The sequence below is a fragment of the Bufo bufo genome, chromosome 11 (genome assembly GCF_905171765.1).
Source record: "Bufo bufo chromosome 11, aBufBuf1.1, whole genome shotgun sequence".
NCBI lineage: Eukaryota > Metazoa > Chordata > Amphibia > Anura > Bufonidae > Bufo > Bufo bufo.
This window is the reverse complement of record NC_053399.1, coordinates 18,831,132-18,947,676: the sequence shown is the minus strand read 5'-3', so window position 1 is coordinate 18,947,676 and position 116,545 is coordinate 18,831,132. Positions and strand designations below refer to the sequence as shown.

The 116,545-nt window shown below is 44.5% G+C and overlaps 2 protein-coding genes across 2 annotated transcripts; both read right to left on the bottom strand.

The window, feature by feature from the left end:
• Window positions 1–35,892: 35,892 nt before the first annotated feature.
• Window positions 35,893–42,631, bottom strand: LOC120982610 (alpha-1-antitrypsin-like). The gene is made up of 5 exons (XM_040412885.1): window positions 42,475–42,631; window positions 41,034–41,752; window positions 40,213–40,477; window positions 36,685–36,832; window positions 35,893–36,101 (listed from the first exon to the last, which is right to left on the bottom strand). Exons 1-5 carry the CDS (start codon window positions 42,540–42,542, stop codon window positions 35,913–35,915), a joined length of 1,389 nt encoding a protein of 462 aa, XP_040268819.1. The 5' UTR covers window positions 42,543–42,631; the 3' UTR covers window positions 35,893–35,912.
• A 12,493-nt stretch (window positions 42,632–55,124) lies between these two features.
• LOC120982609 (alpha-1-antitrypsin-like) lies at window positions 55,125–100,414 on the bottom strand. Its single transcript, XM_040412884.1, has 5 exons — window positions 100,318–100,414; window positions 57,135–57,880; window positions 56,527–56,791; window positions 56,014–56,161; window positions 55,125–55,350 (listed from the first exon to the last, which is right to left on the bottom strand). The coding sequence occupies exons 1-5, from the start codon at window positions 100,365–100,367 to the stop codon at window positions 55,162–55,164; spliced, it is 1,398 nt and encodes a 465-aa protein (XP_040268818.1). The 5' UTR covers window positions 100,368–100,414; the 3' UTR covers window positions 55,125–55,161.
• Between the last annotated feature and the right edge of the window lie 16,131 nt (window positions 100,415–116,545).

The window sequence follows — 116,545 nt, the reverse complement described above, 5'->3', positions numbered from 1 at the left end:
TCAGAGGGGTATATAATTGCATCTCTACTGGCTTTGGGACAACCATTGGGCAGGTGGCATCTTGCTCTGGAATAAGATGTTATCTTGGTGGAATTTTATCGCCCGCAAGTGTTTGAAGGCTGAAGATGACACCTAACTTGCAAACCTCTCAGCCTTGGCTTTGGGTTGTGTACTCATGAGGGACAGGTCTCCATCTTGCTGCTCAGGGGGCAAAGGTGGGCGCAGTTGACCAGACAGAAGGATGAGTTTTAAGCTATGTCTTAGGTTCACTTTATGGAAGGACATCATTGACTATACTGTGACTCCTGAAGTTCATAGTGCTGCACCAGGGTGTCCGGTGGGAGGGGTCTATATCTCCTCATGCAGCCATGATCCATCATCTTGTAGGACTTGCTTTCATCATGCAGCGCTACTAGTCACAATGAAATCTAGAAGCACCAAACTATGAGACCTTATAGGAATTTGGGAGTAAGTATTGCTGCTCTTATGCGTTGGGTAGAGGTTTGGTAAATTTCACCCTCACCTGACCAGACCCCACAGTCTTCTGTATTTTACCTGAGCCTATTTTTACCTAAATATTAGAGGTTTACAATGACCTTGAATGACATCGATTCAGATATTCCTTTCCCTTCATCCCATTAATTTATAGATTTCATTCTGGATGACTTATAAAGGATGAGCATATCAGCCGCATTCACTCACACTGCTGGTCTTTCTAGGACTAGGGAGTGGATATGCCAGGCCTGCCACCTGTTCTCATGGTTGGTGGGGGTCCTAGCAGCTAGACCCCAATGATCAGATGCTTGTCCCCTTTCCTATACATAGGGGATAATTTTCTATGTTGGCACAAGCCTTATAGTCTATGTTGGCCACTCCATAAAGGGACATCTGAGGGTCTAACCTGTAACACTCTATTCTCACTGGTGTCATGGCTTCAGGTTATAATCCATTGTATGACTCATCCAAATGGTGACTAAGGGACCCCTCAGACTTAAAGGGAACCTGTCACCGGGATTTTGTGTATAGAGCTGAGGACATGGGTTGCTAGATGGCCGCTAGCACATCCGCTATACCCAGTTCCTATAGCTCTGTGTGCTTTTATTGTGTAAAAAAACCGATTTGATACATATGCAAATTAACCTGAGATGTCCTGTACGAGATATGAGTCAGGGACAGGACTCATCTCAGGTTAATTTGCATATGTATCAAACCGTTATTTTTTACACCATAAAAGCACACAGAGCTATGGGAACTGGGTATAGCGGATGTCCAAGCGGTCATCTCAACCCATGTCCTCAGCTCTATACACTAAATCCAGGTGACAGGTTCCCTTTAAATGGGGTTCTGTAGCATCTTTGATCATCTATACTCATAGGATAAGTGTGAACAGAGTCTTAAAGGGGTTGTGCAGGGGTTTTATATTAGTGACGTATCCTCAGGCACCGCCGATCAGAGGGGGTGGCGTTCCATGCGAGCGCGGCTTTCTCTTCGTTACACTACCCATCAGAGGCGAGTGTAATTAAAAGTACTTGCTCCACTCACTTGAATGGAGCGAGTACTAGTAATTACACTACGCCCCCGCTACAGGGGAGACGACGGGTAGTGTAACGAAGAGGAAGCAGGGCTCGCAAGGAGCAGCGCCTCCACTTCAAACAGCTGATCCGCGCAGGTGCTGGGTGTCGGACCCCCACCGATCTGATGTTGGTGACCTATCCTGAGGATACAACCCCCTACACAACCCCTTTAATCTTACTAGACTTTATGCTCCACATTGTTACATTGTGTCAACTTTCTTCTGTTATATCTTTAGATTTACCTTTTCAGTATGACCTGTAGTATGTGACATTCTCCTGCGCTCATGTATGTTGTGTCATGGCCTTTCTCTCTGTACGTCACCATGATACGGCGTAAAATCTTCATATCTTCATCTTCATATGTTTTGTCTTTCATATCCATAGGAAAAAGCAGCACTGACCGTCCACGACGCAGGAGCTATTTGTAGGTCTCCTCCTCCACAGAGAGGGATCTGCACCCTAGATTACTCTGATTATTGGGTTTATTCACACTTTGCAGTGAAGATACGTTGTTTTTGCTGCTGCTTCAGAAAAATCACAGGTAAAACCACAACATGATTGCAATCTGTGAAAAATGTAAGTTTGTAATGTTTTCATTTGGGAGATGTCTGGCTTTCAGAGGATGAACAATACCGGCAAAGAGGTTCCAAACCCCTTCTGATCCTCACCCCTCCACATAGAGACCATGATGAATTGTGTGTCACTGACATCTCTAATGAAGACCACCGAATCTCCACAAGAGCATAAGGGGTCATGTAACCCATCATAATGTCATATGTCATTCAAAACATGACCCCAGTGAGTCCTCCAGAGCAGCTGCTCATTCTTGTGACTCTCTACTGTATAATTCATTCCAAAAATCTAGAGGGCAGCTGTTTTAATTTAATGCGGTGATGCCCATGATGTTTATTTTTTTTATTGGTTAAGTATTTTAAAGGAAAGGAGGGTGATTTGAACTTTTATGTTTGTTTTTTTTTTTTATATATTTGTAAAAACTTTTTTTTACTTTTTTTTAAAACTTTTTTAAGTCACCTTGGGTGACAATAACTGGCAATCATTAGATTGCCCATTGTGTTCACTGATGGCTAAATAACCATCATTGAAGACTTCATTTGGAATATAACAATACAATGCTGCCACCCAGTGGCCTGTATTGGTATATTCCTGAAATAGGCACCGAAGCCTGCTTGAGGCTTCGGTGTATTTCAGCAAAGTAACAGGTTCCCCGATCTCAGCCGGGGAACGCTGTTACGCCCCCGAGTCTCAGTGATGTAAAAGATATATATGGCAAATTTCAAGAAGATTGGATAATATTTAGAGGTTGCACACTTTGATCAGTTTTGTAAAAGTAGGCAAAAAATAAGATTTTTCAATGTTAATTACTTTTATTGGGAAAACTACAAATCACAAACTTAAAATAATATTAAAACTAGACACTAAGATTAATAGGTAGTATGATAGGCAAAACATGTGTTATATTAATCAACTTTGAACGATGCAATCCCTTCTTTTGTTAGCTTGGTGACGACTTTTCTGTGATGCTCGACTACCCTCAACAAGAATTGTTTTTGTTGTTCGTCCCTGACCGATTCGTTAAACTTTTTAATCAGAGCAATTCCTCTTTCTGCGGTATCATTGACCACCTTAAGAGCGTTCACATGGCTTCTTAGAGAATAACTGCAGTATTCTGTCACGTCGTGGATCCCAAACAGCAGACTGGTAGACGGTAGTAGAGGATCAGACAAGAGAGTAGTCAGGGACGATTCCGAGGTTGGCAGCAGTCGAGTTGGTAGTAGTAGCAACAGAGGAACAGCGGTAGATACAGCAGGATCAAGTTCAGAAGAACAATAACCAGCAGGGGTCAGGTGCAAGAGGCTGGGCTTATAAAGAGGAAGTAGCAGGTGCAAGGAATCACAGAGATTAACAAGGCAAGGCTGGAACAAGGTAGATCAAAGAGTTCAGTAGAAGGAAAAGTCCAGAAGGGTTGGTAGCCTAGTGGCTAGAGCTACCGCCTGGGATATGGCCGGTCACGGGTTTGAATCCTGACAGTTTGTTTCTGACAGATACCAAAGGTGTCTCTTAGCAACTGTGAGAGCACTTTTTTTTTACATCTGCATCTGGGTGAGTGCTCAGAAGCTGTAGCATATCCAAATCATTCTTTGGAGCCCATCGACTTACAATTGCCTCGTGCAAAAAGCGAACATACTGTATATGAGGATGACAAAATGTGCAACCCGTTTCATTCCTTTCAATTCTCGTTGAGTAATATTCAACTGTTTAGTGAAGAGGACAATTTTAAGTGCATTTATGGCCTTTGCCACCCACCTTGCTTGATGCAGAGCCCCTGGGATCCTGAAACTGAAGTCGTTTTTAGACCAACCTCCTGAGAGTAGTAATAAAAGTGATCAATATGTGCAACCCCTAAATATTATCCAATCTTCTTGAAATTTGGCATATATATCTTTTACATCACTGACACTCCGGGCGTCATATGAAAATCACATATTTGGAAAAATAAAACACCCTAACGTACATGTACGTCATCGGGTGTGAAGGGGTTAATATTGGTAATGTATATTTTTTTCTCTCTATTGCAAAACTCTTATATTAGTGTCTTAGGAGCTGCGTCACAGGAAAGACGAGTACGTAAATCCTCATTTAATCCATGTGGTGATAGACTATTTAGTTGGTATATCCATTTAGTCTCTTCTTGTTGTAATCTGTTGTCAACATTGCCTTGTCTCGGGCCAGATTTTATTTTACTAATCCCCCAGAACCTCAAGCTTGAAGTATTTCCTTGATGTTGTGATCTTATATGTCTCATCAATGTAGTGTCTTCTGTAGTATTGATACGACTTAGATGTCCCGATATCCGCCTCCTCAGGTCTTGTATCTATCTATATTTCTATCTATCTATCTATCTATCTATCTATCTATCTATTTATCTAGCTATCGATTATCTATCTATTTATTCATTAATCTATGTATCTAGTGATCTATCTGTTATCTATCTATGTAACTTTCTATCCATCTATCTATCCATCTATAACCCTTAGGACATGCCAGAACATGCCTTCGACATGCTCGGACATACCCTGATGCGCTTCGCAAAATGGGGGCGGTATTTGAGAAAATGGCCGTTGTGACCAAAAAATAGGGTCAAAATAGACGCTGAAATTTTAAAAAATTAAATGATGTGTTTCTGACTACAACTTATACTACCTGTTTGGGCTTTTAAATAACCCTTCCATTCTGGCTCTTCATAGTTACAGCTGATTATACAGCATATTGCCTGCGCTTCGTAACAAATGTGTAAACAGCGCTATTTTTGTAAATTTGTTAGTTGCTTGTAGAAATTGACCGACCGCTGGTGTATTAGTAGATAGGTGGATCCGTTGAATTTCTGTGATAGAAGCTGCTATGAAATAGGCCTAAATGGGAAGATAGAATTGGCTCCTGGGAAAGTTGTGTGCCGCGGCTGTCGCTCTTAAATAGTGTCTTAGGACATGGTCTTGTCTCTATGGCCAAACGCTTCCTATTTCTAAAAAATGCAGTTTTGCTCTATACCTATTGTTTTCTGCGTCTTGGGATCGGGTTTGCGTGAGAAATCCGACACAAGGTCTTTTAAGCTGTCAAAATTAACAAGTCGAGTGTTAGCGACGTTGAGAGTTATACCCATAGATAGATACAGTACAGACCAAAAGTTTGGACACACCTTCTCATTCAAAGAGTTTTCTTTATTTTCATGACTATGAAGGCATCAAAACTATGAATTAACACATGTGGAATTATATACATAACAAACAAGTGTGAAACAACTGAAAATATGTCATATTCTAAGTTCTTCAAAGTAGCCACCTTTTGCTTTGATTACTGCTTTGCACACTCTTGGCATTCTCTTGATGAGCATAAAGAGGTAGTCCCCTGAAATGGTTTTCACTTCACAGGTGTGCCCTGTCAGGTTTAATAAGTGAGATTTCATGCCTTATAAATGGGGTTGGGACCATCAGTGGCGTTGAGGAGAAGTCAGGTGGATACACAGCTGATAGTCCTACTGAATAGACTGTTAGAATTTGTATTATGGCAAGAAAAAAGCAGCTAAGTAAAGAAAAACGAGTGGCCATCATTACTTTAAGAAATTAAGGTCAGTCAGTCAGCCGAAAAATTGGGAAAACTTTGAAAGTAAGGGCTATTTGACCATGAAGGAGAGTGATGGGGTGCTGCGCCAGATGACCTGGCCCCCACAGTCACCGGACCTGAACCCAATCAAGATTGGAGCAGAGTGAAGGCAAAAGGGCCAACAAGTGCTAAGCATCTCTGGGAACTCCTTCAAGACTGTTGGAAGACCATTTCAGGGGACTACCTCTTGAAGCTCATCAAGAGAATGCCAAGAGTGTGCAAAGCAGTAATCAAAGAAAAAGGTGGCTACTTTGAAGAACCTAGAATATGACATATTTTCAGTTGTTTCACACTTGTTTGTTATGTATATAATTCCACATGTGTTAATTCATAGTTTTGATGCCTTCATAGTCATGAAAATAAAGAAAACTCTTTGAATGAGAAGGTGTGTCCAAACTTTTGGTCTGTACTGTATATAGATAGATAACAGATAGATGTCTAGATACATAGATAGATGGAGAGATAGCTAAATAATCAATAGCTAGATAGATAAAATTATAGATATGTAGATAGAAATATAGATAAATAGATAATAGATAGATAGATAGATAAATAGATAGATAGATAGATAGATAGATAGATAGAATGTGTGCAGCTGTTCATATAGTACCCTAGCTATTTTAGGACTTGACCAGGCTATTTTTAGACATACACCGACGTGTCCGTGAACAGCTGTCACAGGGCTGAAAAGTGGCGTGGCACCTGTCACTTTGAGTTTGACGAGAACAGGAGCGTTATACTGCTAACACGGACTCACTTTTCTTTGAATTCATCAAAGATCTGAACGATAACACAGTAGGATTATCATTTACAGCTGAAATCCAGTCCAAAAATGTATGCTTCCTAGATCTAAATATCACCATGGAGTCTGACGTGTCCAAACCTCAGTCTATAGGAAACCCTGCTCTACAAATAATTTCCTTCATTGGAAAAGCTTCTACCCGTCTTCCCTGAAGAAGGGAATACCGATAGGGGAGTATCTACGAGCGAGACGAAACTGCTCTATGGAAACATTTGAGAAAGAAAGATTTTTGGATAGAGGGTATCCTAAAAGAGGTTTAAATCGTGCCTACAAGAAGGCTAAAAAGATGGATAGGACCCAGCTCTTGACAAATAAAAAATCTGGCCCTGATAGTAAGATTATTAGGTGCATTGGTACATTTCACATCGAATATGAAAAAGTATGCAAGATACTACAACGTCATTGGCATATATTACAAACAGATAATGATTTGAAAGAGGAACTACCAACGAGACCAAGTATAACATATAGAAGGGGAAAGAATCGCTAAGAAATACTGGTACATAGTCACTTCCAGATACAAAGGAAGAAAAAGGTAGAAACCTAGCTTGGAAATAAAGGATCATTTCCTTGTGGAGACTGTACGTTCTGTTTCATGACGATACCAACAAAAATATTTGATAATACTATTGATGGTAAAAAATATCAAATAAAGGATTATATTAACTGTAAATCAACAGGAGTTGTTTATATTATTAAATGTGACTGTCCTAAATGATATGTAGGGGAAACCATACAAGAACTGAGGAGGCGGATATCGAGACATCTAAGTCGTATCAATACTACAGAAGACACTACATTGGAGAGACATATAAGATCACAACATCAAGGAAATACTTCAAGCTTAAGGTTCTGGGGGATTAGTAAAATAAAATCTGGCCCGAGACAAGGCAATGTTGACAAAAGATTACAACAAGAAGAGACAAAATGGATATACCAACTAAATAGTCTATCACCACATGGATTAAATGAGGGATTTACGTACTCGTCCTTCCTGTGACGCAGCTCCAAAAGCTAGCTACCTTTTAATTTACTGTAAAGATATAAATGGAGTAACAAAAAGGTAAATGTAGATAAATGATGCCCCCCCTCCCCGACTCTTCCCATTGAGATCTCTCAGCTGTTAAATTGTAATCATAATTGTATACTGTAATATATATTAGAGAGAACTTCAAAGTATATAAATTAAATTTTAGATCAAGAATAAAACGTTATTAGCTGAGAGTACTACGGCCAATAGCAGATTGCAGCAGTTTTCACGCATGCGCGCGATAAGATCGTGAGCGACTAGACTTCGGTGGCATCCAGTGGGAGGAAGCGGGGCAGGTAGAGGGGGAGGAGAACTAGGGAGGCGTGCTGACGCTCTGCCCTATACGAGGCGGCGATGCAGCCGGCATTTATAGGAAGTAGATAAAGTCACCATGAGAGGAAATAAAGGGAGTTGTCTTCGCCGGCCCCGAGGGAAACACTGCCCAGTTCCCCTGAGGACGCCGGTTTTCCGGCGAAATATGTCGTTGGTATCGTTGGTTTTAGATACAGCAGTAGCACAGTTAGGTAGGCAGCAATTAATGAGAACTGACATATAGGTTTGGTGGTCAGCGTATATAATCAGGAGTTACAAAGCAAGAGACTGCTAAATGAAGGCAGTAGAACAGTATACTGGTAAAAATACGCCAATAAAAAACTGAAGGCGACGCTAAGAATTTTAAATAGCACTCTCACCTTTCAAGAACCTCTAAATATGAGGAATATAAAGTTAAGTTTTAAAACTAGTTAATGGGTGAACTAAAGGGCATGAAATGGTCCATACAGGACCGCTGGTACATGAAGAATATTTAAGAAAATACTCCTATCACCTATTATGATATAGATCACTATCTATTTATAGCTGATTTTTAACGCGCTTCGTCACAAATACGGTAAATTTGGATCAAATCCAATTCTTTTTGAACATGCAGCGAAGCATCCAAATGTAAATTTTGAAAACTTCACTCATCTCTACCAACTGTCTATATAATGCATCAATATGGACTGAAAAAGATGAGAGACTGCACCTGACAGCTGTTTCCTGCAGTGACGTCAGTAGAGGAGCTTTGTGATGTCATGAGAAAGGCAGAAGATGGTCGGCTAATTTTTGCTGTTGGAGCAACTTTGATTCACTCATCCTTATCCAGTATCTAGAAATCGCAGCAATGGAAGAAAATTACAACACTGGTAAACTTTAATATTTCAATGAAGGAAAGTTTAGGAGAGAATAATTTCTGAGGGTTGGAAATTCTTCCAGTGAAAAGATAATTTTTAGTTTTTAATAATGAGAAAAGGAAAGGATGATTACATTCAACTACAGGAGAAAGTATATAGGGGCTTATATCTGGTGTCTCCTGCCTCTTCCGCCCCTCCGTTAACATTACGTATAGATTTATGGACAGCTTATGGGGGCTCTGGTAGACAGGATTAGTGGATGCAGTATAGAGGCAACAATTTTTTAAAAATTTTTTTAACCGTAGATTTTTTTTTAGCACATCGGGTGCAAATTTTTCAATAATACAGAAATAAAGAAGAAAAACAAAGTGAATGCTCATAGTTCCTACAGAGTCCACAGTGGACCATTGAGATGTAAAAAAGACATACAGCAGTACAAATACCATGACTATGTCTAATGTATCACAAAAAACTCAGGACACGGCATAAGACTGATAGAACACAAAGGGAAAGGGACGGATGGGGGCAAGTAAGAACAGGAATGATGGAGGGGGAGGACTTTAGGGGGGTGTCGAGTAGGTATCCCATGGAAGCCAGATCGCTTGGAACTGTTCCACAGTGTTGTTAAGGAATGCCGTGAGATAGTCCATGGACCTGAAGTCACGGACCCTGGCCAGTAGCGTGGACTTGGTGGGAGGGGTAGTCTGTTTCCAGGATTTAGTGATCAAGGTTTCAGCTGCAGTACATAGGGAGTGGAACAGTCTGGAAGAGCACATGCTCAGCCCCGGAGGTGGTAAGTTGAGTAGGTAGACCTTTGGGTCCAGCGGTATAGGGGATCCAAAAAGGCAGTGAGCCACATCTTTTACCTCTTCCCAAAATGGGATAATGCTAGGGCATGTCCAGAAAATGTGTTACAAGGAGCCTACAACATTCAAGCACGGCCAGCAGACAGACGGAACAGTGGGGTTTATACAATGTAGGAGAGCAGGAGTATGATACCAGTGCATTAGCAACTTATACTGCGTCTCTTTGTACGTGGTGCAAATAGAGGATTTGGCTGCCCTGTTCCATATAGCCTGCCAGACACTGCGAGAAATAGGTGATCCGAGGGCAGTGGCCCATTTATCCATGTACACATGGTGGGGGATTTCGCCCTCCACACACGTGGCCAAGAGGCGGTAGATGAGGGAAATCAGTCCCCTTGTTCCGGTGCCTAATCGGCATAGACGTTCAAATGGAGTAGGGAGTGACACCCTAGGTGAACCAAAAGCAGTACTCACATAATGACCAACCTGGAGATAGTGGAGTCTCTCAGTCGTCAGTACTTTCGATTGCTCCTGGAGCTGCGCAAAGGATTTAAGTGTCAAAGTAGCAGCATCCACAATGTCCACTAAGAAAAAGAGACCCAACTACAACTAGACCTGGACCATAGAAGTGGTTAAGCTGGGGAGTGTGGGGGGCAACAGGAGTCTGTTGCCATAGTAGTGTGTTCGGATGAATCGGAGCAAGCCAGAGCTTTTCAACTTCCACCCATTTGGTGTATGTCTGTTGGGACGCCTAAAATGGGATGACACGTAGATGAGAAGGCCATTAATAGTGCATGATATTGGGGACCGATAGGCCTCCTCTGTCTGTGGCCGCAAACATGACCTTGCGGGGGATGCGGTGGCATTTACCTTGCCATATGAAATTGAAAATGGCCTGTTGGAGGAGGCATAGTTCTGACATAGGTATCTGCACTGGGAGGGTCTCAAAATAGTAGAGCAATTTTGGGAAGAAAGACATCTTGACTGTTGCTATGCAGCCTAACAGAGATATGTACAGGGGTTTCCATTTAGCAAGGAGGGACTTAAGCTCTCGAAAGAGGGGAGGGAAGTTACTGGAATACAGAAGGCGTGCGTAGGGGTAATATAATACGTAGGGGTAATAGTGCAGCATCCAACCAACGGTAAGGGAGGTTACTTTGAAGCAGTTCTAGGTCACGGGTGGGTATAGAAATGGGCAGGGCCTCTGTCTTAGAAGTATTAACCTTATATCCTGAGAGGGCACCGTATTGTGATAAGGCTTTTTGTAGGTTAGGAAGTGTGATATGGGGATTGGTCAGGGTAAGGAGGACATCTTCCGCATAAAGGGAAATCTTAAATTCCTTGTCCCGTACTTTAAGTCCCTGGATGTTAGGGTTCAGCCAAATGTGTGCTGCCAGGGGTTCTATACATAGTGCAAAGATAAGCGGTGAGAGTGAGCAACCCTGACGCGTTCCATTAGAAATATTAAACGGAGTGGGGGATGATAGGAATCTCTTAATTCCACTTGGTACCTGGCACCAAGACTTCTAGTATCGGCTTGGTTTGAGCCCTTCTGACGTCAGGAGAGCGCTTCACTCAGTATGTAATAAAAGACACAACAGTGATGTACTGAATGAACACTCTAAGGTTTATTTTTAACGCACACAGGTTATATAGAGGGGGCTTTACCCCCTTTATTAGCATATCATCGTATGTTATGTATTTAACCTATCATATTTACACGTTTTATTCTACAGTCAGAGAAAGAGAAACAAAAACGGAACTTCCATATTAGGAATATTGTCCGGGAGAAGTGCCAAAGAGATAAGATTCAGGGTTACAGAGAATAGAAACCTTACAGTATATTAGTTTCACAGCAATCAGAGTTAGTACCTAACATAGAAATGAAACTTCAGTAAAAGCAGAATTGATTTTGACATAATAAAGAACATGGATTCCTTTCAAATCCCCTCTTAAGAACCTTTAGTGGATCACACTACATGGTTCTTTCCTTTCTTGTCCTTTTTCTCTCTATACGATATTAGGTAATTCTTATACCCATCTGGGCTTCGATCCTCCTGGGGTACAGTAGTCTGATATAATGACATATTAGAGAGCCCTTTTTCTAGCATTCGTCTCACACAGGGAATAACACATAATGCTACTACACCTATTACTACAATTACTATTAGTATGACAATCCCTAGTTGCATGAGACCTTGTTTCCAATTTGTGAACCACCCAAAGTATTGATCCCATGGATCATTTATACCTGAGTTCTTTTTCAGTTCTACTGACAGATCTTCAAGCTTCTTTATAGCTATTGTGACCTTACCAGTGGGGCCAGTATTATTTGGTATGTGTGTGCAGCAGGAGGTTGGATCAATCAATACTCGGCACACTCCGCCCTTCTCTGCAAGAATCATATCCAACACCATTCGATTCTGGAATGTCATGATTGAGTCCGCTTGTAGTTCTTCTGCCACCCCTAGAAATGCATCTCTGGTATAGTTTACAAACCTTTGCTGATTGTAGTATATGTAATTTATCCAATCCACATTTTTATTCACAGTAATGATGGGAAATATTGATTCAAATCCGGCGGCTACTTGATCTCTAGCTTTGAACTCATCTGGGACCCCTCTTGGAACACCTATTGCATCTATATACACATGGGGATCAAAACTTGAAAGGGGGGCGCTTCTTTTGTTTCTCTTTAGCACCCCTTTTTCTATAATATCTGATTCAGAAAAAATGTGCATGTTCATTATAACTTTGGCAAGCGCACATTCACCTTTCCAGGCACCTTCCAATCTGGATCTTATCTTTCCATCTCCACAGATCCAGTACACATCTCCTATGGAGTACACTTGGTTCTGAGTGAGGGATATGTTCAGATTGCTGTATTTGTGACAATAACCTTTGGTGAAATTCTGTACATTCCTCCCATGTGTGCTCCCTTTGTAACATGTGTAGTTACCTGGATATACCTGGATACCTGCCCCTGGGCGAGGATTTTTTAACAAAAGAGGGTATTTTGATTTCCATTCTGTACATGCACTGTGATTATAAGACATATTAACAAAAAGAGTCAAAAAACATTCTTCAACACTTTCTGGTAACACTAGAGGTACGGTACCTAGGTGTGACCTGGCAGCACCGCATATGTAACAGTTGCTTTTATTCACAGAGGCTGCACTATACTTCATCCACTCCAGCCACAGATTAACATCAGAAAAGCCCGTCCCCATGGCTAAAGTATCCTCATATGTGGGATTAGATATGGCCCTTAGGTTTTTTAGAGAAACTATATGTGGGGCTAGTGGGTTTTTCGGGACACCTGTGATGGGTTGGTATTCCTTAGACTTATACATATCTCTAAGTTTGAACATTTGTGTTACCTGAGAAGTCTCAGCTCCCCACATGTTATGATAGTACCATCCTAATACATAATCTCCTTCATCATATTTACCAGGGTTGTCTATTGTCAATACAATTTTCATTTCCGCTGACCTTTTTTTGCAATGATACACTGAAGAGGTGTCCACATAACACGTCCCTCTCTCAAGGAGTGTCATTCTAGTCAAAAGGGACTTAGAATTTTTATCCCTCCTTTTGAGGGCGCTTTCTGGTTTATATCCCCATTTTGTCCCTGTATTCCATCCCACTGATCCCCAGTATCCACAACCTTTTCCCCAGTATGAGTCTGTTACACATATATAGGCCTGTCCTTCTACATAGTCGTTGGAACAATAGCTATAATATGAACATTTTTTCAAGATATCACAAAGGCAAAAGGTGTAGGTGGCTACGTGAGTGTTAGATGAATTATACCAAAAAGTGATGACGCCGCCCTTGCTAGTTGCGGCTACTTCCCCCTTACTACTAATTGGTATAATCAACAAGATTATTGAAGCAATCTTAGTCAGTACATTCAACCATTTCCCAGAAAGGAGTGAGGAGCTCATCATGTTGGAGGTCAGGACTGTCTGCCCCCGTTAGTACCTCTGGGCCTTGTTGGAGGTCAGGGCTGTCTGCCCTCGTTAGTACCTCTTGTCCTTCTTCAAGGCCAAGGCTGTCTGCCTCCGTTCCTGCCTCCTCTCTTTTTCTCACAAGCTTCACTCGGGTGGCGTGGATCCAAGTTGGAGATTGTTCAGTCAGCACAGCTGTTCTGGTCACTGCAACCACGGTAGTGGGTGGGCCATATGCGAAGTCACCTTGGGATTTACCTTTCTTCAGTGTTTTGATCACTACCTCATCCCCCACCCTGTATGGGTGGGTGGGTTCCTGTGGAAGAGAGGGAGACTTACAAGCAACTTTTTCCTCAGTTTTATTAAGAACCTGTATCAATTTGGTGACATATTCTTCCCTTATTAAATCAAGATCACCTTCCTGCACTATCATTGGGCGTCTTGCCCAGGGGGTGGGGAAAGGCCTTCCCATGAGTATCTCGAATGGTGATAACCCTAACCTCTTATTAGGTGTCATCCTTATTTCTGCAAGTATTATGGGTAGGATCTCTTTCCATTTTTCAAAAGTACCTGCAGTGGCCTTCCTCAATTTATCTTTGATAGTCCTGTTCATGCGTTCCACAATGCCAGAACTTTGCGGGTGATATGGAATGTGAAATTTCCATTCTATATGTAGTAATTTAGCAATTTCCTTGTTGAGTTTGGAGGTGAATGCTGGCCCTTGGTCAGATTCAATCATCAGAGGGCATCCCCACCTAGGAATGATTTGTTGAGTAAGTATCCTTGCTGTTGTTTTAGCATCCTCTGATTTGGTGGGGAATACTTCAGGCCATCTGGAGAACATGTCAACAATCACCAAAGCATATTCCTGTCTACCCTGAGTTTTGGGAATATGTGTGAAGTCTACCTGTAAATGGGTGAATGGAGTAGTGGGATAGTCAAGGTGTTGATGGACTACCTTCAAGGGGTTGTTGGGGTTGTTCCTCAAACATGTAATGCACCTGTGTACATATTCTGTTACTAACTTTTTGATGTCAGTAATGTAAAAATTTTGACTCAACAATGACTGAGTTGTCTGTATGCTGTTATGTCCTGCTCCATGGAAATGTGCTATGAAGATGGAAGCACTGTGTTGGGGAATGCATGGTCTCCCCTCTTTGCAGAGTAATTCTGTCTTAGAATTTTTCTGCAATACTGGATAACACCAGTCTTGCCGTTCCTGTTCAGTGGCGTATCTTTGAAGATCGGTAAGCATTTGTGACATCTCAAGGGTTGGGGGTGCCAAACATGGCATCTCCCAACGTTTACATGGACCTGAGGGGCTGTAGTCGGCCGCTCGTTTCGCCTCCCTATCTGCCAGCGCATTGCCCTGTGAGACATGATCCTTACCATTGGTGTGTGCCTTGCAGTGGATAATTGCCAATTGTGAAGGCAATCTGATGGCTTCAAGTAGATCTGCGACCAACTGTGAGTGTGAGATGCGTTTACCATCTGCTGCAGTGAAACCTCTTCTGTGCCAAATCATTCCATGATCCCACACTACCCCATGTGCGTACCTACTGTCAGTATAAATGGTGACTGGTTTTTCAGCATGTAGAATGCATGCCCTGGTAAGGGCAATGAGTTCAGCTGCCTGTGCAGACTGAAACTTTATGGGCTTTGCCTCTAGTACAACATCTGGGAGCATGACAATGGCGTAGCCTGTACAGTAACTGCTGTCATCTGGTCTGGTGCATGAACCGTCTACAAAAACCTCTGGAGCACCTATAATGGGTGTGGATGACAAATCATGTCTTGGAGAAGTTTCGTGTTCCAGGACCTGTAAGCAATCATGTGTATCTGTGAGGCAATCTTCCTGTCCTTTAAGGCCTAAGAGAGCATTCAGTATTGGTGCTGGTCCTGAGGTGTGGGAAGCATACTTGATTTCGAGTGAAGGGTCACTGAGCAGTAGTACCTCATATCCTGAAAGCCTTTGTGCAGACATGTGTTGTGTGTGGATGCCCTTGAGTAGGCCTACAACATCATGTGTGGTGTGCAAAATGGTGTAATGTCCCATTGTAAAAGGAGTTGCCAACTCTACCATCATAGCACAGGCTGCAAGAGAACGCAGACATGCCGGCATCCCTTGGACAGAGGTGGGCATTACCTTCGAGAAAAATGCACATGGGCGCAACTTGCCTCCATGTTCTTGTGTCAGCACGCCCGCCATGGTTTTACAGTTTTGTCGTGCAAACATGTGGAAGGGCAGTTTGTAGTCAGGGAGGCCCAATCCTGGACTTGACATTAATGAACATTTCAGATAATCAAATGCATTGTACATTTCTGAAGACCATCTTATTAAATCAGGTTTGTCCTGTAGTGTTGCCTGCCTCAAGATATTGTCATAGTAGGAACAGTCTGTGATCCATTGTCTGCAGTAGTTTATCATTCCAAGGAAGGATAGCATTTCCTTCCTGGAGAGCGGGGTGACCAGGCCCGCTACAGACTGAACTCTCCCTGGACTGATCCTCCTTTCCCCCTTTTTCAGGACAAACCCCAAGTATTCGACTTGCTGTTTACACCATTGCATTTTCCCTAATGACACTTTGTGTCCACATTCAAACAACCATTGTAACAGTGATATACCATCCTCAATGTTGGCCTCCACTGACATACTGCACAACAGTAAATCATCCACGTATTGCAACAACACGGAACCTTGGGGGGGGTGCCATGGTTTTAAAGTCATTTGGAGGACAATGCTGAACACTACAGGTGAATCAGCATATCCCTGCGGCATTCTTGCCCAGGTTAGTTGTCGCCCCTCGAAGGAAAAAGCAAAAAGTAGTCTGGTCTTCTTGTCAACTGGGATAGAAAAGAATGCATTTTTCAGATCTATCACACTGAACCAAACAGCGTCCGCTGGAATGGCAGATAGCAACTGAGTAATGTCAGGTACAATGGGGGCTATAGGCACAATGATGTTGTTGATTTCCCTTAAATCCTGCACAAAGCGAATTGAACCATCTGCTTTTGCCACAGGATTTATGGGAGTGCTGAAGGGTGAAATCACCTCTTCCAGGATGCCTTCTTTTAAAAACTCTTCGATCATTGGCCTCAAGCCCTCAATTTTTTCTGTGGACAACGGGTACTGTTTCTGGAACACTGAGAGGACACCTGGTATCACAGTAGCCTTGTAAGGTGTGCAATCTATGAACCCCGTGTCATATTCATTTGAAGACCATAATGCAGGGTTGATGTTGTTGAGTTCTGGGTGGTCCTGTATGTTTGCAAGAATCAGTGGCACTGGTGTAGAGATTGGAATGAGATCTGAGTGTACTCTTATGCCCTGATTTTTGGCTGACACTTGTAAATCAAGCTTAATGAACAAATCTCTCCCTAACAGGCTGACAGGGCAATCTGGTATAATGCTGAAGGCATGGTCTGTGATGTACTCCTTGTCCATGGTCTCAAGTGGTAGTGAGTCAGTTTTGAAAGTTTTTGTTAAAACCCCATTAATTCCCATAGAGGGCTCAGATTTTCTCAATGGTCCCTTGTATAAATCTTTACTTAACACACTTGAAGTTGCACCGCTATCTACCATGAATCCTACTCTTCTTCCTCCCACTCTCAGTAGAATAACAGGTGTGTCTTTCCAGTGTGTGGTGACCTGTGTGAAAATCGGGGTACCTCCCTCCGGGCAGCATCAGTATGATTGTTGTTGCTGATTCCAATCAATGGGGAATCTTGGTTGTTGGCCTGTTTGTTGGGGTCTTTGTTGAGGAAGGTTAAAAGACTGTGTATTTGTGTCTGGTACCTGACTTTGGCCCTGTCTACCCCGGTGCCTCCTGGGCTGTGTACACTGTCTTGCCCAATGTCCTTCTTTCCCACAGTTATAACAACAGTTATTTTGTATCTGATCTTGTGGGTGTCCTTGCTGCCACTGTGTGTTCTGGTTGTAACTAGTATGTCCTCCTCTCCTCCTTCCTCTGCCCCCTCCCCTGTTGTTGGCATAGGCATGTGTGGGTGTGATTTTTCTGATTTCGAAACATCCTGCTGATTCCTTTTCATAAAGGTGTTTTTCAAAAGTGACAGTATCATCTGAGGTCCATGAGGATACACCTTGTTTCACTGGAAGGGTTAATTTGTCTGACAGATTGTTAATGAATGTGGAGATGATCAGGCTGTCGTTCTGGAGGGTAGGGAGTCCCGCCTCCAGTCTTCAACAGTCCATGAATCTCTTCCAAAACTCAGTAACAGACTCTGTGGGCTTTTGTTTACAAGCTACAGCAATAGGCAGAGATGATTTTTGTTTGAATACCTTATTCATATGATCCTCAACTTGGGTCCAAATCTTCTTCATTCCTTCTTCTGTATTGCATATGTACCGGCTGGCATCAACAGTTCCATCTACTAGTGTAGAAATGTATGGGACTTCATCCCAATCCCAAGCAGTATGTGTTCCTATGATGCCATCTATTATGAGCCTTAAATCTTCTTGTGTACAATTTCTGCCTTTACAAGCCTTTTTAAGATAGGTGATGGTTCCCAAAGGAGCCACTGTGGGTTTGGGGCAGTGTTTGATAATTTTATTAAGGTCCTCGATGTCCATGGGTTTCTTCATTAAGTGTTCTCCTATTGTTATGAAGGGTGCACTGAGTTCTACCTGTTCTTCTTTAGCTTCTATTCCCTTGCTGCGTGTGTGGTACTTATATTGTTCTGCAGCTTTCTGTTGTTTTTGACTGTATTTTGTTTTCTCTAGGTCGTCATGGACCTGCATAAATGTAGCACCTATATCTTCGTCCTGTATCTCCTGCATGCTTGGACATATGTGTACAGGGTTTAGTGTGAGATGGGGTGCAGGGGCGGACGGGACAGTGTAAGGTGGTGGGTTTGGCTTTTCAGACACGTCTTTTAATTCTGTTCTTTTCTCCATTTTATGTAACTGACTGTCATCTTTTGGAATCTTATTAGTTTTCCCTTTCTTCTTATTTGATGGTACATTGTACCAATGTGGGGCTATCTCCAACCATTGTTCACCCCCTTGTATCATGTAATCCATATTCCAGGACGGATCATGGTCAAAATGTGGCCATGCTTCTTTGTCTTCCAGACAAAGACCCTTTATCATGTCCATGTGGTACGGGCTATTATCGCCGTCCCTGGGAAAGGGGCTAGCAGCTTGCATGAACTCAGTCCATCCAGCTAAATTATCCACCCATGGGTTAACTAGGAAGTAATTTGTGGGACTACACCGTGCAACATAAACTTTGCATGTTTCTCCCGTCTCAGGTTTGGGATAATTGGTTTTAGACTCTTGTGATCCCATTCCGTCTGATATTTTAATGATGCTACTTTCCTAGGACTGGCTGCACTGAACCTTTAAGGCTCAGAGAAATTAATCCTGTCAACTAGGCAAAGGACTCAGGTCTGATCACAATATATCAGAGAGTTTCATCAAACATATAATTTGTTGCTTTGGTCTGCTGCTTGTGTTCACCTATCTGTGGGTTAACGGATTGCTCCCAGCCGGGGGTGGGGCGTATTGCAGACCTCCGCAACACAGTAAAACAACAATGCAATGTCCTTAAAACTCTATGCAAATAGTGAACTTCAGTCCGTACACTTACCACCCGGACATCAGTATCCTTATATCAACTCTAATAATCTTATACTTTAAAACAGCTTTTAAAAAGTAAAGAGTCAAACCAAGCTCCGTCTTTGTCTCCCTGAGACAGTATATCTAGTGCACACTATATTTTCTCTGAGTGATCCTCACGGCGAACTCCCGGAGTCCCCGGGTCACTCCCCCAGACTCCCGGAGTCTGTACCCTGTATCCCTGATACAGTAATTATACTAGAAGTTGTAGGTTCTACTTACTAGATCGGGACGTGGTCCTCGGATCGGCCAGAGGACAATAACAGATGCCTTCCTTACCGAACACGAGGAAAACCTTCCCGATCCCGGACGAGCCCCCAACTGATAGGAATCTCTTAATTCCACTTGGTACCTGGCACCAAGACTTCTAGTATCGGCTTGGTTTGAGTCCTTCTGACGTCAGGAGAGCGCTTCACTCAGTATGTAATAAAAGACACAACAGTGATGTACTGAATGAACACTCTAAGGTTTATTTTTAACGCACACAGGTTATATAGAGGGGGCTTTACCCTCTTAATTGGCATCATCGTATGTTATGTATTTAACCTATCATATTAACACGTTTCATTCTACGCTCAGAGAAATAGAAACAAAAACGGAACTTCCATATTAGGAATATTGTCCGGGAGAAGTGCCAAAGAGATAAGATTCAGGGTTACAGAGAATAGAAACCTTACAGTATATTAGTTTCACAGCAATCAGAGTTAGTACCTAACATAGAAATGAAACTTCAGTAAAAGCAGAATTGATTTTGACATAATAAAGAACATGGATTCCTTTCAGGGGAGTAGAAAGCCAGCTTGATAAGCGCCGAGGGGGCAGAGTAGAGGCTGAAAATGGCTTGTAAAAAGGGTCCAGTGATACCGTAGGTTCGAAGGGCTTCAAATAACAAGGACCAGTTGAGCCGGTTGAAGGCCTTCTCTGCGTCAAGACTTTAAACTACTGTGGGGGTCGCGATGTGAGTCGCCACGTCAATTAAATTAATTACCCGGCGAGTGTTATCTCCACCTTGACGGTAAGTGATAAACCCCATCTGATCTTTATGAACCAGGGTGCGAAGCCACATTCAAGTGAGCGGAGAGAATGCGAGTAAAGATTTTAAGATCTGTGTTAAGAAGGGCGATCGGTCTATAGTTAGCGCAATCCTGGGGATCTTTACCTGTCTTGTGGATGACTACAATGTGGGATGACAGCATGGAAGACGGGATTGGGGAGTAAGACCAGGAGGCGAGGGGAGAGTTCTGATTAAAACGTTTTGTAGTACAAGTCTGTGAACCCATCAGGTCCTGGGGATTTTCCTTGGGGGAGAAATTTAATCACGTCCTCTAGTTCCTCAGTTGAAATGGGGCTGTTCAGGCAGGCAGTCACCACCGGGGAGAGCCTGGGCAATTTACAAGAGGATAGTTAATCCCATATGTGGGGTAGCGGTGGAGTATGTGGGTGTTTGCTGGTGAGGTTATATAATTTAGAGTAATAATCACAAAAGCATTGGGCTAAAACTTCGGGGTGGTATTGGGGGCAGCCAGTTGTGTCTTTCACGGCCTAGGGAGTACGTTTGGAGGAAGAGTCCCGTAGCTGATGGGCCAAAATGGTGTGGGCTTTGTTTCCCTTCTTATAAAATCTCTGCTTGGAGTAGAGCAGCATGCGTTCCACAGTATGTATGGAGGCATCCTTCCGTTTTGTGCTGGCCTCTACTAACTCCCTGAGGAGGGAAAGGCTTGGCTTAAGGCTCAATCGGGATTGTAGCGAGTTAATTTGAGCCATGAGCTCCCGAACCCGAAGTGTTCTGTGTTTTTTAAGTCGCGAGGCCAGTGCACTACACTGGCCTCTAACTACTACCTTATGGGCTTGCCAAAGCACGGCCTGGGACGAGACCAAGACGGATTTTCTCTGAAGAACGTTCGTATGTTCCCCTCAATGTCCGCATGGGTGGATGGAGATTTCAGTAGGGAGTCATTTAGGCGCCAGTGACAGGTGCGCTGTGTTACAGGCTGGGAAGAAAGGATGAGGGTGACGGGGGGTGATCTGACCAGGAGATAAGTCCAATGGAAACATCACACATCATCTTTAAGGTCAGAGCGTTGACAAAGAAATAATCTATCCAGATGTGTAATTTATGGGGGGGGGAGATAGAAGGTGAACATTCCACTTGAGGGGTTATCCACTCTCCAGAGGTCGTAAAGGGCAAAACGCCGAATCAAGCTGCAAAAATTCCTAGCCTGGCGACACTGGGTCGAGGGTGGGGAGGTAGAGAGGAGAGACAAACGATCCGCATTCTCGGAGAAAAGCATATTAAAATCTCCATCCAGGATCCATGCCGTTGGAGGCAGATCTTGAAGTTTACATAGTAATTAAAGCAGAAACGGAAGCTCGGAGGTGTTGGGGGCATACACATTACAGAGCACGATAGGGCGACCTTGGTAAATCCCTTCTAGAATGACATAGCAGCCCACAGGGTCTATGTGAAAGGAGGATACTGAGATGGAGCAAGAGGCCGACAGCAATATGTCAACGCCTGCCTTTCGACGACTGTGATTAGCTAGGAAAGCGTGGGGTGTGGCAGGTGCAGCACTATGAAGTGCCTTTTGTGCTGTGGCATTACAAAAATTTTGATATCTCTGATTTTTTAGTCTAACCAGACTGTCTATTACTCTGTAATTCCTCTGGCGCCGTTCTATGGAAACAGTAGGTTTAAAGAGCACACCAAATGCTTGAAATAACTTCTTTATTAACTTCAAATTCTCTTCATATATAACAATGCCGCCTCCGCAGCAGATAGTCCATGTACATAACACGTGTTGAAAAGATATCACAAAATGGTGGTATGATTAAGATAGTGATTCAACTGTTCAATCTTGTCATTTAACATAAAATGGTGGATATATCTTTCTCTTGAGTATCTTTACTCTCACTTTAAGTTATTTAAGCACTTTGTGATCTCTCTGAGAGGTATATCTAAGGTCTAACTTAAAGTTCACTTGTAGTATGCAGTTAGCAGTGACTATTTGCAGATTGGTTCAGTATGATCTGGTATGGTTGTATGCAATTTGGATTGCAATATGGAATCTGAATGCTTACAGTTAGTAACTTGCAATTTGTATTTGCAATTGTATGGTTGCAATTGATTTTGAAATTGTTGTTTGGTGGAACGGTAAGTAAACACATATATATCTAGTTCAGTATACAGTTCTAATCACAATACTAACGATATGAACATTATATGACTGTTTTAACTACCTATTTTGGCCTCTTGTTCCCATAAAACTCAGCTCTAAGTGGAGTGAATGTCTCTTTGGCTCCTGTCTCTGGTGAATAATGATTCTAGCAGCTCATGCTAGGGGAATTCCCAGATAGGCTGTGTGAGAAGCTGGCTGTGATTGGTCTAGACTTCTGCCCAGCAACAACAGATTAACACTAAGCTTTCTGTTGTTTCTGCTGTGTCACTGAGCTTACCTTACATTATAACATGAATCTTAAATCTCATATTATCTTTTTTTGCTTCTGTGAACACAAACTATAACAGTTATATGACATCCAAAACATGATGTCACAGTAAATAACTGTATTAAGGCTATTGGCAGGTCTAGCTGTATACACATATAAGTTATACTAGCAACCTAGGACATGTCCATCAATTTCTGACCTTTTTCTGTGAACCAGACACCCTCTTCTCTTCAGAGCAGGGGGTGCCTGGTTTAATGCTTGGGTTCTCCCATTGACTTCCATTGTGCTCAGTAGAGCACCAGAGCATCCTGAGGGGTTCGACCCGAGCACCCGAATACCCGAGCATTTTGGTGCTCGATCATCACTAATCACTAATCACCACATGTCAGATTTGCAAAAAATGGCCTGGTCCTTAATGTGAAATATGGCAGGGTCCTTAAGGGGTTAAAGCATACCAAACATAAATCATAAACACAAATCCTCTGCCGTCTGTCCACTGACTATACAGTAGTTCTCCCTCTCTATCGGGATCTGGGTCTACCACCCAGCTTCCCAAAACACAGCATGGTGCTTGCCCTACACAGGGTTAGATGGTCCTCAGTGCAGCCTGCTCCTTCCCCAGACTGGGAGCTCTGAATGAGGAGCCCAGCCCACCTTTACCTGAGCTCCTCAGCTGGCTGCTAATTATCTTAATTACCAACCTAGCTGCTGCAGACACTGAGAAAAGCCTATTTTCCCAGCCTTTCTTGTTCTCACCCAGCTTCCTCTGGGTGAGATAAACCATTTTAATTGCCCTCATATGGCCCTCTGGCAGCTCCACTGCCACAAAGGGTAGACTAGATGGTTATACTAGATGTTAAAATGTACGCTCTATGGTGAATGGTGTGTAATGGAAAAAAATATATGATCTGTTCTCTGTTTGTTCATCAGTTCACCTCCTCCAAAAAATTTTATAAAAAGGGAATAAAAAGTAATAAACCCCCCAAAAATAATATCAATAAAAAATACAGAGGGTCCTGCAAAAAAATAAAAATAAAAATGAGCCCTTACACAGTCTTGTAGACACAACTATAAAAAAAAGTTATGCGGGTCAGAATATGTCAATATTATATTTTTATTTTTGTATTAAAACACAAGAAAACTATATAAATGTGGCATTGTTGTAATTAGGGATGAGCGAATCGACTTCGGAGGAAACATCCGAAGTCAATTCACACAAAACTTTGTTTCAATACTGTACAGTATTAGAATGTATTGGCTCCTATACTGTCCGCATACACGTTAGCACGGTGTGTAATCTGACATGTAGTTAAACCCCCTGTCTTTTTGAGAAAAAGAGACTGTTCAGCTTTAACCTTCTCTTTATTGCTAGTAGACTGTGACAGGAAAGGTGAAACTACAGAACAAAAACAGTAGTATTTCAGAACATAGATATCTTTAGTATATGGCATGAATAAAGAATATCTGCTATATATACAGCACAAGAGGTAATACAATAATAATGAGCTATCAAATACAAGAAACGTATAATAAACTACAGTAAATGTCACATAGATAGTGTCCTTACTGACTATGCTTTAAACAGGCTGTATAAGAAATCATGGAGCAGAAGAACCAGTGAGAGTGTGGCTTCTCACACAGACATAAGATGGCTACTGCTTCTAATACAAGCACAAGACTACAAAGAACCAGAAACTACCCACAGTGCCCTGGGACTCCCATAGTGCATAGGAAAAACAGGCTAGACGAAATACACTAAAACTCACCAGTAGGTGGTGCTGTAACCATACAATATAATGCAGATGAAATACAACACAGGTACATTGCAATGTCAAAACTGATAAACACCCAGAAACAACTGGATTGGCATCTGAGAACAGAACAGCTCCGATGAGCCGAAGTTATTACTGAGCGAAGTCTCGCGAGACTTTACATAATAACTTCAAAAATTGATTTATACTGTAAAAAAACATTGGTACCACTTGGAACCAAACCGAAGTACGGGAAATGTTTTTTTTTTACAGTATAAATCAATTTCTGAAGTTATTATGCGAAGTCTCGTGCAGTAATAACTTCGGCTCATCGTAGCCAATACATTCTAATACTGTACGGAGCACTGGCTCCGTACAGTATTGAAACGAAGTTTTATGCGAATCGACTTTGGATGTTTCATCCGAAGTTGATTTTTTCATCCCTAGTTGCAATCATTCTGACCCATAAAATAAAGGGAACATGTCAGTTTTACTGCATTGCAAATGCCTTCAAAATAAAACCCATACAACTAAGGCAAAATTGCACTTTTTTCCAATTCCGCCCCATGTTTTTTTCAGATTCCCTCTACATCATTTGCAGTAGTAAATGGTGTCATTAGAAAGGAAAAAGCCCTCATACGGCTATGTGAATGGAACGATTACAAAATTATGTCTCTGGGAAGGCAGGGGGTGAAAAACAAAAATGCAAAAAACAGAAAATCGTTTAGACTTTAAGGGGTTACTATTTGTCATCCGCTAAGTATTTAATTGCATTAGTCTCCTCTCAACATTATGTTTATCTCCAGTGGGCAAAATATTCTGCATCCTCTTAACTATCTAAGGGCTCTTTCACACCTGCGTTCTTGTCTTCCGGCATAGAGTTCCGTCGTCGGGGCTCTATGCCGGAAGAATCCTGATCAGGATTATCCTAATGCATTCTGAATGGAGAGAAATCCGTTCAGGATGCATCAGGATGTCTTCAGTTCCGGTACGGAACGTTTTTTGGCCGGAGAAAATACCGCAGCATGCTGCGCTTTTTGCTCCGGCCAAAAATCCGGAACACTTGCCGCAAGGCCGGATCCGGGATCAATGCCCATTGAAAGGCATTGATCCGGATCCGGCCTTAAGCTAAACGTCGTTTCGGCGCATTGCCGGACCCGACGTTTAGCTTTTTCTGAATAGTTACCATGGCTGCCGGGACGCTAAAGTCCTGACAGCCATAGTAAGTGTAGCGGGGAGCAGGGGAGCAGCATACTTACCGTCCGTGCGGCTCCCCGGGCGCTCCAGAGTGACGTCAGGGCGCCCCAAGCGCATGGATCACGTCATCCATGCGCATGGGGCGCTCTGACGTCATTCTGGAGCGCCCGGGGAGCCGCACGGACTGTAAGTATACTGCTCCCCCGCTCCCCGCTCCTACTATGGCAACCAGGACTTTAATAGCGTCCTGGGTGCCATAGTAACACTGAAAGCATTTGGAAGACGGTTCCGTCTTCAAATGCTTTCAGTACACTTGCGTTGTTACGGATCCGGCAGGCACCTCCGGCAACGGAAGTGCATGCCGGATCCCAACAACGCAAGTGTGAAAGAGGCCTAAGCTTGCCAGTTTATGTATCTATCACAATGTACCGTATCTTTTCCCAACAATTATTTTGCAACATTATGCCCTTATTTTATAGCTAGTCCCAATAATCATTTTATAGCACTATAGTGACCTCCAGTGGACAGGATTGGTACACCTATGTACTTAAAAATCTTTTAACTCTATTAAAAATCTGGGAACCTGTGAACTCGAGATGAGCGAATAATTGAAAAGTTCAATTCGGCTGATTCGGCTGATTTTACAAAAAAAATTCGGCTGATTTTACAAAAAAATTCGCTTCGTGATGAATTACTTCGTCACAAAGCGCTTTTTTTTGGTAAGTAACGGGTGCAATGACAGGGAGCTGCTATAGTGCCACCCCCGTCATTGTACCCCTCAGATGCCACATTCAAACATGATCGCGGCATCTGAGAGTACAAACAGTGAAGAGGGGATTTTGCTTCTTGGAAATTGGAGATTTATGTAGATCTCCGTTTTCCATCCCTTTCTATTCCTAGCATGTTGCCCTTGTTTCCCATACATCCCGATTATTCTGTGTATAATTACACCTCTTCCAGTCCCTTCATATACCCCAGGAGTAACACACAACCCTCGCAGATACTTATATATAAAAATAGTTTACTAATAACATAAAGATGACAAAGCAATGGACATTATACATAGAGATACAGATAACACAATACATGGAGGACACCACCACACACAGCCGCCTCCATTCTTGCCCTCCCTGGATGCTAAGCAAATGTGGCTAATAATGTGTATGTATCAGGGCCTTTACTACCTCATCCATTTTTAGACTTTTAACGTGTTGCCCGCATCCGACACCACTTGTGGGGGAATAAGCTCGGGATCGCCTTTGCTGGGGTCAGAGGACACTTGTCTGTTTCACACAATTCCAACCAGCCACCAAGGTATAAGTTTTCAGCTGGCCTGGAGCCAGGTTTATTGAGCAGGTTGCATAAATAAAATAAAACAGCAAAAGAAAAGTCTTGCCTGTCCGGCACTTACTAAACATTAAAGGTTCCTATCTATCCGCTGGAGGGCTTCTCTATACCTCCCTTCCACTACCAATCCAGCATTGGTATCATTCCATATATTTTCAATAGGATTGAGATCAGGGCTTTGTGATGGCCGCTCCAAAACATTGACTTTGTTATCCTTAACTCCTTACGGACACATGACGTACCGGTACAGCATGTTTCCCGAGTCCTTAAGGACACATGACGTACCGGTACATCATGTGTTGTTCCGATCACCGGCGGGCGGTGATCGGAACAAGGTGCCTGCTCAAATCATTGAGCAGGCACCTCGTCTAAATGTGCGGGGGGGGTCCCGTGACCCCCCCGTGTCGGCGATCGGTCTTTCATGGTGAGGCCGGCGGCGGCAGCAGTGCCATCGGGTCCCCATGGGGCTGTGGGGGGGACCCGATGGCATAGAAGGCAGCGTGATGCCTTCCTGAGGCATCTGCGCTGCCTTCCGGTAACAAGCCTGTGAGATCCAGCCCCCTGGATCTCACAGGCCCCGGAAGCTGTATGAGTAATACACACAGTATTACTCATACGGCCAATGCATTCCAATACAGAAGTATTGTAATGCATTGTAAAGGAATATACCCCCAAAAGTTCAAGTCCCAAAGTGGGAAAAAAAATAAAGTGAAAAAAAAAGTTGAAAAAATAAAGTTTTCCCCCCCAAAAATTAAAAGTTTCAAGTAAAAATAAACAAAAACGTCATTTTCCCCAAATAAAGTGAAAAAAATTGGTAAATAATAGGGGGGGGGGGGGGGGGGGAGTAGACATATTAGGTATCGCCGAGTCCGTATCGACCGGCTCTATAAACATATCACATGACCTAACCCCTCAGATGAACACCGTAAAAAATAAAAATTGTCACCTTACATCACAAAAAGTACAACAGCAAGCGATCAAAAAGGCGTTTGGCCACCAAAATAGTACCAATCTAACCGTCACCTCATCCCCTACCTGAGACAATCACCCAAAAATAAAAAAAACTATGGTTTAGAACAGTGGTCCCCAACCTTTTTTGCACCAAGGACCGGTTTCATGCAAGACAATTTTCCCAGGGACCGGTTGGGGGGGGGGGGGAAGGGGTTGGAGTTCTGGGGCAGGGCTTAGGGGGTGGGCGGGACCGACTGATTCACGCGCATAACAAAACACAAATGTGCATATTAAAATATATAACACTATATAATGACTATATAAACTGACTATGGTCTCTGCTGCACTGGTCTCTGCTGCACTGGTCTCTGCTGCACTGGTCTCTGCTGCACTGGTCTTTGCTGCACTGTACCGTATTTTTCGCCCTATAAGATGCACCTAGTTTTAGAGGAGAACAATAAGAAAAAAATATTTTTCATTACACCTCAGGTCAGACCAGCAATCAGACCCCCAATGTTAATCAAACCTCAGATTAGACCCCCAATGGCTCAGATCAACCACCAAACCTTTAGCCATCTATCAGCCCCCAATGTCAGCCATAAACCCCCCCAATGTCAGCCATACACCCCCCCAATGTCAGCCATAAACCCCCCCCAATGTCAGCCATAAGCCCCCCATTACCCCTCATGTTAGCCATAAGCCCCCCATTAGCCCCTCATGTCAGCCATAAGCCCCCCATGTCAGCCATAAGCCCGACATAAGCCCCCCATGTCAGCCATAAGCCCCCCATTAGCCCCTCATGTCAGCCATAAACCCCCCATTAGCCCCTCATGTCAGCCATAAGCCCCCCATTAGCCCTTCATGTCAGCCATAAGCCACCCATTAGCCCTTCATGTCAGCCATAAGCCCCCCATTAGCCCCTCATGTCAGCCATAAGCCCCCCATTAGCCCCTCATGTCAGCCATAAGCCCCCCATTAGCCCCTCATGTCAGCCATAAGCCCCCCATTAGCCCCTCATGTCAGCCATAAGCCCCCCATTAGCTCCTCATGTCAGCCATAAGCCCCCCATTAGCTCTTCATGTCAGCCATAAGCCCCCCATTAGCCCCTCATGTCAGCCATAAGCCCCCCATTAGCCCCTCATGTCAGCCATAAGCCCCCATTAGCCCCTCATGTCAACCATAAGCCCCCATTAGCCCCTCATGTCAGCCATAAGCCCCCATTAGCACTTCATGTCAGCCATAAGCCCCCCATTAGCCCCTCATGTCAGCCATAAGCCCCCCATTAGCCCTTCATGTCAGCCATAAGCCACCCATTAGCCCTTCATGTCAGCCATAAGCCCCCCATTAGCCCTTCATGTCAGCCATAAGCCCCCCCCCCCCATTAGCCCCTCATGTCAGCCATAAGCCCCCGATTAGCCCCTCATGTCAGCCATAAGCCCCCCATTAGCCCCTCATGTCAGCCATAAGCCCCCCATTAGCCCCTCATGTCAGCCATAAGCCCCCCATTAGCCCCTCATGTCAGCCATAAGCCCCCCATTAGCTCTTCATGTCAGCCATAAGCCCCCCATTAGCCCCTCATGTCAGCCATAAGCCCCCCATTAGCCCCTCATGTCAGCCATAAGCCCCCCATTAGCCCCTCATGTCAGCCATAAGCCCCCATTAGCCCCTCATGTCAACCATAAGTCCCCCATTAGCCCCTCATGTCAGCCATAAGCCCCCATTAGCCCTTCATGTCAGCCATAAGCCCCCCATTAGCCCCTCATGTCAGCCATAAGCCCCCCATTAGCCCTTCATGTCAGCCATAAGCCACCCATTAGCCCTTCATGTCAGCCATAAGCCCCCCATTAGCCCTTCATGTCAGCCATAAGCCCCCCCCCCATTAGCCCCTCATGTCAGCCATAAGCCCCCGATTAGCCCCTCATGTCAGCCATAAGCCCCCCATTAGCCCCTCATGTCAGCCATAAGCCCCCCATTAGCCCCTCATGTCAGCCATAAGCCCCCCATTAGCCCTTTATGTCAGCCATAAGCCCCCCATTAGCCCCTCATGTCAGCCATAAGCCCCCCATTAGCCCCTCATGTCAGCCATAAGCCCCCCCATTAGCCCCTCATGTCAGTCATAAGCCCCCCATTAGCCCCTCATGTCAGCCATGAGCCCCCTATTAGCTCCTCATGTCAACCATAAGCCCCCCATTAGCCCCTCATGTCAGCCATAAGCCCCCATTAGCCCTTCATGTCAGCCATAAGCCCCCCATTAGCCCTTCATGTCAGCCATAAGCCCCCATTAGCCCCACATGTCAGCCATAAGCCCCCCCATTAGCTCCTCATGTCAGCCAGCCCATAAGCCCCCCATGTCAGCCAGCCCATAAGCCCCCCATGTCAGCCAGCCCATAAGCCCCCCATGTCAGCCAGCCCATAAGTCCCCCATGTCAGCCAGCCCATAAGCCCCCCATGTCAGCCAGCCCATAAGCCCCCCATGTCAGCCAGCCCATAAGCCCCCCATGTCAGCCAGCCCATAAGCCCCCCATGTCAGCCAGCCCATAAGCCCCCCATGTCAGCCAGCCCATAAGCCCCCCATGTCAGCCAGCCCATAAGCCCCCCATGTCAGCCCCATGTCCCCCAGGTCAGCCATCAGTGCAAATCAAATAAAATAAAATAAAAAAAACACTTACCTCTCCTGCTCCTGGTCACCATCGCGATCCTCTTCATTCTGCTGTCGGCTGGCTGTGTATAGCGGGGCACAGTGTGAGGTCACAGAGAGACCTTACGCTGTGCGCAGCCCTGCACAGCCGATAGCCGAGCCGTGGACCAGGAAGCGGTGAGTACAGATCCTTCACCGCTCCCTGGTCCTTCTGTACTAATGAAGCGCTTCCATAATGGAAGCGCTTCATTAGTACAGAGTTAAAGACTGCCCTGATCGCCGCGGCCTGGCGGTTGGGGACCGCTGGTTTAGAATATGAAGACACTAAAACATCATTTTTTTTGTTTGAAAAAAGCTGTAAATAAATATATATATAAAGTATACATATTTGGTATCACCGCTTTCGTATCGACCGGCTCTATGAAAATATCACATGATCTAACCTCTCAGATGAACACCTTAAAAAATAAAAACTGTGCTAAATAAACCATTTTTTGTCACCTTACATCACAAAAAGTGTAATAGCAAGCGATCGCAAAATCATATGCACCCCAAAATAGTGCCAATCAAACCGCAAAAAATGAGACCCTACCTAAGATAATCGCCCAAAAACTGAAAAAACTATGGCTCTCAGAATATGGAGACACTAAAACATGATTTATTTTTTTTTCAAAATCATATTATTGTGTAAAACTTACATAAATAAAATCGACCGGCTCTATAAAATATCACATGACCTAACCCCTCAGAGGATTACCGTAAAAAATGTAAAATAAAAACTGTGCGAAATAAACCATTTTTTGTCACCTTACATCACAAAGAGTGTAATAGCAAGCGATCAAAAATTCACACGCACCCCAAAATAGTGCCAATAAAACCGTCATCTTATCCCGCAAAAATCATACCCAACCCAAGGTAATCACCAAAAAACTGAAAAAATTATGTCTCTCAGACTATGGAAACACTAAAACATGATTTTCTTTGCTTCAAAAATGAAATCATTGTGTAAAACTTACATAAATAAAAAAAATATAAATAAAATACATATTAGGTATCGCCGCATCCGTGACAACCTGGTCTATAAAAATATCACATGATCTAACCTGTCAGATAAATGTTGTAAATAAAAAAGGTGCCAAAACAGCTATTTCTTGTTATCTTGCCTCACAAAAACTGTAATATAGAGCAACCAAAAATCATATGTACCCCTAAACTAGTACCAACAATACTGCCACCCTATCCCGTAGTTTCTAAAATGGGGCCACTTTTTTGGAGTTTCTACTCTAGGGTTGCATCAGGGGGGCTTCAAATGGGACATGGTGTCAAAAAAAACCAGTCCAGCAAAATCTGCCTTCCAAAAACCGTATGGCATTCCATTCCTTCTGCACACTGCCGTGTGCCCGTACAGCAGTTTATGACCACATATGGGGTGTTTCTGTAAACTACAGAATCAGGGCCATAATTATTGAGTTTGGTTTGGCTGTTAACCCTTGCTTTGTAACTGGAAAAAAAATATTAAAATGGAAAATCTGCCAAAAAAGTGAAATTTTGAAATTGTATCTCTATTTTCCATTAATTCTTGTGGAACACCTAAAGGGTTAATGACGTTTGTAAAATCTGTTTTGAATACCTTGAGGGGTGTAGTTTCTTAGGTTGGGTCACTTTTATGGAGTTTCTACTCTAGTGGTGCATCAGGGGGGCTTCAAATGGGACATGGTGTCATAAAAAACTGTCCAGCAAAACCTGCCTTCCAAAAACCGTATGGCATTCCTTTCCTTCTGCGCCCTGCCGTGTGCCCGTACAGCGGTTTACAACCACATATGGGGTGTTTCTGTAAACTACAGAATCAGGGCCATAAATATTGAGTTTGGTTTGGCTGTTAACCCTTGCTTTGTAACCAGAAAAAAAATATAAAAATGGAAAATCTGCCAAAAAAGTGAAATTTTGAAATTGTATCTCTATTTTCCATTAATTCTTGTGGAACACCTAAAGGGTTAATGACGTTTGTAAAATCAGTTTTGAATACCTTGAGGGGTGTAGTTTATAGAATGGGGTCATTTTTAGGTAGTTTCTATTATGTAAGCCTCGCAAAGTGACTTCAGACCTGAACTGGTCCCTAAAAATGGTTTTTTGAAAATTTCTGAAAAATTTCAAGATTTGCTTCTAAACTTCTAAGCCTTGTAACATCACCAAAAAATTAAATATCATTCCCAAAATGATCCAAACATGAAGTAGACATATGGGGAATGTAAAGTAATAACTATTTTTGGAGGTATTACTATGTATTATAGAGTAAAGAAATTGAAACTTCGAAATTCGCAATTTTTTTCAAATTTTGGGTAAATTTGGTATTATTTTATAAATAAAAATGAATTTTTTTGTCTTCATTTTACCAGTGTCATGAAGTACAATATGTGACGAAAAAACAATCTCAGAATGGCCTGGATAAGTCAAAGCGTTTTAAAGTTATCAGCACTTGAAGTGACACTGGTCAGATTTTCAAAAAATGGCCTGGTCCTTAGGGTGAAATAGGGCTGAGTCCTTAAGGGATGTCTTGAGATGTTGCTTCAGTATTTCCACATAATTTTCTTTCCTCATGATGCCATCTATTTTGTGAAGTGCACCAGTCCCTCCTGCAGCATAACAACCCCACAACATGATACTGCCGCCCCCGTGTTTCACAGTTGGGATGGTGTTCTTAGGCTTCCAAGCTTCTCCTTTTTTCCTCCAAACGTAACGACGGTCATTATGGCCAAAAATTAGAATTTTAGTTTCGTCAGACCACAGGACATGTGTCCAAAAATGTAGGTATTTGTTCCTGTGTGGATTTGCAAACATAAATATGGCTTTTTTATCTTTCTTTTGGAGTAATGGCTTCTTCCTGGCAGAGTGGTCTTTCAGCCCATGTTGATACAGTCCTCGTTTCGCTGTAGTTATTGACACAATCTTACCAGCTTCCGCCATCATCTTCACAAGGTCTTTTGCTTTTGTTCTTCGTCTCTTCGGTTGATATGCAAATGTCGGAGCAAAGCACGTTCATCTCTGGGACACAGAACCCGTCTCCTTCCTGAGCGGTACGATGGTTGGACATTCCGATCTTGTTTGTACTTGTGTATAAATGTTTGTACAGATGAACGAGGCACCTTCAGGTACCGAATCTTGAAACTGCACCCAAGGTTGAGCCAGACTTGTGCAAGTCCACAATTCTCTTCCTGATATCTTAGCTGATTTCTTTAGACTTTCCCATGATGCTACACAAAGAAGCAGTGTGTTTCAGGGGTGCATTTAAATACATCCACAGGTGTGTCTCTAATTTACTTAGATGTTGCCAACAAACCTAACAGAAGCTTCGAAAACATGACATCATCATATGGGCAGTCCAGAATTGTTTAAAGGCATAGTAATCTTAGTGTATGTAAACTTTTGACATTGCAGAAAGTAATAAAAATGCCTTAAAACATTCTCTACTCTCATTATTCTGGCATTTGACAAATTATAATAATTATAGAAATCTAATTGACCAAAAACAGGAAAGGTTTATTCTGATTTCATGTCAGATATTGAGAAAAACATTCATATGTTTCCTTTTATATAGTGTATGTAAACTTCTGGTTTTAACTGTATGTACAAGACTAATATAACACTTGGTAGGATAATTATTCTTTCATATTAGGTAGATATTTTTTGTTGATACTGTGTAACCTTATTTTAACATTTCATTTGCCTTTCTGTGCTTTCATTTTGTATTACTGACCTGATTTTTCCTTTTTTATTTGTGGATTTAGAAGTGGCTGCTGGAAAATAGCATTGACATCCTCCTCATTAGTATCAGTTTTTGCAAGTGAGACAATCAATTCTTCAAATTTTGTAGGGGTCATCTTACCATTCCAGAAGGCAGACACAATGCTAGTTATCTGACATTACCTGGGGGAAGATGGAGGCAGTGACACTTTCCGCTGGTCTATCAATCTTAAAATGTGTGATTATATGACATCTCTTTACATGAACATACAGCCATAGAAAGCATGACCCCCACTGAGTTTTTCAGAGCAGCATCTGCTTCTTGTTCCACTCTTATTAATATAGGAGTTTCCAAGCAGTTGATGCATCTGAAATCTGTATGTCTTAACAGGTGATATTGGTAGTTGGAGTGGAACCACTGCACCAACCATCTGGTTTAACTTTGGGCTAGACCTAAGAGCATTATCTTGGTGATCCTCTGGTATTCACCCTTTAACTCCTACATAGAGATCTTGCCTTAAAGGGGTTATCCAATGTCTAAAACATGCCCCCTAATGCCCAGGCCCCTCATATAGATTATTCCTACCCTGCTCCCCGGCACCGGCGTCTCTTCTGATCCCTGCATGGCCTGAATCTCCCCATCGTGTGGATCAAAACATCCAGCAATGGGGGGAGCAGCCAATAGCAGGCCGTGATGGGGACGAGTCTCCCTAGCATCGCAGGTGACATCATTGGATGTTTATATCCACGTGACAGGGAGATGCAGCTGTGGCCGCGCAGGGATCAGGACCAACACGGATGCCAGGGAGCAGGGTAACTATAATTTACATGATAGCCCAGGGCATTGAGGGGCATGTTTTAGACATTGGATAACCTCTTTAACTGTTGGGGAGCCACCAGGCTTCTACCTCTTGGAACAGATAACCCATGGGAGTCAGAGACACTGGTGCAAACCACCAAGGGAACAGGCATTACTCATAGTCAGTTAACAGGCCAATGTCAGGGCAGACAGCATATGTGCAAATCTGTAAAACTAATTCTAGACCAGGGCCGGCAGCAAAGGGTCAAAGGGGTATGGGTCCGTTCTGACACCAGAGTCAGTAATCTAGCAGAGGTTGCGGCACAGGCAGACAATAGAAAAATACACCTAAACTGGTGAGAAACAAACTAGGAACCTAAAGCTCAGGCACCCTCCCAAAGGGACAGGTGCTTTAGATACCAAGAAATCCACAGCCATTGTCTGGGGAATACTATGGTATGTGCATTGGCCCTTTAAGGGTTGGTGAGAGCACACACTCCCTAAAGACAGGCCCATGGGACATGGAGGAAAGGACTGCAGCTGAAGAACATTGGGAATGGTGCCGGCTGGGTCTAAAGTCAACCGCTGAAGGAACACAGGAACTGATCTGATGAGTAAAGCAGCAGCGAGGTCTGCTCAGAGAATCGGTAGTGGCTGGCACGGGCTGCCATTATAACAATAGGGTATTTGTGCAAGGGCCATCTAGTCAATATGCACCCATTATGATGGGCTGTGTGTCATATAATAGAGAGGAGCCTAACTGGGACCCACATGTTGGCCAACTCATGAGAGGGGAAGAAAATGATCGTCCAGTGTCTAAATATCGCAGAGATGTAAAATATAACAACACTGATAAACCATCATGTTTTATTGAAGGACATCTTAGGAGAGAATCATTTCTGTGGGTTGACAATTCTTCCCATGAATAGAATGCTTTTAGTTATGTAGTCATACAATAAGAAAAGGAAAGGACGATCGATTTTAACAGAATGAGGAAGCATCATGGGGGTTCCCTCCAGTGCGGTGGCACCTGCCGCTTCTGTCCCGTGCTCATTAACATTGAGTACAGCTTTATGGACACCCTATAGAGGTTAAAAAGAAAATCTTATTAAAATCTTTGTTGGATGGATCGATAAATAGATAATTGAGATAGATAGATAGTTGGATAGATAGATAGATAGATAGATAGATAGATATGAGATAGATAGATAGATAGATAGATAGATAGATAGATAGATAGATAGATAGATAGATAGGAGATAGATAGATAGTTGGATAGATAGATAGATAGATAGATTGATAGATGATAGATAGATAGATAGATAGATAGATAGATAGATAGATAGATAGATAGATAGATGATAGATATGAGATAGATAGATAGATAGATAATAGATAGATAGGAGATAGATAGATAGATAGATAGATAGATAGATAGATAGATAGATAGATAATAGATATGAGATAGATAGATAGATAGATAGATAGATAGATAGATAATAGATAATAGATAGATAGATAGATAATAGATAGATAGGAGATAGATAGATAGATAGATAGATAGATAGATAGATAGATAATAGATAGATAGATAGATAGATAGGAGATAGATAGATAGATAGATAGATAGATAGATAGATAGATAGATAGATAGATAAAATTCACCTTAGAAATCTTCACGTTGGGTGCTCCGGTAATACCAGAAAGATCAGCGCTGTCTGAGAAAACGTCTTCTATGCCCAATTTTTTTAATGTTTCTTTCAGGTTGACAGTGCCGGAGACGGAGAATTTGGGGAAACGTAACTTCACAAACCTTTGTAAACAGAGGAGCAAATAAAATGCAGACAATGGACCCATAAAATAATATGCAGTAGTATATTGTAGTAAACACGTCCTCCTCTCTTATACGTATCCCTGCATCAGTCATACAGAACCTCTTTTTTCCAGTACATACACATGGTTTAATGGCCGTGTTATATGGGGAGGTGGGAGCCACAGGGGAACACATGGGACTGATCAGAATAGTGAAGCACATCTCCATATTCTCCTTTATGTATAACTGTGTCCTGATCCTGAAGATTTTGTATTGCTGGTGGTGGACACATGGACATCACCTTCCTACACATTGCTGGTATAGAAGCTATAGGGTTGTGATAATGAGAAATACGTGTTCAAGAGTGACGAACGTACAGAAAGAAACTGTGGAAAGCTCTACATAGAAGGTTATGATGGCTGCAAATTCCTGCCAGTAATACAGTAGTAAAAGAGCATATTAAAAATACAAGCTGCTGAAATAGATAGATAGATAGATAGATAGATAGATAGATAGATAGATAGATAATTAGATAGATAGATAGATAGATAGATAGATAGATAGATAGATAGATAGATAGATAGATAGATAGATATTAGATGGATAGATAGATAGACAGACCGACAGACCAGGGTTGCCACCCATCCGGAAATTTCTGGACAGTTCGTAAAAATAGGCGACTTCTTTCCTGTGTTCGTAATTTTCTGGTTGGCTGGTGGTACTTAGCTAGATTACTTCTTTTTTTATTTTTTATTAATATATATTGTTTTTTAACATACAAACATTTAATTTAATATAATTTAATAAGACGTACATATCCCACCCGCCCCCCTTATTCGTTGGTATAGGTCCCTATACCAACCATTTCTGCCATATTCTAGAAAATCTATATTTTTTCCGTCCCATTCATTTCAATAGGAAGGCTTGGGTGTAATTACATCTGCTCACCACTGCAGATGCAACGGCTAGAAGGTAAACAGTGAAGAGGAGGCAGCGCTGACACCGCGCACGCCTTCTCTTCAAACAGCTGATCGGAGGGGGAGCCGGGTGTCGGACCCCAGCCGATCTGATATTGATGACCTATCCTGAGGATAGGTCATCAATAAATATAACTTGGATAACCCCTTTAAGTGGGTATTATCCCACAGTATGGGGTCAGCATGTAGTCCAGCCTGGGTCCAGAAGGCCCTTGCTTCCTTCCAAACCCTTTCCATCAGCTCAAACAGCGGTATCTTTCTACTTCCCTGTTGTGCCAACGCACCTGCTTCCATGTGCTGAAAGATAGTACTGTTCTCCAACCTTGCATTAATCCCTACTATCATGGACTTATATCTTTGTGTGTTACTCCACGTTATCATGTTTTTTATATGACCGGAAATAAAATATAATTCCAAGTCTGGGACTGATAGTCCCCCCTCCCTCTCATGGATATACAATATTTGTGCTTTTATCCTTGTTTTTTTCCCTCGCCATATCAAATCCATTAGAAGACTGGCAATTATTTTGAATATTTTTTTGGGGATTATTGACGGTGCATTCCACAGAATATAATTCAAGGAGGGTAATAAGCACATTTTCACTAAGGAGATCAGACCTGCCATCGAGACATATAATCTTTTCCATACGTCTATTTTCTTCCTAATTTCTTGTATTTTAGGGATCACATTCAGCTGGACATATTCCTTAGGATTTGGAGTTATTTGAATACCCAGATATTTAACGGGTTCATTGCTCTTCTTAATTTCCAATGCTCCTGGTATAAAATTGTTCAGAGGATCAATCGGGACGCAGGCCAATTTATCTTAAGACCGGCATGCTTGCCGTACTGATCAAATACCTGGAAAATCTTCGTAAGTGATCTATGTGACCCTACAAACAGCATAATATCATCCGCATACAAAGCAATTTTTTCCTCGTGCGCACCAAACCTGAAACCCACGATGTCTTTATCTTGCCTAATCATATCTGCCAACGGCTCCATAGCTATAGCAAAAAGCAGGGGGGAAAGGGGACACCCCTGTCTAACCCCCCTACCAATACCAATATTATCAGAATATTCCCCATTTAGTATAACCTTTGCTGAAATTTCAGTATACAACAGCCTTACCCATGATATAAAGCTATCTCCAAAGCCCATTTTCTTCAATGTTATAAACAGAAAGGGCCATTCTACAGTGTCAAATGCCTTTGAGGCGTCAATGGTAACAATTAGCCGTTCGCCGCAATTTGTGGGTTCAAGATGGGTGTTCACAAAATAGCGCATAACATTATCGGTTGTAGTTTTGCCTGACATAAATCCCACCTGATCCTCATGAACAAGTTCCGAGACCACACTTCTAAGTCTAGCTGCCAAGATCCTGGCCAAAATTTTATTGTCGGTATTAATTAGTGAGATGGGACGGTACGAGTCCGGAAGGGTTGGGTCTTTCCCAGGTTTTAGAATCAATGTAATTAGGGCTTCTCTCAATGAGTCTGGCAACTTCCCTACCTTCCTCGAGTCCTCCCACATCTCCAATAATTTGGGGATTAGTATTTTTTTATATTGAGCATTCACTTCAAACGGGATGCTGTCTATTCCTGGGGCCTTATTTTTGGTGATGCTAGACAGTATTTTATCCACTTCCAAGGCATTTAGGGGGGCCTCAAATTTTTCACTTTGCTCTTTTGTTAGCGTAGAGATAGTAGTAGCCTCCAGAAAGTGTTGTATTTGTATCAAGTTCTTATTTATCTTACTACTATACATATCTTGAAAGTATTCTTTAAGCAGTTCTATTTTAGCCGCTTGTTCAGTGGTTTTGTGGCCTAATTTATCTGCTAAACAGTGAATATATATTTTTTTTTTTATCTGGGTCCCCACCAAGGCCACTAACTTTTTACCCGGTATATGTGCAAAAACATAATTATCCCTCACATAGTTTCCATTCCTTATAATTTTTATCTGTGGGGTTTCCAGTATACTTATTTTCATATCTTTCCGCCTCTTGTTCCATGTCCAGTATTTTTTTCCTTAGCCCTTTTTTATACCCTGCTGTGTATTTTGTGAAAATCCCTCTGATATATGCCTTTGCGGCCTCCCATACTATATTGGTTGCTGCTGAACCTTAGATTACTTTGGTGGTAATCATTATTATTTTACAGCTCAGAGCAAGTGGAGGTAAGGAGTTCTTATCAGTAGATTGAGCTATAGAGCTGTATTACTTATAATCTTGATAGTTCATTATGGTTTTCCAATTTGTCCATAAAAATGTTGGCTGTCTGTGATTTTGAGATAAGTTGTCCAGGAAAAAGAAAAATCGGCAACCCTGAGACAGATAGATAGGTATGAGAGAGATAGATATGAGATGGATAGATAGATATGAGATAGATAGATAATCTCTTACTCATTGCTCATTGATTTCTTCAACTTTTTAATTTCTTCTTTGCACAAATGTTTCTCTATTTCAGACAACTTCCCCTCATTTGGCATGATGATTAAGGCTTTGGCATCTCCTTTATAGGGTAAGGAGACCACAGTGGCGTCATCGTGAATGGCCACATCGTAGTATCCTATTCTGAACATGAAAGGCACCTTCACCGTTGTGTTCTCATTGACGTGAAAATCTTCTTCTTCTGTCGATTCCTCGTCAAATGGTTTTTGCCATTTTGCTATGAAGAAGTGAAGAGAGAATCAGTACCAGGTTAAACAGCCTGACTGGGGTAGAAACAGAGTCAACTAATGCACCAACTCTTCCTGAACCCCTGACCAATACCTTCTGACCAATATTTTGTTTCAAGAATGATCATTTTTTTATTGCTTTCGCCCATCTTATATTTCTTAAACCAGCAATACATATATGATCATTTTTGTCCACAATGTGACCTATCAGTCATCAGTGGGATCATTTGTGTGATCAATCTCACCAGGTACAGGAGACACTAAACTGGCTCATTAGGGGTTCAGTTTTAATAAAATGGCAGCCAATATTTCTATTGATAAGTCCATAGACAAACCTATATGCCACAAACAAGCCTGGCTATCACAGTTTTGGAAGATACTAATATCCAGTTAGACGATTGCATTAACTTAGCAAAATTTATCTCTGACTTTTATCTCGTGTTTGGGCAACATCTCCAAATGTAAGCCGGCACTGCTTTGGGGGGAAGAGGGAACGATTTGCATTACCCTGAGAAGTGGGCTATGTGTTATAAAGTGATGGATTACCTTTGAAATGAATGTAGTTGATGAGGTAAAGAATGGCATTCTCGTCTACACTGTTCAGCAGCTCAGCGATCTTGCCATGGGTGTTCTTCTCCACGTAAGTGTTAATTTGATTCTTTGCTTCTTCTGTGTTTTTGAAATCAGTAGAAAATGCCTCTGAGTGATAGAGCTTTTTGGCCTGATCTAGGAAAGCGTGGAGAATCTTATATTCCTTGGAAACGAAGAGAGCATTCCCAACCCCGAGCTGGACCTCCCGCTTCACATCATTCAGGAGATCCAGAAGATTGTGGAAACATTCATGAATTTCTTGTTCTGAGATCTCAGATGCGTTTAAGCGGAGTCCATTAATGATCTGTGAGCGGGTCTGAGCCTTGGCGCCAATAGACAGGAAAGAAAATGCCATTGAAATACTGACAGGGGAGAAGACAATGTTCTCAGAAGGATGATCTAGAGCTACCTGCCGAAACAGGTCGAAGGAGAATAATGAATTGTAATGAGCTATCTTGTGGCAGGACAAGGACATGTTATGGTGATAGTCTTCTCCTTTCTTGTCATGGCCATCTTTGTGATCATGGTCATGTTTCTGATCATGGTGGTCATCGTTTCCTTCATGATGGCCTTCATGGTGGTCATCGTTTCCTTCATGATGGCCTTCTTTATGGTCAGCAAGGACCAATGTACAAAGCAGAACAGTTCCCAAAATCAGAAGGACCCTCATGTTCCTTAAAGACAAGACATTCTTCACTATAAATACTGTAACTAATAATTACATCATCTATATTCTTTGAGATTTACCCTGTATTCATTGCATAGTTATTGTATATTTAGTTATATTTTTATGTCTTGGTTTTGACTCCTTTGGTTATGCTGCCCAACATTGAATTGCTGCAGATGAAAGCCATCTAAGAATATTTGGGTGCAAGGTTTATAGTTAAATAGGCAGGTAAAAGAAAATCATTACAATTGAGTCATTTATATGTAGATCCTAAGGCAGCTGCTCCACTGTCCAATGATGGCAGCTAAACATATTCATGATGGTGATTTAGTGCAACCCTAGGGACAGAAGGAGCAGCACCCAAGAACTTAGCAAGTAACAAAGATCTACCCACTCAAATGCAGATGTCCAAATACAGTATATTCACCCCACCTGAAGTTATCAGGTGAGCTTCACCTGCGTGTAGGTATCAACACTCTGCCTGTTGAGTTCTCAATCCCGTTAATGACCATAAAATAGAAACTTCAGAAATTGTCCACCATCAGAGTCCATAGTTAGGACAAGTTTCATAGCACAAGATTACATTGACAGAAAAACAAACATCAAGATGGGATGACTGCAAACTACAAGCAACTAAGCCACCAATAGAAAAGAAGATTATCAAAAATTTCTGCAGAAAGACAAGGAGAATTAGCCCCAAATTTAGGAGACTGGAAATATAATACTCACCAGCAGCTTGTGAAGGTCTCCGGGATGTGTGGGATTGTACGTCTGTCTTTGTGAATATATATACACATAAAGTATATTTACTCTAATCATTGTGAAATGATGAGGCTCTTCAACCTTGATTCCAGAGACCTTTTAGCTGACCCTTTGATTCAACTGAGTAAAGTTAAACAGTGGTGCAAGAAATTGGACTCCTCTGTATATCAGTTATGTCCAAAACTAATAATGGGCAAATATGAAAGAACACAACCTTCTTGAATAGAAATGCTAAATGCTCATAAATTCTTGTGTCTTTCTTTTCAACCAAGATGGCTTCCTATCAGTACTTTTTAGATACCAGTCCTGCCTAGACACTCATCCATATGGAAGCCAGGAATGTAGAGTCTAAGTAGATACGTAACTGGATGTATACCTATCAATTGTAGAAAGGATCACAGCACTCCAGGGATGTGAAAAAAAGTAGTAGATGTATTCCTCTCTTCCTGAAAAACCCAACATTTCATCTCCCACCTGGAGCTTTTTTCAAGCACATTATAATATACAAACATACTGTAGTGATTTAAATACATCAAGCACGGGTAGTGACATCATAATGAACATAATTGATAAGTGATAAAATTACCTAAACAATCTAATTGAATTCATCATAGATAAAAATTAATAAAAACACCACAAAGCAGATATTGTGCAAACAAGTACAGCACAATTATGTAAATGACATTGTGGGCGGGGAGAGAGGGACCACTCACCAATCGGAATCCTCCAGTGGATGCATAACTAGATGCAAAATAGTAAGGAAAAGCTGAGTGGTTAGCCATCATGCGTCTAGTCATTTTCATAAAAGAGGAACACAGCTGATTGTCACAACTCCATCTTACTGATACATAGGTTGAATTAAGTGGGGGTGATCCAACCCCTTGTTCCAAAGAACGGACATGTTCCCCAAATCACTTAACCTCTCCCCTATTAATTCACATTGGGTCTTTAAAGATGGGGCCCACTCCAGAGTGGAGCAAGCGCCATAGCAACCGGCTCCCTGCTGTTTCACACAGCAGACACCAGAAGCTAACGTCTGCGATCGGCGGTAATGCTGATCGCGGACATTTAACTACTCACATGCCCTGGTCAAATGTTACGACAGCATCTGAAAGGCTGAAATCCCGGAAGCACATGCTTCCTGTACAGAAGAACCCCCCCTGGCTGAGATCAGGGAAGGCGTTCCATTGCTGTTATAAGCTATAGCCTGTACTAAGCTACTAAATTACTTGTATATTACAACTCAGGTCTGCAGGTGGCAGAAATGAATTGTAACTGATCTTTGTATAGTGTAATGGATAAAATTCCATTATTTCATACAAATTACAATCTGATTATTGCATTTTGGAGTCCAATAAAAATGTCAATTTTTTATATATATATATATATATATATATATATATATATAGTAAAAAATAGAAGAGCAGCACACAATTTATGAGCAGGTGCAATACCTTGAAAAGGGCCACGGACCTGGTCCAGATTAGGTATAAAGAAGGAAAAATCCAAGGCAGCACACAAGTTATCCGTGAAAAAAAAGGGTGTTTATTGACCCATATGTGGACAGCAACGTTTCAGCTCTCTCAATGGAGCCTTTGTCAAGCCATAGTGTTCAGTGCAACATCAGGTGCTTATAAAGCATACAAATTTACAACAATCTCATTACATGATTATACATCAATTATATCAAAAACTGTAAAATATTCCAGTGAACATGACATCATAAAGTGAAATTATACACAGTGCATTCAAACACTGTACTATATATAAAACAGTGTCACAAATAGTAATTAAAAAACATCCACCTACATGATTGTGATACATACATATCATAAGGCAATCATCAATACCAGGTGCCCCTACTTGTGTTAATCACAAAACGATAAAATCTTTAACATATTTACTTCTGGATGTCCCATGTGCAGCGGAAGATCGCAGGACCCGTTCGGCGTCCGGAACTCGGCACTGCGCATGCGCGAGACGAGCTTCATCACGCGAGATGTTCTGGGTATGCGGAGATCGGCGGCCCACATCCAAGATGGCCACACGGCAGCACAGGCGAACTGGGCATGCTCATTCCCCACACTGGGCGGGTAGTCAAGCAGCATACATAGCGGTCATGTGAGGAGTCACATGATACCATCACTAGGCAACGGACCTGTCAACCTTTGTTTATAGAGCTACAGCAACGTAGCATAAGGGGGTACAGCGGACCATTCCAAATCTGTGGCACACACCACTTCTACATGTTGCCGCCTCGTCCCCAAATATTATACACGTTCAGGTCCATCTACCATCTCCATTCACACTTAAGCTCTCCAAGTATGCGGCCTCCATATGGAATACAATCAGAGGCAGCAAATTATGGGGGATCTAGTGAGCACAGGTGCGACCGTGAGGTAACACCCTGTCACAGAATCCCCAATAGGAGAGCCAAGCTAATGCAGTCACACAATACATGAGATCACCATCCCCACCGTACGTGTAATGTGGAAATTCGCTGCCACAGAACGCCTGCGTCACCAAGCACCACCCACAGGTGTGGGTCCCCGACGTCCGCCCCTCCACATCCCAGCGATCAAAAAGCTCGTGTTGATGTTGAAACGCTGTTCCAGTCCTGCCGTCCTCCAGTGCCAAAACATGTCATCCATTGTAAAATAAAGTGTCACTTTGATCTACAAAGAAGTGATGAATATAAAAACAATATTAGTTATTAGCTTAAACTATAGCAATTGCACTTGTACATGACCTTACACAAGAGAGAAGAGGCTCAATTCACCAGAACCCCACAAATAGGACAAAACATGGGACACTACACATCACTCGGACAACCCACATCAACAGACATACCTATAGGAAAACAGACATACAACATGAACAGAGACATCACACCACCCTAAAATCAACATTGAGCCCTGTTGGTTTAAGAGTCTTTAACTCATAAATCCAGTAGAGCTCCCTTCTTTTCAGACGTGTCGTCCTATCCCCACCCCATCTGGGTAAGGGCACTTGTTCTAAAATCCTAAATTTTAAATCCCGTTCTTGATGGCCTACATCTATAAAGTGCTTGGGAACAGGTAAGTCCAGCCTCTTCTTCCTTATGGTATATCTATGTTGATTCAACCTTGTTTTGACATCCCAGGTTGTTTCCCCGACATACCATAGTCCGCAGGGACAAGTTAGCAAGTAAACAACATAGGATGAATCACATGTAAGGTATTGTTTAATACGGACTGTTTTCCCAGTGGCTGGATTGACAAAGGAGTCACCCTTAATCATATAGGGGCAATTGACACAACTACAGCACGGATAACAGCCCCTCCGTGTGGAGCCAAAATACGTGCTGCAGTCAACCTTCCTGGATCCAACATCTGTTCTAACCAATTTGTCACCTAGGTTTCGGCTTCTCCGAAAGGAACATAATGGCGGTATTTTGAATTCGTCTATATGGTCAAAACCACTGGCCAAAATCGGTCATGTACCGAGGTCATGTACAAGGTCATGTACAAGTGCAATTGCTATAGTTTAAGCTAATAACTAATATTGTTTTTATATTCATCACTTCTTTGTAGATCAAAGTGACACTTTATTTTACAATGGATGACATGTTTTGGCACTGGAGGACGGCAGGACTGGAACGGCGTTTCAACATCAACACAAGCTTTTTGATCGCTAGGATGTGGAGGGGCGGACGTCGGGGACCCGCACCTGTGGGTGGTGCTTGGTGACGCAGGCGTTCTGTGGCAGCGAATTTCCACATTACACGTACGGTGGGGATGGTGATCTCATGTATTGTGTGACTGCATTAGCTTGGCTCTCCTATTGGGGATTCTGTGACAGGGTGTTACCTCACGGTCGCACCTGTGCTCACTAGATCCCCCATATTTTGCTGCCTCTGATTGTATTCCATATGGAGGCCGCATACTTGGAGAGCTTAAGTGTGAATGGAGATGGTAGATGGACCTGAACGTGTATAATATTTGGGGACGAGGCGGCAACATGTAGAAGTGGTGTGTGCCACAGATTTGGAATGGTCCGCTGTACCCCCTTATGCTACGTTGCTGTAGCTCTATAAACAAAGGTTGACAGGTCCGTTGCCTAGTGATGGTATCATGTGACTCCTCACATGACCGCTATGTATGCTGCTTGACTACCCGCCCAGTGTGGGGAATGAGCATGCCCAGTTCGCCTGTGCTGCCGTGTGGCCATCTTGGATGTGGGCCGCCGATCTCCGCATACCCAGAACATCTCGCGTGATGAAGCTCGTCTCGCGCATGCGCAGTGCCGAGTTCCGGACGCCGAACGGGTCCTGCGATCTTCCGCTGCACATGGGACATCTAGAAGTAAATATGTTAAAGATTTTATCGTTTTGTGATTAACACAAGTAGGGGCACCTGGCACTGATGATTGCCTTATGATATGTATGTATCACAATCATGTAGGTGGATGTTTTTTAATTACTATTTGTGACACTGTTTTATATATAGTACAGTGTTTGAATGCACTGTGTATAATTTCACTTTATGATGTCATGTTCACTGGAATATTTTACAGTTTTTGATATAATTGATGTATAATCATGTAATGAGATTGTTGTAAATTTGTATGCTTTATAAGCACCTGATGTTGCACTGAACACTATGGCTTGACAAAGGCTCCATTGAGAGAGCTGAAACGTTGCTGTCCACATATGGGTCAATAAACACCCTTTTTTTTCACGGATAACTTGTGTGCTGCCTTGGATTTTTCCTTCTTTATATATATATATATATATATATATATATATAGACAGTGACCGATCTCACACATAGTTCGGTCCATACCCCTATTCCACCACAGGTGAGACCAGCTGGAGGTACTCAGGCTGGCATAAAGCACCTCCCAGGGTGTCAGTAAAAGGGGGGAGTGTGTTACTCGTGGACAGAGGCCTGGAAGCTCTGGGAGTGTGGTCTCAGCAGGGCAAGGCTGAGGGGCCACGAGGCTGGGTGGTAGCTTGGAGTTGGGGGACGCAGCAACGCCTGGGAGGGTCACAGGGCCAGAGTCAGGTCGACTACTGAGCCTTAATACCCCACAAGAGACATTAGACTTGAGACAGTGAGTGTACTGTGCTCTGTACAGCCAGGAGGCTGTGGGACATTGGCTGGGAAAGCCGCATCGGTTCACAGGGTGTGAACTGTACCTAATAGTTGAGTCAGGGACGTTAATGTATTAGTTAGAGCCTGGACGGGCGAGTGTTTATTGTTTTGTTGTTCTGCTTTTGCTGGTTTGCCACAATAAATGTTTGGACCTTAAACTTGGTGTCCTGAAGCCGTATCATTGAGGATGATCCCCTGAAAGAAAGCTACCCCTCACAATATAAATTCAAACCAACCCCCCTTTCCCAAAAATCAAAATAAACAATGAAAATTTAATATTATAGACATCACCGCATCTGAAACTGTATCCCATAGAGTGGGATGTTGTAATGGAAAAAAAAAATCTATATGGCTCATTCACAGTTTTTTTATTACTTCAGCTCCCCCCTAAAAAAATAGATAAAAAGTGTAATGACTGTATATAGGGACAGATGAGGACAGTGAGTCCCTGAACTGAACTAGAACCCAGCCTGCTATCCCTACCTACTTGCAGTATAAGCCAATACTATTACTCTTGTCATAAGACTATGAAACCAATAGATGACGCTGTTCATGAGTAGTGTAGATCGCAAATTTTCCATGCAAATGGTTTTTCAGCTTAAAAACAAGGCAGATTCTGCTCATTTGCATGTCTTTCCCATATGCCCATGTTTATGCAAATTAGTTATTACATGACAAAACTGTATAGAAAGGTTATTGAATATTATGTTAGGACAATCAGAAAACTTTGTCTCCCTAATGATATTGATCTAGGTGCACAGGTCCACCCAAGCCATCCAACAAATCTGAAGTAACTTTGAGGTTTACTGGCTCTCAGTCAGATGAGAGCTGGTTTGGAATGTTTCATAGTGCACAAGGCTGCCATTGTAAGATATGCTGGCTGTTATCTGTCTCATCAGGGCCGGTGCAAGGAATTTTGCCAACGCAAGCAAAGCTACATTTTGGCGCCCCCCCCCCCCCCCCTCCCCGCAGCTCACCTGGCCCTAGTCCTATCTGCAGCAGCTGGCTTCTCCTCTGTGTGGTCCTGGTATCTTCTCTCTGCTTCAGACAAATCGCTGGTTTGAGGATCATATTTTTCGCCCTCTAAGACGCACCGGCCCATAAGACACACCTAGGTTTTATTTTCCATTACACCTCAGGTCAGACCAGCATTCAGACCCCCAATGTTAATCAGAGCTCAGATCAGACCCCCAATGCCTCAGATCAGACCCCCATGTCAGCCATCAGCCCCCCATGTCAGCCATCAGCCCCCATCTATCAGCCCCCATGTCAGCCATCATGCCCCCATGTCAGCCATCATGCCCCATGTCAGCCATCAGCCCCCTATGTCAGCCATCAGCCCCCAGCTATCATGCCCCCATGTCAGCCATCATGCCCCATGTCAGCCATCAGCCCCCTATGTCAGCCATCATGCCCCATGTCAGCCATCATGCCCCCATGTCAGCCATCATGCCCCCATGTCAGCCATCATGCCCCCATGTCAGCCATCATGCCCCATGTCAGCCATCAGCCCCCTATGTCAGCCATCAGCCCCCAGCTATCATGCCCCCATGTCAGCCATCATGCCCCATGTCAGCCATCAGCCCCCTATGTCAGCCATCATGCCCCATGTCAGCCATCATGCCCCCATGTCAGCCATCATGCCCCCATGTCAGCCATCATGCCCCCATGTCAGCCATCATGCTCCCCCATGTCAGCCATCATGCCCCCCATATCAGCCATCATGGCCCCCCATGTCAGCCATCATGTTCCCCCATGTCAGCACAAATAAAATAAAATAAAATAACTTACCTCTCCTGCTCCTGGACACCGACGCTCCTCACCACCAGTGTTCTCTCTCTTCTTCCTTGTTCTCAGCTGTCAGCTGTGAAGGCTCCGCACAGTGAGGTCACATGGTGCACAGCCCTTTACAGCAGACAGCCGAGCGGAGGACCAGGAAGCGGTGAGTACAGATCCTTCACCGCTTCCCAGTCGTCCGGTACTAATGAAGCACTTCATTAGTATTCGCCCCATAAGACCCAGGGGCGAAAAATACAGGGTATTTAAAAAAAGTTTCATTTTTCCGCGTCCCCCCCCCCCCCCCCCCGTCTCTGCGCCCTAAGGCAGCCGCTTGGTCTTCCTTATTATAGCGCCGGGCCTGTGTCTCATGGATAGATTGTTGGCTTCCACATACCTGGCTTTTGGAATATAGCCTTTGTGTGGTTGTTTATTGTATGTCATAGATAATTGGAGTCCAAGACACATCCAGCCATCCTCTTAATGCTTTTTTTTTAAACCATTTTAATGGGGTTTCCATCAATTTCTAACCTTTTTTTGTGAACCAGACACCCTCTTCTCTTCCGAGCAGGGGGTGCCAAGGGTTCTCCCATTGCCTTCCATTGTGCTCGGGTGCTCGGTAGAACACACGAGCATACCGATGTGTTTGGCCCGAGCACACGAGCACTTTGGTGCTTGATCAACACTATATACTATATCTCCTTAAGGACAGTGGCGGATCCAGAGCCTGGTCTAGGGAGGGGCACTTCCAGATTATTTTCTGTCCGCCGCCACAAAACAATGGTGCTTATAGAACAGACTACACAGTGTAGAGGTATACTGTATATTGTGGGGCACAGTGTATGCTATATGTGTATAACATAAACATATTTCACATGAAAACTTACAGTTACTTGACTTGGCCCTTGGGGATCTCGGACGCCACTTCAACACTTTGGCCGGGGGCTCGGCGGAGCTGATGTTGTGCTTTATCCTAATGAGAAAGATTTCATAATAAGGTGGTGGTGCTGCTACTAGGGGGTCATACCATGGGGCCCTCCCAAGTAGAAATAATTGTCATATTGTGACAGTGCAAAAAATACCCCCTTGTAATGCCCCCAGTTGAGCTAATGTTCCCATAGTGCCCCCATAATGTGCCAGTATAAAATACCCCTATATAGTGCACCCAGTAAATGCCTCCATAGTGCTCCTCTCCCCCCTCCCTCCTAGTGCCCCCATAATGTACCAGTATAAAATGCCCCAGTAGATGCCCTCAGTGTCCCCCATAATTTGCAAGTATAAAATACCCCTTCTTAGTGCCAGTAATAACAGCCCCCCCATCATGTGTCAGTAATAACAGCCCCCCATCATGTGACAGTAATAACAGCCCCCCATCATGTGCCAGCAATAACAGCCCCCCCATCATGTGCCAGTAATAACAGCCCCCCCATCATGTGGCAGTAATGACAGCCCCCCATCATGTGCCAGTAATGACAGCCCCCATTATGTGGCAGTAATGACAGCCCCCCATTATGTGCCAGTAATGACAGCCCCCATTATGTGCCAGTAATGACAGCCCCCATTATGTGCGAGTAATGACAGCCCCCATTATGTGCCAGTAATGACAGCCCCCCATTATGTGCCAGTAATGACAGCCCCCCATTATGTGCCAGTAATGACAGCCCCCCATTATGTGCCAGTAATGACAGCCCCCATTATGTGCCAGTAATGACAGCCCCCCATTATGTGCCAGTAATGACAGCCCCCCATTATGTGCCAGTAATGACAGCCCCCCATTATGTGCCAGTAATGACAGCCCCCCATTATGTGCCAGTAATGACAGCCCCCATTATGTGCCAGTAATGACAGCCCCCCATTATGTGCCAGTAATGACAGCCCCCCATTATGTGCCAGTAATGACAGCCCCCCATTATGTGCCAGTAATGACAGCCCCCCATTATGTGCCAGTAGCCAGAGCCCCCATTATGTGCCAGTAGCCAAAGCCCCCCATTATGTGCCAGTAGCCAGAGCCCCCATTATGTGCCAGTAGCCACCAGTATTGTACACAAAAAAGATAAACACTTATACTAACCTCCTTGGCAGCGATGCGATGCAGGCCTCTTCCGGCCTGTATCCCACGCTGTACGGCTCAGGCGGCGCGATGACGTCATCGCGCCGCCTGCGCCGGCCTCTGATAAGCTGCCGGCCTAGTGCCTGCAGCCTATCAGAGGAAGGGAAAGGGACACGCCTCTCCCTCCTCTGCCTCAGCACAGTCATTTGTATCGCTGTCCTGAGGACGGCGATACAGATGACTATGGAGATGAACGATTCCACAATGGAAGCGTTCATCTCTCTGTGCCCCGCCGCTGCTCCCCACTTCTGAGCAGCTCGGGGGACGGGGGGGCAATTGCCCCGTTGCCCCCCCCTGGATCCGCCAGTGCTTAAGGAGTGCACCTAATTGATATGAGGAGTCTTATTGGCCAGAAAACACTCCTCTGGAATGGTGGGGAAAGGTTTATGTAACCAGGGGCGTAGCTAGAAATGCATGGGCCCCGTAGCAAAAAAAAATTATGGGCCCCCCCCAGCCCCCACATATCTATCGGGCCTCCCACCACCCCTTCCAGAGCTCCCACACAAACACCCATTCTAGATCTCCCACCGCCATAAGCAGTTTCACACTTGCAAGTAGTTTCACACTTACGGCAGGACAGATCCGACAGGCTGTTCAGCCTGTCGGATCCGTCCTGCCACTATTTTGCCTTGCCGCCACTCCATCCCCATTGACTATAGTGGAAACGGGGACGGAGCTCCGGTGCAGCGCGGCATTGTGCGGTGAAAGGCTGGCGGACGAAAAGTACTGCAAGTCCGACTTTTTCGTCCGGTGGCCTCTCACCGCGCAGTGCCATGCTGCGCCGGAGCTCCGTCCCCATCCCCATAATAGTCAATGGGGATGGAGCAGCAGTCCAGTGAAATAGCGGCAGGACGGATCCGACAGGCTGAACAGCCTGCCGGATCCGTCCTGCCACAAGTGTAAAAGTACCCTTAATCTGTCATATAAGGGGGCGGGGGGGGGGGGGGGTAAGAAACCCCAGAACTAGAGTGTGCCCCCCAAAAGAAGGAAAGGGCGCCCTCCTTATCACTGCTGGCATCTCTTTTTAACTTCAGATCATCAGACTCTCACTTACTAATTACAGCACACACACCCTGGCCTGTAGTGTCCACCATCAGACAGGGGAGGGAAGAAAAGAAAGCCCAGAACTAGAGTGTCAGTGTGCCCCCCAAGTTGGGGGGCACACTCTAGTTCTGGGGTTTCTTCCCTCCCCTGTCTGATGGTGGACACTACAGGCCAGGGTGTGTGCTGTAAATTTGTAATTAGTGAGAGTCTGATAATCTGAATTCTGAAGTTAAAAAGAGCTGCCTGCAGACCTGCAATGATAAGGAGGGCGCCCCTTGCTTCTCTTGGGGGCCCCACTCTGCAGGCAGCTCATTTTAACTTCAGAATTCAGATCAAGTATCTCAGAAATCATAAGTTCTTTGGGTACACCCCCGGCCCGGCGCCCTCCACCGCCTGAGTCCGCCTCCTCCCTCTAGTTACAAGGAGGAAATCTTTCCTGCGCTTTGGCGCTGGTGCCTGGCTCCGCCTCCGGGTGACATCACCACAGGTCCTCCACTCACTCACTCTTTAGTATCCCCTCCACACTAAACTCCGCCCCTCTTGTAATTGATCACATGACTGTGACATCCTCGCAGGTCCTTCAGCCACTAGGATCGAGCAGCTATATATCAGGTTCTGGTCCGGTACGTATGTTCTCACTATTGTAGCCTGTCCGCCATCCTCCTGCAGCCTCTGAAGTGTGTTATGCTGTTTTGCAGCAACTGGAACACAAAATTGCATAATACACGCTGCTGCTGAACCTCTTTTTTTAAAGGATGTGTAGCAGAAATAGTGTGGTACTGTATTAGCCAAAATATCCATGTGATGTTACATGGTTTTGTGTTAAAAAAGGACAAAAGTATTATTATACAGTTTCCTATAGCCATATTACAGCTGCCATACCTGCACCGCCAAGTTCTGCTGAACTGTATCCAACACTACAGCAGACCTCACAGAGTGGCCAACCCACAGGTACGCCCCCGTTCCGGCCCCCTCCACCACCTACCTCATCTTCTGCCCGTGCGGCAGTGCGCCCCAGGCCCGCCTGCTCCAGTCCTGACCTGACTACTCCTTGGCTTCCCTCCAGCCAGGCCCGGGCCGCGGACCGCCCGCGCCCCGCCCACTACACTGGGCAGGCGGTCGAGCCTGGCTGCCTGTGTGTGTTAATAAAAAAAATAATAATAGATGAATGCGGTCCGGACGGGCCCCCAGTGGCGTAGGGCCCCATAGCCACTGCTATGGTTGCTATGGCGGTCCCTACGCCACTGGCACAGAGTGAGGTCACAGAGTGCGCAGACATCCTCACACTGTGCGCGGGTCACAGCACAGTGTGCAGTGCCTGCAGGAGTAGACCAGAAAGCGGTGAGTACACAGTCCACATAGGAAGCTCTGCATTCACAGCTTCCCGCTCCTCCTGTACTAATGAGTGTTTCTATAATGGAAGTGTTCATTAGTTTTCGCCCCATAAGACGCACTGACATTGTACCCTCACTTACATTTAGAAGAGGCGCTGGATACGCCGAAGTTATGGAGAGGTCAGCGCCTCTTCCTAACTCCGGCAGATCCACAGCCAGCTTAGAGCTTTATTAAGACTGGCGTATTGCCCTTTAATGTTTTAGTTATGGTCTAAAGAGGTTCTCTAGGATGCAACAATTGATGACGTTTTCCTATGATAGGTCAACGGTCACCACATACCTCCACCGATAGGCTACTGAGGGGTTGCAATAGCACGTGGACTACAGAGCTCTGTCCACTGAATAATATTAAGGTCTGGTTACTACAGTGCCTATTTCTAGCACTAGTCCTACTTCCAAACACCTGATCAATGGGGGTGCAGGTTGATGACCCCACGAAATTCCTCAGAGCTGCAGCTAATCTTTGTAGCCAGTCTCCACCATGAAAGTTAGAAGGGAATGCTAAATAGCCCCCCTCCCCCACCTCCATCAGGCTGGCAGCAATGCGATGCAGGCCTCTTCCAGCCTGTGTCCTGCGCTGTACGGCTCAGGCGGCGCGATGATGTCATCGCGCCGCAGCACATCCATCTGTGTCGCTGTCCCGAGGACAGCGATACATATGACGATGGAGATGAGTGCTTCCACAATGGAAGCGCTCATTTCCCTGTGCCCGCCAATTGTCACCAGGGCCACCTGAGGAGATCGCCTCACCTCACGTAATTGGGCAACGACCCCCCACGCTACGCCACTGCCCCTAACAAAGAGTTATGTGTCATAGACTTTGTAAAGGCTTATAAATGGAGGAGTTTGATGGGACCTACCCACTCGTCTTCGGGAAACGTGTCTAGTAGTTTGATGAGCAACGCCCCAGTGTCCAGCGGTCATTTACCGCGTTACCCCTGAATTTTTTGGCATCTTCCTGTGATCACCTATTATTCTTTCTGTCCCCTTGTCTTTTATTTCTTACCCCAATTTCTATAATAGAAATCTCTATGGACTTTATGGAGCGGCTGTGAACTGACGGCTGCTTCCTTCATTAGGATCAGCAGAGGAGCTACAGGATTTCATGAGAAGGGAAAAAGTATCTGAATATCAAAAAATAAATAATAGCCCTGATACATTGTAATATTTTATTAAAGAAAAGTTTAGGAGAGAATCATTCCTGTGGGTTGGCAATTCTTCCGGTGAAGAGAACGCTTTGAGATTTGTAGTCATACACTGAGATAAGGAAAGGACGATTAAATGTAATACGAGGAGGAAGCATCATGGGGATTGCCTCCAGTGCGGTGGTGGCTGCCGCTTCTGTCCCCCTCTCATCAACACTAAGTACGGCCTTATGGATAGCCTATGGAGGTTGAGAGAAAAAAAAATATTACATTTTCCAGTGGATAGATATTTATTTTGCTAACTTACAAAGCGCTAACGTATTCCACCGCACTTTACAGATATTATCATTAGAAATCGTTGTCCCCAGTAGAGCTGACAATCTAAATTCCTTGTCAGCATGTCTTTGGAGTGTGGGGGGGGGGGGGAAACCCATGCAGAGTTTGCCTTCTGGGGCCCCAGAACTGCAAAGCACCAGTACTAACTACTGAGCCATCAACAGACAGATAGCTAGATAGTTCCAGGAGAGTAGCTATAGGCGGTGCAGAGGTAGAAGTCGCTACCGGACCCAGGAGCCTGAGGGGGCCCAAAGACCCTTGTGCCGCATAAGAAGACGACAGTATTATAGAAAGTGCATGCTGGTCAAGTTACACCTCTGGCTGGATGGAAAGGGTTAGGTGATGAATTTGGCATGGTGCCGTTTCAATTTTTGCCTCAGGCAGCATGAAGGCTATGAGCTTTCCTGCCCCTGGCCACAAAGCACTGAGGTAAGTGGGGCCCAAGCTGAACTCTTGCACCAGGGCCCATGAGCCTTTAGCTACGCCCCTGGATAGATCAATAGATAGATTCAGATAGACCAATATGGTATATATAGATATTAGATAGATGGATTGATAGATCTCACCTTAGAAATCTTTGCGTTGGGTTCTCCAGTGATACCAGAAAGATCAGCGCTGTCTGAGAAAACGTCTTCTATGCCCAACTTGCTTAATGTTTCTTTCAGGTTGACAGTGCCGGAGACGGAGAATTTGGGGAGGTATAAGTCCACCAACCTGTGTGAAAAGAACAACAGATGATATGCAAATAATGAACGCCATAGGACAATGGGCAGATCCTTCATAGTCAAAAACATCCAAACATGGAGCGATCTGTAATGGAATTATTGCAACTGACTATGGCTGCAACTTCTCCCCAGTAACAGTAATATTTCAAAGCTGCTGACATAATGTGTTCATAGGTAGATAGATAGATAGATAGATAGATAGATAGATAGATAGATAGATAGATAGATAGATAGATAGATAGATATGAGATAGATAGATAGATAGATAGATATGAGAGAGAGATAGATATAGATAGATAGATAGATAGATAGATAGATAGATAGATAGATAGATAGATAGAGATACTCCCTTACCGTCTATGAAATGATTTCTTCCACGTTTTAATTGATTCTTTGTTAAAATTTTGTTCTACTTCTGACAATTTCCCCTCATTTGGCAGGACGAATAAAGCAGCAGCGTTTCCTTTATACGGTATGGAGACCACGGTGGCCTCATCAGTGAAGGCCGCATTGTACATTCCTGTTCTGCTCATGAAAGGCACCTTCACCGTTGTGTTCTCGTTGACGTGAAAATCTCCCTCTTTTGTCCATTCCTCTTCAAATGGATTTTCCCATTTTCCTGTGAAGACAAAATTAATCTGAGGTTATTGTATGGTATGAAACCAGCTGAGCTGTGATATTCTTTGACAGATGCTATATACACCCAATGAACAGCCTGACTGGAGTTGAAACTGAGGCTTGACCCATCTGCTCGTGCAATATACCATAACCTCCAAGTGATATTTCTTGAGCAATACTTCTTGACCAATCATTAGTGCCAAGAGCTGTAATTATTCAGTGTTCTCCCTATCTTGTGATGACTTTTCTTCAAGAAGTAAGCCAAGAGGTACTACTAAGGTTAGAAGGAGACAGGTTTAACAGGGGTGGTAGGTTATGTGTTGCTGTATAAAGTAATAAATTACCTCTGAAATAAATGTAGTTGATAAGGACAAAAATGGCATCCTGGTCTACACTGTCCAGCAGCTCAGCAATCTTGCCATTGGTTTTTTTCTCCACATAACTGTTAATCTGATTCTTTGCTTCTTCTGTGTTTTTAAAATCAGTAGAAAACGCCTCTGAGTGGTAGAGCTTCTTGGCTTCATCTAAGAACGTCTGGAGAATATTGCGTTCCTTGGAAATGAAGAGAGCATTCCCACCGCTGAGCTGCAGCTCCCTGTCCACATCATTCAGGAGATGCAGAAGATGATGGAAACCTTCATGAATTTCTTGTTCTGAGATCTCAGAGCTGTTAAAACGGAGTCCTTCAATGATTTGTGAGTGGGTCTGAGCCTTAGCACCAAGGGACAGGAAAGCAAATGCAGTAGAAATACTGACAGGGGAGAAGACAATGTTCTCAGAAGGATAATCTAGAGCTAGCTGCCGAAACAGGTCAAAGGAGAATTTTGAATTGTAATCAGCTATCTTGTGGCAGGGCAAGGACTCATTATGGTGATGGTGGCGCTTTTTGTCACGGTGTTCCCCACGGTGTTCCCCACGGTGTTCCCCCTTCTTGTGATGGCCATGTTTGCGATTATGGTGATCCCTGTGGTCATGGCTGTCTTTGTCATCATGATCATCTTTGTCTTGTTTACGATGACCCTTACGGTGATCGGCAAAGGCCAAGGTGATAAGTAGAGCAACTCCCACAAGCAGAAGGACTCTCATGTTTCTGAAAGACAAAGAAGATATTCTTCAATATAACAAAGTAATAATTACATTGTCTATTTACCCCCAGAGTAGCACCCCACAATAATGACATAGTTTTAGGGTTGATAATAAGTATAGTCAGTTAATTTGGATTTGCCCCATCAGAAACTGAATTAGCAGGTTGTGTGTAGTACAACAATCGGCTTGACTTTTGGTAAGAATGTTTAAATATCTGGGTAATGAAGAGAAGTAACGGTTGAGGAAGACATTGACCATTCATGGCGGCTAAGCATATTCATGCTGATAACATAGCGTCCAACAGGGATAAAGGGAGCAGTCAGGCAGTGCCCAAGAACCTACCAGGGTTTACTTTACAGGTGCAGATGATAAACCCCATCTATAGCCTTCCCTGCCCACCTGAAATTTTCAGGCAAGCTACATCTGCATCCTAGTTTTGAAATGCACTTGATTGAGTCTCCGAACCTTGAGAAAATCACAAGTACCAATATCTTTGATCACCCATTACTAATGGCAGGAGATGCTTTCTATATAGCACAAATTTCGAAATGACTTTAAAAAGGTTTTTCAAAATTGCAAAAAAACATTACTGCTTTCTTCCAGTAATAGTACCACACCTGTCCAATCCATGCGCTGAGTCTGCTATTGCATCTTAGCTCCATTGAAGTGAACGGAGCTGTGCTGCTGTTCTACAGACCACCTGTATACAGGTGTAACACAACCATATTTTTCTAATTCTGGACATCAACCTTCAATATCTTCTCATAATCATGAAAAATATGAAAATCCCTAAACTCAACAAAGGTGTAAATAAGATAAATATATACGGTATATATATATATATATATATATATATATATATATAATAGTTCTGTACTCACAATTTTCCTGGATCCACCAGGCTTTGGTAGGCTCCTACAGCAGCAATGATGACTTTATATAGGACAATGGACGCATCTCTTGTGAAGGCTGTGTCCTATAATCATTAACGATATAACCTCAGGGCTGTAGGTTTACATTTGGCAAATGTAGTCAATTAGTCAATTGAGTCTATTTGTTTTGAGTTGTCTCAATGTAAAAAAAAAAAATATGTGGCCCCACATGGGAGCTTGAAATCCAGTGATGTATGGTTAAAAGGGGCAAAACAGATTTTTGCAAGCAGCTGGAAAACAGGATTAAAAAAAAGAAAAAAAGTTATCTCAGTCGTGATTTTATTTCATAGATTTGGCCTTTGGATGAGTCCATTATATTCATTATTCTGTCTCCAACTTTCTGGTCCTCTGGTCATGTCAAGCTACATGGGGGATGTGGTTAGTATGTGTTTGGCCATAGATTGCTGAATCCTTGGTGCTAACCATAATACTATACAAGTACTATACAAGTCTCTAGATAACCAATAATTCTGCCATACGATGACCATGTAGTCATCAGATACTAGAGCTACACAGGTGCAGAATATTTTCACGGTGCAGAGCATACAAAAGAATACAGCACTAAACTGACAAGTCACAGTCAACATACACAGCAATTGTACATAGTGATGGCTTTTCTTATCGATAATGTTCTGCCACCTTTTCTTCTCCATCCAGCTCAGACCTCCACAATGACTTCTCTTGACGATTGAATAGATTAGATAAAACAATAATGTTGATCACAAATAGTCTAATCGCAAATTTTTATCGCGAATATTGGCACTTCGAGAATTCGCAAAGATCTAGAATATAATGCTATATCTTCGTAATAGCGAATATTCTAGATTTTTTTTATCACTAGATAAACCTATAATCTTTTCTCACTTAAACTTGGGCATATGGGAAAGACATGCAAATAGTGTTTCAGCTGAAAAACAAGGCAGATTCTGCTCATTTGCATGTCTTTCTCATATGCCCAAGTTTAGGCAAATGAGATTACATGACAAAACAGTATCGAAAGGTTATTGAATATAATATTAGGACAATTAGAAAACTGCTAATTTTTATGCAGCCCTTCTAAGCAGTGAGAGAAGAGTTAGCTGGCATCCAAAAGAAAAAATTTCAATTTTTGTTACCCTAATGATAATGATCTAGGTGCGCAGGTCCCCCAAGCCATCCAACTCAAATCAGGCAACTTTGAGGCTTACTGGCTCTTAGTCAGATAAGAGCTGGTTTTGAATGTATCATAGTGCACAAGGTTGCCATTGTAAGGTATGCTGACTGTACCTGTCTCATAGATAGGTTGCTGGTTTGCACATACCTGGCTTTTAGCATAAAGCCTTTTTATGATTGTATGTAATAGGTAAGGAAATTGTGTGTGCAATACGCGCATATAACATTGCTGTTTTTTGCAATCACGAATTCTTGAATTTGCAAATTTATGGCGAATATTCAGTTAAAAATTTGCGAAATATCACAAATTCAAATATTGTCTATGCCGCTCATCACTATAAAACAATGGATTACACTCAAGACAATACTTTTATATTCAAAAGGTATTCCAAACAAATAAAATCATGGCTACTATGTTATGTCATCAATTTACAATTAATGAGTGTCTGACCTCTGAGATTCCCAACCATGAAAATGAAGGGGCCACAGCACTCATTTAGAGCTGCATTTGCATCAATGTATTTCTTTCCATTGAAGCCCCTTGCCCCTGCTGTCTAAGGAACTGCAGTGAAAACCAATTTAAATAGCTAAACCAGAGTTAAAGCCCCTTTATTTTAGGAATGGTGGGTTGGCCTAGAGGCCAAATGGTCACGTCACAATATCACAATATAGAGATACCCCTTTAATCAGATCCTAGACAAGCAACTAAATGAATCAGACCCTAGACCAGACTCCAAAATGTTATAAGTACATAGATCCCCTAAATTAAACAGACCCTCCACCAGACACCATATGTAATGGGAAAAAAAAATCTAACTTTAGACCAGGCCACTCAGCTATCATCAGATATTCTTGTGCCTCCTTGGCTCCTGATGCTACCATACTGGATCCTGACATGTCCAATACCAGGCTGGAGTGTGTGGTGTCAGCCTGCGGGTGGGGGTTTATTACATGAGTTGGCTGGGGCTCTGTGTGAGCTTGTTGGGGGAGTCCAAAAGTTGGTTGTAAATAGCGGCATCAATATGGCAGGGACACTGCAAAGAAAGAAGCCAGTAGAACAGAGGATGAGTTAGGGGAAGGGCTTTGTTGTCTATAAGTGGAATCAAAAAGTTTTAAGATTGTAGGGGAGGTAGCTCTTTTAGGGGGTGACACAGCATAGTAACATAGTTTATAAGGCTGAAAAAATACACTTGTCCTTTCAGTTCGGCCTGTTATCCTGCAAGTTGATCCAGAGGAAGGCACAAAAACCCTGTGAGGTAGAAGCCAATTTTCCTCACTTTAGGGTTAAAAATTCCTTCCCGACTCAATCAGGCATCAGAATAACTCCCTGGATCAACGACCCCTCTCTAGTAGCCATAGCCTGTAATATTATTACACTCCAGAAATAGATCCAGGCCCCTCTTGAATTCCTTTATTGTGCTCACCATCACCACCTCCTCAGGCAGAGAGCTCCATAGTCTCACTGCTCTTACCGTAAAGAATCCTCTTCTATGTTTGTGTACAAACCTTCTTTCCTCCAGACGCAGAGGATGTCCCCTCGTCACAGTCCTGGGGATAAATAGATGATGGGGAGAGATCTCTGTACTGACCCCTTATATATTTATACATAGTAATTAGATCTCCCCTCAGTCGTCTTATTTCTAAAGTGAATAACCCTAATTTTGATCATCTTTCAGGGAACTGTAGTCCCCCACCATTGCCCTCCTCTGAACCCTCTCCAGCTCTGCTATGTCTGCCTTGTTCACAGGAGCCCAGAACTGTACACAGTACTCCATGTGTGGTCTGACTAGTGATTTGTAAAGTGGTAGGACTGTGTTCTCATCACGGGCATATATGCCCCTTCTGATGCAACCCATTATCTTATTGGCCTTGGCAGCAGCTGCCTGACACTGGTTTTTACAGCTTAGTTTGCAGTTCACCAAAATTCCTAGATCCTTTTCCATGTCAGTGTTACCGAGTGTTTTACCATTTAGTATGTACGGGTGACTTGCATTATTCCTTCCCATGTGCATAACCTTACATTTGTCAGTGTTAAACCTCATCTGCCACTTATCTGCCCAAGCCTCCAATCTATCCAGATCCATCTGCTGTCATCTGTAATATATATATTATATACTGTCCTAATTATTTTACACAGTTTAGTGTCATCTGCAAAAATTTATATTTTTCTGTGCAAGCCTTCTACAAGATCATTAATAAATATATTGAAGAGAATAGGGCCCAATACTGACCCCTGAGGTACTCCACTAGTGACAGTGACCCAATCTGAGTGTGTACCGTTAATAACCACCCTCTGTTTTCTATCCCTCAGCCAGTTACTTACCCACATACAGACGTTTTCTCCAGGTCCAAGCATTCTCATTTTATCTACTAACCTTTTATGTGGTACAGTGTCAAATGCTTTGGAGAAGTCCAGATATAAGACTTTACACAAAGTAAAGATAATTCAGATTACAAGTAATTATCCCTATAAATATTTCTACATCATCCATATTCTTGATATAATTTAGTGGCCCCTTCTAATGTATCTTGAGGTGACCTCCTTCCAGCAACTGTCACATGTTAACCACATGACTGCAGACCATCATGAGTCGGATCATACTCTCCAAGCTCCACAGGACACTGTCCCAAATGCTTGGCCCATCACCACGCATGTCTTGTGTATCACCACACAGGGGCACTGCCTGTGTCTCCTCCAGGTTCAACATCTGAGCCATGGGTAGGACGTGAGCGTGCACACTACTCTGAGCAGCAAACTGTGAGCTGGTCACCACCTTGAGCCACTTCCTGAGCCTGGGGCAGCAACTGAGTCCAACTCTTCTTTCCTGCATAGATATCTGTGTCCGAGCCTTTATACTTTGGGCGATCCTTTTAGGCATGGGGCGGATCAAGATACCGCAGGCGTAAGACTCGTGGCGGCGGCCGTTTCGCGCCTCAGCGCTTCCTCAGGCCACTGACGTTCTGACATCCTTGAAATCTCCACGTGATGCATAATGGTGACGTCACGGGGGATTCAACACAACACATAAAAACATATAACTTAAAAACAGAAAAACATCAGGATACAAAAAGGTACATTATAGGAAAACTCGTAGATCGTTTCTATCATTTAAGCCTAATGGGCCCATAGCTCCGGATCTCAGGATCCATCTTGCCTCCCTTCTCACGAGCTTGCGATGCCTATCGCCCCCTTGTGGTGGATTACATACTAGCTCGATTCCTGCAAATCTCAGAACCCTACTATCACTATTGTGTTCAAGTCTTACATGTTCTTTTAATCGTGGACACCCTTTCCCTGTCCTAATGGAGTTCAGATGCTCTCTAAATCTCTCATTCATGTTTCTAATAGTTTTACCTATATAGAATCTGCCACATGCACATGAAACCAGATATACAACATATTTACTCCTACAAGTAATCAATGTATTAACTGTATATACTGTAGGCCCCCAAAGTCTAACAGGTCCCATTGGGGATTGTACTTACAGACAGTATGAACAATTCCCAGTAGGTTCCCAATCCTTCAACAACATGTCTATTTTTGGTTCTACAAAGCGACTCCTGACCAATTTGTATTTTATCGTATTACATTTCCTAAAGGCCACTAATGGAACTGATCCTTTCATTTCTTTTAAACTCTCATCTTTATCCACTATATCCCAATTCTCCTTTATCACTCTTCGGATTTGATCTGTATTTAAAAGAAAAAACAAAGCGTTTCTGGTTCTCAGCCTGCTTTCTAGATTTTGCATTACCTTCAAGTGCTGCGACCCTATCAACCGCCGCTGCTTTTTGCAGTGCATCATTCAATAATGTTATAGGATAACCCCTGGCTAATAGACGTTTCTTTAGGTCTGAGGATTGTACCCTAAAGCTCTCTTCTGCCCTATTTATTCTTCTCAATCTTCTTCACAGTTTCTGGGTGATATCTCGAATAATGTAACAGTGAATTGGTAGCTGTTGGCTTACGATAGGCCTCAGTGACCAGCTCACCCCCCTTCTCCAACACTATTACATCCAGAAATTCTAATTTGGACCCTCCAAAATTATGGGTAAACCTCATGTTCATGTTGGTCACTGTATTCAAATGTTCTACCATCTCCTTGAACAGAATTTTGGAGCCGTACCAAATCATGAAGACATCATCTCTAAATCTTAGATATAATTTTACATGGGACACAAAAGGGTTGTCAACAGAAAATATATACAATATATAACATGAGTTATTAGGGACATGAATTAGAGATTTAGAGAGCATTTGAACTCCATTAGGACAGGGAAAGGGTGTCCACGATTGATAGAACATGTAAGACTTGAACACGATAGTGATAGTAGGGTTCTGAGATTTGCAGGAATCAAGCTAGTATGTAATCCACCACAAGGGGGCGATAGGCATCACAAGCTCTTGAGAAGGGAGGCAAGATGGATCCTGAGATCCGGAGCTATGGGCCCATTAGGCTTAAATGATAGAAACTATCTAGAAGTTTTCCTATAACGTACCTTTTTGTATCCTGATGTTTTTCTGTTTTTAAGTTATATGTTTTTATGTGTTGTGTTGAATATCCCATGACGTCACCATTATGCGTCAGGTGGAGATTTCAACGCATAAGGATGACGTCTGTACGTCAGAAGGTCAGTGGCCTGAGGAAGCGCTGAGGCGTGAAACGGCCGTCGCCACAAGTCTTACGCCTGCGGTATGTTGATCCGCCCTATGCCTAAACTTATGTCACAAGACTGGAATAAAGGAACCCATTTTTTCTTGGTGAGTGCCGCTTGAGTGTTTTTCTTGTACAAGTCTTCAATTTATCTCTAGCACCACCATAGGGGAGGTAAGGTATTACTGTCCAGACAATGGACCATCTGTGTAATGCACAGACATGTCAAGTCCTCTAGAGCAAGATACGCTATACATAGCCATTCTGGTAAAAAATAAAAATAAAATTAGGTCCAAAAAGGGCAAAAAGGGTATTTTTTGTTTATGGACACAGAATACCTGAAAATGTGTTTTTTAAAATAGATTTTGTACATTTAGAAATAGCCCTTTTAATATTGTGATATGGCTGGACAGGCAGTTGGTTATTCTGGACAAAATACTCGATAAAATCAATGATCTCTATGAACAGGATGGACTTATTGCAACAGAGGGTCATTTATCCAAGCTAATATGTAACTACTCAACTTCTCCATATGTTTGCACTGCTTAGGCTGCAGTTTGTAGGACCCTTGACCTTTAACATTTAGTTAGATTAGACTGAATCCAGATTTTCAGGACAAACAAATGTACATTTTAATGAATAGCTAATATCTGACGCAAACAGTCATAAAATTCATGGTGGAGATAGCTGAGCCTCAATCTCTCCCTGTTATGAAGGGAGAACCTAGTCATTGAGCTAGCCATGGTTTTTTAAGGAGGTTTACGACTTCCTCTTCCATCCCATGCAGTCTTGAGATGACTACAATGAATTCCCCAAAGTCCGAGAAGCAGATTACCTTCTGTGAGGTTTAGTCTATGCTTGAGTCCTAAATGGTTTCATTCAAACAGCATGTATAGGTGCTCATACACCCTTAAGGGGTGATTGGCATACAGATATCCATGGCAAACATAGGTCCAGCCTGCCAAATAACTTGAATGTGTTTGCAAATGACAAGTAAAGGAGCAGCTTGTCATTTACTGGTAATCTGCATGTGGCTCCTGCAGCCAGGTTGCATCATGTATGGCCACCAGTCCATGGTTGGTGCTTGGTATTGCTACTTAGCTCCACTGAGGTGAAGGAAGCAATGCCGAAATACCACACACAACCTGTGGACACGTTTGGCACTGTGTCTACCTGGTCTTCAACCAAGAACTTCTGGTAAATCTTGGGTTGCTTTGAAATGGGCACAGCATTTCCACCGCTCCTGGTTCATATCATTCAAGACTTTAGATACTGAGCAGGGTTGCCAACCGTTCAGAAATTTCTGGACAGTCCATAAAAATAGGTGATTTTTTTCCCTGTGTCCGTAAAAAAAAAAGATTGATGTGTGAGTGATTTTTTTTTTAGGCTGGTGGTACATGACTATATTATTTTGGTGGTACTATCATGATTCTACAGGTGACAGTAAATGGAGGTAATGAGTTATCAGTATATTGAGCTAGAGACACATGTAGTGCTTATAATCGTTATCCTTTATTATGGTTTTCCAATTTGTCCATAAAAAATGTAGGCTGTCTGTGATTTTGGATAAGTTGTCCAGAGAAAAGAAAAATTCGGGTTGGCAACTCTGATACTGAGATACAGACTTTATTTAACTCCAGAGCAGCATTTACAATTCTGCAGACTTCAGAGCTAAAAGCTACAAATTGTCTCTACTTTTTCAGTTTTTGTACCATGTTTACTCCAGTGATTTGCATTCTGGGAAGTTTTAGTGTAACTCAGTACAGAATAGGTAATGTACAGTATGTACACAGTGACTCCAGCAGCAGAATAGTGAGTGCAGCTCTGGAGAATAATACAGGATGTAACTCAGGGTCAGTACAGGATAAGTAATGTATGTACACAGTGACTGCACCAGCAGAATAGTGAGTGCAGCTCTGGAGTATAATACAGGATGTACCTCAGGATCAGTACAGGATAAGTAATGTATGTACACAGTGACTCCAGCAGCAGAATAGTGAGTGCAGCTCTGGAGAATAATACAGGATGTAACTCAGGGTCAGTACAGGATAAGTAATGTATGTACACAGTGACTAAACCAGCAGAATAGTGAGTGCAGCTCTGGAGTATAATACAGGATGTACCTCAGGATCAGTACAGGATAAGTAATGTATGTACACAGTGACTGCACCAGCAGAATAGTGAGTGCAGCTCTGGAGTATAATACAGGATGTAACTCAGGATCAGTACAGGATAAGTAATGTATGTACACAGTGACTGCACCAGCAGAATAGTGAGTGCAGCTCTGGAGTAGAATACAGGACAGAACTCAGGATCAGTACAGGATAAGTAATGTATGTACACAGTGACTCCACCAGCAGAATAGTGAGTGCAGCTCTGGAGTATAATACAGGATGTAACTCAGGATCAGTACAGGATAAGTAATGTATGTACACATTGACTCCACCAGCAGAATAGAGAGTGCAGCTCTGGAGTATAATACAGGATGTAACTCTGGGTCAGTAGAGTATAAGTAATGTATGTACACAGTGACTGCACCAGCAGAATAGTGAGTGCAGCTTTGGAGTATAATACAGGATGTAACTCAGGATCAGTACAGGATAAGTAATGTAATGTATGTACACAGTGACTGCACCAGCAGAATAGTGAGTGCAGCTCTGGAGAATAATACAGGATGTAACTCAGGATCAGTACAGGATAAGTAATGTATGTACACAGTGACTGCACCAGCAGAACAGTGAGTGCAGCTCTGGAGTATAATACAGGATGTAACTCAGGATCAGTACAGGATAAGTAATGTTTGTATACAGTGACTGCACCAGCAGAATAGTGAGTGCAGCTCTGGAGTATAATACAGGATGTAACTCAGGATCAGTACAGGATAAGTAATGTATGTACACAGTGACTCCACCAACAGAATAGAGAGTGCAGCTCTGGAGTATAATACAGATTTTAACGAAGGAGGAGTACAGAATGAGTAATGTATGCACACAATGATTCTGCTGTTTATGTCAATCATTTCTGTTCAAAATGTAAGGGGTTTGAAGGTGAACAGACATTTTGAAGAGGACCTGACATTTCCAATCACAGGGTAGACTTTTCAGGCTCGTAAACTGCAGAAATGTCTGTCTGTCACTCTATAACAGTCTAATTCTACCACTGATAACACCTTACAACTAGGTCTGTAAACACAGCGCCCCTCCCCCTTCCCCGCGCTTACACGACCGTTTCCAATCTCGCGCACTCTACAAATGGCGTCTGGGGAGGAATATACCGACAGGTTACACAGTTTCAGGAGTCTCTGTTGAGCTTCATAAAGTTTTGTTGCTCAGCTGTTCTCGTGTTAATAGGAAGCAGGTGGCACTAATACTGCTCTAATGTCGCAGCAGGTTTTCATTAACCATACTACGAGCAGAATCTTATTTCACCTCTCAGAAAAAGAGGCAAATGGACCTGGAAACAGAAAGAGACATACACAAGGGGGTCTGCGCAGGCAACTGGGGTCTCTGAAAAATCAATTGCACTCACTTTGCCTATTACAGGGATATATGGGCTTTTAAGAAGCAGCATTTTTCCTTGTAATGTGTTTTCCTGTAAATGTGCAGTGAGCTTATGTCCGCTATTAGGGATGAGCGGATCGAATTAAGATGTAACATCCGAAGTCAATTCGCATAAAACTTTGTTTCAATACTGTACGGAGTGAGCGTACAGTATTAGAATGTATTGGCTCCGATGAGCCGCAGTTATAACTTCGCGAAGTCTCGCGACACTTTGCATAATAACTTTAGAAATTTATTTTTACTGTAAAAAAACATTTCCCGAACTCGGGTTTGGCTCCAAGTGGTATCTTGGAACCGAACCCGAGTTCGGGAAATGTTTTTTTTACAGTATAAATCAATTTCTGAAGTTATTGTGAGAAATCTCGTGAGACTTCGCGAAGTAATAACTTCAGCTGATCGGAGCCAATACATTCTAATACTGTATGGGCGGCATTGGGGAGCACAATGCCTGGGCTGAATTTCAGTCCCAGTCCGGCCCTGGAGCCATGATTCGTATCCTGCGAGAAGGCCCCTTTACAACAGCTGGGGGTGCCAGGAATCAGACCCCCCCCCCCCCCCACTGATTTACAATTGATGACCTATCCATCAATATCCAGAAGACCTCTACTTACTGCCCCATACAGCATTTGCCCCAGAGGTCTGACTCTCCCCCTCAATATCCTCAGACATCTTTTACTGAACCCTCTCAGCCAATGAAAAGCATGGAGAGGAATTGTACAGGAAAATGTGTTAATTTCTAACGATAACTTGTTTTCCCTTAGTCCTAACAGCAGCACAGATGGGGTTAACTACCCCCCATGGACTGGTAGGACCGGCAGAAGTTTAATGAGCCCAAGTACCAATAATAAACTTTACTCCCCTACAAAAAGAGGGAACCGCCCCCCAGCCTACTGTGTTTATAGCAAGAATAACTTTACTAGGGTGGAATATTTGTGTGCTGCTGTTAGAACTAAGGGAAAACAATGGATCCAATGCCTGGGAAACGAAGGACTCTCTTTTGGCCTCCTTAATCCAGCGACTAATAGAAGTCTTGGATGCCTTACGGCCTTTAGACTTACAGGCAAACAGGATAAAGAGGTTCTCATCTATCCTGAACTCCCTAGATCTATCCACATAGATCTGGAGGCATCTCGAGATATCCAACGGATGTTTGACTGGATCTCTGAAGGAGGTAGAAAGAGAATACAAAACTGGCAATTGAATAACTTGGTTGATGTTTTGAAACGATGGAACCTTGGGCCTGACGTATGGAAGAAATCTTAGGAGAACCCGGTCTTGTAGAAAAATGATATAGGGTTCGTGGGCCGAGAAAGCTTGAAGCTCTGAGACCCTCTTGGCCGAGGTTACCGCCAGTAGGAGAAACCAACTTCAACGTCACAAATTTCAAATCTACCTCCTCCAAAGGCTCGAAAGGGGGGAATGCAAACCCCTTGAGAACAACTGATAAATCCCACTGAGGGATGGGCTTCAGTACTGTAGGCTTCAATCTTTCAGCTGCTTTGAGGAAACGTTTGATGAGTGGGTCCCGAGAATAGGATCTGTGAGGTAGGGCGAAATGGCAGAAATCTGGACCTTCAGAGTAGATGGAGCAAGGCCTTTGTCAAGGATGTCCTGCAGGAATTGAAGTATCACAGAGAGGGGCGGATCTGCAAATGCCACCTGTTTATAGGTACCAGACCTACCGCACCAAGACGAGAAGATCCTCATGATTCTGGAGTAGGCTTTTTTGGTAGAGTCTGCTCTTGAATGTGACAATGTTCTCAAGACCGACTCTGAGAGTCCTTCTATTCTGGGAAGGGACTGATCAACTTCCAGGCTGTCAGGTTGAATCTGTGCAGATCTGGGCAGAGATGAGTGTCCCACGACACCAGGGTCTGCTGAAGGGGGAGCCTCCAATAATGCCCTCGACTCATCTGAATGAGTTGGGTAAACCAGGATCTCTTTGGCCAAAAACGGAATAATGGCTATCACGAGGCCTGATCCTGATGGATTTTCATCAATACCCTCGGTATCATGGAAAACGGAGGGAAGATGTAAGCCAGCCTGAACCTCCACGGTATTGACAGAGCATCTATCGCCAGGGGGTTGTCCTCCCTGTAGAGGGAGCAGAACCTCTCCACCTTGGCGTTGAACCTCGTTGCCATGAGATCTACCTCTGGCAAACCACACTTGAGGACTATCTGCCTGAACATCTCCGGATGCAAGGACCACTCCATCGTCGGTAGACCTCGGCGATCCACGATCATATTGAGAGAACCTCGAATGTGGATGGCAGACAGGTGGGAAAGGTTCGACTCTGCCCACCGAAGAATCATTCCGATCTCCGAAAGGAGGGGTAGAGATCTTGTGCCACCCTGCTTGTTGATGTACAGAACCGCAGTCATATTGTCTGACTGTACTTTCACCGCCCTGCCCCATATTTGGGGGGCGAAGTAAAGGAGGGCTAGCCGGATGGCTCGAATCTTGCGGAGATTAGAAGAGAGTAGCCGCTCCTGAGGAGACCAAGTCCCCTGGACTGGGGAATCGTCTAGGTGAGCGCCCCAGCCTACTTGGGACGCGTCTGTTGTCAATATGACCCAGGGTGGCTGGGTTATAGACTTCCCGCCTGGGAGATGGAACCACCATCTCAGGGAGCTTCGGGTTTGACAAGACAGGGAGCACCAGGAATCTAGCCCGGCAGGGCTGCCATCCCACTTGGAAAGGACCTCCGACTGTAGAGGGCGGAGGTGCCACAGAGCCCAAGGGACTGCATCCTCAGCCGCTGACATGAGCGCCAACATCTTCATGAGAGTCCGGATTGGAACTCGACGAGAAACAGATAAGAACCTTGCCAGGTCCTGAATCTGAGTTTTTCTTTCTGGAGTCAACTGGAGGGACATCCCAACGGAGTCGACTATAAACCCTAGGTAAGTTACCGAAGTCGACGGGCTCACGTTCGACTTCTGCCAGTTGATGATCCACCCTAGGCGGACCAGAATGGAGATAGCAATATGAAGATGGTGGGAAAGGACAGGAACCGAAGAGGCCTTTAGGAGCCAATCGTCCAGATAAGGAATTATGGTCAGTCCCTGGAGTCTCAAAGATGCCACCACCGAAACCACTAACTTGGTGAAGGTGAGAGGAGCAGAAGAGATCCCGAAGGGCAAGGCAACGAACTGGAGGTGCCTGCGAACCCCCGAGACCTGGACCGCGATCCTGAGATACTTTCTGGAAGCAGGATGGATCGAGATGTGAAGATACGCATCCTTGAGGTCCAGAGTTGCCATCACGTCTCCAGGATTGAGAACGTGAACCACTGACCTGATAGTTTCCATACAAAACTTTGCCTTCTTTATATATCGATTGAAAAATCTTAAATTGATAATCATCCGGAGATCTCCAGATTTTTGGGGACTAGAAAAACCGGAGAATAAATACCTAAGCCCCGTTCTCCTGCCGGAACCTCCTCCAGTGCTCCCTTGAGAATGTAGTCCTGAATGTAGGACTCCAGAATTGCCTGCTTGGCAGGTTGTAAGCGCTGGTTGGTGATGAATCTGTCTGGGAGAGGAGATTTGAGGCTGATTAGGTAGCCCTCGGATATAACCTTTAGGACCCAAGGGTCCAGAACTTCCTGGGCCCAAATTTCCTTGAAGTGGGCCAGACGCCCCCGACAGGTACAAGGGGGCAAGGGATCTGAAATACTTCTGGAAGGACGGCAGGAGTAGCGGGGGTTAACCAAGAGCCTCGGAGAGGCCCATAGTCACGAGGGCTTTGCCTCCTTGGCTCCTCTGCGAGGGCGCTTTGTATTTCTTCGCTGCGCCCCCCAGTCTCTACGCGATCTTGCGTGTTGGCCAGACCTACAACCACGGTCTAGCCTGCCCCGCCCCCGAAAGGGCTGCTGGAGAAACTTTTGCCCTTCTTATCGGAGAGGCCCTCCATGATTTTATCTAATTCTGAGCCGAACAAGCGGTCCGGCTCAAAGGGGAGACCGCACAGGTTATATTTGGAAGCATTGTCAGCGACCCATTGTTTGAGCCATAATGGCCTGCGGGCTGCTGACACCAGGGCCATGGATTTGGCCGAATTTTTATTGTAATTGTGTGTTGTCGCACAGAAAATCCATCGCTAGATTAGCGGTCTTGAAATATGTCGTCACGCGAGATTCTCTAATCGACATCCGTCTGGATCTGGTTTAGGCGGGCCCGGAGAAAGGAAGAAAACTCAGTGGCTGCAATAGCAGTAGATGCAGAAGCTGCAGCTGCAGAATAGCTTCTTCTTAAAGTGCACATCGTCTGCTAGCACCAGAGTGCGTCTGGACAATTTGGCAATAGCCATGTCCACCTTGGGAACGGAACCCCACGATTCCATCAAGGATTTCGCCATGGGAAACATGGTCTTGAATTTTTTGGTCAAGACCGGACCCTTCTCAGGCCTTTTCCATTCCATCCGCATGACGGAAAGAAGGGTCTCATCCACCTTAAAGACACATTGTGCCCAACCGGCGGGAACGGAGGACTCCCCAGCGTAAACATCATGGTCCTCTGACCTGATGGACTTTAACAACTTCTGTGTTTTTTCTGGGGGGAAAAACACGAGGTTAACTCCTCTTCGTCGAAGAGGAAGAGACCAATGATATGGCTGCGGGTCTTTCGACAGGCACGGAGGTATCCATAGGTGCCTGGGTGGGCGCAGGAAGCCTTTCGTCCAATGGATTCATCCACGTATCCTTTAACCCACGCATTCATCTCTTGCATGGTGGGTTCAGTAGATGGTTGGGGCCTACGACAACCTTCGCATCTGGAATAGGGACAATTCTCGTCCAGGAGAGCGCTGCAGTCGAAACAGGCCAGATGTTTACTCTTCGAAACCGATTTCCGGGAATCCGGGTCTCTAGGTGAAGCCATAGCTGTAAAGAATTAAGAATTAGTAAATTCTGCCACCAGTAAAAGAATACCAGAAAAAAACGTAAGCAGAGGCCCACCGAGGGAAACGATAGAAAGCAACCGCTAGTAGCAATGGAATCTGAGTACAATGTACTAGATAGGCTCTGGGAGCTAGCTTGGAGAGAAGCGTGTGCTGCCAGAGGAAGAGCATGAGAACAGAGACTCCTTAAATAGGCAAGGCTCCGCCCCCCTTGGGCAGAGATCCCGCCCCTGGAAGTGATGGAAAAGTTGTTTCAAGGGGACTAACACCTGGACTGTGGCATGCCGGAGGGGGATCCATGGCAAAACTCCCATGGAAAATTACGTAGTTGACGCAGAGTGTGGTAAGTTGAATTCGCAATGTGATTAATATACCCTGCATTAATTGCATTGCGAATTCAACTTAGAGCTAAGTTCCTAATGGTTGTATTGCTAGAATTGACGAATATAACGAATATAGCACTATATTCTCAATCTTCGTTATATTCTAGCAATACAACCATTAGGAACCCAGCTCTAAGTTGAATTTGCAATGCGATTATTATAACCTGTATTAATCGCATTGCGATTACAACTTAGTCGAATTTGCGACACTGCAGCTTCAGAATGAATCTAAGATGGATGCTGTCCTTGCTTTTTGATTGGAGGTGGGAGGGCCTGGGAGGGAGGGTATGCTGATTGGCTGGAATGTGTCTGCTGACTGTGAGGTACAGGGTCAAAGTTTGCTCAATGATGATGATGTATAGGGGCGGACCGAACATCGCATATGTTCGCCCGCCGCGGCGAACAAGCTATGTTCGCCGGGAACTGCTCGCCGGCGAATAGTTCGGGACATCACTACAGAGAGGCCGACGTCACTTCCAGAAGATGGCGGCGCCGACGGAGACAAGGCGGAGCGCTGCACCGCCACACAGACAGAGGAGGGAGGTAAAGGAAAAAAACAGCCCCGCAAAAAGATAGCCGGGCTTGAGCAAATATAAGAGAAATACTACCGAAGCCAGCAGTATAAAAGAATACATGCTTCCCCCCAAAAAAACAACAGAGAAAAGGGGGGATCCGCCAGTCCACCTGTCCGGAGGACAGCAAATAACACAGTGGGCTGGGGGGCGGTTCCCTTCTTTTGTAGGGGAGTAAAGTTTATTATTGGTACTTGGGCTCATTAAACTTCTGCCGGTCCTACCATTCCACGGGGGGTAGTTAACCCCATCTGTGCTGCTGGTAGGACGTAAGGGAATCCAGAAAATAATGGAGGTCACTCATGTTAGATCTACATTCCCATTATTTAAATACATTAGGGGGTAAAAAGAATGTCCGCAAGGATGTCCACAATTGATAATCCAATGAATTGTGAATGAGTCCTACAGATGATTGGGAAATGTCCATAGAACGTAAAAAGGGTCGGATGCAACAGGGCAAAGGAAAAAGGAAGTTTTGCAGCCCGGATTTGTTTAGTGAGGACACAGCCTTGACCACTGCTGCTACATGATAGAAAAATCAAATAGAAACCCACACACCTGAACTTTGTCCCTAAAGCCTCATTGAACCTCTTATTTAACCTCTACAGATGAAGCCATTATTTGGATTGGGCCATCGGCAGCAATTCTTTTCACTCTCGTTATTAAAAAAGTTGCACAAGACCATAAAAACATAGCTGCTTTCTTCCAGAAACAGCTCCACACCTGTCCATGGGTTGCCTCGGGTATTGCAGCTCAGCTCTATAGAAACGAATTGGGCTGAGATGTCAGACCACGCACAACCTTGGACACCTAGATGGTCATGCACTTTGTGTCTACACAGACAAGCCACGGCAATACCAATTTCCACCCTGACCGTCACAAGACCTAACCTTGTAATGGCGGATGGCCAAAACGCCCTCCACAGCTCCAGCGCCGCTGCGTCCACGGTAGGGATTACACATTAGAATCCAAACAGTGTGCACTGTACCATTAAAGGGGTTATCTGAGAGTCTGATGGCATATGGCTAGGATATGCTGTAAATGTCAGATAGGTGTGGGTCCCACCTCGGGGACCTGCTCCTATCTTCAGAACGGGCACCCCAAAGTGAAGGAGAGTGCATCGCTCATGCGCAGAGTGCTTTCCATTCCAAGGGAGTTCTGAAAATAGAAAGCTTGATTATTTTAGGAACTACCATAGCAGTGAATGAAGGGCAGTGCGCTATCCTTCACTTCCAACAGCCTATTCGGGACATAGGAGCGGTCCAGGAGGTATGACCCGCATCTATCTAAGGGCTCATGCAGACGGCCGTGCCCGTATCGCAATATACGGGCCCCAGCTGTTTGTGCACAGCAAGCATCACGGCTTTGAATGGATACGCAATCCTGAAGGTGCGGAACGGAGGCACTGTGTAGTGCTTCCGTGGGGTTTCTATCCATGCCTCCGCACCACAAAAATATAGAACTTGTTATATATTTTTGCAGTGCAGACGGATCATGGGCCCGTTCAAGTTGAATAGGTCTGCATCTGTCTGTGGAAAGTTGCAAATTGCGGTCTCCAGTGCACGGAACAGTCGTCTGCATGAGCCCTAACATTAATGGCATATCCTAGCCCAGGGATGCTCAACCTGCGGCCCTCCAACTGTTGCAAAACTACAACTCCAAGCATGCTCGGACAGCCTACAGCTATCATCCTACAGCAGGGCATGGTGGGAGTTGTAGTTTTACAACAGCTGGAGGGCCGCAGGTTGAGCATCCCAGTTCTAGTATAACAATATAATAATATTTGCAAAGACAGGTGCACTCTGCGGTCTTACTAAACCCTCATACTGATGTTAAAATTGAGAGATTAGCCAACATATCCTACTGTGGAGGACATGTCTGAGCCCTTAGCTGTTTGTTTGTATATAGAGAGCCCTGGAGGTGTATAAACTCCAATTTAAATGAGCCTGTTTTCCATCCACAGGCTACATTTAGGTGCACCTGTGAGGCCGGGGCCATATCAGCCAGTCCTCCCTCCTCCCATTGCTAGCATGGTTACATGCTGGAGGTAGCTGGTAAGTTCACTGGCGTAGCTATAGGGGTCGCAGCGGTCCCAGTTGCGACCGGGCCCCTAAGCATGCTTGCTCTTCTCAGGTCCCACGCTGCTCTGCACTGGCTGTCTGCAGAACTCTGACTCCATGCTGCAGGAGGTCAGGTGACTGCAGCGCGGGCCCTGAGAAGAGAGCCAGGACAGAGAGAGTGGGGGCAGGAGAGGTAAGTTATTTTATTATTTTAGTCTGATCTGAGGTCTGATATGGGAGTCTAAAGAGTCTAATGGAGGGACTGGAGGTCTGATATGGGGGTCTGACGTCTAATGGGGGGACTGGAGGTCTGATATGGGGGTCTGAAGGGTCTAATGGGGGGACTGGAGGTCTGATATGGGGGTCTGAAGGGTCTAATGGGGGACTGTAGGTCTGATATGGGGGCCTCAAGGGTCTGATTGGGGGTCTGAGTAAGGGCCTGAAGAGTCTGATTGGGGGTCTGAAGGGTCTTATTGGGGGTCTAAGGGGTCTGAAATGTCTGATTGGGGGTCTGAAGGGTCTGACTGGGCGTCTAGAGAGGTCTAATGGGGGTCTGGAGAGGTCTAATGGGGGTCTGATTGGGGGTCTGGAGGTCGAATGGGGGTCTGATTGGGGTTTGGAGGTCGAATTGGGGTCTGATTGGGGGTCTGGAGGTCGAATGGGGGTCTGATTGGGGGTCTGGAGGTTGAATAGGGGTCTGGAGGTCTGGTCTGAGGTCGAATGGGGGTCTGGAGGTCTAATGAGGGTCTTATCTGAGGTCTGATATTGGGGCTGGGTCTGACATGGAGGTCTAATGCGAGTCTGATATGGGGTCTGACAGAGGTCTAAAGGAGGTCTGGTCTGAGATGGGGGTCTCATCTGGGGTTTGATATGGGGTCTGATCTGAAAGGTAAGGGGGTATTTTTTTAGTACTAGCACACTATCTGTACTGGGTTCCTATGGCAACTCACTCTACTGCAAGGGCAGAGAAGAGCGGTTAAAAACAAACTGCTCCAACTTGCTCACTTCACTGGCGGTTGCCATCTTCAAATGGTTGTAGTTTAAAAATTATAAATCCTACAGTAAAGTGCTTTATATTGTGATAATCACAAGACCCAGACCTACATAATGCATAGTATGTCTCTGAAATATTAAAAATGAAGGCAAAGTCGCAGTTTAAAAATTGCCCTTCAAATTTGAGGTGGCTAGAGTGGAGTTTCAATAAATGTCAACGGGCGGCGTGAGTTGCAAACAAATGGTCATATTGTGAAAACTATCATGACTATGGCTTAGCCGTGGACATTTTTAGTGGCAGCAGGGATAGCTGAACGTTTTGTTATAAGATTTGTGTAGGTCGGCTTGAAAATGAGGGAGTGGTGGCAGTTTAGAAATCATGTCCTAGCTTTTTTCAGCTCCCACTCTAGTTTTGAACATTCCGCCATTCATTCCTATGGGACCAATTTCACCACAAAAACGCTGATATTTTGTGAACCATTCGGCGAACCGTTCCACAAAGTAATTGCACACCAATCGGGAACAATCCGCACGTTTCGGTATATTTCTGTCTATGCAGTGTGAAAACTGTGGGAGGAGTTAGGGTGGTAAATTTGGCTAAAATAATAAAAATATATATATGTGAGACAACAGTAAGTGGTCTTGCCATGCAAGAACACTTAAAAATGTAGGACCTCTGAAAAGTCTAATCATGCATATGTCCTCAGAACTTGGTTTGGGCCCCTCAGTGCGGCGTGACACGGAGGCTATCAGCATGTGGCACTGCTGAGGTGTTATGGAAGACTTCAGCTCTTCTGCATTGTTCGGTCTCATGCCTCTCATCTTTCTCTTGGCAATGCCCCATAGATTCTCTATTGGGTTCAGGTCAGGCAAGTTTGCTGGCCAATCAAGCACAGTAATCCCATGGTCATTGAACCAGGTTTTGGTATTTTTGGCAGTGTGGGCAGGTGCCAAGTCCTGCTGGAAAATGAAGTCACCATCTCCATAAAGCTCGTCTGCGGAAGGAAGCATGAAGTGCTCCAAAATCTCCTGGTAGACGGCTGCGTTGACTCTGGACTTAATGAAGCACAGTGGACCAACACCAGCAGAAGACATGGCTCCCCAAATCAACACAGACTGTGGAAACTTAACACTGGACTTCAAGCATCTTGCATTGTGTGCCTCTCCGTTCTTCCTCCAGACTCTGGGTCCTTGGTTTTCAAATGAGATGCAAAAGTTGCTCTCATCAGAAAAGAGGACTTTGGAGCACTGAGAAACAGAGCAGTTCTTTTTTTCTTTAGCCCAGGTAAGACGCTTCTGACGTTGTTTGTTGTTCAGGAAAGGCTTGACAAAAGGAATACGACATTTGAAGCCCATGTCCAGGATCCGTCTGTGTGTGGTGGCTCTTCATGCACTAACTCCAGCCTCAGTCCACTCCTTGTGAAAGTCCCCAACACTTTTGAATGGCCTTTTCCTGACAATCCTCTCCAGGCTGCTTGTGCACCTTTTAATTCCACATAACTTTCTATTAATGTGCTTTGATGCAGCACTTTGGGAACATCCAACTTCTTTTGCATTTACCTTTTGAGGCTTTCCCTCCTTAATGGAGGTGTCAATGATGGTTTTCTGCACAACGGTCAGGTCAGCAGTCTCTGCCATGATTGTAATTCCTACTGAACCAGACTAGAGAGACAATTTAAAGGCTCAGGAACCATTTGCAGGTGTTATGGATTATTTAGCTGATTAGAGTGTGACACTTTGAGCCCAGAATATAGAACCTTTTCACAATATTCTAATTTTATGATATTGTGAATTTGGTGTTTTCATAAGCTGTAAGCCATATTCATCCAAATTATAACAAATAAAGGCTTGAAATATCTCGCTTTGCATGTGATAAATCTATCTCATATATTAGTTTCACCTTTTAAGTTGCATTACTGAAAAAAAAAAAGAAATTTTGCAGGATATTCTAATTTTTCGAGTTTCACCTGTACATCCTGTATTATACTCCAGAGCTGCACTCACTATTCTGCTGGTGGACTCACTGTGTACATATATTACATTACTTATTCTGTACTGATCCTGGGTTACATCTTGTATTATACTCCAGAGCTGCACTCACTATTCTGCTGCTGCAATCACTGTGTACATATATTACATTACTTATTCTGTACTGATCCTGAGTTACATCTTGTATTATACTCCAGAGCTGCACTCACTATTCTGCTGCTGCAATCACTGTGTACATATATTACATTACTTATCCTGTACTGATCCTGAGTTACATCCTGTATTATACTCCAGAGCTGCACTCACTATTCTGCTGGTGGAGTCACAGTGTACATATATTACATTACTTATCCTGTAATGATCCTGAGTTACATCCTGTATTATACTCCAGAGCTGCACTCACTATTCTGCTGGTGGAGTCACTGTGTACATACATTACATTACTTATCCTGTACTGATCCTGAGTTACATCCTGTATTATACTCCAGAGCTGCACTCACTATTCTGCTGGTGCAGTCACTGTGTACATACATTACATTACTTATCCTGTACTGATCCTGAGTTACATCCTGTGTTATACTCCAGAGCTGCACTCACTATTCTGCTGGTGCAGTCACTGTGTACATACATTACTTATCCTGTACTGATACTGAGTTACATCCTGTATTATACTCCAGAGCTGCACTCACTATTCTGCTGGTGGAGTCACTGTGTACATACATTACATTACTTATCCTGTACTGATCCTGAGTTACATCCTGTATTATACTCAGGGACGTCTTTAATGCGCGGCAAAAGGGGCAGCTGCCCCGGGCCCAGTTGCTTCTGGGGGGCCCAAGGCAGCTGCCTCTTGAGCCCCGCTGGCTACTGGTGAAGTGGGGGGTGGCGGCAGGGCACATGTTGATGAGCGCTTCCATTGTTAAAGCGCTCATCTCTATAGTCATTTGTATCGCCATACTCAGGACAGCAACACAGATGGGAGTGCTGCGGCGGGGCAGGCACTAGACCTGCAGCCTATCAGAGGCCGGTGCAGGCGGCGCAATGACGTCATCACACCACCTGAGCTGTACAGCATGGGATACAGGCCGGAAGAGGTCTGCATCGCATCACTGCCAGCATTAAGGAGGTAAGTATAAGTGTTTTTTTATATGGTACTACTACTGGCACATGATTGGGGGGCATCTATGGGGGCACCTGTTACTGGCACATGATTGGGGGGCATCTATGGGGGCACTTGTTACTGGCACATGATTGTGGGCATCTATGGGCACACTTGTTACTGGCACATGATTGGGGGGCATCTATGGGGACCTTGCTATTGGCACATGATTGGGGGCATTTATGGGGGCACCTGTTACTGGCACATGATTGGGGGGCATCTATGGGGGCACCTGTTACTGGCACATGATTGGGGGCATCTATGGGGGCACCTGTTACTGGCACATGATTGGGGGCATCTATGGGGGCACTTGGTACTGGCACATGATTGGGGGACATCTATGGGGGTACTTGTTACAGGCACATGATTGGGGGACATCTATGGTGGTACTTGTTACTGACACTTTATTGGGGGCATCTATAGGGGCACTTGTTACTGGCACATGATTGGGGGGCATCTATAGGGGCTCTTGTTACTGGTACATTATTGGGCACTGTGGGGGCATCTATGGGGGCACTTCTTACTGGCACATTATTGGTGGCACTTTTTACTGGAAAATTATTGGGTTGCATCTATGGGTACCGTGCTATTGGCACTTGATTGGGGGCATCTATGGGGGCACCTGTTACTGGCACATGATTGGGGGGCATCTATGGGGGCACTTGTTACTGGCACATGATTGTGGGGATCTATGGGCACACTTGTTACTGGCACATGATTGGGGGGCATCTATGGGGACCTTGCTATTGGCACATGATTGGGGGCATTTATGGGGGCACCTGTTACTGGCACATGATTGGGGGGCATCTATGGGGGCACCTGTTACTGGCACATGATTGGGGGGCATCTATGGGGGCACTTGTTACTGGCACATGATTGTGGGCATCTATGGGCACACTTGTTACTGGCACATGATTGGGGGGCATCTATGGGGACCTTGCTATTGGCACATGATTGGGGGCATTTATGGGGGCACCTGTTACTGGCACATGATTGGGGGGCATCTATGGGGGCACCTGTTACTGGCACATGATTGGGGGCATCTATGGGGGCACCTGTTACTGGCACATGATTGGGGGCATCTATGGGGGCACTTGGTACTGGCACATGATTGGGGGACATCTATGGGGGTACTTGTTACAGGCACATGATTGAGGGACATCTATGGTGGCACTTGTTACTGACACTTTATTGGGGGCATCTATAGGGGCACTTGTTACTGGCACATGATTGGGGGGCATCTATAGGGGCTCTTGTTACTGGTACATTATTGGGCACTGTGGGGGCATCTATGGGGGCACTTCTTACTGGCACATTATTGGTGGCACTTTTTACTGGAAAATTATTGGGTTGCATCTATGGGTACCGTGCTATTGGCACTTGATTGGGGGCATCTATGGGGGCACCTGTTACTGGCACATGATTGGGGGGCATCTATGGGGGCACCTGTTACTGGCACGTGATTGGGGGCATCTATGGGGGCACTTGGTACTGGCACATGATTGGGGGACATCTATGGGGGTACTTGTTACAGGCACATGATTGGGGGACATCTATGGGGGTACTTGTTACAGGCACATGATTGGGGGACATCTATGGTGGTACTTGTTACTGGCACTTTATTGGGGGCATCTATAGGGGCACTTGTTACTGGCACATGATTGGGGGGCATCTATGGGGGCTCTTGTTACTGGTCCATTATTGGGCACTGTGGGGGCATCTATGGGGGCACTTCTTACTGGCACATTATTGGTGGCACTTTTTACTGGAACATTATTGGGTGGCACTATGGGGGCATCTATGGGAGCACTTCTTACTGGCACATTATTGGGGGCACTATGGGGGCATCTACTGAGGCCACAAAGAAGGGGTATTTTATATGGGGGGCTCAGAATAGGGGTATTTTATACTGGCCACATTATAATGGGTACTATGGGGAAGGGGAGAAAGGAGTACTATGGGCTCATCTAATGGGGGGGCACTAAGAAGGGGTATTTTATACTTGCAAATTATGGGGGACACTGAGGGCATCCACTGGGGCACTATATATGGGGCATTTTATACTGGTACATTATTGGGGGCACTAGGAAAAAGGGGGGAGAGGAGCACTATGGGACATTTACTGGGGGCACTATATAGGGGTATTTTATATTGGCACATTATGGGGGCACTATGGGGACATTAGCTCAACTGGGGGCATTAAAAGGGGGTATTTTTTGCACTGGCACATTTTAAGGAGAATTATTACTACTGGGGGCATTATGATGGGCTTTATTACTACTGGGAGTGTATGGGGAAAATGATTACTTGTATGGGAGTATTATTACTTCTGCGGCACAGTGGGGACAGGTTGTGGGCACTGTAGGAGCACTATTACTACCATGTGTGCGCTAGCAGAGAATTATTCTTATTGGTGGGACTTTTGGGAGCACCTTGGCACAGTATCAGCTTACCACAGTTATTTTTGGGGGACGTTATGTTTCCATTATTAGTGTCAGGGGCACTATTTGCTGGGCGCAGTTATTTTAGGGCACTGTGTGCCAATAATTATTGAAGGGCACTATCTGCATGGTAATAGTATTATCAGGGGGTTTATCTGTTTCTGCAGTATAGTATTGGGGAGCACAGCGGCACAGTATTGGGGGTAGTAGGATGATTTGTCCAAAAGATGGCAGGATGATGGAAAAGTAGTAAACTAAGATTTTGTTTGTCAAACTGCAGAGACGAGAAATGGCTGAAAAATGGTGTCTGGTCTGAAGGTCTGAAAGGAGAAGATGAGGAAAGAGAACATCTACATCAAAGAGACGTCACTGGATGTAAGAGGTATGTGGCGTGTATTATCCTGTATGTAGGGGTGGATGGAGGGGTTAGTAGTACAGTACTATCTGTAGTGATGGACGAAGATCAAATGTTCGCGAACCGCGCGTTCGCGGCGGGCCCTATCCACCTTAATGGCAGGCGACCCTGAAAAACCTTCAGGTCATATTTGCAGCCAGCAAATACTTACTAGAAGTGCTCAAATAGTCCCACAACATGGATAGTGACATACCAGAGGGGGATCAATGGCAAAAATTCCCCCCAAAAATATGTATTTTAATCAGGGGCCATTTTTATGCATCTTAAAGGGAAACTCTCAAAAATGTGCCCAGCTGGAGCATAGAAATTTTTTATTTTAAGCCATGGGAGTACAGGCCCCAAACATTAGGCATTCACCTGACAGAAAAGAACAAGTGATTATGTGGCTGGAGGTATATTAGACGGTCAGTGGATAACACTTTTACTGCACGCCAGTGGAGTACAGGCCACAAAAATTATGCATTCACTGGACAGCAGAATGCAGCATCTCTCGCAGCAAGGCCTGGAAATGATGCATTCTGACAGCCCCCTGTGATGCTGGTAACATGTCCGCCATTTTGTTTTTGTACCGGTGGTCTAATGACTTAATAGGATGGAAGATCATTTCAGTCATCCACAAAACCTTCCCAACTAACTACCCTTCCCCCAATAAGACACATGAATACCTTCTTGGATAAAGAGGCATACTCGGCCCAATTTATTAAACATTTACATAATTCACCAACTTTTCAATGTTAATAATAAAACACAGGAAAAACATATCAAAAGCATATCAAAATAAATGACAACATTCCGAACCTTGAAAGACTAATAGGATCCTAGAAGGCAACAAGGCAAGCCATTCTCCTCACTCTTCCCTCCATTTTTCATACCACCTTACCCTTGGCCGCGGTCACCGACCCAAGGGCACCAAATCCGCCAATTCTAATTCCATCTACCCCTGTGGGCCCATTTTGCCAAACAGGGGCCCCAACCACCAGCTTACCAATCCTCATGCGATGCACGCTCCAACTTGTCATGCACCTATTAAGCCTTGAATTGCCTTCCAGGACCCTCCGTTAACGTGCCCATAAGAATGTTCCCCAAACATAATAATAGGGAGGGTGGGCGGGAACCGTGACAAATCCCTGCACGCCGGTGAGAGGTGACTCCTCCCCCAGGCATATATAATGCCCGTGAAATTCCTAGCCCAACCCCTAACCATAAATAAACCTTAACCCTTTATCTGCCTTCAGCTTCCCCCTAAATCAAGTTGCACTACGCTATGCTTCGCCCTGCTCCGTTGCTCTCAGTACATTGCCACCCAGTACTGGTCCTTGCCCTTTATGCATTTTATACGGGTGTCCCTCTTCAAACACTGGAGCATGAAGGCCCCCATTTGCACTAAATTGGAAGCGGTGGAGCGCCCTGGCTCCTGGTCATCGCCCAGGAGAATTTCGTCCTCGGTCTCCTCCCCCCAGCAACGGACAACACCAGGGATCCCCGAAAAGTTTAAAGTCCCCCTCAAAGCCTGCTCTTCTTGCTCCTCCTTCCCCCAGCCACCATTCTCCTTTGACTTCTCTTCACACTCCTGCTGAGTTATCTCAGATGGAGTAGCCCCCCTTGGGAATTTATCCAGCATTGCGACTTCCTCATCTTCCTGCTCCTCGACGGCTTGATGAATGACACGACGCAATGCACGCTCCAGAAAGAAGGTGTAAGGTACGATGTCACTGATGGCGCCCTGACTGCGACTAACCAGTTTGGTGATCTCATAAAATGGCCGCAGAAGTCCGCCGCCACAAAACAATGGTGCTTGTAGAACAGACTACACAGTGTAGCGGTATACTGTATATTGTGTGGCACAGTGTAGCGGTATACTGTATATTGTGTGGCACAGTGTAGGCTATATGTGTATAACATAAACATATTTCACATGAAAACCTACAATTACTTGGCTTGGCCCTTGGGGATCTCGGACACCACTTCAAGACTTTGGCCGGGGGCTCTGCGGAGCTGATGTTGTGTTTTATCCTAATGAGAAAGATTTCATAATAAGGATTTGGAGAAAGGGCAGAGGGATAGCAGAGCAGGGAGAGGCTGGTGCTGCTACTAGGGGGGAGTAATAAAGCCCACCATAATGGGGGAGTAATAAAGCCCACCATAATGCCCCCCAGTAGAAATACTTCTCCTTATAATGTGTGCAAAAAATACCCCCTTGTAATGCCCCCAGTTGAGCTAATGTCCCCATAGTGCCCCCATAATGTGCCAGTATAAAATACCCCTATATAGTGCCCCCAGTAAATGCCTCCATAGTGCTCCACACCCTCCTTCCTCCTAGTGCCCCCCACAATGTACCAGTATAAAATGCCCCAGTAGATGCCCTCAGTGTCCCCCATAATTTGCAAGTATAAAATACCCCTTCTTAGTGCCCCCCGTAGATGACCCCATAGTACTCCTCTCTCCCCTTTCTCATAGTACCCACCATAATGTGTCCCAGTATAAAATTCTACTGTACAGAGCCCCCCATATAAAACACCCCTTCTTTGTGGCCTCAGTAGATGCCCCTATAGTGCCCGCAATAATGTGCCAGCAATAACAGCCCCCCATCATGTGCCAGTAATAACAGCCCCCCATCATGTGCCAGTAATAACAGCCCGCCATCATGTGCCAGTAATGACAGCCCCCCCGTGCCAGTAATGACAGCCCCCATTATGTGCCAGTAATGACAGCCCCCCATTATGTGCCAGTAATGACAGCCCCCCATTATGTGCCAGTAATGACAGCCCCCCATTATGTGCCAGTAATGACAGCCCCCCCTATTATGTGCCAGTAATGACAGCCCCCCCCATTATGTGCCAGTAGCCAGAGACCCCCATTATGTGCCAGTAGCCAGAGACCCCCATTATGTGCCAGTAGCCAGAGACCCCCATTATGTGGCAGTAGCCAGAGACCCCCCTTATGTGCCAGTAGCCAGAGACCCCCATTATGTGCCAGTAGCCACCAGTATTGTACACAAAAAAAATAAACACTTATACTTACCTCCTTGGCAGCGATGCGATGCAGGCCTCTTCCGGCCTGTGTCCCGCGCTGTACGGCTCAGGCGGCGCGATGACGTCATCGCGCCGCCTGCGCCGGCCTCTGATAAGCTGCCGGCCTAGTGCCTGCAGCCTATCAGAGGAAGGGAAAGGGACACGCCTCTCCCTCCCCTGCCTCTGCACAGTCATTTGTATCGCTGTCCTGAGGACGGCGATACAGATGACTATGGAGATGAACGCTTCCACAATGGAAGCGTTCATCTCCCTGTGCCCCGCCGCCGCCCCCCTCTTCTGAGCAGCTCGGGGTGGGGGGGCAATTGCCCCGTTGCCCCCCCCCCCTGGATCTGCCAGTGCTGCAGAGCAGAGGCAGAACTCGGTTCACAGATTTCCAGGGCCCCAGGGGAGGGCACTTGCCCCCCCTTGCCCCCCCTTGCGGACGCCCATGGGTAAAACCAAATCCACACGGTGCCATGGGTTACATGCTTGACGGCAGTCAGAAGGTTCATCCAGTGGGCAGTAAAAGTTATGTACCTTCCCTGCCCGTGTTTGCTAGACCCCATGTCTGTGGTCAGATGTATCTTGCCACCGACACTGTGTGCCAGAGATATATTCAATTGAACGTGGCCATATAGCTCTGGGATGCCCTTCTGGGAGAAATATTTCCTTACGGTGACCTTCCATTGCAGTGTGCCAAAGGCCACAAAGTTTCTAAAGGCCTCCGAGTCCACCAGCTTATATGGCAGTAGTTGGCTGGCTAGCAGTTCCGACAAGCCAACAGTCAACCGTTGGGCAAGAGGGTTATCCGTTGTCATCAACTTTTTATGCTCGAACATTTGGGCCACGGAAGCCTGCCTTCTGCCAGATGAACGTGACGACGGCGCGGTGGAAGGTGGAGTGGAGGACAAATGGGAGGAGAGAGGAGAAGAGGCAGGACGTGGAGCGTCTGGAGCGTGGCTTTGTGAGTTCTGTGGAAAGAGGTATATATAACACCTGAATCAATATTTGATGGAAGCAGGTATATAGAACCCCTCAATCAGTATTTTGTGGAAGCAGGTACATCATACCCCTCAATCAGTAATTTGTGAAAGCAGGTATATCGCACCCCTCAATCAGTATTTTGTGGAAGCCGGTGTATCACAGGCCTCAATAAATAGTTGGTGGAAGCAGGTATATCACACCCCTCAATCAGTATTTTGTGGAAGCAGGAATATTGAACTCCTTAATCAGTATTTTGCAGAAGCAGGTATATCCCACCCCTCAGTCAGTATTTTGTGGAAACAGGTATATCGCACCCGTCTTTCAGGATTTTGTGGAAGCTGGTGTATCACAAGCCTCAATCAATTTTTGGTGGAAGCAGGAAAATAGCACCCCTCAATCAGTATTTTGTGTCATGAGGTATATCGCTCCCTTCAATAAGTATTTTGTGGAAGCAGGTATATCGCATCCCACAATCAGTAATTTGTGGAACCCCTTAATCAGTATTTTGTAGAAGCAGGTATATCCCACCCCTCAATCCGTATTTTCTGGAAGCAGGTATATCAAACCCCTTAATCAGTATTTTGTGGAAGCAGGTATATAGAACCCATTAATCAGTATTCTGTAGAAGCAGGTATATCCCACCCCTCAATTAATATTTTATAAAAAAAACAGGTATATAGAACACCTGAATCAATATTTGTTGTAAGCAGGTATATCGCACCCCATAATCAGTATTTTATGGAAGCAGGTATATCAAACCCTTTATTAAGTGTTTTGTGGAAGCAGGTATATCGCACCCCTCAATCTGTATATTGTGGAAGCAGGTACAGTCAGGTCCATAAATATTGGGACATCGACACAATTCTAACATTTTTGGCTCTATACACTACCACAATGGATTTGAAATGAAACGAGCAAGATGTGCTTTAACTGCAGACTGTCAGCTTTAATTTGAGGGTATTTACATCCAAATCAGGTGAACGGTGCAGGAATTACAATAGTTTGCATATGTGCCTCCCACTTGTTAAGGGACAAAAAGTAATGGGACAATTGGCTTCTTGGCTGTTACATGGCCAGGTGTGTGTTATTCCCTTGTTATCCCAATTACAATGAGCAGATAAAAGGTCCAGAGTTAATTTCAAGTGTGCTATTTGCATTTGGAATCTATTACTGTCAACTCTCAAGATGAGATCCAAAGAGCTGTCACTATCAGTGAAGCAAGCCATCATTAGGCTGAAAAAACAAAACAAACCCATCAGAGAGATAGCAAAAACATTAGGCGTGGCCAAAACAACTGTTTGGAATATTCTTAAAAAGAAGAAACACACATGTGAGCTCAGCAACACCAAAAGACCCGGAAGACCACGAAAAACAACTGTGGTGGTCGATCAAAGAATTGTTTCCCTGGTAAAGAAAACACCCTTCACAACAGTTGGCCAGATCAAGAACACTCTACAGGAGGTAGGTGTATGTGTGTCAAAGTCAACAATCAAGAGAAGACTTCACTAGAGTGAATACTGAGGGTTCACCACAAGATGTAAACCATTGGTGAGCCTCAAAAACAGGAAGGTTAGAGTTTGCCAAAAAACATCTAAAAAAGCCTTCACAGTTCTGGAACAACATCCAATGGACAGATGAGACCAAGATCAACTTGTACCAGAGTGATGGGAAGAGAAGAGTATGGAGAAGGAAAGGAACTGCTCATGATCCTAAGCATACCACCTCATCAGTGAAGCATGGTGGTGGTAGTGTCATGGTGTGGGCATTTATAGCTGCAAATGGAACTGGTTCTTTTGTATTTATTGATTATGTGACTGCTGACAAAAGCAGTAGGATGAATTCTGATGTGTTTCGAGCAAAATTATCTGCTCATATTCCGCCAAATGCTTCAGAACTCATTGGACGGTGCTTAACAGTGCAGATGGAAAATGACCCAAAGCGTACTGCAAAAGCAACCAAAGAGTTTTTTAAGGGAAAGAAGTGGAATGTTATGCAATGGCCAAGTCAATTACCGGACCTGAATCCGATTGAGCATGCATTTCACTTGCTGAAGACAAAACTGAAGGGAAAATGCCCCAAGAACAAGCAAGAACTGAAGACAGTTGCAGTAGAGGCCTGGCAGAGCATCACCTGTGATGAAACCCAGCGTCTGGTGATGTCTATGCGTTCCAGACTTCAGGCTATAATTGACTGCAAAGTATTTGCAACCAAGTATTAAAAAGTGAAAATTTGATTTATGATTATGATTATGTCCCAATACTTTTGGTCCCTTAACAAGTGGGAGGCACATATGCAAACTGTTGTAATTCCTGCACCGTTCACCTGATTTGGATGTAAATACCCTCAAATTACAGCTGACAGTCTGCGGTTAAAGCACATCTTGTTTGTTTAATTTCAAATCCATTATGGTGGTGTATAGAGCCAAACATGTTAGAATTGTGTTGATGTCCCAATATTTATGGACCTGACTGTATATCGAACCCCTTATTAAGTATTTTGTGGAAGCAGGTATATCGCACCCCTCAATCAGTATTTTGTGGAAGCAGGTATATAGAATCACTTAATTAGAATTTTGTAGAAGCAGGTATATCGCACCCCTCATTCAGTATTTTGTGGAAACAGGTATATAGAACCCCTGAATCAATATTTGGTGGAAGCAGGTATATCGCACCCCTCATTTAGGATTTTGTGGAAGTTGGTGAATCGCAAGCCTCAATCAATATTTGGTGGAAGCAGGTATATCGCAGGCCTCAATCAATATTTTGTGGAAGCCGGTGTATCGCAGGCCTCAATCAGTATTTTGTTGAAGCAGGTATATAGAACCCCTTAATCAGTATTTTGTAGAAGCAGGTATATCGCACCCCTCAATCAGTATTTTGTGGAAACAGGTATATAGAACACCTGAATCAATATTTGTTGGAAGCAGGTATATCGCACCCCTCAATCAGTATTTTATGGAAGCAGGTATATCAAACCCCTTAAGCAGTATTTTGTGGAAGCAGGTATATCGCACCCCTCAATCTGTATTTTGTAGAAACCGGTATATCCCACCGATCAATCAGTATTTTGTGAAAACAGGCATATAGAACACCTGAATCAATATTTGTTGGAAGCAGGTATATCGCACCCCTCAATCAGTATTTTATGGAAGCAGGTATATTAAACCCCTTAATCAGTATTTTGTGGAAGCAGGTATATCGCACACCTCAATCTGTATTTTGTGGAAGCAGGTATATAGCACCCCTCAATCTTTATTTTGTGGAAGCAGGTATATCAACCCCTGAATCAGTATTTTGTGGAAGCAGGTACATAGAACCCCTTCAATCATTATTTTGTAGAAGCAGGTATATCGCACCCCTCAATCAGTATTTTGTGAGAGCCAATGTATCGCAGGCCTCAATCAATATTAGGTGGAGGCAGGTATATCGCACCCCTCAATCAGTATTTTGTGGAACCTGGTATATCATACTCCTCAATAAGTATTTTGTGAAAGCAGGTATATAGAACCCCTTAATCAGTATTTTGTAGAAGCAGGTATATCGTACCCCTCAATCAGAATTTTGTGGAAACAGCTATATATAACACCTCAATCATTATTTGGTGGAAGCAGTTATAGCGCACCCCTCAATCCGTATTTTGTGGAAGCAGGTATATCAAACCGCTTAATAAGTATTTTGTGGAAGCAGGTATATCGCACCCCTCAATCAGTATTTTGTGGAAGCAGGTATATAGAACCTCTTAATCAGTATTTTGTAGAAGCAGGTATTTCGCACCCCTCAATCAGTATTTTGTGGAAACAGCTATATATAACACCTCAATCATTATTTGGTGGAAGCAGTTATAGCGCACCCCTCAATCTGTATTTTGTGGAAGCAGGTATATCGCACCCCTCAATCAGTATTTTGTGGAAGCAGGTATATAGAACCCCTTAATCAGTATTTTGTAGAAGCAGGTATTTCACACCCCTCAATCAGTATTTTGTGGACGCAGGAATATAGAACCCCTTAATCAGTATTTTGTGGAAGCAGGTATATCAAACCCCTTAATCATTATTTTGTAGAAGTAGGTATATCGCACCCCTCAATCAGTATTTTGTGAGAAAAGGTATATAGAACACCTGAATCAATATTTGGTGGAAGCAGGTTTCTTCCACCCCTCAATCAGTATTTTGTGGAAGCAGGTATATCAAACCCCTTAATCAGTATTTTGTGGAAGCAGGTATATCGCACCCCTCAATCTGTATTTTGTGGAAGCAGGTATATCAAACCCTTTAATTAGTATTTTGTGTAAGCAGGTATATCACACCCCTCAATCAGTGTTTTGTGGAAGCAGGCATATAGAACCCCTTAATCAGAATTTTGTAGAAGCAGGTAAATCGTACCCCTCAATCAGTATTTTGTGGAAGCAGGTATATAGAACCCCTGAATCAATATTTGGTGGAAGCAGGTATATCGCACCCCTCATTCAGTATTTTGTGGAAGCTGGTGTGTCACAAGCCTCAATCAATATTTGGTGGAAGCAGGTATATCGCACCCATTTATCAGTATTTTGTAGAAGCAGGTATATCACACCCCTCAATCAGTATTATGTGGAAGGAGGTATATAGAACCCCTTAATCAGTATTTTGTAGAAGCAGGTATATCGCACCCCTTAATCAGTATTTTGTGGAAACAGGTATATAGAACCACTGAATCAATATTTGGTTGAAGCAGGTATATGGCACCCGTTGCAAATAGTTGTTCCAAAAACGCTTGTCCTTCTATATTCCTGCGGTATTGCAGCAGAACCGCACGCAACTGCTTCACAGTACAAATGCACTATAATAAACTTTCTTAGAAAGTATATTATAAGTATATCACACCCCTCAGTATATCACAGCGATAGCACACCTATATCAGTCCTTAAAAGGACTTTTGTTGCCCTATTAGCTAGCGTTTGGTGTCCCTAACAGTCTGTCCCTGCTCTACAAAGCAACCTCTCCCTACACTGTCAAAACACTGAATTTAAAATGGCTGCCAGATCGGGTTCTGTTATAGGGTGGGGGTGTGTCCATGTGCTGAAACGTCTCAATTGGCTGTCCTGTTCCACCTGATGAATGTGTCATGGGTCAAAGTTCGGTGCAATACAAAAGAATATGGCGCATGCGAACATCGCCATACGAGCAAAGTTCGCCGCGAAATGACCGCCGGGCGAGCCGCAAGGCCATCTCTAACAATTATTATTGGTGGGACTTCTGAGAGCACCAGTATGTGGGAGACCACCTTTATGGTACTGATTATTTGGCGGCATTGGGGAGCACAGCAGGCACAATATTGGAGTTAGCAGCAGGATGACAATGTTGGGGTACCAAGAGATGTGATGGAAAAGTGAGGAACCTAAGATATATGTTTGCCAAACTCTGCACCAAACTCTGCAGAGATGAGTCACGGCTGAAAGAATTCATCATGGCAGTCTGGGCTCTATGGAGAAGATGAAGAAAGAGGAGACGTCACTGGATGTAATAGGTATGCTATGCTGTAATCTCCTTTATCTTTGGTAGTGCCATTAGGACTGGGACAGGAGGGGCAGTGGAAGGTTGGATGGGAGGGCGCACAAACATAATTCACATTCATACATTCAACATCCAGCAAGTGGGCCTGTATGTTTTACAATGCCTGTGCTGAATTTCAGTCCCAGTCCAGCCCTGGAGCCATGATTCGTATCCTGCGAGAAGGCCCCTTTACAACAGCTGGGGGTGCCAGGAATCAGACCCCCAACTCCCCCACTGATTTAATATTGATGACCTATCCATCAATATCCAAAGACCCATACTTACTGCCCCCATACAGCATTTGCCCCAGAGGTCTGACTCTACCACTCAATATCCTCAGACAAACCCTCTCAGCCAATGAAAAGCATGGAGAGGAATTGTACAGGAAAATTCCAGAAAATAATGGAGGTCACACATGCTAGATCTACATTCCCATTATTTAAGTGCAATAGGGGGTAAAAAGAATGGCCCCAAGGATGTCCAAAATTGATAATCCAATGAATTGTGAATAAGTCTTACAGACTATTGGGAAAAGTCCATAGAGTGTGAAAACCGTCTGATGCAACAGGGCAAAGGAAAAGGGATGTTTTGCAGCCCGGATTTGTTTAGTTAGGACACAGCCTTGACCACTGCTGCTACATGATAGAAAAATCAAATAGAAACCCACACACCTGAACTTTGTCCCTAAAGCCTCATTGAACCTCTTATGTAACCTCTACAGATGAAGCCATTATTTGGATTGGACCATCAGCAGCAAATCTCTTCACTCTCGTTATTAAAGAAGTTGCACAAGATTAGAAAAACATGGCTGCTTTCTTCCACAAACAGCTCCACACCTGTCCATGGGTTGCCTCGGGTATTGCAGCTCAGCTGCATAGAAATGAATTGGGCTGAGATGTCAGACCAAGCACAACCTCTGGGCACCTAGATGGTCACTAGTCATGCACTTTGTGTCTACACAGACAAACCAGGGCAATACCAATTGCCTCCCTAACCAATATGGTGTCACAAGACCTAACCTTGTAAATGCGGATGGCCAAAACGCCCTCCACAGCTCCAGCGCCGCTGCGTCCACGGTAGGAATAACACATTAAGAACAAAACAGTGTGCACTGTACCATTAAAGGGGTTATTTGAGAGTCTGATGGCATATGGCTAGGATATGCTGTAAATGTCAGATAGGTGTGGGTCCCACCTCTGGGACCTGCTCCAATCTTCAGAACGGGCACCCCAAAGTGAAGGAGAGTGCATCGCTCATGCGCAGAGTGCTTTTTATTCCAAGGGAGTTCTGAAAATAGAAAGCTTGATTATTTTTGGAACAACCATAGCAGTGAATGAAGGGCAGTGCGCTATCCTTCACTTCCAACAGCCTATTTGGGACATAGGAGCGGTCCAGGAGGTAGGACCCGCATCTATCTAAGGGCTCATGCAGACGGCCATGCCCGTATCGCAATATACAGGCCCCAGCTGTTTGTGCACATGGCTTGGATCCGTAATCCTGAAGGTGCGGTGCGGAACGGAAGCACAGAAGCTGGCCCTACATAAAACACATAAACAATTTGAGTCAGATATAAGTAGGACATTTGAAAATGAACAAAGAAGTGTGAAAATATTGGAAAATTTAATCAGAGAGAATGAAAGAGACAGGGTCATCCCAGACCCACCCTTCACTTCCCTAAAGCTCAAATGTAAGTATACCCCACCTTTTGCACAATTTAAGGAAATAGATACCTTCGTACAGCTGGTAGCACGAGATATAAAAAGGATTAAAAATGAGAAAAGATCATGCGGTATCCAATTTAAATTCAGAAGAACTTTTTGCTTTAGAGGAGTTAAAAACAAATGAAGACATTATAAGAAAACCCGGTGATAAGGGGGGGAAATATTGTCATTCAAGACAGAGAAGACTAGGTAGATATGGTTCAAAGGCTACTTAGAGATAAAAAAAAACATATAGACTACTACAGGAAAATCCTACCAGTTATTACTTGGATGAATTGAAATAACTACTAACGGAGGCAAAAGAGAACAACCTAATTACTAAGGATGAGCTTATGTACCTGTTTAATAAAAGCCTGACCATTCCAACATTAAGGTTAACAAGAACAAGACACTGATTCCAGGAAGGCCTATTGTCTCAGGGAATGATAGTGTTACACAGGGGATTAGTGTTTATGTGGACCAAATATTGAGGCCTTTCGTTACATTGTTGCCCTCATATATCAAAGATACCAAGGATCTCCTTCTTAAGATAAATGACATCACAGTGACATCAAATATCTTACTAGCAAGCCTGGATGTCGAATCAATATACACAAATATACAGCCCCATCTTTGTTTAAAGGCTGTGAAATCATTTTTGAGCACCAAAAGCACTATTTTCCAACAACACAATGAATTGGTATTATCTATGTTAGAGTTTATTTTTTAGCACAATTATTTTAAGTTACAGAAGCACTATTATAAACAAATCAAAGGGACCGCGATGGGGACGTCATGTGCCCCATCTTATGCAAAAAAAATTTGGGGTGGTGGGAAGATCACTTGGTATTTACGGAGAAAATGTCGTCATATACCTGCCACTATTTTATGAGTTCGCCTAGGCATTGAATGATAACAATATAGGCATGAAATACACCTATGAGATTCAGGAGAAGGAGATCTATTTTTTGGATTTAAAAATAATAGAAACAGAGGAGGGTCATCTTGATACTGAGATATATAGAAAACCGACTTCTATGAACAGCTATTTGCATTGGACCAGCTGGCATCCCCTCCCTTTAAAAAGGGGGATCCCGGTTGGCCAATACTTAAGAGCCCTGAGAAATTGTACCAACAAGATGTCATTCACCAAGGAAAGCAATGCTCTTTTTCAGAGATTTCAAGATAGGGGATATCCAATTCGCCCTCTTAAAAGAGCCTTTAATAGGGCAAAAATTACAAAGAGAGAGTATTTATTAAACCCCCCCACCACCACCACCAAAAAAAAGACAATGATATTATCACATGTATTGGCACCTTTGATGGGTATAATAAAGAAATATACCGGATTCTAAAAAGATATTGGCACATTATACAATCAGACAGAAAACAGGCACCAGTTCTCATTCGTAACCCCAGTATCACCTATCGTAGGGGCTTAAATTTGAAGGACCATTTGGTCCATATTTTTCTTCAAGATACTGGAACTATGGCTAAGACTAGTATAGAAAAATACCGCGGATCAGCACCATGTAGAGATTGCTCCTTTTGTAGATATAGTCCACGCATCAAAAAGTTCACAAATCCAAGTGATCAAAAGGAGTACAAGATTAGACAATTTATTAATTGTAAGACCCAAGGGGTGATCTATATAGCATCATGCCCATGCCCAAAACTATATGTCGGAAAGACTACACAGGAACTCAGACATCGTTTCTCAGGCCATTCAAGCACAATAGAGAAGGATATGTCTATTTCTAGACACATGAGATACATTCATGGAAAAAATACAAGCCTATTATGCTTCTGAGGTGGAAATTTGGACAGAAAACTACTATAATGTGAGGCTCGCTGGATTTATAGGCTTAATACAAGGAGCCCGGATGGTTTAAATGAGGGATTCTCATTTACAGCATTTATTTAAAAATAGGGGTTAGGGATATACACTAGTCGTCCCTTTGAAAAATCTCCATATAATCTATCTATCATCATATATTGATATCTGGTAAAATTCTAGCTCAATAGAGAGGATCACAAGCAAGAAGACTAATTTATAAATTTTTGGGTGGATATCTAATGATTACACATTAATATACACTCACCTAAAGAATTATTAGGAACACCTGTTCTATTTCTCATTAATGCAATTATCTAGTCAACCAATCACATGGCAGTTGCTTCAATGCATTTAGGGGGGTGCTCCTGGTCAAGACAATCTCCTGAACTCCAAACTGAATGTCAGAATGGGAAAGAAAGGTGATTTAAGCAATTTTGAGCGTGGCATGGTTGTTAGTGCCAGACGGGCCGCTCTGAGTATTTCACAATCTGCTCAGTTACTGGGATTTTCACGCACAACCATTTCTAGGGTTTACAAAGACTGGTGTGAAAAGGGAAAAACATCCAGTATGCGGCCGTCCTGTGGGCAAAAATGCCTTGTGGATGCTAGAGGTCAGAGGAGAATGGGCCGACTGATTCAAGCTGATAGAAGAGCAACGTTGACTGAAATAACCACTCGTTACAGCCGAGGTATGCAGCAAAGCATTTGTGAAGCCACAACACGCACAACCTTGAGGCGGATGGGCTACAACAGCAGAAGACCCCACCGGGGACCACTCATCTCCACTACAAATAGGAAAAAGAGGCTACAATTAGAACGAGCTCACTAAAATTGGACTGTTGAAGACTGGAAAAATGTTGCCTGGTCTGATGAGTCTTGATTTCGGTTGAGACAATTTGGCGTAAACAGAATGAGAACATGTATCCATCATCTGATGGCTACTTCCAGCAGGATAATGCACCATGTCACAAAGCTCGGATCATTTCAAATTGGTTTCTTGAACATGACAATGAGTTCACTGTACTAAAATGTCACCAGATCTCAACCCAATAGAGCATCTTTGGGATGTGGTGGAACGGGAGCTTCGTGCCCTGGATGTGCATCCCTCAAATCTCCATCAACTGCAAGATGCTATCCTATCAATATGGGCCAACATGTCTAAAGAATGCTATCAGCACCTTGTGGAATCAATGCCACGTAGAATTAAGGCAGTTCTGAAGGCAAAAGGGGGTCCAACACCGTATTAGTATGGGGGCACTAATAATTCTTTAGGTGAGTGTATGTTCTCATGATATAGAAGGGTGGGCAATATGGAATCGGGTTTGAAGTAGAACTATAGGTAACATGGACAATTTAGATATATCGGGGCAGATAGAACAAATTATATGTAAAGTGACATGTAAATTAGGCAATGGACAAATGGCTATATACTCACCATAAAGGTTATCACAGGGTAAAAATTTGAATATTATAAATAAGGTGGTGTAGATAAAATGATTAGGGTTCACATTTACTAATCACTTAATAGCGTTATGAAGAAGGGTTCATTGCATAAAGCAATATAAATTAATTAAGTGGAACTCCTAATATTAATTTAAGTTAAATTTTTCATTATTTAGGATTTATTAACATAATTTATTAATCACTAATAATCATCATTCATGTTGATTATTGCCTAAAGATAGTAAATAATTGTAAAATCGTGATAAATAGACATTGGATGAGGTTCAGTCACTGATAATTTAGCCCTTGTGTAAACCTCCCTTTGACATACAGGTGAAACTCAAAAAATTAGAATATCGTGCAAAAGTCCATTTATTTCAGTAATGCAAACTAAAAGGAATTGCATTAATGCAGCTTAAAATTTGAATTTTGTGAAAAGGTTCAATATTCTAGGCTCAAGGGGTCAGTCACACTGTAGTCAGCTAATTAATCCATACCCCCTGAGCAAAGGGGACCTCAAAATTGAGACTTTGGGGTTTCATAAGCTGTAAGCCATAATCATCCAAATTATAACAAATAAAGGCTTGGAATATCTCGCTTTGCCTGTAATGAGTCTCATATGTTAGTTTCACCTTACTGAAATAAATGAACTTTGCGCGATATCCTATTTTTTTCGAGTTTCACCTGTAGTTCACAATTCAGTTAAAGAGGGGACAAAACAGTGAAGTCCTAAAGCCTGCGCACTAAAAGACTAACAGAGTGAATAGGTCTTAAGTTTTAAGTTGAATCGCTTGCGCAGTACAGGCAAAGTGAATGAAAAGAATTAAAGTAGCATCGCATGCGCAGTTTGAATGAACCCAGTGAGAAAAAGTTAAAGTCCTGGATACTGCGCACAACAGATAAGAAGGGCGAATATACCTATCACTGGAATCATGCGCACCAGACATCTTGAAAAGAAGCACCTATCGGAGGTAGTTATTGTTGGGTAGGGGTATCCCATTGGCCTATCCCCCGAAGCTTTTAGAAACAGCGCTTACATATTGGATGATGGGAAAGGTAAACCGGCCTTTCAGGTGTAAATGGCACTCAATGAGAGCGCTCGTGTTGGTAGTAGCTCCGCTTCCCCTGAGGATGCCACGTTCAGCAGTGAAACATGTTGGGGGAGCTGCGCTCCTAGTGTTTTTTAAAGAAAGTGACCAAGTGAATTTGCTGAGAAAGCCCTGGGGTGTGCTGCAGGCACCCTGGTAGCTCAGAGAGAGGATAGTATAAGGAGACAGAACTAGTGGCGATGAGGGTCAGTTAGTGATATTAGCTGAGGTTCAGCAAGATAGGGTTTGAATCAACAATAACACTTAACAACCTATCGCTAACTGATAGCAGGTGAATGGCAATAACTTACATCTAGTTGCAATATATCCTGTATTATACTCCAGAGCTGCACTCACTATTCTGCTGGTGCAGTCACTGTGTACATACATTACTTATCCTGTACTGATCCTGAGTTACATCCTGTATTATACTCCAGAGCTGCACTCACTATTCTGTTGGTGCAGTCACTGTGTACATACATTACATTACTTATCCTGTACTGATCCTGAGTTACATCCTGTATTATACTCCAGAGCTGCACTCACTATTCTGCTGGTGGAGTCACTGTGTACAGACATTACATTACTTATCCTGTACTGATCCTGAGTCACATCCTGTATTATACTCCAGAGCTGCACTCACTATTCTGCTGGTGCAGTCACTGTGTACATACATTACATGACTTATCCTGTACTGATCCTGAGTTACATCCTGTATTATACTCCAGAGCTGCACTCACTATTCTGCTGGTGCAGTCACTGTGTACATACATTACATGACTTATCCTGCACTGATCCTGAGTTACATCCTGTATTATACTCCAGAGCTGCACTCACTATTCTGCTGGTGCAGTCACTGTGTACATACATTACTTATCCTGTACTGATCCTGAGTTACATCCTGTATTATACTCCAGAGCTGCACTCACTATTCTGCTTATGGAGTCACTGTGTACATACATTACTTATCCTGTACTGATCCTGAGTTACATCCTGTATTATACTCCAGAGCTGCACTCACTATTCTGCTGGTGGAGTCACTGTGTACGTACATTACTTATCCTGTACTGATCCTGCGTTACATCCTGTATTATACTCCAGAGCTGCACTCACTATTCTACTAGTGCAGTCACTGTGTACATACATTACTTATCCTGTACTGATCCTGAGTTACATCCTGTATTATACTCCAGAGCTGCACTCACTATTCTGCTGGTGCAGTCACTGTGTACATACATTACTTATCCTGTACTGATCCTGAGTTACATCCTGTATTATACTCCAGAGCTGCACTCACTATTCTGCTGGTGCAGTCACTGTGTACATACATTACTTATCCTGTACTGATCCTGAGTTACATCCTGTATTATACTCCAGAGCTGCACTCACTATTCTGCTGGTGCAGTCACTGTGTACATACATTACTTATCCTGTACTGATCCTGAGTTACATCCTGTATTATACTCCAGAGCTGCACTCACTATTCTGCTGGTGGAGTCACTGTGTACAAACATTACTTATCCTGTACTGATCCTGAGTTACATCCTGACTCCTGACTCTTTCCAGGTTCCTTGTCTTTCAGGGCCAATAATTATGTTATTAAAGGCTTTAAAATAGCCAAGTAGCATTACTCACCTCCACTGATCTCCCACTGCTGCTGTCCACTTCCTGCCCCAGCTCATCATGCCAGAGATGCCTACAAAGGTCCACTCCAGCAATCTCAGCCTTACCAGTGACCCGCCTCTGCCAACCATTGGTTGAGTTTGCCTTTACTGACATCTCTGGTATAGCAGGAGGGCACAGGAGGTAGAGAGCAGCATGGACGGAGCAGCAGCATGGCAGTGGATGGAGATCAGTGGAGGTGAGTAACTCTAAAGTTTCTGATATGTTATTTTTTATGAAAATTTTGTGAATGAACATCCACTTTAACCATTGACTTGCCATTTTGGATTCTGCTGATGTTAGGCAATAGCACTGGAGCTATAATGGTGTATTAGATTTCACCCACCTTTCCTAGAAACAGATACAAGATAAAGATTAAAATTTTGAGATAAATTTTGTGCTAGAAAACACTGGTTCACCATTTTTATACAGGTTTTTTTTTTCATACTCTGACAGCCCCTTGTGGACGAGGGATTTATTGTGAATTCCTTGCTGGTCAAAGGCAGTGAAGGAGGTTGACTTTACATTCTCTGGTGGTCTAGGTCAGTGAAGGGATCAATGGTAATGCATTTCTTGATGGGAAGAAGGACGCCCTGGGCAAATGTCCCGTTTTCCACTCCCTAAAACTACTCTGTACGTCATTCTATCCAGCACTTTTACCACCAATGTTCTCCACCTCATGGCTTTTGGGGTAATAATACGTGGTGCAGAGGAAGCAGTCCTACCTGAGGCCTGGTGCTTAAGGGGGTCTTAGGACCCATTTGCTACCAGAAAATTCATTATTACACCAGGCACAATGCTTTGTAGGGTTAGCTCAGCTAAAGGTAATAATACCCTTCATGTAGCAATCTGCCGCTCCATTCTAGAGAAAAAGTATTTTCAATCCATATGCAAATGATCAGTTAAGTGCACTGAGGGCTGGCCCAAGCCACTCTGTGCACCGTTGCTCCTCCTCCTTTCTATGCCAGCCCCTCTCTCACCCCAGGTTTCTGCATAGTCATCTTGCCTGGTTCTGTCAATCAAGAAGGACAGGGAGGCGCTGGCAAAAGAAGTAGGAGGAGCAGGGGGGGGGGGCACAGATGCATTTATGCCCGCCCTCTGTGCACTTAAAGGATCAATTGCAAGTGCATTAAAGGTATTTTTTCTGCAGAGTGAAGCAACAGGTCGCTAAGTGAAAGATATTACATTCAGAATTGCTAGCCCTACAAGGCATTTCCTGGTGACAGGTTCCCTTTAAGCCTCTGCTTTGGTTCTCCAGGGTTGTGAAACTACAACTACCAACATGCCCTGACAGCCAGGTGTAATCTCACAGCCAGGGGCGTTGCTAGGGTCTGAAAACATCCGGGGCACAAGCCCACTTTATCAAGCCCCCGTGAAGCCACGCCCCCATCCCATGAAGCCGCTGTAGGTCTCGCGGGATCACGCGCCGCAGGACGGGATTGCGCACCGAAGTGACTGAAGTTGAACTCATGCCCATGCAGCCAGCGGAACAAGTACAAGGGGGATGAGGGGATGACCTGTGGGGTTCCCCAGACGGCTAGGCCCTTCACAGTAGTTATTAACCCCTTTCAGCAGTCCCCCCTTCACAGTAGTTATTAACCCCTTTCAGCAGTCCCCCCTTCACAGTAGTTATTAACCCCTTTCAGCAGTCCCCCCTTCACAGTAGTTATTAACCCCTTTCAGCAGTCCCCCCTTCAGTGAATGAAGGACTGCTGAAAGGGATTAATAACTACTGTGAAGGGCCTAGCCGTCTGGGGAACCCCACAGGTCATTCCCTCCTCCCCCTTTTACTTGTTCCGCTGGCTGCATGGGCATGAGTTCAACTTCAGTCACTTCGGTGCGCAATCCCGTCCTGCGGCGCGTGATCCCGCGAGACCCGTGACCTACAGCGGCAGGTCTCGCGGGATCACGCGCTGCAGGACGGGATCGAGCACCGAAGTGACTGAACTCACGCCCGCGCAGCCCGCAAGTAGAGGAACAAGTCCAAGGGGGGTGGGGCCAGCATAACATTCGGGGCACTGGACAAAACATTCGGGGCTCAAGCCCCAAATGTTTTGACCTAACGACGCCCCTGCTCACAGCACATAGAGAGAAACAGGTTAGAAACCGTAGGCTATAACGTATTTTATGGAAATGCAGCTGGAATAATATCTATAATGAGCAGCAGATGGCGCTCAAAGGCACACAAATCATCACGCACTGTGAATTTATGACTTGTGATGATGTCATCTGACCCTCAGAGTGCTTCACTTTCTTCTAACCACTTGTCACAGTGTATGACAGTGAATACGGTATGTTTCTCATCTGACACAGACATCAGTCACCGTGTCTGGTGATGGAGTATATTTATTATTAGTGTTGATCGCGAATATTCTAATCGCTAATTTTTATCGCGAATATCGCCACTTCGAGAATTCGCAAAAATCTAGAATATAGTGCTATATATTCATAATCGCAAATATTATTGTTTTTTTTTCATCAGTAACCTCCCTTCTTGCTTGTGGGCCAATGAGGGTTCAGCCTTTCCGTTCTCCTACTCCGTTATAGGGGCAGGAAAAACGGAAAGGACGGATTCAGCACATAACTCAGCCGAATGGAGCCTACGGACCCCGTAGACCCCCATAGACTATAATGGGGTCCGTTAGGTTTACGCTCAGAAGATGATTTTGGAGCGGAGACAAAAGTAGTGCATGCAGGATTTTTATCTCAGCTTCAAAAATCTTCCTCTGGGTGTAAACCTAACGGACCCCATTATAGTCTATGGGGGTCTATGGGGGTCAGTCAGTTATGTGCCGAATCCGTCCTTTCCGTTTTTCCTGCCCCTATAGTGGAGTAGGAGAACGGAAAGGCTGAACGCTGATGTGAACGAAGCCTAATACAGACAGTTAGTGGGAGACAGTCAGTGTAGGTTATATCCTGATATAGTGGAGCTGATCCAGTGCAGGGTGTTAGGTAGTGTGATAGGGATTACTGTTTCTCTGCTGTCCATACATACTGTACATGCTACAGACATAGAGCTGAGATGTCACAACAATACTTAACATCTACTCCCCAATCAGTAATATCTACTCAGACCTGATAAAATGTGAAGTTGCATGTATTGCGCCAAAAATATGAGCATCATTAGTGCCGATTTGCGCAATCGCGAATATATTGGAGCACTCTATCAGGAGTTCTTCCTCACAGTCACGAAAGTTGCTGCCAACCTTTTCTCCAGTCTCAGGAAACTTCTAGCAGCTTGGCAAATGTAGCAAAAGTGAGCCACGCCTGTATTGCACGCGCAATACACGCAAATTACATTGCCGATTTTCGCAATCAAGAAAATAATGACTGTAGATCACGAATTCTAGAATTCGTGAATTTATGGCGAATATTAGGCCATAAATTCGTGGAATATCGCGAAAACAAATATTGCCTATGTCGCTTATCACTATTTATTATACATTGGGATCAGTGACATCACCCAACTTAGCATGATGATGTCACTTAAATCTTAACTCCACAGCTGTAACTTGTTCGCTTGTCAGTCCATTTTGCGGGCTTTGGTACTCTAGGCAACCAGTTCAATTCTTGTCTGGGTGACCAGTGGCCACCATTTGGGCACAGAAAACTATATACAGTCAGGTCCATAAATATTGGGACATCGATGCAATTCTAACATTTTTGGCTCTATACACCACCACAATGGATTTCAAATGAAACAAACAAGATGTGCTTTACCTGCAGACTGTCAGCTTTAATTTGATGGTATTTACATCCAAATCAGGTGAACGGTGTAGGAATTACAACAGTTTGCATATGTGCCTCCCACTTGTTAAGGGACCAAAAGTAATGGGACAATTGTCTTCTCCGCTGTTCCATGGTCAGGTGCAGTGGCGTAACTACCGGGGAAGCAGGGGAAGCAGCTGCTTCGGGGCCCGGGCTGCCAAGGGGGCCCGGGGTCGGCAGCGTGTGTGACAGTTTATTTTCAAGTTCTATCGATGTCTTAACTGTTCAGGGCCCCTTCACAGCAGCTGACCAGGCTCCCTCGCTAATGTGATCTAATCTTTCTGTCTCCTAAAGTCTTCTGATGTGTCTGGGATTCGAACCCACAACCTCCAAAGTCTGAGTGTAAAGGCTGCATTACAACTGATTGAAAAAAAATGAGACTTCTACTGTTATAGCTGGCTAAGTGTACAGCTATACACATGACAGCTGCCCCAACACACCCAGCACTGCTATATCTCTATATGACAGCTGTCCCAGCACACTCAGCTCTGCTATATCTCTATAAATGAGCAGCTGTCATGTGTATAGATGTACACTTAGCCAGCTATAACAGTAGAAGTCTCAAATTTTTTCAGTCAGCAGCAAGGTGTCTCCTATGGTCTAGTGGTTAGATGCTTTGCCTCTGATACAGAAGGTCGTGGGTTCGAATCCCAGCAGAAACCTTTTCTGAAATATAAGCACTGACTCCATATATGGACATACAGGGCGGGACACAGGAAGAGGCTGACATGGAGGTAAGTAGAAGTGTTTATATATTTTTTTTTAATACCCGACTGTTACTGCCATGGGGGGAGCGGGGGGCACTTGATACTGGCACATGGGGGGGGGGGGGAAGAGAGGCACCTGATACTGGCACCTGGGGTGGAGGGGGGGTTGGCACCTGATACTGGCACATGGGGGGAGGCACCTGATACTGGCACCTGGGGGGGGGAGAGGGGCACCTGATACTGGCAAATGGGGGGGGGGAGAGGGGCACCTGATACTGGCACATGGGGGGGGGGAGGGGTTGGCACCTGATACTGGCACCTGGGGGGGGAAGGGGGGGTAGGCACCTGATACTGGCACCTGGGGGGGGGTTGGCACCTGATACTGGCACATGGGGGGGGAGAGGCACCTGATACTGGCACATGGGGGGAGGCACCTGATACTGGCACCTGGGGGGGAGAGAGGCACCTGATACTGGCACATGGGGGGGAGAGGGGTTGGCACCTGATACTGGCAACTGGGGGGGAGGGGGGTTGGCACCTGATACTGGCACATGGGGGGGATGCACCTGATGCTGGCACATGGGGGGAGGCACCTGATACTGGCACCTGGGGGGGGGGGGTTGGCACCTGATACTGGCACATGGGGGGAGAGAGAGGCATCTGATACTGGCACATGGGGGGGAGAGGGGTTGGCACCTGATACTGGCACCTGGGGGGAAGGGGGGGTTGGCACCTGATACTGGCACATGGGGGGGGGGGAGGCACTTGATACTAGCACTTTTTTTGTGGGGGGGGGGGGAGATTGCACTATGATACTGGGACATGTGGGGGGGGGAGAGAGGCACTTGATACTGGCACATGATGGGGGGGCATTATGGGGGACACTAGGCCGGCAGCCTATCAGAGGCCGGACACTGAGGGGCATCTACTGGGGCACTATATATGGGGCATTTTATACTGGTACATTATGGGGGGCACTAGCAGGAAGGGGGGAGAGGAGCACTAAGGGGCATTTACTGGGGGAACTATATAGGGGTATTTTATACTGGGACATTATGGGGGCACTATGGGGACATTAGCTCAACTGGGGGCATTACAAGGGGGTATTTTTGCACTGTCACATTATAAGGAGAATTATTACTACTGGGGGGGGCATTATGGTGGGCTTTATTACTCCCCCATGGTATGACCCCCTAGTAGCAGCACCAGCCTCTCCCTGCTCTGCTATCCCTCTGCCCCTTCTCCAAATCCTTATTATGAAATCTTTCTCATTAGGATAAAGCACAACATCAGCTCCGCCGAGCCCCCGGCCAAAGTGTGGAAGTGGTGTCCGAGATCCCCAAGGGCCAAGTAACTGTAAGTTTTCATGTGAAATATGTTTGTTATACACATATAGCCTACACTGTGCCACACAATATACAGTATACCGCTACACTGTGCCACACAATATACAGTATACCTCTACACTGTGCCCCACAATATACAGTATACCGCTACACTGTGCCAAAGGAGTGGGGTTTACACAGGAGGAGGAAGGTGCGAAGCGCGCTGGGGGGGGGGCCTTACAAATATTTGCTGTGGGGCCCAGTCACTTCTAGTTACGCCCCTGGCCAGGTGTGTGTTATTCCCTCATTATCCCAATTACAATGAGCAGATAAAAGGTCCAGAGTTCATTTCCAGTCTGCTATTTGCATTTGGAATCTGTTGCTGTCAACTCTCAAGATGAGATCCAAAGAGCTGTCACGATCAGTGAAGGAAGCCATCATTAGGCTGAAAAAACACAACAAACCCATCAGAGAGATAGCAAAAACATTAGGCGTGGCCAAAACAACTGTTTGGAACATTCCTAAAAAGAAGGAGCGCACCGGTGAGCTCAGCAACACCAAAAGACCCGGAAGACCACGGAAAACAACTGTGGTGGATGACCGAAGAATTCTTCCCCTGGTGAAGAAAACACCCTTCACAACAGTTGGCCAGATCAAGAACACTCTCCAGGAGGTAGGTGTCTGTGTGTCAAAGTCAACAATCAAGAGAAGACTTCACCAGAGTGAATACAGAGGGTTCACCACAAGATGTAAACCATTGGTGAGCCTCAAAAACAGGAAGGCCAGATTAGAGTTTGCCAAACGACATCTAAAAAAAGCCTTCACAGTTCTGGAACAACATCCTATGGACAGATGAGACCAAGATCAACTTGTACCAGAGTGATGGGAAGAGAAGAGTATGGAGAAGGAAAGGAACTGCTCATGATCCTAAGCATACCACCTCATCAGTGAAGCATGATGGTGGTGGTAGTGTCATGGCGTGGGCATGTATGGCTGCCAATGGAACTGGTTCTCTTGTATTTATTGATGATGTGACTGCTGACAAAAGCAGTAGGATGAATTCTGAAGTGTTTCGGGCAATATTATCTGCTCATATTCAGCCAAATGCTTCAGAACTCATTGGACGCGCTTCACAGTGCAGATGGACAATGACCCAAAGCATACTGCAAAAGCAACCCAAGAGTTTTTTAAGGGAAAGAAGTGGAATGTTCTGCAATGGCCAAGTCAATCACCTGACCTGAATCCGATTGAGCATGCATTTCACTTGCTGAAGACAAAACTGAAGGGAAAATGCCCCAAGAACAAGCAGGAACTGAAGACAGTTGCAGTAGAGGCCTGGCAGAGCATCACCAGGGATGAGACCCAGCGTCTGGTGATGTCTATGCGTTCCAGACTTCAGGCTGTAATTGACTGCAAAGGATTTGCTATCAATTATTAAAAAGTGAAAGTTTGATTTATGATTATTATTCTGTCCCATTACTTTTGGTCCCTTAACAAGTGGGAGGCACATATGCAAACTGTTGTAATTCCTGCACCGTTCACCTGATTTGGATGTAAATCCCCTCAAATTAAAGCTGACAGTCTGCAGGTAAAGCACATCTTGTTCGTTTTATTTCAAATCCATTGTGGTGGTGTATAGAGCCAAAAATGTTAGAATTGTGTCCATGTCCCAATATTTATGGACCTGACTGTAAGTAGTCACAGGAAGTCCACTCTACCGTACAATAGCTTAACCCAAAAAGTAGAACCACACATGTAGTATAGAAAATTATCTTTATTACACATAATTGTTACACAAAAATCATACAATACGATATAAAATTTGCGGGTGAGGGCTACAGAGCAAGAATCATAGCCCTAATGGGTCTATTATACATGTACATGATGATGATACATACACAACAATAATTGGCACATAATAAAGTGCTTCTACAATAATAAAGCGTTATCATCTATAGCCGGTACAACAGAAGAGAGTCCAGAACTAATCTCACATAGTCAAAATATACCCAGGTTCCCCCCAAAAGTATGGTCCAAATCCCATGGCTCCAACTCAGGAAAACCCTGGTAAGTGTGACCAGCAGCAGTTAGAGTGATATGGACAGTCACTGACCGACACAAACAGTATACTAACCCTAGTATCCGTGGGGAGGAAGGGGAAGACTCCCTGACGTACATTTCGCCTTAGCTTTGTCCAAGGGAATGAAATCACTGAGTTGCTACCCACAATATAAGCCCGGTACACAGCTGGGATCATTCAGCAGTAATTAGTGTACTCCAATCAATAGCTGTCCAGGAAAGAAAAGAAGGAGGTGTGTACAAGCGGACCAAACCACCCATCGCCATCATCCCGCCGACTTGGCTCACCTTGTGTATACCCCTGAATGCCGGAGGCGCTGCACCAACAGAGCACACAGTGTCCATGAGTGGGCGCAGAGGACGCGGCACCAGCTGAGCGCACAGTTTCGGCCACCTGTCGCCCTCACGTGACCGGTCACATAATCGGACATACCGCGCATGCGCCATACCAGCGCATCGGCCAGCAACGTCTCCGCTTCTCCCAGCAAAGGGGCCTGGACAACCAATAGGTTAGTGTGACTGGGGATCATGATATATAAAAACTGGTCACATACATGGAGATTAAGAGATTAAGAGGTTCCTATATCCACCGGTCTGTTGAATGTGAACAAGCCCGCTTCACATGGTAGTCTGCGAGGCCAAAAAAGAACTTTACCATTTTTTTATAGAAATTTTTATTTTATTTTATTTTTTATTTTGTTATATTATTTGTTATATATTTAGTTTAATTGAAGAGACAGACTATTATCCACCTGACCCGGCCACTGCATTAAAGTGGCGTCAGCGTACCCGTATCCTGGCCATTGCACGTGTGCCCCCGGACTGCCACTCCATCCCCATTGACTATAATGGGGGTGGGGCGTAGTTCCGGCGGAGGCACGGCAGCACACGGCGAGAGGCTGCCGAAATAAATGTCGGACATGTCGTAGTTTTATTCCAGCAGCCTCTCGCCGTGCCTCCGCCGGAACTCCGCCCCGCCCCCATTATAGTCAATGGGGACGGAGCGGCAGTCCGGGGGCACACGGTCACTAGCGGCAGGACGGATCCGACAGGCTGTTCACCCGACGGAACAGCCTGCCGGAGGTCCGTGCCCCTAGTGTGAAAGTAGCCTTACTGTGGCTTTAAATGTAACGTTTCGGCCGTGTGGCCTTCTTCAGACTAATGCCGCTGGTGAGAGAGAGAATAGATATCGAGCGCAGTGTGGAATGCTGAAATGTGGGTATACCGCTGGTGAGAGAAGCGCTGGAGTAAATGGAGAAGGGTATGAGGTTTAAATGGTAACGTGCGTATTAGTATTAGTGCCGGATCCGGCATTAAGTGTTCCGGCAAAACGGATCCAGTATATTTCAATGTATTCGTCAGAGGGATCCGCATCCCGATCCGTCTGACAAATGCCGTCGGAACTGCCTGCCGGAATCCTCTGCTGCAAGTGTGAAAGTTCCCTAAGAAAACATGAATTAATAGACTGTTTTCCTTTATAAAACTCATCAGACCCCCGGCCATCAATCCCCAACACTCTTCGTTCCCTCCTGTGCGATCAGCCCAAGTGCATCAGTTCCCCCCAGTGCCATCAGCTCCGTTCCCCCAGTGCCTTCAGCTCTTCCTCACCCCAGTGCCATCAGCCGCCCCCCTAGTGCCATCAGCTACCCCCTCAGTGCCATCAGCTGCCCCCTCAGTGCCATCAGCTGCCCCCTCAGTGCTACCAGCTGCCACCCCAGTGCCACCCCAGTGCAACCAGCTGCCCCCCAGTGCCACCAGCTGCCCCCCCCAGTGCCACCGAAGGCCACCAGCTTGCCCCCTCAGTGCTACCAGCTGCCACCCAGTGCCACCAGCTGTCACCCCAGTGCCATCAGCTGCCCCCCAGTGTCATCAGCTGCCCCAATGCCACCAGCTGCCCCCCCCCAGTGCCACCAGCTTGCCACCAACTGCCACCAGCTTGCCCCTAGGTGCCACCAGCTTGCCCCCCAGTGCCACCAGGTTGCCCCCAGTGCCACCAGCTTGCCCCCAGTGCCATAAGCATTACCCCCCAGTGCCACCAATTGTCACCCGCTTGCCCCCCAATGCACCAACTTCCCTCCAGTGCCACCAGCTTTTTCCCCCACGGCCCCTAATGCCACCAGCTATCCCCCCAGTGCCACCAGCTTGCCCCCTAGTGCCAACTGCCACCACCTTCCCCCAGGTGCCACCAGCTTGACCCCCAGTGCCACCAACTGCCCCCCAGTGCCAACACCTTGCATCCCAGTGCCACCAACTGATCCCCAGTGCCACCAGCTTGCACCCCCAACTACCCTACAGTGCCACCAGCTTGCGCCACCAACTGCCCCCCAGTGCCATCATCTCTCCCTCCTAGCCATGTCCCCAGCGACAATACTTACCTTTCCTGTAGGGGTGCCGCTCCACAGCACATCCATCTTCTTCTCTGTGTGCTGCACTGACGCTGGTGGCACTGAAGCTCATCAAGAGAATGCCAAGAGTGTGCAAAGCAGTAATCAAAGCAAAAGGTGGCTACTTTGAAGAACCTAGAATATGACATATTTTCAGTTGTTTCACACTTGTTTGTTATGTATATAATTCCACATGTGTTAATTCATAGTTTTGATGCCTTCAGTGTGAATCTACAATTTTCATAGTCATGAAAATAAACAAAACTCTTTTTGAATGAGAAGGTGTGTCCAAACTTTTGGTCTGTACTGTATACAGTTGCAAGAAAAAGTATGTGAACCCTTTGGAATGATATGGATTTCTGCACAAATTGGTCATAAAATGTGATCTGATCTTCATCAAAGTCACAACAATAGACAATCACAGTCTGCTTAAACTAATAACACACAAAGATTAAATGTTACCATGTTTTTATTGAACACACCATGTAAACATTCACAGTGCAGGTGGAAAAAGTATGTGAACCCTTGGATTTAATAACAGGTTGAACCTCGTTTGGCAGCAATAACTTCAACCAAACGTTTCTTGTAGTTGCAGATCAGACATGCACAACGGTCAGGAGTTATTCTGGACCATTCCTCTTTACAGAACTGTTTCAGTTCAGCAATATTTTTGGGATGTCTGGTGTGAATCGACTTTCTTGAGGTCATGCCACAGCATCTCAATCGGGTTGAGGTCAGGACTCTGACTGGACCACTCCAGAAGGCGTATTTTCTTCTGTTTAAGCCATTCTGTTGTTGATTTACGTCTATGCTTTGGGTCGTTGTCCTGTTGCAACACTCATCTTCTGTTAAGCTTCAGCTGGTGGACAGATGGCCTTAAGTTATCCTGCAAAATGTCTTGATAAACTTGTGAATTCATTTTTCCTTCGATGATAGCAATCCATCCAGGCCCTGACGCAGCAAAGCAGACCCAAACCATGGTGCCCCCACCACCATACTTCACAGTTGGGATGAGGTTTTGATGTTGGTGTGCTGTGCCTCTTTTTCTCCACACATGGTGTTGTGTGTTTCTTCCAAACAACTCAACTTTGGTTTCATCTGTCCACAGAATATTTTGCCAGTACTGCTGTGGAACATCCAGGTGCTCTTGTGCAAACTGTAAACGTGCAGCAATGTTTTTTTTGGACAGCAGTGGCTTCCTCTGTGGTATCCTCCCATGAAATCCATTCTTGTTTAGTGTTTTACGTATTGTAGATTCGCTAACAGGGATGTTAGCATATGCCAGAGACTTTTGTAAGTCTTTAGCTGACACTCTAGGATTCTTCTTCACCTCATTGAGCAGTCTGCTCTGTGCTCTTGCAGTCATCTTTACAGGACGGCCACTCCTAGGGAGAGTAGCAGCAGTGCTGAACTTTCTCCATTTATAGACAATTTGTCTTACCGTGGACTGATGAACAGCAAGGCTTTTGGAGATACTTTTATAACCCTTTCCAGCTTTATGCAAGTCAACAATTCTTAATCGTAGGTCTTCTTAGAGCTCTTTTGTGCGAGGCATTATTCACATCAGTCAATGCTTCTTGTGAAAAGCAAACCCAGAACTGGTGTGTGTGTTTTATAGGGCAGGGCAGCTGTAACGAACACCTCCAATCTCATCTCATTGATTGGACTCCAGTTGGCTGACACCTCACTCCAATTAGCTCTTGGAGATGTCATTAGTCTAGGGGTTCACATACTTTTTCCACCTGCACTGTGAATGTTTACATGGTGTGTTCAATAAAAACATGGTAACATTTAATTCTTTGTGTGTTATTAGTTTAAGCAGACTGTGATTGTCTATTGTTGTGACTTAGATGAAGATCAGATCACATTTTATGACCAATTTGTGCAGAAATCCATATCATTCCAAAGAGTTCACATACTTTTTCTTGCAACTGTATATATAAAATAAGGTACCAACTACATTGGCTGCCTTAGTTCGTGTGGGCGGCGCGCTCTGCCTCTGGGTCTGGCTGGGTGGAGGTGGCACTAGTGAATGGAGGCTCAGCTCAGTTAGTAGTAGACGCGTTGCTGACTGGCTGGCAGACAGAGACTAGAGACTGAGAGCGCCCAGCGTGAGGTGAGGCAGGTTGATGGGGTGAGTTAGAGCTGGGCAGTGGCAGTCAGACTCAGAAGAGTAGTGCTTGTGACTGGAGTGGCACCACAGTCTGCAGCACCCAGGTCCCGTCCCGTCCTGCACTCCTCTGTTTCCGACTAGTTGTCCCCACCTGCACAAACCAGAATTAATTGGCTGGTGCTGGTGCTGGTGCAGCTGCAGCGCGCGCTGACGTAAGCGCGCAATCACAGTGATCCAAACGTGGCCCTGCCTCCTTAAAGTGACCATGCCTGAGCGGTACCATCCGGTCTCCCATAACAACAAAAAAGAAGGACTTCTGGCTGTCCGTCCTGGCCTTGCTCCGGATGGAGGACCAGGAGTCTAAAAACCGGACTGTCCGGCCTAAAACCGGATGTCTGGCCACCCTAGCAGCACAATATAGCGCCCCAGCAGAACCAAATACTAAAGTGCAGCACAATATACTTCCCCAGCAGAACCAAATACCACAGTGTGCAACGCCCGGACACCCTAGGGGTGATGTGCGTGAGCGTACTAGTGATAAGGTGCCGAGGATAGTAGTACTCACGGTTAAGTTGTCCCTTGGGGCCGGCAGTGCAGTGGATGGGAAGACAGCACGAAATCTTCCGGGGCACTCTCGGTTACAGGGAACACCAGCCAGATGGAAGTTGAGGTGCCCTTGATGGTGGTGGTGTTTTAGGTGCTTTGGTGGCTGGGCCCCTTGTTCGTGACGCCAGCACCGTAAGGTGCAATAAAGTGATGAAGTGGAATGATGAGAGAGGCAGTAGTTGAACCGAACGGGAACTTTACTTGGTAGTTGTAGTCTTGTAGTAAATAGCATTTGGTGGCAGCACTTTGTATTGCATGAAATTGGCAAAGATCATAAAGCTGCAAATTCCCATTAGCAGGCTCTGTGAGGCGCTGTATGTAGGTTCCAGCTCAACTTACTTATGCAGGAGTGGTGAAGATACTTGGTCCCTGGTCTTGCTCAAGCTTTCTATCCTTGCAATAATATGAATAGTAAACATAACTTTGTACTTAGTTGTCAGGTGGTGTCCAGGCACCGGAAGCTTCTCCTGGTCACTTGGTGCTGTGGAGTCCTTAAGCTGGGAATACTCTAACCTCCGCAAGTTCAAGTAGATTAACTCCTAGGGCAAAGCCCAGGACGACAGAGACAGAGTCTGTCTCCTAGACTCCTCTCCTCCCTCCTTCTACCTTCTCTCTCCCCACTCTCTCTAACACTAACTTCCTGTGGCTGGCTTATTTTAAATGATGTATTAGAGACCTCTAGTGTTGGCAAAGTGTAGTGCGTTTAAACAGCCTGAAATAGGAATTCAGCAGCATATGATAAAGGCAAACACAGTAATAAGTGCAAAATGGCATGAAATGGAAATAGCATTTTGGAGTGGCCCATACACACATAAGTGGGACACTACAAGTGCAGTACAATATACCGCACCAGCAGAACCAGATACCACAGTGCAGCACAATATACCGCACCAGCAGAACCAGATACCACAATGCAGCACAATATACTGCCCAGCAGAACCAAATACCACAGTGCAGTACAATATACTGCCCCAGCAGAACCAAATACCACAGTGCAGTACAATATACTGCCCCAGCAGAACCAAATACCACAGTGCAGTACAATATACTGCCCCAGCAGAACCAACTGCCACAGTGCAGCACAATATACTGCCCCAGCAGAACCAGATACCACAGTGCAACATAATCTACTGCCCCAGCAGAACCAGATACCACAGTGCAGCACAATATACTGCCCCAGCAGAACCAACTGCCACAGTGCAGCACAATATACTGCCCCAGCAGAACCAGATACCACAGTGCAACATAATCTACTGCCCCAGCAGAACCAGATACCACAGTGCAGCACAATATACTGCCCCAGCAGAACCAAATACCACAGTGCAGTACAATATACTGCCCCAGCAGAACCAAATACCACAGTGCAGCACAATATACCGCCCCAGCAGAACCAGATACCACAGTGCAGCACAATATACCGCCCCAGCAGAACCAAATACCACAGTGCAGTACAATATACTGCCCAGCAGAACCAGATACCACAGTGCAGCACAATATACCGCCCCAGCAGAACCAAATACCACAGTGCAGCACAATATACCGCCTCAGCAGAACCAGATACCACAGTGCAGCACAATATACTGCCCCAGCAGAACCAGATACCACAGTGCAGTACAATATACCGCCCCAGCAGAACCAGATACCACAGTGCAGTACAATATACTGCCCCAGCAGAACCAGATACCACAGTGCAGCACAATATACTGCCCCAGCAGAACCAGATACCACAGTGCAGTACAATATACTGCCCCAGCAGAAGCAAATACCACAGTGCAGTGCAATATACTGCCCCAGCACAACCAGATACCACAGTGCAGCACAATATACTGCCCCAGCAGAACCAGATACCACAGTGCAGTACAATATACTGCCCCAGCAGAAGCAAATACCACAGTGCAGTGCAATATACTGCCCCAGCACAACCAGATACCACAGTGCTGCACAATATACCGCCCCAGCAGAACCAAATACCACAGTGCAGCACAATATACCGCCCCTGCAGAACCAAATACCACAGTGCAACATAATCTACTGCCCCAGCAGAACCAGATACTAGAGTGCAGCACAATATACTGCCCCAGCAGAACCAGATACTAGAGTGCAGCACAATATACTGCCCCAGCAGAACTTCTGCTGCACTGTGGTATTTGGTTCTGCTGCATATGCATTAGGCCTAATTAAGATATGGAGGAAGGGGCTGAGGAGGGGAAGTGTGGGGCATAACAGCAATCCAGTCCTACCTTCAGCAGCTGCCTGGTTATACAGGAGAATATAGTACCACATACCGTACCTCTTACATCCAGTGACGTCTTCTCTGATGCAGACGTTCTATTTCTTCATCTTCTGCATTTTCTCAAGAAATGACGACCAGACTTGTCTCTGCAGAGTTTACCACACTGACATCTTAGGTTCCTCACTTTTCCATCATCTTCCCCACCTTCTCAACACAAACTCCCCCTCCTGGTGCCCCAACAGAGTCATCCTGCTTCTACCCCCAATACTCCCCAAAGCCCCCAAATACTATACTGCTAAAAAATAGTGCCCCAGTAGTAATAATGCCCCAATTGTACCTACAGCAATAATAACACCCCCTATAGTACCCTCACTAATAATAACATCCCCTTAAATGCCCCGCCCCCCAGTAATAATAAAGCCCCTATTTGACCTCTAGTAATAAAAATGCCCCTATTGTGCCCCTAGTAATAATAATGGCCCTAAAATAACCCTAGTGATAAAAATTTCCAATAGTGTCCCTCTATTAGTAATGACCCCTATATGCCTCCAGAAATAATATTGTCCCCTATTGATCCCCCAGTAATAATAAAGATTCCTGTGCTAAAAAAAATCCCCTATAGTGTCCCAGTATTAAAATTCCTCTAGTAATGCCCTGTATAGTGTCCCCAGTATTGAAAATTAAAACTTCTTCCATAGTGCCCCCAAAATTAAAAATTCCCAATAATGGCCCCTATAGTATCTCAGTAATGCCCTCATAGTGCTCCCAGTGACTAGTACCCCAGTAATGTCTGCCTTTAGTGCCCCCCGTGACTAATGCTTCCATAGCACTGCTAATAATGTCTCCTATAATAGACCAGTAATGCCCTCATGTAGTACTGTTAGTAATGTCCCCTATAGTGGACAAGCAATGCTCCCACATTATACTCCACCTCTCGTGGTGCAGGCCACAAGCCTTTGTCCTGGCACAGGTGGTTGCGATGACAT

Coding starts and splice junctions, on each gene's coding strand:
- LOC120982610 (XM_040412885.1), bottom strand. CDS start 42,542: ATGTGTATATATATTCACAAAGACAGACGTACAATCCCACACATCCCG. Junction 41,753..42,474: donor GAGACCTTCACAAGCTGCTG/GTGAGTATTATA, acceptor CTTGTCTTTAAG/GAACATGAGGGTCCTTCTGA. Junction 36,102..36,684: donor CCAACGTGAAGATTTCTAAG/GTGAATTTTATC, acceptor TAACCTCTATAG/GGTGTCCATAAAGCTGTACT.
- LOC120982609 (XM_040412884.1), bottom strand. CDS start 100,367: ATGATGAGCTGGGGCAGGAAGTGGACAGCAGCAGTGGGAGATCAGTGG. Junction 57,881..100,317: donor GCAGTGGGAGATCAGTGGAG/GTGAGTAATGCT, acceptor TTTGTCTTTCAG/AAACATGAGAGTCCTTCTGC. Junction 56,792..57,134: donor CAACTACATTTATTTCAGAG/GTAATTTATTAC, acceptor TTGTCTTCACAG/GAAAATGGGAAAATCCATTT.